Genomic DNA, 144,179 nt, shown 5'->3' with positions numbered 1-144,179 from the left:
TTGGTCACAGCGTCTGACTGATTGTGTCTCTATCTCTCTGTGTTTTGGCTGACAGAAGTAACACATTGTGGTTTCTGGTGTCACATCCCTGTAGCCGCAGCGACCTCAAGGTCTTCAGCTGACAGACCTCCGCTTGTCTTCTATTTCTGTTGTTCCAAGCTGGCCTGTTCTCCTCTGACAGTGAACTTCTGGTTGTGTGGTTATTTTTATCACAACATGGAAAAAGGAAGAAATCAAGGAACATTGGATGAGGACAGATGTGTTCAATGAAAGGCAAATGATTACGTTATATTGAAAGTTTTATTAATGTTTACAAGGTGTTGCTATCTTCTTCATGGGAAAAATAAATGTAAAGCATTGAAATATAGATGGGAAACCTAAAAAGGCACTGAGTGACACCCAGTGCCAGGACTTCAAACAATGAAATGAACCTCCGCTATGTTGCACAGCTAATCGGTTTCCCAAGACATATATACACAAGGTGCCTCACAGTACAGATTACACTTTTAGCCATAATAATTGGTCCAGCATAGTTGTCAGACACTTCCTTAACCCTCAGAGACATTTTGAACACCATTTTAATCCCCTCCATCCTCAAAGACTTCATTGCATCTCGTGGAGTTTGGTGAAGTTTGCAATTGTTTCAGGGATCTTATTGAATTCATGGTAAATCATTACTCATAAACAATTCATTTTTTATAAGAAATTAGACTCAATCATAGCAACATTCATCATTAAATTTAAATCAGCCACACATCCAATCAGAGCTCTACTGTACAAAGATTTAAAGCAAAAGGTGGCATGGCACTACCTAACTTTCCATTTTACTGATCTTTGATTTGTAGTTAATGGATAGCAAATACAAGCAAATTAAAGTCTTGGAATACCTTCATTAATATACAGTGGCCTTTTATGATTTTTAATTTTTATTAACTTTTATATGTGATTACCTGCTTGAATTCTGCCGTTCTTTACATCTTGGATTGAAGTCAAATTTTGTGTTTAAGGCACTACTGATGATATGTCTTACCACCATGCCGTTTTGCTTATTTACTTTTGGGCTCCACCATTTTACACTGTTTTGCATCTGTTATCTCCATGGTAACATCTCCCAGGACCCTCTCAGTGCTTGATGCTGCTGACATCATCAGAACAATGGTGTACAAGTCGACCCGAGCATTTCCAGGGTAGCTGAGTTTGTGGAGAAAAATCCTTCATAGCAACTTCTTTTGTTTTGGTTTCTTGGTTCAGGTATTTTAGCTGCTCTTCCAGACCTTTGATTTTTAATTATGAATTGGCTTTGAAAAAACATTTTTCTGATTTTTTTGTTTTGCTCACTATGCATATATCTCGGTCTCTTGGTTTGCAATGGAAAATAAATCTTGTTCTAAATGTTCTTTGTATGATGTGCTCCATACTCCTATTAATACGAAATATCACCAGTTTACCAGTAATCTAGTCATTCATCCATCCTACCCGCTATTTCCTAACTATAGGGTCACGGGGGTCTGCTGGAGCCAACACAGGGCGCAATGCAGGAAACTAACCCTGGGCAGGGCACACACACACACACCAAGCACACCCAGCACAGACTAGGGACAATTTAGAATCACCAATGCACCTAACCTGCATGACTTTGGATTGTGGGATGAACCCCACGCAGACACGGGGAGAACATGCAAACTCCACGCAGGGAGGACCTGGGAAGCAAACCTGGGTCTCCTAACTGCAAAGCTTTACCACTGCGCCACCATGCCACCCTTAGTCATTCACCATTTACTTAAAATATGGAACCAATGTAGGACACATTTCAAGGTAGAGAACCTCTTATCTGTTGCTCCTATACAAAATAATCAACTTTTTTGAGGTTCTCATACCTGCCGTGTTTTACTTTTGGAAAGCCCTACGTATTTGCATCTTATGTACACTTTTTTCCTATATGCAAATATTAAAATGTGTTAAAGGAAATTTACATAATTTTCCACATCTCACAGAGTGATCAATGCCAGAGGCCATATTTTTGGTCAGAATGAAGACTCTTGACAGCATTTCAACAATATATAAAAAATATTTCAAAGAATCTACACTAGGGAACAGTGGGATAGCAACCTTTCAATTAGCATCCCAAAAAAGAAGTGGAATTCAGTCATACATAAGATACACTGTACAGGTGCCAAGCATTCCATAATTCACCTAAACATCTTTCATCAATAACATTTACCTTGTTTAAAATTGTCTGAAATCTACCCAGGACAATATTCAACTTGTGAGTTTTGCTGTCTTGTGCCAGCATCAGTTTTAGGAACGCTCTAAATTAATATAATTTTGAACACAAATCTTTAAATACGTCTCCGATAGCCTTGGTGTCACAAACACTCCTAAATCATTATTGGTAACATTTGTTATAATGTCTGATGGGATTAAAATTTGTAGCATGAAATCTAAAGCACACAAATAGCATGTAGAGTTAACTGGAAGAATACCAACCCACCTTCTATAACTCAGTGGGTAAGCAACATTCTGTATTATCTCAAATTAGGAAAAAATCTAATTCACTTTAAGAGGATATGTCCAAAAGAATTTTTAAAACATCCATCCATTTTCTAACCCGCTGAATCCGAATACAGGGGTCTGCTGGAGCCAATCCCAGCCAACACAGGAACCAATCCTGGGCAGGGTGCCAACCCACCGCAGGACACACACAAACACATCCACACACCAAGGCCAATTTAGAACCGCCAATCCACCTAACCTGCATGTCTTTGGACTGTGGGAGGAAACCCACGCAGACACGGGGAGAACATGCAAACTCCACGCAGGGAGGACCCGGGAAGCGAACCTGGGTCTCCTAGCTACCACTGCGCCACCGTGCTGCCCTTTTTAAAACATGGCAACATTTATTTAATATAATTTTATAAGCTTGATGGGCTAGTGATTACCCTTCTTATCTTCTTAGATTTTATTTTTTTATTTTTTTCTCCAGCCTTTGGAATTTTTTTTTTTGTTTGTTTTTTCTGTCCACCCTGGCCATCAGACCTTACTCTTATTCTATGTTAATTAATGTTGACTTATGTTTATTTTTTATTGTGTCTTCTATTTTTCTATTCATTTTGTAAAGCACCTTGAGCTACATTTTTTGTATGAATATGTGCTATATAAATAAATGTTGATTGATTGATTCTTATGCAATTAATATTGTTTTGGAAAAGTTAGCTGATGTTTTTCTGCTTTTGTCCTTTGTTTGCCTTCGGCTCCTTCACTTTTTGGTTAAATCTTGGGGTTGTTTTTTTTTGTATTTTTAATTTTTACTTTTTTTTTTTTTTTGCTGTGGATAAATTTTGAAGTGAATTGTATCTGTTATGCTTTTATTATGCTTGAATAGTATACTGCTGTAATATTATGCTTTAAAGAAAAATAAAAATTAATAAAATAAAATTTAAAAATACTTTGTTTTAGGTTCTCATGGTATATAAAGCAGATACATTAGAATGTGCAAAGGGAAGATCTGTAATCCAGTCTTTTGGAATGCGTCTTTGCATTTTTAATCTTTTTATTCTATTTTTTATTACTTCATGTAACGTTGCTGTATATAATTTTGAATCTGCCCTTAATAAACTGTCCATTATTTTAAGGTTTGACTGATTATTTGCCTGCTATTGTTATAATAAACAGTGAAAAAGTATAGCCCTTTATTGCAAACACACACTGGAACTCAGCCTCTGAGGTTTATGATTTTTGTATTCATATCTGGTGAGTGTTCTTTAATAGTATCAACATTAAATCCACAAAGCCAGTTCAGGATGAGAAGAATTCCTTTCTTGACACGTATGTGGAGTCACTCAGTACATGGAAGGTGATGACTGACTTCCATTACTGGTAACACTTCTTAAATCCATCCATCCATAGTCCAACCCGCTCTATCCTAACTATAGGGTCACAAGGGTCTGCTGGAGCCAATCCCAGTGAACACAGGGGGCAAGGCAGGAAACAAGCCCTGGGCAGGGTGCCAGCCCACTGCAGGGCACACATACACCAAGCACACACTTGGGACAATTTCGAATCGGCAATGCACCTAACCTGAATGTCTTTGGACTGTGAGAGGAAACCCACGCAGACACGGGGAGAACATGCAAACTCCACGCAGGGAGGACCCAGGAAGCGAACCCAGGTCTCCTAACTGCGAAGCATTACCACTGTGCCACCGTGCCGCCCCACTTTTAAATATGCTTGTCAATTACAGATGTATGTGATTAGTTTCATTTCTCATGACCTCGCTCGTTAATGATAAACAGGACCCTAGGAGTCAGGATTCTGCTACCCTGGTGTGGAAGAATATACACTCAGTTTGTATGTGTTTCTTTAGGGTTTGTATTCTGCTCTGTTAACTTTTAATCCTATCATCAGAAAAATATATGTTGTTGTTTATCAATAAGTAATGAACTGTTAAATAGTTTCATACTTTTTATTTTCTTTAAGTGTTAGCTAAATCTGTATCTATATAGGTACTTATTAACTATAACATGCTTACGAACTACGTCCCCAGACAGACATTAGATTTATGTTAAGGCAATGTTTTGTGTTTGTGACAGGAATAACAGAGTCCAGACAGTCACTGATAGGACAATTAATGATCTCTGCAAACAATGCAGCTGTTAAATGTGTGCTAACTAAGGGTCACCAGACATGACCTAACTGTACGTATTAACTAAGCAATCTGATATTAATTTATGGAATGGCAAAAGTAGGGGGAAGATTTTAAGTTGTAAGGGGTGTCTACTTTGTTAACTGGCCATTCACAAGTTTAAGTCCAAGATCAGCATTAATGCTATTAAAGACCTCTTTTTGTTAAATTGAAATATTCTGGCATATTTTCTTTCACATTGGATTATACTGCTTTTCTTATCTATACTTGTCCTTTTGCTAAAGTAGCAGCAGGACTGGGTCACAGATCAAGAGGCTTTAATAAAAATGAGTGCTGAAGGCAAGCTTAACAGTTAACAAGGATAGAAGTACTTCAATATAATCAACATGTAATCAAATAGGGAAAATCTTTTATCAGTAAAAATCAACTCTCACAATAGTTAACCAACCCAAAAATCAAAAATCAACCCTAACCCTAACCCTAACCCTAATTTGGAATAAATCTTTCACATGCTAAGATAGCTACCACTTCTGAGGTTTAATTTTAAACCTTCTGAGGTTTTATTTTAAAGCAAATGTTAAGGAAAGACCACGTGGCCTTTGAGGTTTCATGTTAAGTATTATGTATGTAACACACATTAATTTAGCTACGTAGCCTCTGAGGTTTTATTATAAATCACATGCCTGTTAAATAGTTCTAAAGTCTCTTGATGTAGCTTATGAAAGGGTGACTACCAGCCACAGTTGAATACCTGCTGGTAAGATGACTCAGTACCAACACAATGAGGCAATCAATGGTGGGCAGTTACTGTAATTAACAACTCCCCCACTAGAGGCCGACAGCCTTCCAAAATAAATGAACATTCTTAAGACAGTTTCACCCATTTTAGTGTTATAGAGTAGCACCAATTATGACAAACTTTCATTTTTGAACCACTTTTTTGCAGTGAATATCTTCCCAAAGTGATTTACAAATAGGGGTGACAGTGTAACTGGTGAATTTTTTACACAGTCAGAGCACAAACAAACTAAACAATTTGCCCGATATCACAAAGAGTGTCAGTGTTTGGGACTGAATGAGCAGTCCTATAAGTTTATAGTGAAGCCTCACCAAATAGCTTCACAGGAGCAATGGAGGACTATTAGGAAAAATAAAGTGATTTATTTAGAGTCGCACTCAGCGTGTTTACATGCATACACAAAACCAGAATACGAGGAGTTAAGGCAGAAGCCTGATTTCTTTAAAACCTCTGTTTACATGTGCGAGTTCACTTGTGGAGTTCCATCCATCCATTATCCAACCCGCTATATACTAACTACAGGGTCACGGGGGTCTGCTGGAGCCAAACCCAGCCAACACAGAACACAAGGCAGGAAACAAACCCAGGGCGGGGCGCCAGCCCACTACAGCTTGTGGAGTTCTTTTTTTTTTAAATAATACTTCCACTACTTTGGGTTCACATCCCATTTCTTTTAGAAATAACTGACACCTCTACAATTTGAGGCTGTAGAATCAGCTCTCTTTGTGCAAGAGGTTGACTAGTATGGCAGTAATGGCCATTTAACAAGAAATGTGATTCTGTACACCACCAGAAACATCCAGAAGAGGGAGACAATGCACATTAAATTTTCAGTTTGTTTCTGACTAGATAGATAGATAGATAGATAGATAGATAGATAGATAGATAGATAGATAGATAGATAGATAGATAGATAGATACTTTATTAATTCCAAGGGGAAATTCACATAACCCAGCCGCAGTATACCGATACAAAAAAAAAAATATTAAATTAAATAGAAATAAAAATGCATGTAAAAGCAGACAATAACTTTGAGTAATGTTAGCATTTACTCCCCCGGGTGGAATTGAAGAGTCGCATAGTGTGGGGGAGGAACGATCTCCTCAGTCTGTCAGTGGAGCAGGACTGTGACAAAAGTCTGTCACTGAAGCTACTCCTCTGCCTGGAGATGATCCTGTTCAGTGAATGCAGTGGATTCTTCATGATTGACAGGAGTTTGCTTAGTGCCCGTCGCTCTGCCACAGATGTTAAACTGTCCAACTACTCCTACAATAGAGCCTGCCTTCCTAACAAGTTTGTCCAGGTGTGAGGCGTCTTTTATCTTTATGCTGCCACCCTTAGCACACCACCGCGTAGAAGAGGGCACTTGCAACAACCGTCTGGTGGAACATCTGCAACATCTTATTGCAGATGTTGAAGGACGCCAACCTTCTAAGAAAGTATAGTCTGCTCTGACCTTTCTTACATTGAGCATCAGTATTGGCAGTCCAGTCCAATTTGTCATCCAGCTGCACTCCCAGGTATTTATCGGTCTGTACCCTCTGCACAGTCACCTCTGATAATCACGGGGTCCATGAGGGGCCTGGGCCTCCTAAAATCCACCACCCTGTTCCTTGGTCTTGCTGGTGTTAAGGTGGTTTGAGTCGCACCATTTAACAAAGTCCTTGATTAGCTTCCTGTACTCCTCCTCCTACCCACTCCTGATGCAGCCCACAATAGCACTGTCATCAGCAAACTTTTACACGTGGCAGGACTCCGAGTCGAGTCTATTATTAACCATCAGCTTTTGTTTAATTATTTCAAGGCGGGTGTCAACTTATGTCAATGCTTTGGGTAAAGGTGTATGTCGACATTAGGTGACATCTGCGGTAGAGGGCGGTAACCACTGTAAATGTCAACAAAACCCACTGTTACGTTATAGTTTGACTCTCTTTGCTAGCAGTATGCCACTTGCAGAATGTTTTACACTGGTGCCATTGTTTCAGGTGTCGGTTTACTGCATACTGTGACCACTACTGCCGGCCATGGGCAGTAGACAGCGGCTGGCTCTGTGAAGACAACGGCCAGCTGAGTGAAGACGGATGCCGGAGGCTGTGGCCGGCCAATTGAAAACAGCAAAATTCAGGTGCGGGAAGTTGCCTTCGCACTGTGACAGTGGTCACAGTATGCAGCAACAAAAGCCTGAAACAGAAACACCAGTGTAACACATTCTGTTAGCAGTGTAATATGGAAATGCATGCCATTGGCTGCTTCTAACATTGTCCTACTTTGCAAGACTATACCATGTAATAGGTATGTGAATTCTCATAGTATAGAGGCTCATGGAACATAAAACACAGTGAGATTTGTTATAGCCTCACCTCTTCTGCTTTTAACACCATATAAGGATTTGCATTAAAATATTTAATAAGTCTAGCTGACATACTTGTATCTTGAAAAACATTATCTACAACTCAAATACTTTTTGTTGCAACTCACTTTTATATTTTTAAAATGTCATTAGGGTATTTCATAAAAGAGTTGTGCTATTTCATAGTTATGATTGCAGTAGTTCATAAATTGTGTTGCGCAAACTCTGTGGATTTTGTCTCTCCACAGAACAAACGTGGGAAATTCTGCCTGAGCCCTATGATGTCACTTCCAGTTCCTCTCCTGACTGGTATTATTTCCCCCGACTGACTTTAAAACCACCTTACCTGTACTGTTGCTTCAGTTCTGTTTTAGACTGTTGTCTGTAAAGACCATGTTTTTCTCAACAGCGCCAGGGACTCAGGTTTTGATCCTAGCTTGAGAGGGGGGGTATTGCATGCCTGCTGTTGTGCCCTTCTTTTGATTTGGCACCGTGATTGATTTTGTAAAGACAGACTAAAAATGAAAAATAGTGAGTGATGAGTGTTGCATGATGAGTGAAAAGTGAGTAGCAATGAGTGACAAGTGATGTGTTATAAACCATAAGTGAGTGGTGATATGTGAAAAATGATGCAAGATGAATGAAAAGTCATGAGCAGGGAGTGATGAGTGACAAACGATACACGCCATGGATTAATACTGATGCTTGATAAGTAAAAAACGACAAAGTCCTAAAATGAACACTACACAAGGCATGCTACTCCATTTTGTGTGTATATATTTTTAAATCAGTAGTTGATTTGCATAGACCCTCTAAAAGACATACCCCAAGGAAGCACATAGGTTTTATATGCAGTTAGTAATTTACTTATAAATGTATTTATGCAACACAAGTCAAAGGTTCACCTTAACTACCTGCTAATATTGCTTAGCTGGTTCTGGTTGGCATATATGAGGAACCAGGAGAGCATGCCAGTCTGTCATAAATCACACTCAGGCACACTTCCTTTGCTTGGCCCAGTTTAATGTCAGACATTAACCAAAGACGCATTCAAAAACAGATCTAAATTCTAATTTATTAAGTTTTTTTTTTTTCTTTTATTGTAGTTTATTTCTCTGGTGATCTTTCTAGACAGTTTTTGAAGTAATTTGTTGTATGTGTTCTGCACCTTTTCTCTGCTTGATTGTATACCATTTTACCCTGAAGTAGAATTTAAAATAAATAAACATATCTGGGATGCATGATTTAAAAGGAGTCTGCAGTTAAATGTAGTCAGTAACTTAAGTGAAAACTGTAGTTTTTTCTCTGCAGCTTGGAGGTAGCAGCACAAACAAATGCATTCTGTATCATTAAAAACAAAGAGTATAAAATGAGGAAGAGTCAATGCGACACTGTCACACATTCAAAAAAGTTTTCACATGAAAGACCAGCATCACCAGCAGTCATTTCCTGAAAACTGACAGACTGCAACTGACTGCTAGCATCCTTACAAATTCTACACCTGTGGTGTTCATTTCTGCTTGAGGACAAAGGCAGCATACACAACTCTGAACTTTACATCTTGGTTTGTAAGTATGAGTATTAATTTTAGGTATTTTTAATTGAAAGCACGTTTCATCAGTATCAAATATGGATTTTATTGTAGCTATTATTAAAGTAATTAAAGAAAAATAAATGCCAAAAATAAAACTCAAAAGTATTTGGTCATATGTGAGTTGTGGGGTTTTAGAACAAATTGATGTGAGAGATTTGGAGCAAAATTTTAGTAGCACCCTGGTTCTCTAGTAAAGGTCCCCAAAATTCAGCAAGAAAGGTTTATCCATGGGTGTTCTATAACAATATGGCACCATATTAGTGATGAAATGCTGAAAATGAGGACTGCACATTGTTTAGAAAAAGAGAAATATGCTGATGTAAATAAACAGTACAAGAAAATCATGGAGTGAGTGACCTGAAATTCATATAAATGGCTGAGCGGTTATTGTGGCTGACCAAGAGCTTTAGGGGCCAAGGGTTTCAGATCTGGTCATGTCATGATGTGTGTGGAGTTAGCATGAGAGACGAGCATATTAAGATAATGGAGGACCCCAAGTCTTCTTTGGTGTGATTGTGTGTCGCTGTATTCTGTGATAGACATGTTGACTGATTCTTTGTGGTTTCTTTGCTTTCTCTTACTTTGACCGTCTTAATTGTTTTGGGGCTTTACTGGTGGTCTCGGCTTTGTGTGAATGTCAACTCTGAATGGCCCAATTATTCTGCTGTACTAAAATTGATGACCATTTGTGGGCTAAGCCTGTGAGGTTATATTAAAGATAATGGAAAACACCTTATTACTCATTTATAATAAATATGACTTTTACAACTGTTTTTCTCCCTTGTATTGAAATGATTGTTAAGTTTACCATTTGTTTGATTTGATTACAATGCCATCATAATGTTCTGGTTTAAGAAAACGAAAGAAAACTAAAAAAGAACAGTTTGCGAGTTATATATTTTAAATTGCTTAACAGGATATCCTGTTTTGAAAAATGGATATTAGCTCAAGTGTGATACCTTAATTCTTTAATAATAATAATAATAATTCTTTGCATTTATATAGCATATTTTTCACTACTCAAAGCGCTCAGCAATTATAGGTTAAGGGCCTTGCTCAAGGACCCAATAGAGCAGAGTCCCTTTTGGGATTTACCAGATTCGACCCAGCAACCTTCCGATTGCCAGTGCAGATCCCTAGCCTCCTTGCTGGGAGTTAGCATTCTTCTTACATATATTTGTATATTTTTTCTTTTTTTTAGCCATTTTCATGCTAGCAGGCCTACCACATATAAATTAGCTTGCTGTTAAGTTTGAAAAATAAGTTGGTAGCAGTTGTAGCAGCTGCTTTCTCAAAGTCACGACATGTCATTTTCTAAGTTGAGTGTCACAGGGGGGTACTGGAGCCAATCCCAGCTAGCACAGGGTGCAAGGCAGGAACAAACCCTGGACAGGGTACCAGTCCACCACAGGCCGAATACACACACCAAACACACACACACACAAACATACATGAGAGTGAGTTTAACATCGCCAAGTTACCCGGGGGTAAACCCACACAGACACCAGAAAAACATGCAGACTCCATGCTGGGAAGACCTGGGATGCGAACCCTGGTGCTTTCTCAATGTGTTTTTTATAAATACTAAATAAACATATAGTTTAAATAAACTAATATGCTAAGTGTCATTCTGTAAGGATACACATTATAAATATCGTTATGCAATTCTTCAGTAGTCACACATTCAGATAAAGATCAGCACCTCATAAAACATCTGACAGAGTGATGATGATTGGCAGTATGGATGAGTGGACCTCCATGATAAGCTGCTCTCCTTCTTGTTGTGTCAACAGATCAGTTACCACAACTGAGGGGGTTTGTACTGTCCTGGCCTCTTGAGGAGGATCTCCATTCATTGAAACAGATAGGCATCTAATTGGGAGACTTGATTAAGCTGACAGAAATCATTGCAGAACTTTCAACTCCCATCAGGCTTAGCAGCCAATAGAGCGGGACTATGACTCTCCCCTATTACACTTGGTTCCAGAATACACTTGATCTCCAGCTCCACCTGTGCTCTTTATGCCTCTGGAAGTCAATACAGGCGTTCTTGGACAATCACCCCAGGCTCTGTCACAATGCCATGCACAATCAGCGAGGTCCATCCACAACTGATTGTGTCCTACAGTCCTTCTGGTGACAGAAGTACAATATCAATGAACACTCCACACATTAAAGTCAGCCTCAGAGTGTGCACAAGGAGTGAATATCAGGCAAGTGTCAGTACAGGAAAATGTTGATACAAGCACTTTGTACTAAAAACTATGGTGGTCTAAGGATCCTAAAGAGGACAGGGATGATGCATGATGGCTGTGTTGTTTAATAATACCGTCAGGCTTTCCTCAGCAGTGTGTGTTACATACTGTGTGTCCTGTGAGGAAGAGAGCAGTTTGCCAGTCTTACCCTGAGCTGATTCTGTGGAGTATGGACTCCATTGTACACCTGCAGATGCTGGTGGGCATTGATGTCACAGTCTGGTGAAGAAAAGGCATTGGTTTGGCCTCTATACAACAGAAGAGATGGGTTGTACCCATCTTAGGGCAACAGTGATGGTGGCTCCATGAAATGTGAAACTTTTGATCCTCTCAGCAGCATCTTGTCTGATGGAGCTTGGGTTTGGTTTGTCTCCTGCTCTCTGATGCCTGTGAGCAGCTCCTTGTGTTTGCTGACATGAAAGGTAAGAGTGTTACCTGGTACTGCTGTGTCATAAGGCGTATCTCCTCACTCTAAGATGTTGCATTAATGTTTGTGATCAGGCCTATGAAAGTGGTGCCATTTGTAAATTAAATGATGAAGTTGGGGCTGTGCCTCAACACACAGTCATAAATGAACATGGAGTACAGCAGGCAGCTCAGTGCATTGCGCTGAGAAGGGTTTGTTCTGAGGGATCATTAAGGAGGAGGTGATGCTGGTAATCGATCCATAAGCTGGGATGACCCAGTTAGATAGTCCAAAATCCAGGTTCAGAAGGTGACACTAAGCCTCAAATTTAGGAGGCTGATATTGAGCCTTGATGCCATAAGAGTGATAATGTTGAGTTGTAGTCTATCAGCACAACAGATCTTACTATCCATCAATGTAATTAAACAGAGCCGGTCAAGGTCACTGCAGGACAGTTTCCTCTGATCTTGCTATTGTTAACTGTAGGAGGCCCACGTAAATTAACCCTGAATATAAAGGAGACTCAATAAAGTCAAAGTTTAAAAAAAGAAAAATGTATTTCTAGAAAAGGGCAAACAGTACAGAGAGAACCCAAAGTACACCCAAAGAATAACATAACAAACAGCCTACGCAAATCGAGTCTCTAAATGTCACATTGTAGTCATTGATCCACTTACCCACAACATCACACTGACATTCCTGCTCACTTCCACCAGTAATACTTTCTCTCCTCCTTGGCCTCTGCTTCCTCCTGCCAGTTGACTCCTTAGTAAATGTGTGTCACTCCACTCCACTCCTATTCTGGCCAAAGGCTAGAAGACAACCAGGATGACAATCATAGTCAAAACCGAAAACAAGTCGAAACTGAGAAGGTGAAACCTTTTGCACTGAAGCCTAATCAATGATCAGTAATCAAAGTCAGGGGGAAAATGGTAAGGTCAGAAACCAGAAATTCGAGAAAGAAATTCACACTACGTTAGATTGTGTTTTTATTCAAATCTTGGGTATGAATGAATCATCATGGCAGTATTTAAGAGGTAGTGCTAATGATGTAAGACACTGTGCCATCTGAAGCCTCGTTCAATGGGAACCTGGAGTTGTGTGACTATAATGGGGATCATAACATGGTGGTGTGCATATGCAAAACAAAATAACATTGTTGCACCATGAAATAAATAATCACTATGATCAGGTAACATTATAATGCAAAACTAACTGTACAGAAATGTTCCAGAAATAAAGAAACCCATAAAACATTTGCATAGCAAAAATTAATCTAATACAAATAAATTGTTAAAGTGAACTTCTCATAACAACTCTAAATTTAAGGGTCTCTTAAGCCCTACTCATTAAGTTTTTTCAGGTGTCCCCTAAGAACTACCTCTGGGTTCATGGAAAAAGCCCAAACTGGCCAGTCACTCCAATACATCTGATAAGTCCACACAGTCTTCATAGTGGTCACACAGTGTCCTTTTTTGACTCTGGGGTTTTCCAGAGTACTGCTAGATATTCTCCATTGTTTTTGTTCAATTAGTCTTCTCAGTTACATGTAGTGCTGCTACTGAAATTCCACTCATACAGTCTTGAATTTGGCTTAATTTGAATGACTGTTGACATGTTTTGCCAATGTTCTTTTATAACGGTTGGAGTTTCTCACAGTGTTTGTTTCTGCTTTGCACTGAATGGATGGTTGATTTAATTGTGATGAGCTAAATTAATAGAAAAAGGCTAATGAGAGGGGACAATTTACAAACTGTTGACTTTACAAACTGCACAAGTCATCTCAACTGTGTACAAGTGCACACATGTTATCAACTCCTATACAAAAGTGTATCATCCATACACACTTTCCTGATGTAGTGGAGCATGACATTTAAGTTATTCAATCGTTTTTTAGAAGACAGAGGCCATTGCTTTTGAATTTGATCTACTTGTAGTGGTTTGGTAACATAGAGTCATGTGCATACATGTTAGGACACAATCTGTAAAGTTTTAATTCCCTGTGGTAATCCGCCTAGCATGCAGTACCACTTTAAAGGAAAGAAAGTAATAAGAACAGGGTAAAGTTGAAATTTGCAAAATAAACGTTAAAGCACTTACCTGTTTAACACTTGAATTACTGAAGCTTACGAAAAAACTTGAAATTCCGGCCCACCTTAAATCCCTTCGCACCTCTCCATCAGCATCTTTTGTGTTGTAAATGTGTTGATCAGCACAAGCAGCAAGCAGCCTGCTAAAAATGCCGTAGCTCAAGTCACAAAGAAGATTCTCAGTGCACAAGTGGTTTATCTTGGAGTGAGTTGCCTAGAACTGTAGAGGGTAAATAATAAATCGGCATTTGGCATCTATCTATCTATCTATCTATCTATCTATCTATCTATCTATCTATCTATCTATCTATCTATCTATCTATCTATCTATCTATCTATTATAACTAACTGCCTTATTTCTCAGCCAATCACAATATAAGTTGAAACTGACTAATTCTGGATAATGGGGGTAAAGATTTCCACTTTTACATATACAGATGGAAATGCCCAGATTCACACAAACAGAGCAGCCACTCAGTCAGTTGTGCACATCTTTGTGATGAGGAGGAACGAGAACTGCCTGTAAAAGAAACACCAAATATGGGCAGAAAAGGGGCGTCAAGTCGAGTTTCCTGAACTGTAAGTGAGATGAGCTGAGGACTGAAGGCCCAGTGAAGTGTGACAGCAACCACAGGCAGCACGTTCTGAAATGCACAAAATTTCCATATAGTGGTGTAACTCTGTGCTGCTGATAGGAAGAAGGCAGACAGTAAAGTGAGTCAAGCAGAGCAGGAGATGAAGAAGAACAAACCTCAAAGTCAAAAATACAGACAAAGGTCAGACTAGGAAGTCCTCAAATGTTCTGAAACACCAGAACCCCAAACATAACATAAAAGTCTCTTGGATTGCCAAAGGTAACAGCCAGAAAAGTGACACCCCCAAATGTTACACTGCAGAAGTCTTGTAGAATATCTAAAGATTTGGATGACATGGGATGTGAGACGCTGACCGTTGTATCATTACTAGTGTGATGTCACATGTCACCACTTCTGGGGGTCACAATGCAGTAAATGATGTCCAATGTGCAAGAAAATGGCGGCGCCTATTAGAAAGTCAATATGGCAGGGCAAAAAGATGTCAAAATGAAACAACTAAGTCAAAACATGAAATAAATGAATAAAAGATACTGAAGAATTTCAATTCATTACCCCAAAAAATGAAGATGGGCTGATATCAGAATTAAAATAAGCATAGGAAAGTTAATAAAAAATAAATAACAAGTCCATTACAGCACACTCATTACTAAATAATTTAAATATACAAAAGCTTAGTGAGTTAGACCATTTAAAACAAATTTTAATTATTTTTTTAAACCTTTGCTGCCATACAAAACCACCAGAAGCATCTTTGAAGTATTTTGGCTATCTTGACCTTGTAAGTTGTGTGGAGGACTGCCGGCTTCGTGTTCCGGTCCTCACCCCCAATCCGCCAGGAGGAGCTCTCCCGACAGCATGATCGTGCCCCGAGGTCCAGCAAGGCTTCATGGACTATGCAGTGTTTTTACACAGCCCTGCTGGATACCTTGGGAGCCACAGGGAGTCGCTGTAGTAGGGCTTGTGGGCTCTTATGTGCCCTATTACCCGGGAGTGAGTCACGGTCACGTGACAGGAAGAAACAATACGTGCTCCTGGGTTGAAGAAAAGGACTGTTTACCCTGACCCGGACGGAATAAGGGACTGTAGACTGATTGGGCAGGAACACCTCTGGGTCAGGGGCTATAAAAGGACTATGGGCCAGTCCAGACACTGAGCTGAGCTGGGAGGTAGAGGGGCGAAGTGTCTGGGCGAGGAGGAGAGATTATTGTAGTATTTATTGAGTATATGAGTAGTGTGGAGGGTGCTTTGTGCACGTTGTTGCTAATTAATAAAGAGTCTGGGACTTTTACCTGGTGTCAGGCGTGGTACCTGAGGGTTCAAGGGAGCACTAGCGCCCCCTACTGCCACAGTTGCTTTGAATAAAGACAAAAATACAATAATGATAAAAGGCTTACATTTAAATATACAGCTGGGTGGGTTCTACAGGAAGTTTTGAATGCATTCCCAGATATTTCATAAGCCCTTCCACTTTTTTATTTATTTCTGTGTTCCTTCTGAGAGTCTGTGTTTTGGTTTTAAAGATGCTGTTGGTGTTGTGGCTGAATTGTGCATAAAAAGTGGACGACAAACCACGATGGCCTGCTAGTCCATCACAGGGTACACTCAGTGTGGTTTGGTCTTCAGATTACAACTCTTTAACTTACTGGTTACTCATCAATGGAACATATTAGACAACATTTTATATTTGATAAAGGATTACTTCTTTAGTGAAAAATAGTTAAGAATTAGATTCAGCAAGTAAAAATAATCGGGGAGAAAGAATTGTGTTTGTAATGGCTATTACTTAACAAAAGCAACTTAATTGTCATCAGGTGCCCTTATTGCAATATGAGTACAGTAAAGAGCTTTGATTATGTTAGGAAAACCGCACACTACTGATAACGCCCTTTATTATATTACAAAAACACATTAGATGTTATATATGTACACTCACACCGTACAAGAACTGAAAACCTTGTTAGCCGGTTAATGTCTTACAGCACAGCAGGCATTATGGATCTGAAGCTTGGATGAGATATTCCTGACCTGTTAGCCTGTTCCTTGAAAAGTGACAACTGGTAGCCGATATAAAGAAAGTAAAAAGTTCTTCAGTGTAGGAACAAGCAGAAGGTAAAAGAAGCGACACTCAGTGTCATCACCCTGGGAGCTGCAGGAACTGATGGCCGAGGCAGTTTGCTTCTGCGTGGCAGGCTAGGATGCAGCAGGCTGTGTCATGGAGTCTGCTGTTGTTCTGATGAGAGCTGAGTGTTTGAAAAGAACATAAAGAGTTTTACTTCACACCTTTGTGATTTCCACTTGACTTATTGGACATAATTACTCATTTTCTGTACCCCAAGGACACTAATTGGTGTTTAAAGCACAATTGTGTTGGCCTTACTTATGGAATTATGAATTGGCTTATGTGACTGCACTTTTGCACACTTTTATGTCACCTTGCTTTAATAAACTGCCATTCCTTTGATTTTAAAGTCTGCTCACTCACCCTTGTCCCACAACTATTGATGTCCTGGAAAATGGAAGGCGCCCAATGGCTGAGAGCACATAGGCATCACACAGTCAAATATGCAAACAAGTCACTAGATTGAGATTTCTAAAAATGGAGCTAGTTACTTCTGTCATTACTGGCAATACCAGTTCTCGTAATTCTGCAGGAAGAGTTTAAACTGAAATAAGATAAATAAGAAACAGGAAACTTAAGATATTTTATTAGTCTTACAAAGAATGCTGGACTCATCACCCCTCATTGGGGTCTCTTGATATTTTTCAATTTTATGAGTTTTAAAAGTCAGTTTTTCATGTGCCACTGATGCACAGACACAACACTTGATTATAGCATTGTGATTAACCACCAGTTAGAATAAAAACAAAGAACCAGCCCTGGACAGATTGCCAGTCAATTTTTAGGGCACACTTACACACATTCACTCTGCTTGAACCAATTTAAAGTCATCCATTAACCTAACACAAACACAAGGATGTTGCAGACAAAACCTGGGTGGGATTTGAATTGTGTTGTCTACAGCTTGGAGACAGCAGCACTACCCAGTGTTCCATCTTGGAATGTATTTTATAACCCTGAAAAGAAGAAGTACAGAGTCTTCTTCTTCTTTCGGCTGCTCCCGTTAGGGGTTGCCACAGCGGATCATCTTCTTCCATATCTTTCTGTCCTCTGCATCTTGCTCTGTTACACCCATCACCAGCATGTTCTCTCTCACCACATCCATAAACCTCTTAGGCCTTCTTCTTTTCCTCGTCTTTGGCAGCTCTGTCCTTAGCATCCTTCTCCCAATATACCCAGTATCTCTCCTCTGCACATGTCCAAACCAACGCAATCTCGCCTCTCTGACTTTGTCTCCCAACCGTCCAACTTGAGCTGACCCTCTAATGTACTCATTTCTAATCCTATCCATCCTCGTCACCCCCAGTGCAAATTTTAGCATCTTTAACTCTGCTACCTCCAGCTCTGTCTCCTGCTTTCTGGTCAGTGCCACCATCTTCAACCCATATAACATAGCTGGTCTCACTATCGTCCTGTAGACCTTCCCTTTCACTCTTGCTGATACCCGTCTGTCACACATTTCTCCTGACACTCTTCTCCACCCATTCCACCCTGCCTGCACTCTCTTCTTTCACCTCTCTTCCACAACCCCCATTACTCTGTACTGTTGATTCCAAGTATTTAAACTCATCCACCTTCGCCCACTCTACTCCCTGCATCCTCACCATTCCACTGACCTCCCTCTCATACATGTATTCTGTCTTGTTCCTACTGACCTTCATTCTTCTCCTCTTTAGAGCATATCTCCATCTCTCCAGGGTCTCCTCAACCTGCTCCCTACTATCGCTACAGATCACAATGTCATCAGACATCATAGTCCACAGGGACTCCTGTCTAATCTTGTTTGTCAACCTGTCCATCACCATTGCAAATAAGGAAGGGCTCAGATCCCTGATGTAATCCCTCCTCCGTCACTCCTACCGCAGACCTCACCACTGTCACACTTCCCTCGTACATATCTTGTACAACTCTTACGTACTTCTCTGCCACTCCCAACTTCCTCATACAATACCAAAGCTCCTCTCGAGGTACCCTGTCATATGCTTTCTCCAGGTCCACAAAGATGCAATGCAACTCCTTCTGGCCTTCTCTAAACTTCTCCATCAACATCCTCAGAGCAAACATCGCATCTGTGGTGCTCTTTCTTGGCATGAAACCATATTGCTGCTCACTAATCATCACCTCACTTCTTAACCTTGCTTCCACTACTCTTTCCTATAACTTTATGCTATGGCTCATCAGTTTTATTCCTCTGTAGTTACTGCAGTCCTGCACATCCCCCTTATTCTTAAATATCAGTACCACTACACTCCTCAGGCATCCTCTCACTTTCCAAGATTCCATTAAACAATCTGGTTAAAAGCTCCATTGCCATCTCTCCTAAACACCTCCATGCTTCCAAAGGTATGTCATCTGGACCAACGGACTTTCCATTTTTCATCATCTTCATAGCCGTCCTTACTTCCTTCTTGCTGATCCGTTGCACTTCTTGATTCACGATCTCCACATCATCCAACCTCTCCTCTCTCTCGTTCTCTTCAGTCATCAGCCTTTCAAAGTACTCTTTCCATCTACTCAACACACTCTCCTTACTTGTGAGTATGTTTCCATCTTTATCCTTTATCACTCTAACCTGCTGCACGTCTTTCCTAGCTCGGTCCCTCTTTCTAGCCAGGTACAGGTCCTTTTCTTCCTCCTTAGTGTCCAACCTCTCATACAACTCATCATATGCCTTTTCTTTAGCCTTTGCTACCTCTCCCTTCACCTTGCACCTTATCTCTTTGTACTCTTGTCTACTTTCTGCATCTCTCTGACTATCCCACTTCTTCTTTGCCATCCTCTTCCTCTGTATACTCTCCTGTATTTCCTCATTCCACCACCAGGTTTCCTTTACCTCCTTCCTCTTGCCAGATGTCACGCTAAGCACCCTTCTTGCTGTCACCCTTACTACATCTGCTGTAGTTTCCCAGATGTCTGGTAACTCTTCACTGCCACCCAGTGCCTGTCTCACCTCCTTCCTAAACTCAACTTTGCAGTTTTCCTTTTTCAACTTCAACCATTTGATCCTTGACTCTGCCCTCACTTTCTTCCTCTTTTTGATCCCCAGTGTCATCCTACAGATCACCATCCTATGCTGCTTAACTACACTTTCCTCTGCCACCACTTTGCAGTCTTCAATCTCCTTCAGATCAACTCTTCTGCATAGGATGTAATCTACCTATGTGCATCTTCCTCCACTCTTGTACGTCACCCTATGTTCCTCCTTCTTCTTAAAATACATATTCACCACTGCCATGTCTATCCTTTTGGCAAAGTCCAATATCATCTGACCTTCTTCATTCCTCTCCTTGACACCATACCTACCCATCACCTCCTTGTCTTCACTGTTTCCTTCACCAACATGCCCATTGAAATCCACTACAATCACCACTTTCTCTCCCTTGGGTACACTGTTCATCACTTCATCCAACTCATTCCAAAAATCTTTTTTCTCACCCATTACACACCCAACCTGAGGTGCATATACACTAACAACATTTATCATGACACCTCCAATTTCCAGCTTCATAATCATTACTCTGCCTGACACTCTTTTCACCTCCAAAACACTCTTGACATACTGTTCTTTCAGAATACTTCCTACCCCATTTCTCCTTCCATCCACACCATGATAGAACAATTTGAATCCACCTCCTATCCACTTGGCCTTATCCCCTTCAATTTAGTCTCTTGAACGCACAATATATTACCCTTCCTTCTATCCATCATATCTGCTAACTCTCTCCCCTTACCAGTCATACTGCCAACATTCAAAGTTCCTACCCTCAGTTCCACTCTCTTTACTTTCCTTTTCTCCTCCTGCTTCTGGGCACATCCCCCCCTCTTCTCCTCCTTCTTCTTCTTCGACCAACAGTAGCCCAACCAGCACCCTCTTGGCTAACATTACTGGTGGGGGTAGTTGTTAACCCGGGGCATGACCAATCCGGTATGGAAATTTATATTGTTGTCCGCATATTGATTTGGCAAAAGAGGAGATTTTTTTGTAACGCATTCACAACCAAATCGTACTACCAGTTGTCATTTCCTGGTAATTTAAAAACTGAACTGACTGCTGACATTAAATTTTTATATCTGCAGTGTTCACTTTGGTTTGAAGACAAGTGCAACATGCAGACTGCGGAATTTTGCCTCCTGGTTTGTAAGTATGGGTTACAGTTTTAACTTTTCAATATAACTCTTTTTATGTCAGTGTCAGATACTAGAAATTTGTATATTATTAAAATGGATTTGATTATGAAAAAATAATGGCAAAATATTTAGTACTGTAGAAATTAAGGACAACATATAGTACATTTGAGAAAAAGAGGAATATGCTGAAGTAAACAAACAGTACTGAAGCTCCATGGCATCAGTTAGCTGTCACAGTGGAGGACTGGTGTCGACCCCAACACAAACGCATTCCTCTCTCATATGAAGCTGCAGTAGAGTCAGACTGATACATGGAGCATCAAGCAGATCTCTTCATGTCTCTCATTCTCACTCGTCTTTTTCTGATGCTTTGTTTTCAGACCTGACTGCTGTGATGTCTTCAGCCCAGTATGTAGGTAAGTGGCTGTGTTTTCCAGTTTACCCTGACACTTACACACTCAGGTTCTCATGTTCGTCTCCTTGGTTCTTCAGTGGTCCTTCTGCAGAGTTTCTGAGGTCACATCTTTCTTTTGTCTTCACATATTCTTTACACTTTAACTTTATGAGTATTCAAGTCAAAAGTATGCCTCTGTCTCCACTTAATAATTTTGTTTACCATTACAAAACAGTTGTAGGAATATTTTGTATCACATTTTCTGACATCATTAGTGTAATTTATTCTGTTTTTACACTCTGTTTTCTGTTTGCTTATTTTATTTATAAAGTGGCATTCATGCAATTTTAAATTGATGATGACATTAGCACACACTTTGGTTATGTGTTGTCATGCCATGGTGTCACTGCTATTCAGATGCACAAGAAAGATCATCTCATAAATAAACGGCTGAAAACATATTTGTTTCTTCTCGCAAACACAAAACAAAGAGGCTTTTTAAGTTTTTGAATTAACTGGCATGGAGAGAGTAAGAGAGCAAATCTTCCATTCCCTAGTGAAATGTCCACACTCACTCCAAGTCTCATACTCATCACTCCTCAGCTATCCCTTGGCTCCTGTACAGTTTATGAAGCCATATGATTTTCTCCTCACATTGTCTATGACCTTATCAGTACTCAGGACACCATCATGTCTCTGAATTCCTATATCTTTCTTATTTACTATTCTGCAACAGTTGCAGGTACATTGTTTCAGAAACTCCAAATGTATTCATTGCATTTCCCAGGATGTTGGAGGTGGAACTTTTGTAACAACAGGGGTGTATGCAAATCATGGAAGGGTACCCAGGAGCAATCCTTGGAGTGATAGCCATGCCAAAAAAAAACAAATAAAATAATTGTGATCCACAATAATATGAATCGAGAACTCTTTGGACTATGCACACTCTCCATCCATCTGAACTAGGGAGTGAAGCCACCAGTAAAGCTGCCCTCAGGCAGATATCAGTAGTGGATATGGACACCTTCTGCTCAGCTTGAAGTTCTGGAGCTGCTTTACACATGTGATCTGCAAATCATCTGCCAGAGGCACCGGTCATCAATAAATGGTTTCAGACTGCACCTCAATTGTCTCTCAGCCTAGACAGATATTCTGTCAAGCTTCGTAGGGACCATGAGACTGAAGGCATGTCCACCTATGGTGGTTTGAATCATTTAAATTTAGACATTTATTACTGAACGAAACAACACATTCCTAGCATAATTATCAAATAGTGAGAGTTCTGTCTAGTTAGTTTGGAAAGCATTGACTGTGCATCTTAAATAATCCTGGTTAATACATTCCATCTGTCCTTCCAAGCGATGTTAACTTTAAAAAAAGATTAACCCTCCTATCAATTTTAAAGCAAAGAATGCTAATTTCTTTAAATAAACCGAGAAACGCTGTTCAACATAATTACCTTAAGGAAAACATCTAATCGAAGCAAATTCTGTTTTGTTTTCATAACAGATAACAGAGACAAAGTCAAATTGCTCATTATAGTCTTTTGTTCACATGACAGGGATTAATTAGAAGGTCACAAATCACACCAAGTGAAACCTGTGATGAACATCAAAAGGACAGTAATAAATGATACAGTAAACCCTCGATTATCTGTCACTTGATTCACTGTCAGTCTCTACTCACCATCAGCGCCAAAAAAATTAAATTGCGCACACCAGCACCTACCAATTACTGTTTTACTGCCATGCGTTACACTGAGGGCTACGGACATTGGAACAACTCTACCTTGTGCCAGCACATAATGTTCTTCCCCAGCACCACGTGTCATGCTGCATTTTGATATCACAGTTTCAATTACATACCTTCAGTTTTAAGAGTGTTTCATAACTTTTCTCTTTTGTTGTTATTAATCTACTAGACATTGTTATGGCCAATAAGCACAAATGTGTGGTGTCACAAAAAATTGAAATTATTAAACATTAAACTGGTGAAAATGCTTCAAGTATTGTTTAAATGTATGGAGTAGAAAGAACAAGAGTTAATGATATAAAGCATGATGTCAGCAACATTGAAAAACACTGATGCTAATGTTATTCGGTATTAATGTTAATATATTAACTTCTTCATTGTAGTTTTCTTTTTCAGTTCTGTTATAGTATGTTTTGTTAATACAACCCCAATTCCATAAAAGTTGAGACGCTGTGTAAAATGTAAATAAAAACAAAATGCAATGATTTGCAAATCTCATAAATGCTTATTTTTATTCAATATAGAACATAGAATTCATATCAAATGTCGAAAGTGAGATATTTTACTATTTCATGAAAAATATTACCTCATTTTGAATTTGATTGCAGCAACATGTCTCAAAAAATTGGGAAGGGGCAGAAAAGTAAGTGGTACTAAAAAGAAACGGCTGGAGGAACGTTTTGAAACTAATTAGGTTAATTGGCAACAGGTCAGTAACATGATTGGGTATAAAAAGAGCATCTCAGAACGGCAGACTTCCTCATAAGTAAAGAGGAGCAGAGGTTCACCAATCTGCAAAAAAACCTGCTTCTAGAAATTGTGGAACAATTTCAGAATAATATTCCTCAACATAAAATTGCAAAGACTTTGAATATCTCATTATCTGCAGTACATGATATCATCAGAACATTCTGAGAATCTGGAAAAATCTCTGTATGCAAGGAACAAGGCCTGGATGACCATGATCTTCAGGCCCTCAAATGGCATGGCATTAAAATCATTCAAAGAAAAAGCTGTATGTAAACATGATCCACACACAACCACACAGCCAACTTCTCTGGGCCAAAGCTCATTTAAAATGGACTGAGGCAAAGTGGAAACCTGTTCTGTGATCAGACAAACCAAAATGTGAAATTCTTTATGGAAAATATGGACAGCATGTCCACTTGACTAAAGAGGAGAAGAACTATCCAGCTTGTTAACAACACTCAGTTCAAAAGTCTGCATCTCACAGACTCTGTATGGAGGTACTGTATATTAGTGCCTATGGAATTAGCTTACACATCTGGAAATGCACCATCAATACTGAAAGGAATATACATGTTTTAGAGCAACATTTGCTCCCATCCTGATGACGACTTTTTACTGTTTACTGTCTTTGTGAGTTAAGAGGAAAATGTGAAGATTGTCCTACAAACCACAGAAAAGTTTTTAATTTTATATTATCTTTATAATTCTAATACTGCCTTAATTTCTATAATTCCTGCCTTAATTCCTGTCGTAATTCCTAATTTGAAAAGTCTGACAGAACTGGAGTAACAGACTCGCAGGGTGAACACAACATTCATCACAGGGATAGTCACAAAGCAGCTCAGCAAATGAGACTTACAGCTGAATGAATCCGTTCAGATGGAATTTCAGTTAGCACTGAGATTTTACAAAAGGATTGTGTCACTAAGCCACTGGACACTCTGAGCAGACATTTATAACACATTGTAGGAGTGACACCTGAACAGGCAGCCATATAAATGAATGACCTCAAGCACAGCTGAAACTCAGGTGGAATTTGGACTGGGCTTGCTTCTTCTTGGTTGTGTTGTGGGACACATGATGGCTTCTCATGTTACAGTGAGACTGTGTGACAGTAAACCCCGCAGTGTGTCTTTGAGATAAATAAAATTCTCAGTGTAGGACCAGAAGCAGAACCATTTGGATTCAAATCCTGACCCATGTTGCCCCATCTTCAGTTCAGGGTTTACATTCACAGAGTTAGACGGTGGTTACTTTTTGCTGTTTAAAGTTTAACACATTTTTTTTTTTTTTTATTAATTTTATTACAATCAATACATAGCAATCAAGTTTTACAAAAAAAAGAATTATGTTAAGAACAGATCGATCCCCACCCCTGAGAGAGAGAGCAAGCCAAATGGTGTAAAATTTAAGGCTTGTAAAAATACCTCTGTGCTTTATAAACTTACTTTAAAATATTACTGATTAGATCCTGCCATGTTTTGAAAAAAGTCTGTACGGATCCTCTAACTGAGTATTTGATTTTTTCCAATTTCAAATAACATAACACATCGGTTTCCCACTGACTTAAAAGAGGAGAGTTTGTGTTCTTCCAGTTTATCAGAATAAGTCTGCGTGCCAACAGTGTAGTGAATGCAATCACAATTTGTTTGTCCTTCTCCACTTTAAGCCCCTCTGGAAGAACCCCAAACACAGCTGTTAATGGGTTAGGAGGGATTGTGAGTCCAAGGCTGTCTGAGAGGTCATTAAAAAATTTTGTCCAGAATAATGTTCATTTGGTGCAGGCCCAGAACATGTGACCCAGTGAGGCTGGGACTTGGTTGCAACGTTCGTTGGCTGGATCATGCCCTGGAAACATTTTGGAGAGTTTTAGTCGAGACAGATGTGCTCGATATATAATTTTGAGTTGTATAATTGTATGCTTTGCGCATATGGAGCTCGAGTGAATTCTCTGCATTGCTACTTTCCACTCCTTTTCTGATATATTAATTGAGAGGTCTTTTTTCCCAGTGTCCTCTTGGATCTTTGAAAGGAAGGGATTGTAAATTGATTTTATATATTGTAGAGATGGAGTCTAATTCCTTAAAATTGAGCAATATTTTTTCCAGCGTGGATGAGGGTGCAAGATGAGGAAAATCTGGAAGGTTCTGTTTAACAAAGTTCCTGATTTGAAGATAGTGAAAGAAATGTGTAGCTGGAATGTTAAATTTGGAATGTAATTGTTCATAGGATGCAAAGACGTTGTCTATATAAAGATCTATAAGCAAGTTAATTCCTAATTTTTTCCAGATATTAAAAACTGCATATGTTTGTAAAGGTTGAAAGAGGTGGTTCTCTTGCAGAGGTGTCACAGATAGAAGCCTTTCCATCTTAAAATGCTTTCTACATTGGTTCCAGATTCTAAGTGAGTGGAGCACAATCGGGTTATTAGTGTATTGCCGATAACGTGTGTTTATTGGAGCGCAGAGCAGGGAATACAAAGAAGTACTGCAGGATTTTACTTCTATTGCGGTCCATGCCTGTGTATGTTCTTCTATTTGTGTCCAGGTTCTAATCGCCTGTATATTTGCCGCTAAAGTTTAATAAATTAATGGTGGCCTTTATAATTTATAATAGCAGTAGATGGGGAGAAGGAGGCAGTGAGGTATTGTTGCTCCCTCGTGATTTTCCCTCGGAGACTCCTGTACAATTATTGTTGCTCCATCTTTTACAGGTTCCAAAAATTGAGCAGCTACTGATTTGGCAAGTTAGGATCCAACGTAAGTCAATTGCATAACAAAAGAAATGACTCAGTCCAATAAAGTTAATTTTAAAAGTTTAGTGAAATTTTAAAAAGGAACAAACAACAAAAATTCAGAAAACAGTTATTACACACACAGAGTAAAAGGAATAAGAAAAAAAAAAAGATTTCTTCTCCAATCTCAGCTTTCTCATGTTAAACTTCAGTTACTTTCTGTACTTAAAAGTTGTGTTATTTCTCAATGGCTTCATATAAGACATTCAAGACATTCTGTAACTACGTATGGTTGTTCAGTACAGTTTGAAACTGTTTGCTCTAAATGCCTTACCAACTGCATGGCAGATCATAAACTGGGACTAATCTGTAGTCAGAGGGACAGGAAATAATTAGAATATTCAATATCAGTTTAGGTTGTTCGGGTTATAATAGAATCTCCCATAGACTATACATTAATATATAAGCAAACATTTTAACATAACTAAGAAAATAAAATTTAGCATAACCTCAATAACTAACAAATGGCTCTTACTATTATCTTGTATCATTTTCATTTTCAGAGCGGAAAGTAAAATTTCAGCTGAAGTCAAATGGACCGATATATGAAGGAGACAAGGTCAGCCTGCGCTGTCAGCTCAAAGGAAATCCTGCTGGGTGGAAATATGAGCTTTACTGGGATGGATACTCAAACACAAACCCTTATAAAACACAAAGAGAGAGCACCTTCACCATCGGCCCTGTGACTCGGTCATTCAGTGGGCAGTACTGGTGTCAAGCTGGGAAAGGAGGGCATCAGTGGAAATATAGTGAAAATGTCAAGTTGGACGTATCAGGTAAGGAGCTTTTTCTCACTCATTTTTAATTGTTTTCTGTTTTTAAGAGGTCAAATTACCCAAACACAGACCACAACAGTTTACAATTTATTTTGCTGTCAGACTCCCAAAAAGTTAAGTTCTGTACTAAAACTACCAGAGGGTCTCAATCTCCTTCTGAATGGGCTCAGGTTCTGCTGAATGACAAGCTCTGAAGCTCTGTGGCTCCTCTTCTTTTAATGTCTTTTCCTTGACTCTCTGCTGGACTTCTTCAGCGTAAATTTGAAATGGAGCCTGATGACTAACCTTTCATTACGTGTATTTTAAAATGGCTGAAACTTGGTATATTTTATTATCTAACCAACTGTCCTGATTCTGAATCCTGGCGACTTCAACAAAGGAAACTGTGTAAGGAACAAACTTTTAATGGCATGTTTCCTTAATGGACAACACGATCTGGACCTGCTGTAGTCAAATGTTAATGTCTTTAAATTTTAAGCTGTGGTATAACTGGACAGGTCTGACATTTTACTGCCACCTACAAGTCTCTTATTGACAGCAGAAGGTCTTTTATTGTCCAAGCCACAGGATTTGAATGTGTGTTTGTGCTGTGGGTTCCTGTTTATTGTAGTATTTGTTTTTCTTGAACTTCCATCTATCTATCTATCTATCTATCTATCTATCTATCTATCTATCTATCTATCTATCTATCTATCTATCTATCTATCTATCTATCTATCTTAAGGATCTTAAAGAAACAAACAAGATAAAATCCATAAAGAAGAACTTTTCTTTGCTTTTCAATTCCAACTTTTTCTCTATTTTTTGTGTGAAAGATTTTACTTTGAATTTAACTATAAAGTTACTGTAAAGTGGCACACATACCACTCATTTCTTGAACTTTTTTAGCTCACTGAAGACACTGCAAAGAAATAAAAAAAGCAAAGCTGAAACCTCAACAGATTAATGAATTTATTAGAAATCTTCTGTTAATCAGAAGATCAGTCTCCTTTTTTTTTTTTGTCAGTTGTCTTTCCATTTATGAAATTTATGTTCCCTGGATGCCATTTACCTTTACTTGTAGTCCAGATTGTTTAGCAGGAGCAGAGTTTCTGCTTTAGTGTCATTGTGAAGATGAGAGATAAAATATGAAGATTATCCTACAAGCCACACAGAAATATTCAATGTTATATTGTCTTTCTATTTCTAATACTGTCATTCATGTTTAATTCCTGTTTATCCATGCTGAACAGAATTATAACAGAGCTGGAGTCACAGACCAGCATGGTGACCACAACATTTAAAGTGGTGATGGAAACAAAGCAGTTCAGATCTGAGGCCCACAGCTGAATAAGTCAATTTAGATGGAAGTTCAGTTAGCACTGAGCTTTTACAATAACAATGTGTCCACTAAGACACTGACCACTCTGAGTGGACATCTATAACACACTGTATGAGTGACACCTGCTCAGGCAGTTGCATGGAGAAAGTGGCCCAAGCACACCTGAAACCATGTGAAGTTTGGACTGGGCCTTCTTCTTGGGTGTGTTGTAGTACACATGATGGCTTCTTATGTCACAGTGGAACTGTCTGTCAGTAAACCTCACAGTACACCATTGTGGTAAATAAAATCCACACTATAGAACCAGAAGCAGAAACATTTGAATCCCAGTTCTGATACTTTTTGCCCCATTTTCTGTTTAGACTTTACACTCACCAGTTGGGCGGTGGTGACCTTCTGCTGGTTATAGTTTAATAAAGTAATACTGACCTTTATAATTCATAATAGGAGTAAATAGAGAGAATGAGGCAGTGAAACACTGTTGTTGCCTCGTGTTCTTTCATGTATTCTCATCTTGTATCATCTTAATTTTCAGTACGGCGAGCCAAACTTCAATTGAAGTCAGATGGACCGATATATGAAGGAGACAAGGTCAGCCTGCACTGTCAGCTCGATGGAAATCCTGTTGGATGGACATATGGGATCTACAAATGGGAATCAATACACTCATACCTTTATAAAGTACAAACAGAGAGCACCTTCACCTTCAGCCCTGTGACTCATTCACAACGTGGGTGGTACAGGTGTGTAGGTGGGAAAGGAGACGTTTACTCAACATACAGTAAATATGTGTGGTTAGAAGTATCAGGTATGAGCCTTTTCTCTGACATAACTCATTATTAACTCTTGTTTTCTGTTTTTAAGAGGTCAAATTACCCAAACACAGACTATAACAGTTTACTGTTATTTTACAGTCAGGCTCATAAAAAATGAAGCCCTGTACTAAAGGTACCAGAGGGTCTCAGGCTCCATCTGGATGGGCTCATATGATAGCATCTTAGTTGGTGAAGCTTTGTGGATCATTTTCTTTAAAAGCCTTGTCCTTGGAGCTTGATGACTAACTAGCTATATTAAATTTAAATTGGCTGCAGTTTGGATTACTTTATTATCTAATTGACTGACTTCATTCTGAATGTTGGTGACTTCAACCAGTGATCTTTGGAAAGAACAAACTTTTAACGACACATTTTTTGTGAACACAATGATTTGGACCTTCTGCAGTCAAACGTTAATGCCTTTAAATGTTAACCTGTGGTACATATCTTGAGCATGTGAAAGATGCAAGAGAAATATAATTTATTATTATTATTATTATTATTATTAGATGTGACCACATTGTACTACCACCTACAGGCCTGTTTTTGACAGCAGGAGTTAATTTATTTTCCAAGGAAGGAGTTTTAATGAGTGTTTCTGGTGTGGTACAACTTTTTAAAAGTTGTAATGTCCGCTTGGTAACAAATAAAATATCTATCTATCTATCTATCTATCTATCTATCTATCTATCTATCTATCTATCTATCTATCTATCTATCTATCTATCTATCTATCTATCTATCTATCTATCTATCTATCTATCTATCTATCTATCTATCTATCTATCCCTTTTGTGATAATGTTCACCCTACTGAGTTGGGTATTAACTTTTCTTGACCGTCTTCATCTGCGTACACTCAGCTCAGTTCCTGACATTTTAGGCCCTTATCAGTTTCTTTTTTTATTCATTCCATGTCCACCAATCCATTTAAATTATCAAAAATGAATTTGCGTGTGACACTGAACTGGATTAAGTGAGTTATAAATGAATAAATGGACATACAACATTATTCTTATTTTATTAATTTTTTTTTTTCCTGGATGAAAAACAGCATTAGAAACATCCAGAGGAGAACAGGCCACCCAGCTGAATGAAGCTCATTAATTTATATTCTTCTGATTTTTATAAAATATCATCAAGTTACAATTTCAAGGCTGCAAAAGCATTAATGTCCACAACACTTCCTGGCAAAATATTCCATGTATTTATGGATCTCTTTTAAAGAAACATTCTCTAATATTTGTAGGAAGTGTACCCTTAATTAGTAAGCACCATCTCCAGTGTTCTTCCTGAAAAACTCCTTTTAAAGTCAATCCACTGTGCCACTATCTGTCATAATTTTAAACACTTCTGTCAAGTCACCTCTTAATCTTTTTTAGCATACTGTAAACTAAAATCATTCACCTACTTCACTCTTTCCTCTTCATACCTAACAGTTGTGGTCCTGGAGTCAGCCGAGCAGCATTTCTGTGGACTTTCTTCAGTGCTGACCACACCTGCACCTGTAATTCCAGATGTGGACATGCAGATGTGTTTCATAAGCATTAGAACGACCACCTTGACTTGTGCTTAACACACTGACGTTTGTAACCCAACATCCTCTTAGTCTTTTTAGCCATTCCTCTGCAGTCAAAAGTCTTTCTAACATTGTGTATTTTCAAATTTTTGACTGTCATTTTTTTTACTTTATTTATTTATTTATTTATTTATTTATTTGTTTGTTTGTTTTTTTATTACTTTTAATTTTATTACTTTTACATTTGTTTGCATTAGGTTTCATTTGCCACACATCAGGTACAACTGTGAATTTTGACCAGTATTTGACTGTCTGCATAGTCAGCCATTCACCCCAGTTTAGACTCATTTACAGACTGAATTAATTTGTTTGTTACGTATTTATCAAGATGATTGATCAGAATCAATTATTTCCTGTTGTGTTTTGTGTGAGTGGTTCTAACATTTTAAGATGACTTAATTTGACATACATTTATTAAAAGTTAAGATTTAGTGCAACAATGTAAAGCACACAGTAGAGACAGCAGATGTTTAAATCAGACAAAGGCCATGTCAAGATGCTGTGCCCTTTATTTTCATTACTGCGTGTTACGCAAGGCACCAATCAGAGTCTTCAACAAGGAGGGCTGGTTAACACTAGAATTATCAAAGCCTACAAAGAAACTTGTAGATCTGTCCCACAATAAATCCCTTCACACGTCTCCGTCAGTGTCTTTTGTCTTTTAAATGTGTCGATAAGCAGCAAGCAGCCTGTTATCACATCCCCCCAACCACTGCAGAGTTTTCTCAGTTCAAGTCTGTTTACCTGCATGTCAGTTGCATAGAGTTGTATAGAGTGAGAAGTCAAGCAAAATGACACCTTTTATAAATACTATATCATTATTTGGAACACATGCATTTCATGTGTGTTCTGTGTCTACAACAATCTATGTAAACACACTGTTAAAACAGAAACATTTTTCATGTTTTAGTAATAATTGACAAAATGTAGACATGAAGTGTATAATGTGTGAAGCCTGAAGTCCAAATATCAAATAAGCACTTTCACAAAAGGTACAAATATAACAGAACAAGTGCGCTTCTATTCAAGAATAAAACTGCAGAAAAAGAACCCGTGTTAGGGTGTGACATTGACAACCCTTTGATACGACCACTTCGATGGCGCAACAGTATCAACTGTTGACTGGCAATCAAAACTTCACGGTTTCGACCCCACACGAGTCCATTTTGAGGAGTGAGCTGCTCTTATTCTTACTATTATAGAATAAAAACATACATTTGATTTGAGTCTGTAAGAGCCGGTGTTTTCAAATAAAGATGTGCTAGAACAGAGTTAAACTCAGATGAGAACGAGGGTTCTACATTGGAGAAAGAATGCACGTCGCACTTTTGCTATTGCTGTACTTTGTATATGTACACAGGAAGCTCTGCAGTCTACTTGTGACTTTATACTGTCGGAAGATAAGTGAATAAATCAAGGTATACAGGTAAACAGCATTCTGTGTGGCTTTTATATAAGTAACATATGAATGTTTTTGTATAAAGACCATCACAAAACATAATCACAAACAGAACTTTGCACAATAGCTTGACGAGCTTGGCATACCTTGCTCATCCTCATTTGAGTTCTCCTCTGTTATAGCATGTCTTTATATGAAAACAGCAGTGTCATATCGGGGGGAGCATGAAAGTGACTGAGAGAATAAAACTGAATAAAAAAAAAGCTTTACAAATACCATAATTTTACACCTGCTTTTACAGACTCAAATTAAATGTATGTTTTTATTATAAAATAGTAACAATAAGAGCAGCTCACTACTCAAAGCAGTCAGGATCAAACCCGTGATCTCTTGATTATGAGTCAGCAGTTGTTACCGCTGTACCACCAAAGCGGTTGTATCAACAACCTACCTTAACCCGATTTCTTTTTCTTCAGTTATATTGAGTAAAAGCACACTTGTTTTGTACCTTTTGTGAAAGTGTTTATTTGATATTTGGACATCAGTCTTCATCAGTCTTCATAACATTATACACTTCATGTCAAAATTTTGTTGGTAGTACTAAAACATGAAAAAGATTGTATTTTAGGTATGAGTTCAACATTTCTAGCATTTCCTGTCATCCTACACTTACATAGATTGTTGTAGACACGGAACACACATGAAACAAATGTGTCCCAAATAACGATATATATTATTTACTCAATACAACTCCAGACACCTCATACTGAGATAAACAAGGCTTGAGTTGGGAGAGCTTTCTGCCCGAGTTGAGCTCTGTCAGTAAGGATGATGGGATAGCACACATTTGCAAAACAAAAGATGCTGATGGAGAGGTGTGAAAGAATTTAAGGTGGCCTGGGATTATGAGTTTTTTTAATAGGCTTCAGGGATTCTAGTGTTTAGGGGCTTATCATAACGTTGGCACATACAATTGTGGGCATGCGAAGGATAGATAATTGAGTAAAACACACATTATGGTTATGTTTTTAGAAAATTGTTCAAACCAAGTTTTTAATTTCTTGATTGCCAAAAGAGGAGATATCTGAAAATAGCAAGAAATAAGGTTAAAATTAAATAAAATCTTCAGCTACAAGTGTCTGTTAGGACTGAACTTGAGATTCATTGGGTAGAGCATATGAAGCACCTTTGTTCTTATAAAAAAACTAAATAATATCAAATACTGTATGGTATTTCATCGTCAAATTAAATACTGAGTTAATACAAAAATACCTGCAATACTAATCATTTTATTGATTTTTGTTGGTTTTAGTTTTTATTAATCTTAAACGTGAAAATTTCCTGCTCACTTCTTCCAAAAATAATTTTCCTAGCTCAGTGGTTAGTGCTGCTCTCTCCCACCTCCATGGACTTGGGTTTATATCCTGGTCCTATGATTGTCTGTGTGCAGTTGATCCCCTTGTGTTGTGTTTGTCGTCTCCTGGTGCTCTCATTAACTCAATGATGTTTTACATGTAAGTTTGATTGAGGACTCTGAACCCGCTTGGTTTGAGTGAGTGCAGATGTGTGCTTGACTGTGTGCCCTGTGATGACCTGGCACACCATCCAGGTTTGGCCCTGACTTGTACCCAAGACTTCTCGTAAAGTGTCTGACTCTCTGTGACTTTAAAATTGGATTAAATGAATTCAGTAAATTGGTACAAGAAGCAATGATTATGTATCAGTGTGAGAAAAAATGACAGTGTGATGGACTGGCACCTCATTCAGAGCTGGTTCTGGTGAGAAGCTCAAAACAGCCTGGATTAAGCTGTGGTCCCCCATGACACTGAACCGGTTACACTGAAAATAGATGGATAAAAGAAAGAATGAGTGAGTGTGGTTGTGTGTAGTGATGGGCTTGTTTCCCACATTGAGTTGCATCCTGATTTATTTGATGCTTTTGCAGTATAATCCTCCCCCAATACATTTTTATTAGATTTAGCTCTTTTGGAAAACAAATAAACAAATGAAAGTTGATTTGTTATTTAGCTTGAAAAACTAAAGAATAAAGCATGGTGTTCAGTCATAGATGTTTGATGTTAGATGTAAACAGTTAAAGGTGTGCTGGGATACAGTATGGAATCTTATTTTGGAACTTTCAATATTTGTATTTGTATGAATAACCCGTTTCTGTTTATCCTTTTTCTCATTTGTTAAACGTTGCCTCTTTCCAGTTCACACTGTGTCACTCTGAATTTTAGTCCTTAGCACCACATCACATAAAACATGCTTATGTATCACAATCTCCAAAGTGACATGCATTTCCTAAGAGACTGTGACATTTTTTTGTTTATCATAAAAAATTCGGTAAATGAGAGCACATTTCTTCATTCATTCATTTCCTGTTCTCCACTTCTGCAGTTCAGAGATGCAGGGAGTGAAAGCCTGTGCAAGACAGAGAAAGAAATCAGGCCAGTCCATTACAGGACACCCAGTAACACACACTGACCTGATGCCTGCTGGTTGTACTGGGAAAGAACAACACACAAATACTGAAGAAACATTTAAACTTCACACACAGAAGGCACTTCAGCTAGGAATTGAACCAGAGGCCAAATGTAGGAGTTCACCTCTCCAAACGTATTATTTTAATTTCTAATATGTGAAAATAAAATGAACTGAGTTTCTTCTTTTTTAAAAGGACAGACCCTGATGTGTTGAGTTTAGATACAGAAACCTTTAAATATGTGCATATCATTGAGTGAATAAAAGCCTGGAATTGCTTTTACGGATTTCTTATTATCTTTAACATTTCAGCATAGTTTTTTATGGCATTTGAAGTACAACAAACTGTTGTGCCCAGTCCAGTAATTAATTTGTTTTGTATCATAAAACATGGCCTTTTGACACTTAAACATGCAGTTTTCACACCTTACTTAGTTCCAGATTCAGTGTTTTGTCCTCCTCTTCTTTTTGTTCCCACAGAGCGCTTTAGTAAACCCACCCTGAGTATCCTGCCCAGTGCCACAGTGTGGGAAGGGGACAATGTGACCCTAGGGTGTCTGTCTTTGAGCGAAGTGACAGGGACACAACTGAGATATAAATTCTACAGAGATGAGAGACCTTTGAGTGAAGAAACTCCACAGAATGAGTTCACAATCCAGTCAGCTCAGCAGAACCAAACTGGAAGATATTGGTGTGAGGTGAAGGAAGAAGGGAAGGAGACTGAGAAGAAAACAAGTGCTAGAGTGCAGTTGACTGTAAAAGGTAAGTGAGCAGAGGTTTCCTCTTCAGGTCCATGTCTCTCTCTGTCTGCTCTCTCAGTCACTTCTCTGTGTAATGATGCCATATCTTCACCTGAGACACCCAAAAGTTTACATCATGGAATTTGGCCAGTGCCAGACTTTAATGTCCAGTCTGCAGCACCCAATTTGTCATTTTCTAAACAGATTATGAGACATGAAAAAGGATGGCATGGATGTCTCAGTGGTAGTCAGTTGTTTACAGAATGAATCTTTGTCAGAATAAGAAGGTATCTGTGGAAGCTTTTAGGATTTCATAACTTCCTGCTTCTTTACATTCCAGTTATCAGTGTTAGTCAGAATGTTGATTATTCTTTTTTATTCTGTTTTCTTTATCCTTTGCTCTCTTCATCAAATTGTCATTTTTAATTTCTTCAGATGTGTCACTCTTTGTCTTTTAATTATTAGCCATGTTCACTTCTAGGCATTTTTTTCATGAATTCCTAATAACTCAGTCATTATAGTTTGAAGTATCCCATGCACAGTTTTTAGCTGTGTAAACTTATTAGAAGAATACAGATTTTAAATATGACCTGGTTCAGTTTTCATATTTGCTTCTTCTTCCTATCAGAGGTTTCCTTTTTATTGATACCACAGAAAACCCACACCTTAACCTACAAAAAAATGCAGTTCCAGATTTCTCCAGCAGAGGATGCTATACTTTCCATTTATAGCATAACTTACACACACACACACACACACACACACACACACACACACACACACACACGTACACACACTCTTTGATCCTTTTAATATTTTTTGTTGGCATCAGCCTGAGGAGCTTCAATTCTGTGAGAATGAGCGGTGAAGCCACAAGTGACATAAACACTGAAATCTTCATCATTAATGGCGGAGTGATGATAGAGTCACACGTAGGTTTGAAAATGACATGGAAACATCACACCAATAGCCACAGTGCTTGAGATGGCACTAATAACTGATAGCTAATGAGAAAAGGAAATGCAGCCATAAACCATTTCAAGTAATAGAGGAGAACTGACCTCATCCATTGCCTGCCCAAACTGACACACAAACTCATCAATGTGTCTTTCGCATTTTTGAGTGGCTGCTGTTAAAACACCCTAAAGATAATTTTGTGGCCCAAGAAATGTTCCACTTTTTCCTCAGTCCATGTATTTTAATAACAGCGTACAGCAAGCTCAAGGACAACACCAAAGTCCAGATGTATATCTCCTGGATGCTGAGCAGTAAGAGTTTGACGCTGTGCACAAAACAACAGGAACGGCTCAACTCCCTTTCCATGTGCTGCTTTAGGCGAGTAATAGGTATCACTTGGAGAGACAAGGCCACCAACAGCCCAGTGCTCAAGAGGAGAGGCAACACCACCATCTTCAGTTTTCTGAAGCACAAACGTATGCACTGGCTGGGTCACATTTCACGCATGGCTCACGGTCAAGGCTGGCACAAAGACCCAGAGGAACTACATGGATGTCTACAAACGTGACCCCAAGGCTCTCAGCATCAAACCCAGCCCATGGCAGTCGGTTACCTCAGAAAGGAAGGAAGCAGGATGTGATGAAGGGTTTCTTGAAAGTTGATGATAAGAAAGCCCCCAGGAAGTCCCATGCCCAGGATATTAGAGCTCCTTCAGCATTCTACTGCACACGGTGTGGCAAGGACTGCCATTCTAAACCAGTCTACCGGGGTGTAGATGTGTGATCCCTTGGGGTTGAAGGGCTGTCTTCTAATAGCATTATACTTTTACTATTTTTAGTTCATTCTTAATCAGAACCGAATTATAACAAATTTCCATTTTCAGTGTTTGTAGCTGTACAATTTGAAATATGTCTTCACTCCACAACACTAAAACTGTGAGCTACAGATGCTGAAAACACACCTGAAGACATGAAAAAAAAGCTAAACATGCAGTCAAGGTGTGGGGCATTTTATTTATTTCTTTACCAGGTAATTGAGACTTTAGATAAATGCCCTGCCAGACTAAAAAATGTGTGCACACCAAAACAAATGTGCTGTTTGACAAAATTGTATTTTTTTTTTGTAAGTGAAGTTTTACAGTAAAATTACAAAAGTGCATCACAGAGGAGGACCAAAGAGGAGGTTTACGGACGTGGTGAGGGAGGACATGAAGGCAGTAAGTGTGGCAGAAAATGGCGTTAAAGACAGAGAGATGGAGAAGGATGATCTGCTGTGACGACCCCTAAATGGGAGCAGCCAAAAGAAGAAGAGGACATAGAGAAGGAAATGAAAAGAGCAGACTGAGTGTTGTTTATGATATATTGCACCACTGGATAGAGAGAATGAAAATGAATTTGGTTTTCATTTGTCCGTATCCAATTTACTAAAGTTTTTGAGACCTGGGGGCCCAGCAGCACTGCATATGAACCAACCTTGTAGTGCCTACTGAAGTGTATAGTCCACTCATACCATGTTTAAACACACCCTGACATTTGGACAAAATGACACAAAGCGATCAGACCAAGGATCAAACCACAGTCTGCGGGATCTAACAAAATTAACAGCTTGACACGCCTTTCTAGGTTATTAAGTTGAATGGAAATTAAATAAGTTTAAACAGTACAAAACAATAAAACACCAAGGAAAAGAAAAAATCAATACAAAAATGAATTAATTTTTCTGATTTTGTTTTCTTTTGAACTAGTAGCTTTGCTTAACTGGTCCTGCAAAGTCAATACCAACAGCTTTACACTGTAAGGCAGCACAAGATCTCCTTTTATTCTCCATTTTACTTCTTTGCTCTGTGCTTTTGTCAACTACACTTGAATGACTGAAGATCTTCACCAGTCGATCCTCTCTTGGCCTTCCTCTTCTTTTCTCTCACTAATTCTCTTCATGTTCTCTCTTCAGCTATGTGTGTGACTTTGTCAGCTTCTCCTAGCACTTCTGTGAAGGTGGGAGACTCCATTAACTTGACCTGCACATGGGAAGGGAAAGTGAGCTCAACACTCATCTTCAACTTCCTAAGAAACAACGAGACTGTGAAGAGCAGCAGTGACTCTGCAGTGTTTAGCATCAATCAGGCTGATAAAAACCACACTGGGAGCTACATGTGTGCTGTAGAATCTTCAGCAAGAAATCAAACTTACAGCAATGAGATTGAGATTGAAGTGCAAGGTAGGAAGAAACATTTAACATGGCGGGTTTCAACTACATACACAACAAAACACAACTGTGTAGAGTATAAAGTCTGACTGTCTTATTTTTAAATCACAATGAAAAAATGACAATTCATTTCTTGTCGTTCTACGCAGAAGTTCCGCCTACAATAATTTTGTTCTGTTTTATGTCGATGTTAAATTTTACTTATGTAGCTTCTGTCTAATATTATATATAATATGTATACATGTGTAATTTTTACCTGCAAATATTTATAGATTTTTTCAACTTTGCCAGATCTTTCAGGTTGGCCCTGTTTCTGTGGACTCAATTTAGACAAAGATTTCTCCACAATTTAAGTACAACATGTTATTTGTTTGTTTTTGTTATAAGTTTCCATTACTAAATTACAAATGCAACATCCATCCTATTATGACCTGTAGTTTTAAGATGTAATTACTGAAATGACCCTTTCCAAACGTAACAAATCCTTTTTTTAAAATGCTGCTAAAATTGCAGATAATTGACGTGTCTGTCCACAGAGGTGATGCCACAAAGAAACTGAGAAGTTTGTAACCTGCCATTTCTGCCTTTTCATGTTATTTATTGTGCATCTGTTAGACATTTGAGGAATGTCAGTGAGACCATTTGTGATGTGTATATTGTATGACATAAAACTACTAGACATTAAATTGAATTAGTAACATATCTTCAAATGTTATACTTTTTTATCACACATTTGTTTTGAAGGCATTGCCTATTCATTTGATTCTCTGAAGACTTCATTGTTTTTACTTCTTCATTGTTGTGGTCAGATGGGTGGTCCACAGGCTCAGTCGCTTGTATGACAGCCTCCTCAGTTTATGGGCCGCCATCTTTTTCTGACCTTGGTGGCCTGAAGTTCTCCCACATTGTTTTTCTGTATTTTGCTCCTTCACCTGTTATTTAGCAGGAGGGAGTCTCGTTCATTATCGGAATTAACCAGACAAATCGCTCCACCAACTAAGAACGGCCATGCACCACCACCCACCGAATCAAGAAAGAGCTCTCAATCTGTCAATCCTTACGGTGTCCGGGCCGGGTGAGTTTTCCCGTGTTGAGTCAAATTAAGCCGCAGGCTCCACTCCTGGTGGTGCCCTTCCGTCAATTCCTTTAAGTTTCAGCTTTGCAACCATACTTCCCCCGGAACCCAAAAACTTTGGTTTCCCGGTTGGCTGCCCGCGGGTCATGGGAATAACGCTGCCGGATCGCCAGTTGGCATCGTTTATGGTTGGAACTACGACGGTATCTGATCGTCTTCGAACCTCCGACTTTCGTTCTTGATTAATGAAAACATTCTTGGCAAATGCTTTCGCTCTCGCTCGTCTTGATTATTTTCAGGTTGTTATTAATGGACTTCTTTCTGTTTCTTTGTGTTTTTAGCTTTCACTGGTGCTGGTAAACAAGGTACGTGGTGAGGGGTCTTGCTTTGGCCTTCAGATGGGAATTCATTCATTTTCTCTTGCTTTTTTTGTCTGTGCAGACTTAAGCAGCATTGAGGAGGGCTGAGACTTTTAATTTCTGTCTTTTCTGGTGACGTTCATTTAAATCAGAGTGGTGGGCACTAGATGTGGGTGAGGTTGGCACTCCTGCCTTTAGAAGGTTGCTTTGTGGAGGGATTTCTGTGAGCAGCAACTGGGGTATGTCTTCCTGGCCTGGTGGGTGCGCATAGTGACATCCTTGTTTTTCCACCTGCAGATATTTTGCCACTCACACTCATCTTCTTTTCTTATCTCTTCTCAATGGTAAACTTGAATACTGTTAACGTACTTGAGATAAAGAAAGACCCCATCCAAAAATTATATTATTTTAGATGGTTTGTTCCTGCATTGCACCTTGTGTTGGCTGGGTTTGGCTCCAGCAGACCCCCATGACCCTGTGTTAGGATATAGCGGGTTGGATAATGGATGGATGGATGTTACTTACCCCATGTAGTTTGCAGAGGTAACTGAGAAAAAGTTTTAATGTCATGTTTACCTAAAAAGATTGTTGTAGAGTGGCAGCCAGTGGTGACCAACACTGGCCAACAGCAAACAATGTGAAAACAACCATGGGAAAAAGAAAAAAAATCCTTGTGGAGCTCTTGTTGCATAATCCACATGTCAGTTACCCATTTATATTCTAACAACATGCAAATGGTATGTGTTTTTTGCTAAAGTTATTATTAATGTTTACATCCGGAAAACGTGGTGTGCAATATAAAGGAAAGGTACATTTCCCATAATGCATTGCTTTTGAACTGATTAAAGGTTTCATCGTCAAACTCAATCACCTACACAAAAAATGTACACAAGCAATTTAGACTTGACAGTTATCTTATCATACGTGTGTTTAGGGGAGAACCAGAGTAATTACCTTAGATAAAACCACAAGCTAGATAAGTACAGCAAATGTTATGCATCAAATGCTTTATTTACACCACAGTCTCCAGAAGACTATTCATGCCATATGACTTTGTGTCTTTTTCTCTCCCCAGAGTTCCCACTTACCATTGTTTATTTCAGCGTTGGACTCGGTCTGGTTTTTCTAATACTTGTGCTGCTGCTGCTGCCATTTGCAAACCACAGGTCTCGAGGTGAGTGGATATTGGTGAGTTGCATGGAATTATGGGTCACTGATTGTGCAAAATTGTTGAAATTGTTCAGCAAACCAGCATTGTGTTTGAGAGTAGGAGAAAGAGACTGAAGAAATGGGGCAAAGAGTGTCAGCGAAAACTTGTTTGGGTGGTAATAACATCAAGAAGGTCAGGGATATGGAAAGGCCTTTAGGTCAGTAGCTTGCAAGATAAAAGTAGGAAAAGATTATAGGCAATACTAAAGGAAGAGAAGACAGAGATTGGCTTTATCACTTCCCAAGCTGCATTTGTCAGAGATCTGACCTCATTGGATGTCCATGTTTAGTGTGCTCATTAGTAGTAAAGTGTTGCTCATGTACAATGAAGACACTTTTACTTTTTTTTCTATATTTTTCATTTTTTTTTTGTTCCAGGTTTACCAAGCATTAGAAGTTCAAAGACTGGGTGAGTCTTTCTGATGACTACAAATATGACTTCATATCATAAGGGACCAACATATTAGTCTTATCTGATTGAACAGACAAAGATGTTGGGGGCATTGGGACTTCTTTTGGAACAAATGGGAGGTATATCTGAACCAAAGGGGCATCGATATATTGTGTAGACCACTGAGCAGATTAGTCAAGGATTGTGTAAACTTGGTAAAAGGGAGGTTCAGAGTTTAGGGCAGGCCAGGTTTAGAACTGTACATGAAAGAACAAACAATGGTGTAAAAACACATATGCATAACAATGGAAATTGTAACCCAAAGTGTACGTGCAAAAGTGAAATAAGCAACACATTTAAAAATAGCTTGCAAAAATTCCAGAAATATCAAAAATAAAACATGCTTCCCCAGACACTGCAGGGTTCTGTCTGCACACTGGAACCAATGTTGCCATTATGGTGAGGTTTAAAAACCTGACTGGTGACTGGAGGACCCCAGATTCGACAAGGGATTATAATTGAGTTTCCTTTTGTATGCACAACATGTTTGCATTAACTCCGGATCCTAGTAGGTTACTAAAATGCATGTACTTTATTTAATTTTTCTTGCTCATCTTAATTGCTAGGAATAGAGTTGTCTATTTTCTATACAAGGAAATGACAATGAATTTCTGTTCATTTTGAAGCACACTGCTGCTGCCTCACAAATTCAGTGTCCTGGCTTTAAGTCGCAGCCCTGGCTTGTCGCCTGTATGAACTTTGTTTATTCTTTTCTACATTTGGGTGTTTTTTTCTCTGGAAATCTCCAGTCTTCCATCCCAATGCAGTTTAGGTTGATTGGCGATTTTAAATTAGCCTGGTGGGTGAGTGTAGAGGTGAGCCCTGTAAGGACTGTTTCCTGATTTGAACCAAGTGCTACCTTGAGGTTGGTGAATGTTCTGTTACTTTATTTCTACTGAGCCTTGCTTTGCCTTTTTTAAACTTTTACAAAGCATTTTCAAGCTCCTTGTACACACACCACTTCTTGAGTAATAAAGAGAAGTGACTGATGGGCACATTTATTAGTTTATCAAATAAAAAAGATAAAAAAACAAACGAAACAACAAAGATGCTACAAAGAAGCAGAAACTCACGCACTTTGCTACAGTGACCCCTAGTGGTCAGCTGTACACTTCAGCCCACAGTGCAGATGGCAGACGCAGCCTTCCCCTGTCCTCTGTGTATGTACATACTGTAAATATTATCTTCAGTCAACATGTTTTTTTAAGATTTGTGTTTCTTACAGAAGAAAAGAGAAAGGAGAGGATGTGATAACACCCAGTGGAGGAGCTCACCAAATGGATCCGTTGAATAAGGAAGGTTGGAGAGCTTCTATCAGTTTATTGATTTTCAAATACTCATGAATATGTATTCTTAAAGAATTTTACTTTCTTTAATTTTAATTCTTTTTATATGACCTTTGACTGTTTATTTGTATAGAGCTAATTCTTATCAGGTTTACAAATGTGGCATTTGTCAAATAGGATGATATTCATCCCTGAATCCTCAAACACCCTTAAGACAGAATAGTCTTCACATTAGCTTTTGGGCTGTTTGCTCCCAGTTTGTTAACTCCTTCCCTATCAAGTCCTTAAAGCTTCTTTCTCTTTCTTTTGCTTTTGAAACCCCAACAATTTGGCAGACGCTGTTTTCCCAAAATACCTTGAAGGCTTCTCTACTGATAGCTATTTTAATCTGCTGTGTTCTCAAAAACTCAAAAGCTGAAAAATTGCTTCAGTGCTAGTTAAAGCCCACCTGGAGTCCTAGGAAAGGAGGGGCGGCAGCAGCCTTCAGTGTCCAAAGCGAGGTAGTTTGTTTTAGACTTCGACAATGGATGAGTGGGGTTCCCCCTTGGTGTCCAAAGTACAAACCTCTAAAGTTAAACCGGAGTGTGCACTCCTTTAGTAACAAAATTCCCTCCCTTCTGCTTACATAATGAGGACTTTATACAATGCGTTCCACTTGGTGTCCAGAGTGCGCGCTCATCACCTTTCATAAATGGTGTCCCTAATGGATTGATTGGCTTAGGCTGTAGTCACCATTTTGAATTTTTTTGGTTCAGACGTTTTGTGCAACTCATGGCAAGATGCCATCCTGGGTGATTTCCCATCCGTCAGCCCTCCAAAAAAGGCCTTCTAATTGAATGAATGTCTCTCCAAACTCTAGACGCAGATTCCACAACCTGTACAAGCCCAAAAAGTGGTGACGGCTTTTATATTTTAAAACCAAGGTATGCGAAAGATGAGAAACCTTCAAATATCTGGTCTATACTAACAAAACAAACCTAATTTAATAATTAAAGGTTTACTTAAGAGTACATGCGAATTAAAAACAAAACAGTTGAGGAAAAAAAGCAAACAAATTCAAATCTGTAATCTTAAAAATAGTACCTTTAAATGAGAGCAGAGTGCAATAACTAGAAAAACCAAAATGACCTAAAAAAGAGCTTAACTCAAGAGAAGGGCAACAATGTCAAAGCAGCCCAGTTATATACTGCTGGCCATTAAATAGTGCTAAGTAAATCCTCATTTGACCGGATAAAGGGGTTCAACATATAGTGCTCAAAAGGTGCATAACAAAAGAAACAAATTAAATGAAGAGGTAAAAACAACTAAAGGCTTACATTAAATGAAAATTCACTGGAGTCTGGGTTGAAACCCTGGCTGAACGATAATTACTGCAAGAGCACAGCCCTTTTCACAGGTAAACTGGCACACTCGCCTTAGTGAGTTGATTTCCGTTTATACTGTAGGTGTGGCGAGTGCATGGCTTTAGCTGGGGTAAAAAGGAAAGGGGCAGGTAAGAAAGGAGAAAAAGAAATTGGGACAAAGGAAACCAAAAAGCGACCAATGAGTGCGAGCTCAAGAAATTTGAGAGCTGATTAGTATGGCTAGAGCTCTATGAGGGGCTCTGGTAAGAAGCGAGTGAGAGAACGTGAGGGCAGAGAGCAAAATCAGCTCGTCGGAGTTGTCCAGATCTGCTGCTGAATAAGTAAGGGAACAGTGAAGGTAGAAGGTAGCTCTCATAGATTACATAGTTCTTTTTTTTTTTAACCAAAAGTAACTTTTAATATTAATGAGTATGCACTTGCACTAATAGATCATAAATATCATTAATATTTATATATTGTCACGCACGCGCGAGTGGGAGACCGCGGAAGGATCTTAACACACCTGGGAAGACATTCGCCGGCAGGGAATGGCGGGGTACTAACTTTCTCCCTCTGCTTTCTCATAGGAAAAAAGACGCTCCGCCACCATAAGCCGGGTTTGCCCGCACTGCGTTACTTCCGCCCTTCCTCCTCCATCTTTTCCTGACGTCATCGATCCCATCCTCCCTCACGGTTCCTTCCCAGCATTCCTCCACTTCCGGCTCCTCCTCCATAAAATGGCCGCCGACGCCATGATTCGGCGTCTCGCTTATGAACTGTTTTGTTTATAATTTGACCAAGTTTTTTTCATTTTTATTGTTGATCATCTACAATATACGGGGCCGGAAAACCCCAAACCTTTGTGCTGTCTCCTCCTCAGTCTTTTACAATATATATATATATATATATAATTTTTTATGTGATAGAAATTCTTTTAAGTATTGTTTATATTTAGTTTATGTGTCATCTGCGAGTTTCCATGATCTTTTTTTAAGCTCCAAAATTATTCCTGTTTATTTGTTCACGGCCAACTCACGAAAAACAAAAAATGAGAATGTCATATTCATGAATCTGGAGAGGCAACTGTACATACAAAAATCATACTAAACAAAAACTAATTTAAACAAAAGAATCCTAACAGTATTTGTTCATTAATTTTATGTATGAAATATGGAGAGCTAATAGTGGAAAGGTGGAAAACAAACACTCCTGTCTACAGCTTTTAATTTTTTTATTTATTTTAATCAATAAAGCAGTGCATTTGCCCCTCACTAACCATAACCATGAAGCTAATTATTGTGTTGATGTGAAATGGAATTATAAAGGTAAACAGGGTGGAATGTGTCATAAGTAAACCTCACAAATAACTTAAATATTAATCATTTAAACTAAAATTATTGACAATGTAAATAAATAGAAGAAGCTAGCATCTTATTACTAATTATTGACAACAAAGGTATACATTTAAATAAAATAAACTGTAAATTTCTGCTTTTGTATATTTTACAGAGGAAAACTCAGACATGCTGTACTCTGTGTTGATGGATCCCCCTAAGGGCAAAAACAAAGGTGAGAGTTGCCATTCGGCAATGTCCTGTATAAATTGCTGATTTGAACAACCTGGAAAGATCTTATGCTGACTTTTATAGCAGGTGACTTGTGATGTCACCTGTCACATAATCCCTGGTGTCATTCCCTGGTAGTGTGGTAAAAGTCACTAACAAATAAAGCACAAAAGTAGTTTTCTGACTACAGAATGGTTTGATGATTTATGGCTGGTGGTCCATTCTCTGTGTCAATTGAATATATTCTTATGTATCAAGCTCTCAGCAGAATGCTGTGTTTAATCTCCCCACTCCACCATGGAGACGAGCAATTCCATTAAATTTTTTTGCATGTGTTTTGTGAATAGATACTTAAAGATGCATCCTTTAGTGATTTTTTAACAGAAATGCACAACACAAGAAGCCTGGCCCCTGCCATTCCCTAAAAGCCAACCTTTCCTGATTCTTGTAGATGAGGAATGTTTTCACCTGTCACCTCCATTTCCATTCCATCTTTAGGTTTGCAATCGCCACAATAGTTAAAACTGGTAAAGCAGGTCACATCATACCAGAACAACACAACGCATATCATACAGCCCACAGGACAATTTTACTGCTTAAAGGTTGATTTTTGATGGCTCATTAGACTTAAAAGAAATCCTCCTTTATGCTTCATTCAACAATCAACTTTGTCACTGATGTTTCTCCTGACGTTCCTTAGGAGAAATAGCTTTAGAGAGTAAGGAGACATGAGATACAAATCAGGTAAAAGAAGTCAAAATGGAGAATGTGGTTTGAAAAGCATGTTCAATTTTGTGAGATCTCTTTCTAGTCTTGTTTGAACCTCTTTCAAGACATCACATTTTTACTTATTCTTGGACTGATATCTTTATCCAAGGTGGCCTACAAAATTTGAGATAAGACTGGTTGCATATTTTTTGTTTTCCCAGTTGAAGCACAGGTAGATGAAGCGACTTGCTTGTGGTCACACAATGGTGTCAGTAGTGGGATTTGAACCCACAACCTCAGGGTCTGGCAGCCAAAGTCTTAACCACTATGCCACAACGACTACTGTTTCTTCTTGAATGAGTTTGATCTAATTGGAGCACAGCATTATAAATTCAAGTGACTAACAGAGTAATCAATAGCAAGGGGCTACAGCTTTATGTTCACAGTAAAGTGTTTTATTGCCACAAACAACTCTCCATACATTTCACCATAAGTTACTGAGTACACGTTTAAATTGTAAGAAAAATGTCAAGACACTACTTGGAAAATATGAGCCCATCTTGTGACTTGGCTGAGATCTCTGCTGGAACTCAAGAAGAGACACTTGTGAGAATACTGGGGTATTTTGTCTCAGGAGAAAAATCTAAGGAGTAGGAGACAAAAGAACACTTCTCCATTTAATTCCTTTCTGATTCTGATTTGCTTAATTTTTGGCTGGGCTATGTCTCATAAATGTCTATGTGTTTTATGTACAGCCACAGAAATTAAATGGCTGCTCACCAACATATTTCTAGACCCCAAAAAAGAAAAAATACAACAATGGGGGTTGCAGACATTTTACACACAATTCAGAAAATCTACACCTTACCTGGTATGAAGTTTCATGACTGAATGTTATTGACTTGGGAGGTTACCAGGTCACCCTTATATATGTGAAGGAGAAAATCAAGGGATGGTCAACCCAGGAATTTTCAGACATCATATGAGATAAAGAGGCTGTCTGAAGGAAAACCTAATGAAGTGGCCACTCAGGATTTACAGTAGAGAAGTCTCATTACACACTGTGACACCCAGAGTTTTATTGTTCCTATGTATGATACAGTCTGTGAAATCTAACACTATGAACTTAGAGTTTCCTGCATACTTTCATACTTAGTTTTGATGTGAAATATAAAGTGGCTAATTTTTGCTATTATTTTTTTTAGATGATTCTGCCATAGAGTTCAACGATGATGTTGTTTATTCAGATCTTGTAAAAGGGAAATTAATGAAGAAGCGAGGTGGGTCTTCTTCGAATCAACAGCTAAATAAGCTGATTTACTTTTTCAAGATTTGCTGCAAAAAGTTACTCTTCCGTAATTACTCATTTAGTGTGTGCAAATGTTAGTCTGTGTGAATTTTTGGTAATTACTTACCTTTATAACTCCTTTATAACATTAACTTTTTTGCTTGTGGACACATTATTCTGATTGTGTTTACCTTGACAGAAAACTTGCCCGAGGAGGCAACAGGAGTCCTGTACTCTGATATCAAATTGAAGAATGCCTCAGGTAAGACAGAATGAGTGGGGACACCCAAATAAGACCAAAATTCTAATGTACTGATATACACAAGGCAAATGGCTACTTTAATGACATAAGGCATTCAGATGTTGCTCTATTCATATGAAAAGACTGACAAAATGCACCAAAATACCCCCTTGACACCATTCCACTTCTTGGTTTACCAATAATGAGTGACTTTGACATACAGTAGTTTGAATTAGCATGCATTCAATCAGGTGATAAGACTAGTTAGCATCTTGTATTTGTGTTCCTCCATCATCACTTACAGTATATGTTCACAGCCACAAGATCACTGTCAGCTGGATATTTTTTGGGCAATAGTCTTTTCTCAATAAGCATGTGGCATTATTTCATATGAAAACATTGGCAAAAGGTATGATCCTTATAGCTTCAACTCAAAAGTCAGAAGATGATGAAAGAAGAGTTCTAGATAACGCTTTCACAATGTTTTATTGTCCTCATCTATTTATGCTGACCTTTATATAATTTAAGATATTTAAGAAAATCAGTTATTTCACTGAAGTTTAGTTATTTTGTAAAATCACCAATTTGGAATCCTCTTTAATAAAACCCCTGTGTGCGTCCAGGGTGTCCGTGTGTGTGTATCTTCTGGTGAAGTGGGCATGCACGGGGCAGCGCCGCACACGTCACCGTGGACTTACACACACTGGAAGCTGGGCACACAGTGAATGGCCTAGCCGCGCATGATAAGCAAATAAAAGACATCATTGCTTGGGAGAGTGCTGATTGGGTAGTCGCTAGCCGCGCACATAAAATCCGTTGCTGGGGCGACAAGACATACAGTAATCAGCTGCATGCCAGCACGGATTCAGATACCTGCTGCGGAGCTGAACACTACTTGCTTGGGCGACGCCACAGGCTACATCAGCTGCTACATGCCACACGTTAAATTACTTGCTGGGGAGACGCCACAGACACGATTATCAGCTGCACGCCACACATTACATCAGTTGCTGGTGAGACTCTGCTGATTGCCCACTGTCGTGACAGAAAATTAAAGGCATATTACAGACATGAAAGCCTGTATTACTGTCAGAGAAAATCTAATGTTTATGCACTACTGTTCTAGCGCCTGTTATTGTAATGGGCTTAATGTCGAGTATATCTATAAATTCAGAAATAAGGGCATAATTGTTCCTTTAAGTGAAGGACAAAATGGTTGAGTCCAGTTAGCACCAGCCACGGCTGCTGTTATCTACCAACTGACTTTTTAACAGCCTTCTAAATCAGACAAATGCTAAAGAAAAATTAAAATACATAAACAAAGTGAACATAAAACTCGACCATTGCTGCTCAACAACATATTTTTTTAAACAGTGAGACACAACTCCACACTTGGTGGTCACAGGGCTTTATGATTCTAGTGGAGCATCTAACAGTGATGGCATCTATTAAAATACTATTAAAGAAAAAATAAATATAAAGCAAGGCAGAGCATCTTTAAATATCATCATGTAGGCTCTTAATTTCCCAATGCAGCTGGAAATAATCTTTATATATAATACGCTACCATGGCTGTTCGTTTGTTGTCCAGTATTTTAAATCACCTGTAGCTCACAAACCGTTTGAACTATTGACCTGAAATTTGGTACACAAATACTACGTGATGTCTACTATCCGCTTTCGGGGTGTTGATTGACCTCCAAGGTTATTCCGCTCTTTATTTTTAATTTATTTTATTGTAGAATCAACTCTCAGGGCAGGGCGGCCATGCGGCACATGCGTATAGGCGCCGTTCTTATCCCTTCGCTGTCACTTCCCCTACCTCTTTTTTATCTTAAATCTTTCTTGAGGCAAGTTGAAGACTTAAGTGCCAGCTTAAATGAAAAATTTAAGTAATTGTACTAATTGTAACACAAACACTGACTTAACGCGAAAAGATGCTGATGAAAGAAGAGAAGAAGCGGCCGCTAGGGTGGAGAAAAGAAGAGCTGCTCAGGAAGGAACAAGCGCATCAACCACTGAGCAAACGAATGCAAACGTATAAAGAGTCTGAAAACTAGGAATGCTCAAGTCAAGTGTATTCACTGCACGTTATCGTGCAATGCACCATTACTGGCTTATTTTCAAATAACACTCTTCCTTTTATTACGATCATTAATTATTTTCTAAGGCCTTTGTTTAAGTTTAATGGACAAGCAAAGTAGCACAACTTTGTTTACCTTGGTAGGAAAAATGCCAGTATAGTCTAAAAAAAAGTCAAGTACCCTGACGTCAAACTCATGAATATCCCCAAGGTAAGACAAAAGGGATTGGGTATGACAGAAATGAAGAGGAAAGATAGTGGTGCAATGGGACAGCCTCCACCCAGGCACTGTTAGCATGTCCATCACTTGCCTTCTCTTAATAAGCCATCTTGGTATAGCAAGCATTTTCTTCGGTTTTACTTTTGCCTTTATGACCAATTGCTAATAAACGCATACATTTTTCAGGTGCCTCTGCCGTAGCTGATTCAAGTTCTCTTTATGCTTCCGTTCCCCGGAGAAAAGACAAGGTAACTGACTTTAGTATTTGGTCAACCATAAATAAATCCTGTTACTTCTTTAACTACTAGAACAGACCACCATTTCACAGGAAAGTGAGATAGAACTTCTTATTAATAATCAGTTGGTAGACAGCATTAATCCCAGGTGTTTGCTTCTGCTTTACAAATATGAGGCTAAGCAACGTGAAGGCTTTTTAGACTTTGTGAATTAAACAGAGCTCCAGAATTAAAGTGAGCTCCTACTCTACTTGCTCAATAAACATTAAACCACTCAGTTAAATAACAACTTTCATTTCATTGCTCACCACAACAACCTAATTCCTTCTCTTGGTCACGGTGTCTGACTCATTTTATCTCCCTCTGTGTTTTGGTTGACAGAAGTAACACATTGTGTTTTGTGGTGTCGCATCTGTGAAGGAAGCCGCAGTGACCTCAAAAGTCTTCAGCTGACACACCTCTGCTTGTCTTCTACTTCTGGTATTCCAAGCTGGTCTATTGCTATCTGTTTGAAGGTCTGGTTGTGTGGTGTTGCTATCATGGTGTATTCAAGCATTCAATATGGAAAAAGGAAGAACACTTGATGAGCACAGACCTGTTCAACGGAGCACAAGTGATCACATCTTTGTTTCACTTGGTATCTTCTAAACAAGCCAAAGTGCTAGGCATCCTGTGACTTATATTAATAATTTTTCAAATGAATAAATGTTTGTTTGGTTTTAGATGAAACAGGCTCGTTTTATATAAAATTACCTACCATGTTATTGACCTGAGCTCAGTGGTGTCTCCAAGTGAAACTGATGCGCTACTGTAATCCACACACCTTCTCTTGAAGATCTCTGCCTATGCAAAGCTACATACTGTAAATCATCCTGGTGCAGCTATCCAGGTCTTCATTTTGCTTTTCTTATTATATACTGTGGCTAGCTTGATGGTTAAGTTCTATTTACCTGACAATATTCTCCTGCTCCTTAAAAAATGACTAACCAAGGCAAGCTATGAACATTATAATATCAGACATCTCCACAAATTTGACTTTTTTTACTATGGTATAGTTAGCAGGCACGCAGAGTTCCTGTTTAGTATCTCGTGGGTTCCACAAACACAAAAAGCAGGCTTTTCTTCCAAAATATAGGCCTCTAGGCTACCCAAGGCTTCCTTACTAAAAATAAGCCTTACTCCAAACTCAAGAAACAGGCCTTTGGCCTGCACAAACTATTAAGGGGTAAATCTTAAAATCATTTTCAAAAACAGTAAAAAGGAAAGTTGAAAGAGAAAAGAAACCCTTTATCCCCTAAGGGGTTTTTGGCATTATTGCTCCTAAATTACATATCCAAACATTAATGGCTATTATTCTGCTCACGTAACAAAGGAGCTGAGAATGGCTGAAGAGTAGTGAGTATAACTCTCCAAATTTTTAAAAGAAAGTCCTGATATGAATGAAAACCTTTGTTTCTCACCAATCTCAAATAAATACAGCAGAACAAATTAGGTATTTTGGGACTTTCTCTCTACAGTGCATAACCAAGACAACTTTGCAATCAAGTTTCTTTTGTGCCCCAGTCTGTCAGTTATCACTGTACCAAGTTTAGATGTCATATTCCTCAGCATTGCAAGTTTGGCATAAAGTGTCTCCCTTTTTGGAAACATTTAGTTTCTTCCATGTAAACCTCTAAAAACAAGTATTGCAGCTGCAGTTATAGTTTAAATAAATATACACATAATATATCATTCTGAAGCAGCAAATAAACAATTTGTAAATATTTATGTATAATTATGTACTCATCCAAAAGTTTACATTCAAAACTATTGGTCATGCTAGTCCTTGAAACAGTTTTTGTTTATTGCTGCACACAAGCAACCTTACATTAGATTGGAGTTTTTGCCACAATTCACACATCTTCTTCTGCTTTCTGTTGCAGTTGCCCCACAAAGGTTTAGTGTGTTTCCATTTTTTTTGTTGTTGCTGTTTTCTTGCATTTTCCATCGTGAATAAACTAACTACATACAAAGATTTTCATACTAGCTGGGTTATGGGAGTGTGGCAAGTGCCTTTCCAGGAAGCTCTGTGCACAGGGCAAGAAACAGCCCTCGACAGGCCCGACTGCTAGTCACACACATACACCTCAACAATTCCCACAGGGGCCAATATACAGTGTCCATTCAACCTGTCCAGAACTGGCCTACTCAAAACAGCAGAGTGGGACATTCAATTGATTGGGGGAATTGGGGGGGAGGGGCCTAGCGCTGTGTGGTGAGATACAAGTACATTCGATTGAATCACTATCCCCATGAAAGCTCACAAGGTGTGATTCAGTACTAGTTCATCATTTCCCACATAAAACTTCAAACATTAGGGCAGTGCAGCGTGGTACAAGTACATTTTATCAAGGAGAGGTCTGACGTGAAACTTATGCGCAGCGTGATACAGGGACATTCGATTGAAGAGGTAAAGTGTATATCTTGCAGAGACTACTCGTTAGATGGAGGTGAGCCCCATGGGAAACTGCAAATTGGTATGTTGCTGGTACTCTAAGTTAAGACTGGAGGAGTACTGTTCAGAAAACTATCATAGGTTGAACATCCAGCAAAAAGCCTATTCACTCATTTTCTACATTTTGTTTCAATTTCAGGAGACTTTTTGTTTATCGTGAGAATACTACTTTCTCTGAAAATTTTGCTTCAAGGTAGTTTTTGACTTTTTATTTTTGACCTGACAATTTATCCTGCTGAATAAAAGAAACGTTGTTGTGAATGTGAGTTTGGACCCCCACATATCTAGAATGTATCATTTCTGAATTTGTTACAAATATTTTATAATTGTTCATTTTTTTTTCTTATGACAGTGATATCAGAACTGACATTTTGTGAGAATTTTCTTGTCTGTAATCCACAAATACACATTCATAGGTGTGGTCATCTTTTTTATAGTTACTAAGGTCATTGCCAGTCATATAGTGTGAACATCACATGATACACACACTCTGTGCCATCATGCATCACCTCTATATAGGATGGTCACACATAGCAGGGACACCGCTACTAGATGTCTGACCCACCCATATTATGCAATTATGGTAGTTTAAGAATTTTGGTGATGTGAAATATTTTCATAAGCATGTTTGGTCTTAAACTAACGCTCATTGCATGCTGAATTTTTTGAGGTTATTGTCAGAAGGTTGCACTTCTCCTATCATATTTTCTGAAAGTCTTTCTAATAATGTGCATTTCTTTTTGAAGTTTATATGGCCACACATTATCCCATTGGATGAGATTTGATCTCTGACCTTAAATATTTTGTTTTAGGTTCTCATAATTTACAAAAAGGATAAGTTTGAATCTACAAAGGGAAGATCTAGTTGGAATGTCGAGCTATGTATTTCTAGTGTTTTTTATACTACCATTTTTTATAACTTTATTTTATGTTAAGGTATATAATTATGAGTGTGCCATTAATAAATTGCCAATTATTGTCTGACTGATTGCCTGCTATACAGTATATATAATGTATACCAGAAAGTCAGCCTCCAAGGTTTGTAATTTGAATGTTCATATATGGTGGGCATTATTTAATAGTTAGACTTTGAAATAACACATGTTATTGATAGCTGTTAAACTTCATGTTAAAAAAACACTTTTGAGGTTGTATATTAAATTGAATGTATGTAAGACACATTCATTAGCTACTTAGACTCTGAGGTTTTATCATACATCACACGCTAGTTAAATAACACTTAACTTCTGAGGTTCTTATAAAAGATGGACAACCAGCCAAGTTGTATTGTTTTTTGGGGTATATAAGTGAAGTTTAGGGTTTTTTTCAGTCTCTTTGTTGCATATCACAACAGCACACATCTACAACCCATCTACACAAATCAGTGTGTTTCTTTGCACCAGTCCAAAGCCTGAATAAATGGGTAGGGTTACATCAGGAAGGGCATGAGGTATGAAATTTTGCCAGATTAACATGTAGACAACAATACAGATTACCATACCAGATCCGTTGAGTCCCAGGTTAACATCGAACGCTGCCAGTACTGTTAGCCAACAGGGTGCTGGTGGAAATTGGGCTACTGTTGGCTGAAGAAAGAGAAGAGGAGGAGGGAGATGTATACGGAGGAAAGAAGAACTTCAAATGGGGAGGAACTTTGAATGTCAGCAGTATAACTGGTAAGGGGAGAGAGTTAGCCGATATGATGGAGAAAAGGAAGGTTGATATATTGTGCTTGAAAGAGACTAAATGAAAGGGGAGTAAGGCCAGGTGGATCAAGGTGGATTCAAATTGTTCTATCATGGAGTGGATGGGAGAAGAAATGGTGTAGGGGTTTTTCTGAAGGAACAGTATTGTCAAGAGTGTTTTGGAGGTGAAAAGAGTGTCAGACAGAGTAATGATTATGAAGGTGGAAATTGGAGGTGTGATGATGAATGTTGTTAGTGCATATGCCATGCAAGTAGGTTTTGTGATGGGCGAGAAAAAAGATTTCTGGAGTGAGTTGGATGAAGTGATGGAAAGTGTACCCAAGGGACAGAAAGTGGTGATCAGAGCGCATTTCAATGGACATGTTGGTGAAGGGAACAGAGGAGACATGGGTAGGAATGGTGTCAAGGAGAGGAATGAAGAAGGTCAGAGGATCGTGGATTTTGCAAAAAGGATGGGCATTGTTGTGGTGAATATGTATTTTAAGAAGAAGGAGGAACATAGGGTGACTTACAAGAGTGGAGGAAGATGCACTCTGGTAGATTATATCCTATGCAGAAGAGTTGATTTGAAGGAGATTAAAGACTGCAAAGTGGTGGCAGGGGAAAGTGTAGTTAAGCAGCATAGGATGGTGGTCTGTACGATGGCATTTGAGATCAAGTAGAGGAGGAGAGTGATGGCAGAGCCAAGGATCAAATGATGAAAGTTGAAAAAGAAAAACTGCAAGGTTGAGTTTTTAGGGAGGAGTTAAGTCAGGCACTGGGTGGCAGTGAAGGGTTACAAGACAGCTGGGCAAGTACAGCAGAAGTAGTAAGGGTGACAGCAAGAAGGGTGATTGGCGTGACATTTGGACAGAGGAAGGAGGAAAAGGAAACCTGGTGGTGAAATGGGGAAGTACAGGAGAATATACAGAGGAAGAGGATGGCGAAGAAGAAGTGGGATAGTCAGAGAGATGCAAAAAGTAGACAAGAGTACAAGGGGATAAGGTGCAAGGTGAAGAGAGAGGTGGTGAAGGCTAAAGAAAAGGTGTATGATGAGTTGTATGAGAGGTTGGAAACTAAGGAGGGAGAAAACGACAGACTGGCTAGACAGAGGGACTAAGCTGGTAAAGATGTGCAGCAGGTTAAGGTCATAAAGGATAAAGATGGAAATGTACTCACAAGCGAGGAGGGTGTGTTAAGCAGATGGACAGAGTACTTTGAGAGGCTGATGAATAAAGAGAATGAGAGGGAGAGAAGGTTGAATGATGTAGAGATAGTGAATCGGGAAGTGCAACGGATTAGCAAGGAGGAAGTAAGGAGAGCTATAAAGAAGATGAAGAATGGAAAGGCCGTAGGTCCAGATGACATACCCGTGGAAGCATGGATGTGTTTAGGAGAGATGGGAATGGACTTTTTAACCAGATTGTTTAATGGAATCTTGGAAAGTGAGAGGATGGCTGAGGAGTGGAGAAGAAGTGTACTGGTACTGATTTTTAAGAATGAGGAGGATGTGCAGAGCTATAGTATCTACAGGGGCATAAAATTGATGAGCCACAGCATGAAGTTATTGGAAAGAGTACTGGAAGCTAGGTTAAAAAGTGAGGTGATGATTAGTGAGCAGCAGTATGGTTTCATGTCAAGAAAGAGCACCACAGATGCGATGTTTGCTCTGAGGGTGTTGATGGAGACATTTAGATAAGGCCAGAAGGAGCTGCATTGTATCTTTGTGCCTCGAGAGGAGTTGTGGTTTTGTATGAGGAAGTTGGGAGTGGCAGAGAAGTAAGTAAAAGTTGTACAGGATATGTACGAGGGAAGTGTGACAGTGGTGAGGTCTGTGGTAAGAGTGATGGATACATTCAAGGTGGAGGTGGGATTACATCAGGGATCGGCTCTGAGCCCTTTCTTATTAGCAGTGGTGATGGACAGGTTGACAGATGAGATTAGACAGGAGGTGGAGATATGCTCTAGAGAGGAGAGGAATGAAGGTCAGTAGGAACAAGACAGAATACATGTGTGTGAATAAGAGGGAGGTCAGTGGAATGATGAGGATGCATGGAGTGGAGTTGGCAAAGGTGGATGAGTTTAAATACTTAGGATCAACAGTGCAGAGTAATGGGGATTGTGGAAGAGAGGTGAAAAAGAGAGTGCAGACAGGGTGGAATGGGTGGAGAAGAGTGTCAGGAGTTGTTTGTGACAAATGGTTATCAGCAAGAGTGAAAGGGATCATCTACAGGACGGTAGTGAGACCAGCTATGTTATATGGGTTGGAGACGGTGGCACTGTTCTGAAAGCAGGAGACAGAGCTGGAGGATGCAGAGTTAAAGATGCTAAGATTTGCATTGGGTGTGACGAGAATGGACAGGATTAGAAATGAAAGTCAGAGAGGAGAGATTGCGTTGATTTGGACATGTGCAGAGGAGAGATGCTGGGTATATTAGGAGAAGGATTTTAAAGATAGAGCTGCCAGGCAAGAGGAAAAGAGGAAGGCCTAAGAGAAGGTTTATGGATGTGGTGAGAGAGGACATGCAGGTAATGGGTGTAACCGAGGAAGACGGAGAAGACAGGAAGATATGGAACAAGATGATCCGCTGTGACAACCTGTAACAGGAGCAGCCAAAAGAAGAATAAGAAGACTCATCTACATTTTATGGATGAAAAGTCATCTATGAGGTCATCACATGACAGCTTCTGTGTGAGGTCTGAATTGTTGCTTATGACAACCAATATATGCTCATATGGATGACCTCAAGTTGTGATGAGCTGAAGTTTTGAAAAACTAGTAACTGGGGGGCTTACTGTAATCCAGAGGGCAAGCTATATATTAGGAATTCAAATAATATTTAATGGGAATGACTTACCAATTGATTTGTTTCCCTTATAAATGAGGGCCTAATTAGTAATAATAATAATAATAATAATAATAATAATGGTCCAGGGTATCTGTTATTTGATGCAGTCAACAGTGTGTAAGCGTCACACAGGTTGGTCGAGCATCCTGACCAGACATAGTCCCAGTACCTTCCCTGGATGGGAGAAAAGAATTGGACAGGGAAGGACTGTCTCTGAGGGATGTTTATTCTCCGCAGGTGCTAGATGACAGCAGCCCTCCATACCAGTGCCCATTCGGGAACCAATGGGGAGTGCTGGGAGTTTTGTCCAGCAGCACTCCCCCAATATATTACACTTCCATATGACCTGGAAGTTCTTCCAACGGGCAGTAGCCCTGGCATCGGAAGTACCCAGAGGTCCTCAGTAAAAAGGGACCGTACTCCCTTGTTCAGGTGAGTTGGAGCTGGGATGAAGGAAGGCAACAGTCAACTGGAGTAGAGCAGTGTGGTGGAGAGAGGAGAGGTGAATTGGGGAAGAGATTACTTGTGCTTTGGTTACTTTGGAGAGGTACTGTAATGTGTTTAATAAACACCCCTTGTTTGAACCTGGGACTATATAGTGTTTTTGTGTTTGTGGTTTGAGGCTCATCGGCACTCCATTTCCATCATAAGTGGCACTTGTGATGTGTAATACAACAACAACAAAAAATATTTTAATACAATTACTACCACAGCTAGCAATAATAATATTAGGTCTATGCACACTGTATATGATAAATAATGAACTCTATCAAAGCTTGCAAAAATTGTAAAGACATGTTGGAAAGCAACAGTTTTATTATCAACAGCAAGTCTGTCAAAACTCTGAAAATGTAAATGAATCCAATGAATAAAATAAATAAAGTTTTAGGTACTGTACTTTATTTTCACCAGCAAAATGTAAAAGCCTCCATTAAAATGTGCCCTTGAAGAATGGCACCGCCCAGAGAAGAGACGTAGAAACACATATGCCTTAAATATAATGTGTCCATGCTTGTTGCACACAACAGATTTGGTAGTTGGTGACGGTTTGCAGTCAGTAGGAAGCAAAATGTCCGCAACACTCATGACAAGTTGGATGCCTTGTGATGAAGAAGGAAGTCCATCAGTGCCAGAGCCTATCAGTTCTACATCATCCAAATGATTGTCACTATTTTGATCACTATCATTGTCATCTAAGTATTCATCTTGCTACAAATCTAGGTGTTTTAAAACAGCAGCTTTATACCTTTGTTATGACAACATAACTATGGAGTGTCTATTTATAACAGTATTATCCACATGCTGTTGCCAAAAAAAAGCATTCTCTGGGTATCCACTAGATGGCAGCACTGTAATCGTTAACTGAGATGTGACAGTAAAGGCCTCCAGCAGGCCTGCTGCATCTATAGTGGCTGTATACTAACGTATGAGTTATCTCATACAGTACATCACACCTTGATTGGCTCAATGACATTAAGTCTTAACTTTTACCTCACATTCAAAGTGTTTCTTCAGTTTAGGGGCAAAAATCTATGTCAGAAATGCATATTATTAACTAAAATTTGGGGTTATATATTTAGTTAGAATTGTTTCTCTGTATGCCGACAGCTGGCATGTGTACACAACAACATATTCTGAGATTTGTTCAGGTAAGACGTTTTAAGGTAATATAGTTCTACTCACTGATCATAGTATCCGAGACTGGACATGTGTTGCAATATGCAAATAAGAATTTCACTGTACACAAGACAATAAGATATCTATTAATTTATATCATCCATCCTTCCATCCATTATCTTCCTATCCTACTTAAACCTGAGTAGGGTCACAGGGGAGCTGAAGCCCATCCCAGCAAGCACTGAGCACAAGGCAGGAACAACAGGGGGACAGAGTGCCAGTCCCACAAGGACATGAGGAGAAAATGCAAACTCCATGCAGGGATGACCTGGAACATGAAACTTTTCACAAGGCCGAAAAAAATACAAAATCTATATCAAAGTCATTGATACTGAATTGCATTTTTTACAATATTCATTTCTTTTTAAGGTTTTTTTTTTATTTATATTTTACACTCTGTAATAAAGATCATCCTAGGGTCCATTATGAAGATGGTCAAATTGTCTATTTATTTCCATACTGTAAAACACTTGAAGGTGAAGTGTCTCAGCCAGTGTGATACAAATATGCAGTGGTCGAAAATAAATAATGAACTGATATTTTACAATGTAGTCACAAGAGGGCAACAGTCTGCAGGAATTTTATGTGTACAGTCGTGACTTAGTTAACAAAATCCTGTTTTAACAGCAGACAACTGAACAATTGAAATGTCGACGTAATATTGCAATATTAATATTTTTACTAATGTATTATTAGTACTGCATTTCAATAATTATTATTAATTTATGTGATGTATGTATTATGGTAATGTTAGGTTAGTTTCCTTGAGGTTAGGTTTGCTTAGGTAGGTCACATCAGGGCAGGTGTACATGAAAACATAACTGTATACGGAATGCACAGATGCAGACGCATCCAAAGTCAGCTCAAAAAAATGACATCAGACACAGAGGCATGCCCCCGCCCCACCCCCTTAATATACAGTACATCAGCTCTCTTAACAACCAAATCAGCTAACAGAACCATATGTCATCATTAAGCGAGACACGACTGCAATTTCATTGAGGCAGAACGAAAGTTTTTTCTTTTCTTTTTTAGTAGCATTCATTCCTTCCAAGCTCCAAGTAGTGTGGCAGACTGTAGGACTTTAGGGATTTTCAAAACTCAGCTTGACGGTATTTTTAGAAGAATTAAGTGGATAGGACTGGTGAGCATTGTTGGGCTGAATGGCCTTTTCTCGTCTAGAATGTTCTAAATGTTCTTTGGTGGAAAAAGACTAAACTGAATAACATGTAAAATCCATGTCAAGGTGCTTTACATGTCAAAACTGAGATAATTTCCATATTTCTAGAACTGGAGCACTACCTGTGACAGAGCCTTTGTTAGACATATTGGCTCAGTGGTGGAGCTTGAACAAGCAGTACTGTCTCATTATAAGGAGCTTTACTGTAGTGAATTACACCCCAAGGCACTTGACTAGTGCAGTGAAGTAATTTCCATATTACCAGAATTGAAATACAGCAAAGTAAAATGAATGTTAAAATAGCAACCTACAACATATCCACTAGAGGGCGTAAACCTACAACAAAATTTTCTCTTTTTTAATATAAGATGGAACTTTTAAGTTTTAATTTCTTCATAAATTTACTTTATGTAATAATTATCCATAACAAAAATCAAAAGCCAATTTGTACAGCAGTGACAGAGTTCATTAGGGCAGCTTGAACTGGCAGTGTTGTAATTTTATATAGCGCCCATCCATACTGATGCTGTTTTAAAGGAAAGTGACCTCCTTTTCTTAATTCTAGACTGTGATGAATGCCAGGAGAACAGAGTTGCACATTATAATGCAGTATGGCAATTTGGGGGTGTTTAAATAGAATTTTGATTCTGAGCACTTCCAAAAACATTGGGCGTTAAAATTCAGATTCCACTGGAGCTGCAAGAGCTGCGGCAGGATAATAAAGTATATATAATCGTTTTGATGCAGCCTTTAAAGGTATGCTGGGAAAAATTGAGAAACACATACAGGACAAACGATGTACAGATTCACCATCTGCAGCGAGATGTTCTTGCAGGTCTTTGGAGGTGATCTGTGGGTTGTCTATAACCATTCTCACAATCCTGTGCATATGCCACTCCTGTATTTTTCTTGGCCTGCCAGACCTGCTGTGTTTAACAGCAACTGTGCCTGTGGCCTTCCATTTCCTGATTCCATTCCTTACAGTTGAAACTGACAGTTTAAACCTCTGAGATAGCTTTTTGTAGCCTTCCCCTAAACCATGAGACTGAACAATCTGAGTTGCTTTGAGGATCCCATGCTGTCACTCTTCAGAGGAGAGTCAAAGGGAAGCACAACTTGCCATACCCATTTTCGGAAGCATCTCCAAAATTATGCATTTGTGCAGACGGTATGTGACCAAATCCACCTGCACCTGTTTACATTGTAATCCACAAGTAGCTCCAAATCATCCATCCATTTTTTCCATTGCCGGACATACTTAACCTCCACTTCTTGATCCCATGCATATTCCTCTTTACACAGTTCTCTTAAAATAAGCTTAGCAGGCAATATGACTGGTGCTAAAAATCCAAGAGGATCGTATATTGAACTGACAACTGACAGAATACCACGTCTAGTGGCAGGCTTATCTTGCAGCTTTACCTGGAACTTGAAACAGTGAGTCTGTGTGCACCATTGAACACCTAAGGCTCTTTCAACTGGTAACAAATCACGGCTTAAGTCTAAGTCTTTTTGATCTATTGCCCTATCTTCTTCTGGGATGGACAACAAGACTGCTCTGCTATTATATCCATTTCATAAGGTAAAATCCTCCCTTTAAGCACAGGGCTTGAAGATCTTTGGGCAATTTTATGTCTTGTTCTTCTATAGCAACTGACTTTAAACAGTCATCAACACAGAAGTTGTGCAGCACAGTGTTAACTGCTTCCTCTGGAGCTGTGCCTCTTGCATCCTCTGCTGTTCTTCGTAAGGCATAAGAAGCACAACTGGGTGATGGAGTAGCACCAAAAAGATGCACTGTCATTTGTTAAGATCGTGATTTTCATTGCAAAAAAGACAGCGCTTACCGCTTGTATGTCCTGCCAATCTTTGCCTTTTTGATTGAGGTGTCTGTATCCTTTTTTTTGTCAGCAGCAGAAAAGTTTGTAGCAGAACTGCTCGGGATGCCTTTCGAAGGATACTTTTCTTGATCAGTCTTGACCTTTTCCTTCTTGAAGGTATGGCTTTGTGGAGGTAAGCCGTACGCGGGATCCAAAGCAGATGTTGTGTGTTCCTCCAGAAAGTTCATTTTATCGACAAGTCCTGATCTTCTTTTTTCTTTACTTTCAATCTTTGCAGCTTTATTTTGTTGATTATAAAGCAGTTTTTGTTGAGGTGCTGGTGCTTTATTTTGCTGATCATAAGGCAGTTGCTGAGGATTGTTTTTACTTTAATTTTTACAGGGAAAGTTACAAATGCTTGTATAATGTGGCTTTACATTTCTCGCATCTAGTATCCAAGGAACATTATAAGGATTTGGTTTTCCTGGACTGCGATTGCAGTTTTACATTGGATTCTGCAATAGCTGCTTCCAACTCCAAATGATCTCTTTTAGCCTTCAACTGTAGTAGTCCGTGCTTCCATGACTTTTAGTTTTTGCAGAAACTTGGGAGTAATCCCTGAATTGGTTAGCATAAAAGTCAGGTTGCTACTGGTTGACGCTTTTATTTTTGCGTACTTCCATAACCCAATCCATTGTATATCCCAAAAACGCACATATAGTTTTCATTTTAGCATCAATACCCTTTTGTATCATTTTCCGTGCATCTTCATTACTCTGGAAGGATAAAAGTTCATTGCTTAACCTTTTATATTCCAATCTCAATTCTGATCATTCTTGATAATTGATTCTATAGTTTCACAGTTAAATTCATTTTGTTGTAAATCCTTTACGATCTTCATCAGACTAGATAATTGATTGTATCTGTAGTCTATTTCCAACTGAAGGTTAGTTGTTACTGAATTGAACGGCTTTCTGTCATCTTGGAGATGATCCTTTGTGATGTCATATTCATCGTGACGTCCACTCACACCACTCAGGCTTTCGTTCTGCGTTTGATATTTCTTCTGGCTTCCGGAATCAGATGCCATGATGATCTTACATCAGGACAGGTTTCCGTTTTAGGTATTTTAGCTCATTTATAATTTATACAGTCTCACGAGGACCGTTAGCAATTTTCTCACATGTCCAACTCTGATCAAACACGAAGATTAAAAGTACCTGTCGAGTCTTTTCAAGTTGTCACTGTTTTCTTCTGTCGCAGTCTAATGTCAGGCTTGGAACATGCAGGTTTCTTTCTTTTTATTCCAAGACAGTTTTGAAGCTTTCAATCTTAGGGAGGTTTTAAACTTTAGTGTAGTTGCCGAAGTATAAGGTAAAACACGTGCCGAAAGAAATCTCTCAGTCTAAGTTTGTTTTAAAAATATTTAGTGAAAATTAAAAGCAAATAATCCACACAAGAATAAAGAAAAAAGTTGTTACACACATTGAATAAAAGACAAAAAAAAGGAAAAATATAGCTTCTCTAAACAGCTTTTCTTGAGAAATCTTAATTATTTCTGTACTTAAAAGTTCTTTACTTCTTCCTCTATACTTAAAGATTCTTAACATCTTCTGTACACTTTAAGCATACGGCACAGCACTTAAATAAGTGTTTTGTCTTACATGTTACTTCACACATGCAAAAGGCACGTAGGCATGGTTTAATACCATGTGCCCTCTACACCTTACATATGGCAAGGCTGATCACTAACTGAGAATAATGTTTAGTCAGGGCTGTTAGAAATGGTTAGAAAATACCAATTCAGTTTTACTTATGGGGGTTATAGGAGCCTCCCATAGATTATGCATTGTCATTTAGTAAAACATTTATTAATCTTATGTAACTAGGAAATTGCTCTTACACTTATGGTTCCTAACATATTTCACCTCCTCTTTGACTCTTTTTTTACTACTAACCTATGAAAATAATCTCTTTGGGTCAACTTATGCTTTTTCTGCAACCTTTCTGTCTAATTGCCTTTTAGCTTTCCTGACATTCTATTTAACTGCTGCTCTTGAGTTCTCTTAAGCCCTATGGTCAGTCCATCTGGAGAGCACCAAATAGATAAATGTTATCAGCAAAGAATGAAGCACAATGGAAGATCTGTGCAAATCTGCAGATGAATTTAAGTCTTGTCAACCACAAAGCCAATGTCATAAAGAACTTATCTTCATCAAAAAAAAAAGAAAAGGGGCTCTCGTTTCAACACCATTGAGGCTGCCTGGGATTACCTGAAGAGAATCAAGTAAGAGGACAACCAAGAACTACTTGGGCAATTTCTGTTTACACAATGAGTTGTGAGACTTTGGAGACATGGAGTTGAAGCAGAAACCTTGACAACCTTTCACAAGAATCTGGAGCAGATATTGGGACAGGTTAGCTGTTAACTAAACAAACAACCTTAATGGCCTGAATGGTCAACTCCTGTCTGTAATATGTCTTGTGTTCCTAACTTGGGAGAAATAATGTTATTTGAAAGATAATGGGTTGTCACACCAAATGATGATTTTATGTAATATTTTTTACATAACAGCCAAACACATTTTGGAGAGAAGATGAAATACTTAACAGGGGCCAGAATTATTACATCAAGTAATGAGATGTTTCAATGATCAATATGCTATGTCGGGTGAATTCTGTAGAGCACAAATGGAAAAAGCTCACTAGGAGAAAGAAAGTAACTCACAATTAGATGCTTAATTTGTTACAGTGTGGAGTGTGGACCAATGTTCACATGCTGGAAATCCCCTGATTATCCCCTGGTCATAAGCATTTATTTATAACCTAACTTGACAAATAATTTTGACAGAGAATATGGAAGGATCATTTAGGAGACTTCATTCCCAGATGTGGAATAATTTTCCCATCAAACGTACAATGAATGATTTATGAAAGGCAACTTTTGCATTTGTAATTATCCATCGTCTATGTTTCCCCACTTGTGGTCTACACATTCCACAGTATCACAATCCCATTGTACTAGCTCATTCTTAATCCATCCTGTCATTGGCCATGACCACTGTTCTGAATTAAGGATTCTCGAGTCTTGAAATCTCAACCACAAGATAAATAATGAGAGACACCTCAATTTTGAGTGCACACATTCAATGCTGTTATCACCAGACATATAGGACATCCTGCGGCAAGCATTTTTAGTATTCCATGTTTTTTTTTTTTCTCTGGTTGATATGTAGTGCAGATATAAAGTGTAATGTGAATAAATAGTGTTGTATCACTAAATGTAACTGTCATTAGAACAGAGCAACATCATTCGTTGACATCAGCTTCTACTCCGTTGGCACCATCTACAAACAATTTGTTAGGGCATCTGGACATGTGTGTTAGTCAGCAGACACTAAAGGTTCATAATGGCAGTGCAACCTCACTGATTTATACAGAGGTAGACCTGAAGATCTACTTTTGTATTGGCAACAAAAAATAGATGGATGTACACATCTGTGGCTACTTTAAAAAAATAATTTAATTGTAAAGTGATTTTTGATAGACGTCTATGCACTCAATGTGGATGATAGAGGCTTCATCCAAAACGTTTTTGCACCCATTCCTAATGTGAACACTCATACAATTTTAATGGCTGGAGACTTTTTTGTATTTTAAATGCATACCTGAATAGGTCTTCAGCTACATTGTAAAAATAATTACACATAACTTATCACACTCATGGAGATTTCTACATCCAAACTTAAGAGCATAGTCCTTGTTTTCAGCAATATGTTATTGTTATTCAAGAATTGATTATTTCTTTATAGACAACAATTTTTTGCCCACAATCAAATCTTGCAATTATGATGCTATTGTTATATCTGACCATGCCCCTCTGATCATGGAGCTTCAATCCTTATGCCCCACATACTCATTGCGCAGCTGGCATCTTAACCCTCTGTTATTAGGTGGCAAGAACTGAACGGAATTTATATCCAAGCAAATTGATTTTTTTTAAAGACAAATGCATCCTCAGAGGTCTCTGACAGGAATACCCTGGGAAACTCTAAGGGCATGTTATTTCATATTTCTCCCACAAAAATAAATCAGAAACTAAGAACGCATCAGAGTTGATCAATGAAATTACCAGAGTAGATCAAGAATATGGCAGGTCTCCAAATTAGGTACTTTATACTGTAGGAAAAGACAGGCTTTGCATTCAGAACTCTTGACAACAAAAGAAACAGAACAACTTATTTTTAAAAAGTGACATTGTTACTATTAACACGGAGAGAAGGCTAATAAGATCTTAGCTCAACAAATCCACATACAGGAAGTTCCAATGCAATATCAGTAATTACCAACACAGACGAAGATAAAATTAATGACAATAAAAATATAATGCACTCATTTAGAGACTACTATGATTCCTTATATTCTGCTCAGTTTAAAAAAGACAAGACACAATCTAATGCATTTTTTGATAACAGATACCACAGGTAAGAACTGGATAAATCTCTGACAATCTAAGAATTACCAGATGCTTGAAACTCACTTCAAAGTAAAAGCAGTAGGTCCTAATGGCTACCCTGTTGAATTTTATAAGAAATTGTCAATTAAGTGAGCTCCCTTTTTATTAGCAACATTTATAGAAGCCGGGGACAATAACAACCTACATCAAACTTTTCACCAAGCATTCACCACTGTCTTTCCTAAGAAAAATAAGGATTTATTACAATGAGCATCATACAGACCAATTTCACTTCTGAATAACGATGTTAAGATACTCTCCAAAATTCTAGCTAGAAGGATTGAGAAAGTGCTTCCTTCAAAAATTTCACAAGACCAAACCGGATTTATTAGGTAGACGCTTAGCTTCTAATCTTCGACACCTATTTGATACAATATATTCACCCATAAAGTCTAACACTCCAGAGATCTTATTATCTTATGAATTAAAAAGCATTTGAAACGGTTGAATGGGACTACCTATTCACCACATTGCACAAATTTGGGTTTGGCCTGAATATACTTTATGTGCAAGGACCAAACTGTTATATTCCACATCAAATGTTTCAGTTTGTATTAACAAGATTATTTCAGACTACTTCACACTACAACATGGTACTAGACAAGGATGCCCCGTCACCACTGCTATTTGTAATCGCCATTGAGACATTGGCTGTTCACTTTTGAAATGCATCTGACATAATGGGGATTATCAGAGAAGGACTTGAACAAAAAATATCACTACAAATGTTCTGTTTTACCTATTTGTACAACTTTTTTTGCCTTACATCTGTTATGTCATCCCATAGTTTTACATGGAACACACATGAAATGTATATATTTCAAATTTCACTCTAACTCGTTTCTTAATGAGAAGCCAATACTTACTGTTAATTAAACTCATTATTTAATTCCATGGCTTGTTGATGCTTTCATTCTGCCTCAGCCTTCTACCTTTCCAAAACAGTTTATTTTCTGTTTTTTCTAAGAACTCCATCAAAATGTTTTGGTAACCTGAGCAGATCCACCTTACTAAGACCTCCACCTTTCTTTATTTTCAGATACTGTGGTTAGCTGGTCATGTGGCGGCTCATTTTTTGTCTCATTATTGCTTGGCTGTTAATTAAGGAAAAAGAAACAACTAAGGGGTCTAAGTCAAGCTAATTAAAACTAAGGGAGAAGAAGTTAATTAGCAGTAAAAACTGGTTACTAATTAAGAGTAGAGTCAGAATGAAAACCTGCAGCCACTGAGACCCTCCAGGGCTGGAGTTGGACACCCCTGACTCAGAGGGACAGATAGAATGGGTTAACCAGGACTATTTAAAATGCATAGTGAATGCTTTCCATACTTACTAGTTGGGACTCTTGATATTTACTAATCATACTAGGAATATGTTGTTTCATTCAGCAATAAATGTCTAAATTTGAATGTTTCAAATCTCCATTGGTAGACATACTTTTAATATCATTTACCCCTACCAAGCTTGACAGAATATCTACCTAGGTTGAGAGACAATTAAGGTGCAGTCTGGAACCATCTATTGATGACCTGTGCTTCTGCCAAATAATTTGCAGATCAAAGGTGTAAAGCAGCTCCAGAGTTTCAAGCTGAGCAGAAGGTGTCCGTATTCACTACTGTCAACTGCCTGAGGATGGCTTCAATGAAACCTAACCTCAAGGTATAGTGGTCCATATACTCTTTGGTAGCTTATTGGACCAGTAATCTATAAGCTGGTATTTCCATCCCATTTTCATGTTCATTCAACATTTCATTTCATAGATCCCAGTTAAACCCAGTTCTTTCCAGTCTTTATTATATAATAGTTGTTCTTCCTCCCCAGTTCAGGTAAATGGGGTGAGTGAATGAGGTGCAAAAAGTTCTAGATTCACATAATTGTGGATCACAAGTATTTTATTTGGTCCTAGTTTCCTTTCCATGATTTATGGAGACCCCAGTTGTTCCAAAAGTTCCACCAAAATCCTGAGAACCCCAATGAACAGATTAGGAGTTTCTGAAACACATGCCCCTACTGTAGAACAGAAAATAAGAATTCAGGGACATAATGGTGTCCTGAGTACTGTTCCCAAAAATCTACTGAGTTGGTAAGGTGTGATCCAGCATCAAACACGCAACAAAAGAAATCTCTCAGTCCAATAAATTTGGTTTTAAAAAGGTTTAGTGAAAATTCAAAGCAAAACAGTTCACACAAAAATAGAGAAAAACGTTATTACACACACAGGATAAAAGGCAGTAAAGGACAAAATGTTATCTTCTTGTTAAACTTATTTTACATTTTGTAGTTCTCTGTGCTTTACTTAATATGTTTGGTACGTTCCATACATATGGCACAGTCAATATGATATGTTGCGGTTTGAAAACTGTTTCCCTCCATGCCTTAACCACTGCAAGGCAGATCACAAAATGGGACTAATCTCTAGTCAGAGTGACAATTAATAAACAGAATATTCAATTTAAATCTAACTTATGGGGGATATAATAGAATCTTCCATAGACTATGCATTAATATATAGGCAAACATGGCAAAGATTTTACATAACTAAGAAAATACTTCTATCAATTTAACATAACATTACTAACTAACAAATGGCTCTTACAAAGGTCATAGGCAATCTGAGTAAGAAATCATATGGCTTTATAAGCGCTACAGTAGTCAAATGACAGCTGAGGTGTAATGAGCGTGAGGCTTGGACTGAGTGTGGAAGTTTCACTGGGGAAAGGAAGACTTGCTGTCTTACTCACTCCATGCCACCTACTTTAAAAACTGAAAAAGCCTCTTTGTTTTGTATTTGCAAGAAAGAAACAAATATAGTTTTAGGCTTTAATTATGTGAGATGTTATTTCTTGTACATCTGAATAGCAGTAACAACATAGCATGGCTAATGTCATCATCAGTTCAGGAATACATGAGTGGCACATTATAAACAAAATAAGAGAACAGAAAACAAAGTCCAAAAACAGAATAAAAAATACCATTGATAATAATAATAATGATAATAAGTTGCATTTATAGAGCGCCTTTCACAAACCCAAGGTCGCTTTACATACAGAAGACAAAAGTTCATAGAAGAGGAATGTTTTCAGTTGAGATTTAAAGATACAGTAAGAGGAGCAATCTTGGAGAGGCTATTAAAGAGGACTTCATATCAGGACTTTCTTTTAAAAATTTGGAGAGTTATACTCACTACTCTTCAGCCATTCTCAGCTCCTTTGTTACGTGAGCACAATAATAGCCATTAATGTTTGGATATGTAATTTAGGAGCAATAATGCCAAAAAACCCTTAGGAGATAAAGGGTTTTTTGTTCTCTTTCCCCTATCCTATTTACTGTTTTTGAAAATTATTTTAAGATTTTGTGTAGGCCAAAAGCCTTTTTCTTGAGATTGGAGTAAGGCTTATTTTTTAGTAAGGAAGCCTTGGATAGCCTAGAGGCCTAGACTTTGGAAGAAAAGCTTGCTTTTTGAATTTGTGCAACCCACCAGATACTAAACAGGCTATCTGTGTGCCTTCTAACTATATCACAGTAAAAAAGTCAAATTTGTGGAGAAGTTTGAAATCAGAATGTTCATAGCTTGCTTTGGTAAGTCATTTCTTAAGGAGGAGGAGAATATTATCGGGAAAATAGAATTTAATTTTCAAGCTAGCCACAGTATATAATAAGAAAAGGACAATGAAGACCTGGATAGCTGCACCAGGATGATTTACTATATTTAGCTTTGCATAGGCAGAGATCTTCAATAGAAGGTGTGTGGATTAGAGTAGCGCATCAGTTTCAAGACGTAATCACTTGTGTTCCTTTGAACAGGTCTGTGCTCATCCAGTGTTCTTTGCATTATTCCTTTTTCCATATTGAATGCTTGAATACACCATGATAGCAACACCACAAAACCAGACCTTCATACAGATAGCAACAGACCAGCTTGGATTACCAGAAATAGAAGACAAGCAGAGGTGTGTCAGCTGAAGACATCTGAGGTCACTGCGGCTTTCTTCGCAGATGCGACACCACAAACCACAATGTGTTACTTCTGCCAACCAAAACACAGAGAGAGATAATATCAGACACCGTGACCAAGAGAAGGAAATGGGTTGTTGTGGTGAATGAAAGTTGTTATTTAACTGAGTGATTTAATGTTTATTGAGCAAGTAGAGTGGGAGCTCACTTTAGTTCTGGAGCTCTGTTTAATTCACAAAGTCTAAAAGCCTTCATATTGTTTATCCTCATATTTGTAAAACAGAAACAACGGCTGAGATTAATGTTGTCTACCAACTGATTATTACTAAGAAGTTCTACCTCACTTTCCTGTGAAATGTTGGTCTGTTCTAGTAGTTAAAGAAGTAATAGGAGTTCTTTATGGTTGACCAAATACTAAAGTCAGTTACCTTGTCTTTTCTTGAGGGAACGGAAGCATAAAGAGAACTTGGATCAGCTTCCACGGAGGCACCTGAAAAATGTATGTGTTTATCAGTAACTAGCAAAACACCCGCGCTTTGCAGCGGCGAAGTACTGCCTTAAAAATTTTATTAAGATGAAAATTAAACCTTTTTAAACTGAGGGAAAATATACCAATAATTATTTGTTAAGGATTTCTTTGTATACCACATTGTCAGTTCGGCCCTCTGGTTATAATATGACCAAGCTGTACGCTGAGCTTACTCTTGAGCATGCAACGTACAGTTGGCCATGTGAACAGTAATCTTGTTTCAGATCTCACAGCTTGGATTGCTGCTGTCATAATCAGTTTGAGTTTCATGGTTTGTTTCAATTACGACAGTATTTGCAGGACTTGTGTTGAAGTGACATTCGGCATCTGTCAATCGTTGTAAGCATACAACCGGTTTCATCGATAACTTCACATCCAGCTTTTGAGAGTTTAAACATTCATAAACATCAAAGTGTCCACTACTAAAATTGTCACCTGTCAATCTAAGATGTTTAAGAGGCATTGGCAGTTGTTGACAGGTGTAAATTTTTGGCCATTTCGGTACACTTGAAAGCGACAACTGAACAATTCAGCGGCAGCCATCAACTCACATGCAGGACCACAGGTGAAAGGCTTAAGCATGTCACTCTTCTAGTGCTCCTGTGTAGTATAATTATCTCCTGTACGTCATCAGTCCACACCTTGAATCTGCCCCAGTCATTCAATACATAAGACACAATGTTCCTCCGGATATCAAGAGTGAGCCTGATATGGCCGTGCAATATGTAACAAAGATAATGGAAAAGGCAGGTGCCATCTCCGGGCATGGAAACCACTCGGTAAGTGACAGTTCTTTGATCGATGGTGATCACCTCGATAGACATGTTAATGGGGGTACGGTTGGAACGATAAAGGAAATGGGTACCTGAACAATGTAAAGTAAGTCTAAAATACCTAAACAATAACTATAATCGTAATAAATGAACAATAAAACAGCGGAGAAGCTGTGGATTAAATAAAAAGGCTGCAGTTATCAGCAGGGAGACGTGAATCCCGCGGCGAAGCAAGGAAGGGAATGGAGCGACGGATGGCCTTATATAGGCAGGCAGCCAACAACGTGGGAGGCGTTGGGATGGGGGACCAAATTTTTTAAAGATGGGCCTATAAGTAACAAAGACCATTGGAAAGTTCAATATGGCGGCCAACAGTGGCATCATACCACCGAAATAAGTACATACATCGGTTTCAGTTAGCGCAGGGAAGCCGCCTACCAAATTTCGTGAAGATGGGGCCATAAATAAGAAGGTTCAACATGGCAAACGTTGTCAACCTTTATGACCGTTACACGTAGAATTTCGAAATGAAACCTGCCTAACTTTTGTAAGTAAGCTGTAAGGAATGATCCTGCCAAATTTCAGCCTTCTACCTACACGGGAAGTTGGAGAATTAGTGATGAGTGAGTCAGCCAGTGAGGGCTTGGCCTTTTATTAGTATAGATCACTGTTTCAGAGTTCACTGGCTGTGTTATTGAAGGCTGGTATGATGTTGTGCTCATCACCAGTGTGTAATGTGGCCACACAGAGAGGTACGCATGAATACCCTGAACTGCAGCTTCATTAGGTCATCTCATCGGCTAACCTCTTTCACATACACAGTTTGACAAATTCCTGAGTTAATCATTCTATGAATACTCGTATACTGGAATTTTGTTCATCACACAGACTGGGACAACTGGATGACTTCTCAGGTGGACAGCATTCACTCATGAAAGTCTCCTCACAGTGAAGGAGCAGAGATACTGAAAGGTATGGAAAAGCCCTGTGACCACCGACTGTGGAGTTGTGTCTCACTGTAAAAGAAAATATGTTGTTCAGCAGCAATGGTCAAGTTTGCCTTCACATTATTTATGTATTTTAATTGTTCTTTAGCATTTGACTGATTTGGAAGGCTGTTAAAAGCTTATTTTCCACAAGTTGGTAGATAACAGCAGCTGTGGCTGCTGCTAACAGTACTCAACCATTTTGTCCTACACTTACAAGGACAATTACCAGAATTTATAGGTATATTCCAAATTGTCAGTTTTACAAAATAACTAAACAACAGTGAAATAATTGATTTTCTTAAATATCTTGTTTCATTTATATAAAGGTCAGCATAAACAGATGAGGACATTGTCTAAGCTTTATCTAGAACTCTTCTTTCATCAACTTCTGACTTTTGAGTTGTCTTGAAGCTATAAGGATTATATGTTGTGCTGATGTTTTCATATGAAAATGCTTATTGAGAGAGGACTATTGCCCAAGAAATATCCAGCTAATGGTGATTTAGTGGTTGTGAACAGATAAATAATGATGGAGGAACACAAATACATGATGCTATATAGTTTTAAATATATCACATTATTGAATGCATGCTAATTCAGAATGACAAAGTCAGTCTTGTTAATGATAAACCAAGAACTGGAATGGTGTCAAGGGGTTATTTTGCTGTATTTTGTCAAAGTCTTTTCATATGACTAGAGTAACATCTGAATGCCATATGTCGTAAAGTAGCCATTTGCCTTTTGTATATCAGTACATTAGAATTTTGGTCTTATTTGGCTGGGGAACAAAAAAATCACCTCCCATGAGTCCCTGCAGTTGCTTTGATTGGACACCTGCTAAGGGTGCAGGGACTGCTGGGGACAAGAAGGCCAGCAAGAGATTTTAAAGGAAGCCAGTTATATAGAGAAAAGGGTTGTTCTGTGTCTAGAATTGCCCGTCTGTTTTGTCTTCTTGTTCATTGCCTTTGGATTATTGTTCTTGTCCTGGTTTATCTTCTGTTCATGTGTATGACCTGTCTGGTGTCTGCCTGCTGCATGAGGACTGAATTGGATTGATCATCGACCTTCAGAGATGGAGCGCTCCTGATCCCATCATTCCTCATCATCAGGATATACCGGTAGGACCGTTCTTTACATTGATTTACAGCGAGCTAATCTCTGGATTATCCATTCTCTATCATTTCACTACATTGGTTGCCGTTTCCTATGGATTTTGTTATGGACTACATCGTGTTTTGTTTTTGTTAGTTGTTTGTTGTTGATAAATTCGTGTTTATTGTGTATCCGACAGAAAGGGAACTGGGGTGGGATTGTTTTGGTTTGTGTAGTGAGATTTAATTTATTATTATTTAATATATTGGTGAATTTCTGTTTTATTTCCGTGTGCTTCTTTGTCTATGTGAATGAGTGTGTGTGAATCGGACCAAGGCTGGGGCGTTCCTGGGGTCCTCACCAAAAAAAAAAAAAAAAAAATCACTGTCAACAGGTGGTGTGAATCTTAGCTGGGTTTTTTAGACCTCTACATGGCAGTGTCCCCACCCACTCTGTCTCACCTGTGGAATTCTTCAATTTGATATCAGAGTACAGGACTCCTGTGGACTCTTCAGGCATTTTCTCTATCAAGGTAAAAACAATCAGAATAATGTGTTTACAGGCAAAAACGTTAATGTTATTAAGGAGTTACAAACATAATTAATGAACAGAAAATCACACAGAATCACATTTGCACACATTAAATGGATAATTACAGAACTTTGAATATTGGCAGTATGATTGGCAAGGGGAGAGAGTTAGCTGGAGAATGATACTAAAGATAGAGCTGCCAGGCAAGAGGAAAAGAGGAAGGCCTAAGAGAAGGTTTATGGATGTGTTGAGAGAGAACATGCAGGTGATGGGTGTCACAGAGCAAGATGTAGAGGACAGAAGGATATAGAAAAAAATAATCCACTGTGGCAACCCCTAACGGAAGCAGCTGAAAGAAGAAGAAGAAATGGGTAATTACAAAAGAGTAATATTTTACAGGAAATCTTGAAAAAGTAAATCAGCTTATTAAGCTGTTGAATTGAAGTAGACCCACCTCGCTTCTTCATTAATTTCCCTTTTACAAGATTTGAATAAACAACATCAACGTTGAACTCTAAGGCAGAATCACCTAAAAAATAATAATACCAAAAATAGCCACTTTATAGTTCATATCAAAAACTAAGTATGAAAGTAGGCTGGAAACACCAAATTTATAGTGTTAGATTTCATGGACTATATCATAGATAAGGTATAATAAAACTCTAGGTGTCACAATGCGTAATTAGACTACTGTAAATACTGAGTGGTCACTTCATTAGGTTCTCCTGCCCTTGGCAGATAATCAGCCAGCCACTTTTACTCATATGATGTCTGAAAATTCCTGAGTTGACCACCCCTTGGGGTGACCTGTTAATCTCCTAAATCAATAACGTTCACTCATGAACCTTCATACAAGGTAAGGTGTAGATTTTCTGAATTACGTGTAAAATGTCTGCAACCCCTGTTGCTTTTTTTTTTATTTTTTTGAGTCTAGAAATATGTTGGTGAGCAGCCATTAAATTTCTGTGGTTGTACTTAAATCACATAGACATTTATGAGACATAGCCCAGCCAGAAATTAAGCAAAACATTTCTAAACATACTTTATATGCTACTGCATCATTAATGATTCAGGAAGCTATTTGATCATCAACTACCATCAGATGGAGACCCACCTAGCATTTAAACTCCAGCATTGCTTTATAGCCTCCAAGGTTAGCTGGTGGTAGAAAACAGGATCTGTCAAGCAGGTGGGCACATGGCCGTCTGGTGTCAACTACACTCAACTGTTTCCTCCTCCACTTGGATGGATGGCAGCTTCTTTATTTTAGGCCTTGTCCAATTTACAGAAACATTCTGCATTGATAATCACAAAACTTAAACAAAACTATTGAGTGAACTGTAAGAACTTGTTATAACTCGTTCAAACTAAATTCACTGCTATCCATATGCTTTTGAGAGCTGATGTAAATTTTCAATTCATAATTAATTCTGCAGTTCATTGTTTGCCTTTTTGTGTTTAAATCCATTTAGGTTATTTTCAATCAAGTGTAGACATTTTGTTAAGCTGTCCCATAGGATTGAAAAATGAGAAAACAGATCTATTTCTATCTTTTTGGTTTTTCCTAGAGAATAATGAGATCAGAAAGAAACACAATGGAGAAGTGTTATTTTCTCTCCTGCTCCTTAGATTTTTCTGCAGAAATAAAATAACGGCAGTATTCTCACAAGTGTCTGTCTCTTCTTGAGTTCCAGAAGAGATCTCGGCAAAGTCACACAATGGGATCATATTTTCCAAGTAGTGTCTTGACATTTTTTTGCAATTAAAAGTGTACTCTGTAATTTTAGGTGAAATATACAGAGAGTTGTTTGTCGCAATAAAACACTTTACTATGACGACAATGCTGTAGCTCTTGCTACTGATTAATACTATTAGTTGTTCTAATTCATATTGCTGTGCTACAATTAGATCAAACTCATTCTAGAAGAAAAGGCAAATAGTGTGGCATAGTGGTTAAGACTTTGGATGTCAAACCCTGAGGTTGTGGGTTCAAATCCCATGAGGAACACCACTGTGTGACCATAAGCACGTCACTTAATCTACCTGTGCTTCAACTGGGAATACAAAAGCAATGTAACCAATCATATCTCAAATGTTGTAAGTCACCTTGGATAAAGACATCAGTCCAATAATAAGACTAGAAAGAGATCTCACAAAACATAGCATGCTTTTCAATCCAAATATTCCATTTTGACTTATTTTACCGTATGTCTTCTTTCTCTCTAAAGCTCTTTCTGCTAAGGAACTTTAGGAGAAACCTCAGTGACAAAGTTGATTCTTAAATGAATCATAAATGAGAATCTCTTAAGTCTAATGAGCCATCAAAAATCAATATTTGAGCAGTAAAATGGTCCTATGGGCTGTATGACATGCATTATGCTGTTCATGTGTGACGTTGCCTATTTTGCCAGTTTTGACTTTTGTGGCAGTTGCAAACCTAAAGATGCAATGGAAATGGAGGTGATAGGTGAGAACATTCCTCATCTACAAGAAACAGGAAAGATTGGCTTTTAGGGAATGGCAGGGGCCAGGCTTCTTGTGTTGTGCATTTTCTGTTAAAAATCACTAAATGGTGCATCTTTATGTGTCTTTTCACAAAAAATATTCAGCATGTTTTTAAATGAATTGCTCTTCTCCACGATAAAGAGGGAAGACAAAACACAGCGTTCTACTATAAGCTTGATGAATTAAAATATATTAAATTGACACATAGAATATGCGACCAGCCATAATCATCAAACCATTCTGTAGTCAGAAAACTACTTTTGTGTTTTATTTGTTTGTGGCTTCTTCCACATTGCCAGGGATGCCAGGAATTATATGACATGTGACATCACAAGTCAACTGGTATAAAAGTCAGTATTAGATCTTTCCAGATTGTTTGAGACTGCGGATACAATCAAAACCAATCATGAGTTGCATGTACAATACTTTGGATTTGAATTTAAGATTTCATTTCTGCCTTTGGTGCTAGGTTTCTCTTGCTTTCTGGTATCGACTTTGGCATGGTTATTACAACATATATATGTCTACTGGTCTCTTTCTACTTTGTCTGTGTTGTGTACCTTTTCTATCCTCTTGGTACAATAACTTTTTCTCTTTTTTGTCTTTTAGATGTACTTTAAAGTGAAAATCTAGAATAGCTATGTGTAAAAAATATATCACAGTCTACAAGGAAACACGATGAGCTACATTCAAAGTAACAGCTACATAAGCTACATTACAGGGAACAAAACAGTGACTGAACATCCATCCAACTGAACATCCATTTTCTAAACCAAAGCAGGGCCAGAGGGTGGCAGAAGCCTATCCCAGCAATCATTGGGCACAAGGCAGGAACAACAGCTGGACAGGACACCAGCCCACCACAGAGTGATGTGAGTTGAGCCAGATGGAGTTTCACATAAACACATACGATTGCAACCGCTAAGATTAGAAGTCACACCAATAAATGAGTGTTTGCCAAGAGTAACAAAACAGGGTTCTGGACCAGTAAGGCATCAGAAGGTTTTAACTGTCTCATAGGCCTATAATATATAAGCAGAAATAGACAGTTCATGCCGTGCGGTGGGCTGGCGCCCTGCCCGGGGTTTGTTTCCTGCCTTGCGCCCTGTGTTGGCTGGGATTGGCACCAGCAGACCCCCGTGACCCTGTAGTTAGGATATAGCGGGTTGGATCATGAATGGATGGAAGGATAGACAGTTCATTATTTTTATCATTTGGGTTGTACTAGGTGCAAAATTTTCAACTTTACCTTTCAACATAACATGTTATGCAATATTATAAGAGCTTACTTGCATGTAATTACAAATGCATTGGGTTTTTGTATCTTCTGAAGTTTTCTTTCTTGTGATTTAAAACAATTAACAACAGACACTACTTTATTAATGGTAAATATTATGCATTTTTATTTGCATTTGTTTTTCAGTTTTACTTAAGTTTAAGACAAAAATAATCATTACGCGTCTTAGTTTTTGCTTTGGTTTGAGTTCCTTTGAATACACGATTTAAACGTTTTTGGATGTTTTTAGCTTTTGGTTTTGGCATGCAGTCATTATTGTTAAAGGTTTTCCTACTTTTTCTGTCTTTAGACTTGGATGTAAGAATGAGCAGAATACAAATGGAGCACTGCGATGAAGGAAAAGGCTCAGTATAGTGAAGGTACAGTGACTGATAAATTAATAAGGACAATAAAAACCTTGATGGATGTTAACATCAGAATTCAACCCTGCAGGGCTGCTGTTGATAAGAGGCAGGCCTGTTTAAAAAAGAAATAAGAAAGCTGTGAAAATCAGCGGTTTATGTAGAACATTGCCAAGTGGTGACACTCACCTTTGTTTCTGCCCTTAGGAGGATCCACCAACTCAGAGTACAGCATGTCTGGGTTTTCCTCTGTAAAATGTACAAAAGCAGAAGGTTACAGTTTGTTTTATTTAAATTTCTACCGTTGTTGTCAATATTTAGCTTTCTTCTATTTATTTTTATATTGTGGTTAATTTTAGTTTAAATGATTACTCTTTAAATTATTCATGAGGTTTACTTTTGACACATTCCACCTGGTTTACCTTTCCAATTTCATTTCACATCAACACGATAACTAGCCTCATGTTTATGGTTAGTGAGGGGCAAATGCACTTCTTTATTGTTTAAAAAAAATTAAAAATGTAAAAGTGGTAAACTTTTTTTTGTTTTCCTCCTTTCCACTATCAACTCTCCATATGGTAGAAATAACATTAACGAACAAACACTGTTAGGATCTTTTTATTTTAAATAGTTTTTGTTAAGTATGAATTTTATATTTACAGCTACCTCTCCAGAAAATATAGAAAAATCTATTCTTGAAATTGGTAATCTCTACGTATTAGAAAAGTATTATAAGCACATGAGAAAAGTAAATACTATATTTCATTAAGCATTAAGATGTAAGAGTTAGGATTAAAAAGACTTATGCTTAGTTATTTTTTTATCACAGTAATCCCTCCTCGATTGCGGGGGTTGCGTTCCAGAACCCCCCGCGATTGGTGAAAATCCGCAAAGTAGAAACCATATGTTTGTATGATTATTTTTATATATTTTAAGCCCTTAGAAACTCTCCCACACTGTTTATAAATATTCTCTGCACAGTTATACAGTAAACCCTTGTTTATCGTGGTTAATCCGCTCCAGACAGATAAATGAATTTCCACGAAGTAGGATTCTTTATTTATAAATCTTTATTTATAAATATTTTCGAGTTAGAGCATAGAAAACCTGTTTACGACTTTCTAAATACGTTTTTTTTTAACATTATTAGAGCCCTCTAGACATGAAATAACACCCTTTAGTCAAAATTTTAAACTGTGCTCCATGACAAGAGAGAGATGACAGTTCTTTCTCACCATTAAAAGAATGCAAACATATCTTCCTCTTCAAGGTGCGCGTCAGGAGCGGAGAATGTCAGAGAGAGAGAGAGTAAAGTAAACAAGCAAAAATCAATAGGGCTGTTGGGCTTTTAAGTATGAGCACCACGATAAAGCCGCCGCAATGAAGGGATCAATGTGAAGGTAGTCTTTTCAGCATTTTTTAGAGGAGCGCCCGTATCTTCTAAGCAAACAGCCTCTGTGCAAACAGCCCCTCTGCTCACACCCCCTCCGTCAGGCGCAGAGAAAAGCAAACAATCAAAAATCAATACGGGCTGTTAGAGCTTTGAAATGTGTAAAGCACCGCGCAGGAAGCATATCGTATATCATTGAGGAGTTTTATTTAATATATAATACGTGCTCTGATTAGGTAGCTTCTCAGCCATCCGCCAATAGCGTCCCTTGTATGAAATCAACTGGGCAAACAAACTGAGGAAGCATGTAGCATAAATTAAAAGACCCATTGTCCACAGAAATCTGCGAACCAGCGAAAAATCCGTGATATATATTTAGATATGCTTACATTTAAAATCCGCTATAGAGTGAAGCCGCGAAAGTCGAAGCGCGATATAGCGAGGGATCACTGTATTCTGTGTGAGCTAGAAACCACCAATAGTTCATAAGCCAAAGGTTAGATGTGCAGGAAAGCTGGAAAAAGATGGGCTCCTCGTTAACTTTTTGGCTGTTAATAATGGCAGCAAGCACCAAACTAGTAGGAAGTAAGGATAGGCCTTGTCAGACAGACATGATGGACAGATAGGGGTTTGACACCCCCTCAGCTGAGAAATAATGGTGGAATCAATTAGGGGCAGTACTAGAGCAGGAGAATGTTAGGAGTCAGATGAGGATGAATAATGTCTTGTGTGGTAAGAACTGTAATAAATGTATGACTGCTCGCTCTTCTCATCAGAAGTGAGTCTGTATGTGTGCCGTACAATAAATCTCGATTCTGCTGCCTCTCCTTAGACTCCAAGTGTCTTTTTTAGGGCTAAGGGTGCAAGCGCCAGCCAGCTTTAACAATTTGTGAATATGACGTTCCTTTTTTTGGTTATTCATGAGTTGGCCATGAATAAATAAATAGGAATATTTTTGGAGCTTGTCAAAATATCATGGAAACTTGCAGATAACACATAAACTAAATATAAACAATACTAAAAATAATTTGAATCTCATAAAATCATATAATATATGAATATTAGTGATATTTAAGATCCATTAGTGCAAGTGCATACTCATTAATATTAAAAGTTATTATTGGTAAAAGAAAAAAAGAACTATGTAATCTACGAGAGCTACCTTCTGCCTTTACTATTCCCTTACTTATTCGGCAGCAGATCTGGACAACTCCTCCGAGCTGATTTTGCTCTCTGCCCTTACATTCTCTCACTCGCTTCTACCAGAGCCCCTCGTAGCGCTCTAGCCATCCTAATCAGCTCTCACCTGTCTTGAGCTGGAACTTATTGCTCGCTTCTCGGTTTCTTTTTTTCTCAATTTCTTTTTCTCATTTCTTACCTGCCCCTTTCCTTTTTACCCCAGCTGAAGGCATGCACTCTCCACACCTCTACACAGAAATCAACTCATTAAGGCAAGTGTGCCAGTTAACCCGTGAAAAGAGCTGTACACTTGCAGTAATTATTGTTCAGCCAAGGTTTCAACCCAGTCTCCAGTGTATTTTCATTTAATGTAACCCTTTAGTTGTTTTTACCTATTTTTTAAATGTGTTTCTTTTGTTATGCTAGTTATGTAGAATGAAGTGCAGCGTTTCACACCATTGACCATTCTATTTTACAGCACATACTACAAAATGATGTTGGGCTCACAGGCACTGTGCTCGTCTGGTTTAGTTCTTATTTATCAAATTGATTCCAGTATGTACAGAAATGCGCTGACAGTACTCCATCATTATACACAGAAGTGAGATATGGTGTCCTGCAGGGCTGTACTGGGACATTTACTGTTTTCACTTTATATACTTCCACTGGGATCTATCATTAGAAAACTTCATGTTAATTTTAACTCGTATGAAGATGACACCCAGTTATACTTTTCTTTTAGATCAAATGAAGTTTCTCCAATGTTGTCTTTAATTAGTTGTGTTAGTGAATTAAAGGAGTGGGTGGTTCAGAACTACTTGTCTTTAAACACCGATAAAACAGATGTTAATTATTAGAGGTAATGATACTGATCACAACGATATTTTGTCAACATTTAACTCGGTTGGAATCGCCATTAATTTTACAGAATCAACTTGCAATCTAGGAGTTATCTTTGACTCTTGCATGTCATTTAAAGTACACATTACAAAGCTGTCCAAATCATGTTTCTACCATCTACAAAAATGTTGGGAAATTATGGTGCTTTCTAAATAAACAGGATCCTGAGAAATTAATTAATGCATTTATTTCTAGTAGAATTGACTACTGCAATGTGGTGTACAATGGATGTTCAAATTGTTCTTTATACAGCTTCTAGTTAATCCAAAACGCTGCTGCAAGAAAATACAAACACATAACTCCAGTTCTTAAATCCTTACACCTGCTCCAAGTTAAGTTTAGGGCAGATTTCAAAATCCTCCTTTTAACATATAAAGCCTTCAATAGCCAAGGTCTGGCTTTCTTATCTGAACTTATCATGACTTACAAACCAGAACACACATTAAGATTTAAAGATGCCGGTCTGCTTATGATTCCAAGGATTAATAAAATAACAGTGGGAGGTTGAGCTTTTAGATACAGGGCCCCAAAACTGTGGAATGGCCTGCCTGCTACTATAAGAGATGCCCCTTCAGTCTCTGCTTTCAGATCCCGGCTGAAAACTCACTTCTTCAGTTTAGCACACCCTGACTAGAGCTGCTGATTAACTGTACAGACTGCAACTCTGTTCTCAGTCATTAGCACTAAAACAGAAGTAATGTGATAGTTATAATTTTTGTACTAATCCTCACCTATTCTGTTTCTCTTCTCGGTACTCAAATGTGGCACTTGGTACCACTGCCCATCTGCCAAGTTATTTTGCCTGCCTAAAGTAAAGTCATCTCTGATGGAGGATTGCATGAATCATCAGGTAGAGGGGTCCTTTTATTGGATTGGGTCGCCCAGCGCTGACTCAGCTGTGGAATGGTAGTTTTTCCTTCTCTTCTTAGAGAGCCAAGGCTGGGGGCTGTCAAAAGGCAGGGTCTGTTAAAGCCTCTTGTGGTACTTCTTGTGTGATTTTGGGCTATAGAAAAATAAATTGTATTGTATTGTATTATGCACCTTTTGAGCATTGTATGTTAAACCCCTTCATCTGATCAAATTAGGATTTACTTAGCACTCTTTAATGGCCAGCAGTATATGACCGGGCTGCTTTGACATTGTTGTTCTTCTCTTGAGTTAAGCTCTTTTTTAGGTCATTTAAGTTTTTCTGGTTATTGGACCTTGCCCTCATTTAAAGGTACTATGTTTAAGATTACAGATTTGGATTTGTTTGCTTTTTTTCTCAGCTGTTTTGATTTTTATTCTTATGTACTCTTAAGTAAACCTTTATTTATGAAATGCACTTTGTTTTGTTAGTTTAGACCAGTCATTTGATGGTTTTTCCTCTCTCCCATACCTGTGTAATCAAATATAAAAGCCATCAACACTTTTTGGGCTTGTGTAGGCTGTGGTGCCCACGTCTAGAGACTGGACAGTTGTTCATTTTATTAGAAGGCCTCTTTTGGAGGGCTGACTCCTACTGCTAAAGACAAAGCAGTGGCAGATGGGAAATCACCCAGGATGGCATCTTGCCATGGGCTGTACAGAATGCCTGAACCAAATAAAATCAATATGGTGATTACAGCCTAAGCTAATCAGTCCATTAGGGGCACCATTTATGAATGGTGATGAGCGCACAGTCTGGACACAAAGTGGAACACATTCTGTAAAGTCCTTGTTATGTAAGCAGAAGGGTGGCAATTATGTAACTAATGGAGTGCACACTCCAGTTTAACTTTAGAGCTTTGCACTTTGGACACCAAGGAGGAACCCCACTCATCCATTGTCGAAGTCTAAAACTAACTACCTCGCTTTGGATACTGAGGTCTGCTGCTGCCCCTCCTTTCAAAGGACTCCAGATGGGCTTTAACTAGCAATGAAGCAAATTTTCAGCTTTTGAGTTTTTGAGAACACAGATTAAAATAGCTGTCAGTAGAGAAACTTTCAAGGTATTTTGGGAAACAGCAGGTGCCTGATTGCAGAAGACAGTTGGAATTTCAAAAGCAAAAGAAAAAGAATAAAGCTTTAAGGACTTGATAGGGAAGGGGTTGAAACGTGGGAGCTCATTCTTCAATGATCAAACAGGCCAAAAGTTAATGTGAAGACTATTCTGTTTTAAGGGTGTTTGAGGATTCAGGGATTTAGATCATCTTATTTGACAAATGCCACATTTATAAACCTAGGCAAGAATTAGCTCTGTACAAATAAACAGTCAAAGGTCATATTAAAATAATTAAAATAAAATAAAGTAAAATTCTTTAAGAATACGTATTCATGAGTATAATAAAAATCCACAATTATATTTGAAAATCAATAAACTGATGGACGCTCTCCCACCTTCCTTATTCAATGGATCCATTTGGTTAGCTCCTCCACTGGAGGTTATCACATCCTCTCCTTTCTCTTTTCTTCTGTAAGAAACACAAATCATAAAACTGCATGCTGACTAAAGCTAACATTTATGTATAATACACAGAGGACAGGGGAAGGCTGTGTCTGCCATCTGCACTGTGGGCTGAAGTGTGCATCTGACCACTAGGGGTCACTGTAGCAAAGCCCATGAGTTTCTGCTTCTTTGTAGCATCTCTATTGTTTCTGTTTTCTTTTGTTTTTCTTTTTTTACCTTTTTTATTTGATAGACTAACACATGTACCAATCTGCGACTTCTCTTTATGACCCAAGAAGTGTTGTGTGTGTGTAAATGGAGCTTGAAAAGTAACAGAACATTCACCAACCTCAAGGATAGGCTGACAGTCCTTCCATGGCTCACTTCTACACTCACCTACCAGGCTAATTTAGAATCTCCAATCAACCTAAACTGCATCAGGATGGCAGACTGGAATTTTACAGAGAAAAAAACACCCAAACATAAAAATTATAAGCAAAATGCATACAGGCAACAAGGCAAGGGTGTAATTTAAAGCCAGGACAATGAATTTGTGAGGAAGCAGCAGTGTGCTTCAGAATCAACAGAAATTCATTTTCATTTCCTTGCACAAAAAATTGAAAACTGTATTCGTAGCAATTAAGATGAGAAAGAAAAATGAAATAAAGTACATGTATTTTAGTAACCTTCTAGAATCAGGAAATACTGCAACAATGTTGTGCATACAAAAGGAAACTCAATTATAATCCCTTGTCGAATCTGGGGTCCTCCAGTCACCAGTCAGGGTGTTTAAACCTCACCATAATGGCAGCATTGGGTCCAGTGTGCAGGCAGACCATGCAGTGTCTAGAGAAGTATGTTTTACTTTCGATATTTCCGGCATTTATGAAAGCTATTTTTAAATGTGTAGCTTATTTCACTTTTGCACTTACACTTAGATTTTCCATTGCTGTGCGTATTTGTTTTTACACCATTGTTTGTTCCTTCGTATATAGTTTTAAACCTGGCTTGTCCTAAACTCTGTGTCTCCCTATTCCCAAGTTTACACAATCCCTGACCAATCTACTCAGGGTTCTACACAACATATTGGTGCCTGTTAAGTTCAGATGTAACTTATTTCGACAGAACAAGCCCCATCTGTTCCAAAAGAGGTCCCAATGCCCCCAACATCTTTTTATGTTCAATCAGATAGGACTAATATGTTGGTCCCTTATGATATAAAGTCATATTTGTAGTTATCAGAAAGACTCACCCAGTCTTTGAACTTCTAATGCTTGGTAAACCTGCAACAGCAAAAAAAAAAAAAATAAATAAATAAAAAATGAAAATGTCTTCATTGTACATGAGTGATACTTTACTATTAATGAGCACACTAAATATGGACATCCAAAGAGGTCAGATCTCTGACAAATGCACCTTGGGAAGTGATGAAGCCAATCTCTGTCTTCTCTTCTTTTAGTATCGCCTATAATCTTCTCCTACTTTTATATTTCAAGCTACTGACCTAAATGCCTTTCCATATCCCTGACCCCCTTGATGTTCTTACCACCCAAACAAGTTTTCGCTGACACAGTTTGCCCCATTTTTTCACTCTCTTTCTCCTGCACTCAAGTGGAATGCTGGCTTGCTGGACAATTTGAGTAATTTAGCGCAATCAGTGACCCGCAGTTCAGTGCAACTCACCAATGTCCACTCACCTCGAGTCCTGTGGTATGCAAACATCAGCAGCAGCAGCACAAGTATTAGAAAAACCAGACCGAGTCCAACGCTGAGATGAACAATTGTAAGAGTGGACTCTGGGGAGAGGAAAAGACACAAAGTCATCATGACGTGAATAATATTCTGGGCACTGTTTGTGGTGTAAATTCAGCATTTGATGCACAATAACATTTAACATTTACTGTACTTATTTAGCTTATGGTTTTATCTAAGGTAATTACTCTGGATACTTTAGTTTTCCCCTAAACATATGCATGATACAATAACTGTCAAGTCCAAATTGCTTCTGTACATTTTTCTGTGTATGTGATTGAGTTCAAAAGCACTGTATTATGGGAAATGCACCTTTCCTGTTTATATTGTACACAGAGTTTCCCGCATTTAGATATTAATAATAACTTTAGCAAAAAACACATACAATTGACATGTGGATTATGCAACAAGAGCTACACAAGGATTTTATTTTTCTTTTTCCATGCTTGTTTTCACGTTGTTTGCTCTTGGCCAGTGTTGGTTACCACTGGGTCCTACTCTATAAGAATCATTTTAGATTTTTTTCATCACGAAAACATGAGATTAAAACTTTTTTTCAACCACCTCTCCAAACTACATGGGGTAAGTAACATATAAAATAACTTCATTTTTGGGTCTTCTTTTAAGTCCAAGTTCATTAACAGTATTCAAGTTTAACATTGAGAAGAGATAAGCAAAGAAGATGAGTGTGAGTGGCAAAAGATGTGAAGGCATAAAAACATGGACGTCACCATGCACCCCATGCCCACACACCCCCCAGGCTAAGAAGACATACCCCAGTTGTTGCTCACAGGACTCCCTCCATAAAACAACCTTCTAAAGGCAGTAATACCAACCCCTTCCACATCTAATGCCCAACTCTGATTTAAATGAAAGACACCAGAGAAGACAGAAATAAAAAGTCTCAGTCACCCTCAATGTTACAAGAGAACTGGAATGAATACCCATTTGAAGGCCAAAGCAAGACCCCTCACCACCTACCTTGTTTGCCAGCACCAGGAAAAGCTGAAAACACAAAGAAACAGAAAGAAGCCCATTAATAACAACCTGAAAATCATTAATAACAGGCGACGGAACAAAATATAAAAAACAATGTGGGAGAACTTCAGGCTGGCATGGTCAGAAAAAGGTGGTAGACCATAAACTGAGGAGGTTGGCATACAAGCGACTGAGCGACCACCATTCTGACCACAATAATGAAGAAATGAAAATGATGAAGTCTTGAATCAAATGAATAGGCAATGCCTTCCAGAACGTACAAATGTGTTATAAAAAAGTATAAAATCTGAAGATATGTTACTAATTCAGTTTAATGTCTAGTAGTTTGTCATACATTATACACATCACAAACTCTTTGATATTCCATCCTCGTCAAATGTCTAACAGATTACACAATAAATAACATTAAAAGGTACTTGTTATTTCAGGCTTTTTGCACAAATGGCAGATTACAAACTTCTAATTTTCTTTGTGGCATCACCTCTTTGGACAGACACGCTGATTATCTGTAATTTTAACAGCATTTTAAAACAAGGATTTGTTACCTTTAGATTAGGCCATTTCTTAAAAAAAAATTATTGAATTTATTAAAAGTAACATTCCATATAAGCAAGTCAAGCTGGACAAAACTAAGTTCAAATCAAATCAAATCCCGCCCATGAGAAAGAGAGGCAGGCCAACAGATAAAGTAAAACTTCAAGAGTAGGAAAAGAAATTAAAAGGAAAATCCTTTCCCTAATTTAGATGCTTATTCTAAAATGTTCTTGATCAGGTCCTGCCAGGTTTTAAACAAGTTTTGCACAGATCCTTTAAGTGAGAATTTTATTTTTTCTAATTTCAAATAGTGTATAACATCAGTTTCCCACTGAATTAAAAGAGAAGAGTTAGGATTCTTCCAGTTGAACAAGGTAAATCTACCTGCCAATAGTGTAGTAAAGGCCATTACAGTTTGTTTGTCCTTCTCCACTTTAAACACATCTGGGAGCCCACCAAAGGGACTGTGACCCCAAGGCTGTCTGAAAGGTAGAATGATGTTCATTTGGTGCAAATCCAAAACATGTGGCCCAATGAGGCTGGAGCTCGATTGCAACGTTCGCATTTTGGATCTTGCACTGGAAACATTTTAGACAGTTTTAAACAAGACAAAGATGTGCTCGATAAAAGATTTTAAGTTGAATAATTGTATGCTTTGCATATATGGAGCTCAAGTGAACTCTGTGCATGGCTGCCTTCCTCTCCATTTCTAAAATATTGAAAAAGAGATCCTTTTCCCACTGTACCCTGAGATCTTTGAAAGGGAAGGACTTTAAAATGTTTTTATATATTACAGAAATGCTGTCTGAGTCCTCAAGACTGATCAATATTTCTTCCGGAAGAGAAGTAGGTGGGAGGTGAGGGAAACTGGGGGGATTCTGTTTAGCAAAGTTTCTAATTTGGAGCTAGTGAAAGAAATATGTTGCTGAAAAGTTAAATGTGGAGTGTAATTGTGACATTTCAATAATTAGATTTTAAAAGTACTTGTTATAACAGAATGAATGTTGTTTTTGTAATTAAGCAATGGAAACATAACAAAAACAAACAAATAATATTTTGTATTTAAATTGTGGAGAAATCTTTGTCTAAATAAGAGTGTTAATTGAGTCCACATAAACAGGGCCAACCTTTAAGATCTGGTTAAAAAAAAACATCTATCAATACTTTCAGGTACAAATCATACATGACTACGTATTAAATCTAATATTAGTTACATAAGTAAAATTTAACATTAACACAAAGCACAACAAAATTACTGTAGGCGGAACTTCTGCGTAAATCTGGAGCTAACAAAGGGGATTATTGGGTGAACCTAAAGCTTAGAGAGCCCTAGCAGAACTTACAGAATCTGATAATGTGAAGAAGAACGACAAGAAATTATTTCTCATTTTTTCATTGTGATTTAAAAATAAGACAGACTTTATAATCTACACTGTTTTTTGTCGTGTATGTAAGTTGAGACCCGCCATGTTAGATGTTTTTTCCTACCTTGCAATTCAATCTCAATCTCATTGCTGTAAGTTTGTCTTCTTCCTGAAGATTCTACAGCACACATGTAGCTCCCAGTGTGGTTTTTATCAGTCTGATTGATGCTAAACACTGCAGAGTCACTGCTGCTCTTCACAGTCTCGTTGTTTCTTAGGAAGTTGAAGATGAGTGTTGAGCTCATTTTCCCTTCCCATGTGCAGGTCAAGTTAATGGAGTCTCCCACCTTCACAGAAGTGCCAGGAGAAGCTGACAAAGTCACATACATAGCTGAAGAGAGAACATGAACAGAATTAGTGAGAGAAAAGAAGAGGAAGGCCAAGGGAGGATCGACTGGTGAAGATCTTCAGTCATTCAAGTGTAGTTGACAAAAGCACAGAGCAAAGAAGTAAAATGGAGAATAAAAGGAGATCTTGTGCTGCCTTACAGTGTAAAGCTGTTGGTATTGATCTTGCAGGACAAGTTTTAAAAAAGCTACCAATTCAAAAGAAAACAAATATCAGAAAAGTTTATTTATTTTTGTACTGATTTTAGCATTTCTTAGGTAGCTTATTGTTTTGTATCTTTTAAACATATTTCATTTCCATTCAACTTAATTACCTAGAAAGGCGTGTCAAGCAGACTGTGGTTTTATCCTTGATCTGATTATTTTGCGTCATTTTTTTTCCAGTTTCATTGACATGATAAGTGTGGACTATGATTTGCAGTAGACACTACAGCTTTGGTTTATACCCAGGACTCAAAAACAGGATTAAAAGAGTTTATTAAATTGACAAAAGAAAATCAAAACTAATTTTCGTTCTCTCTATCCAGTGGAGCAATATATCATACACAACACTCAGTCTGCTATTTTCATTTCCTTCTCTACATTTTCTTCTTCTTTTGGTTGCTCTCATTTAGGGGTCACCACAGCAGATCATCCATCTCCATCTATCTCTGTCTTTTACGTCATTTTCTGACACACTGACTGCCTTCATGTCCTCCCTCACCACATCCGTAAACCTCCTCCAACATGGACTCCAACATGGCTCTGGGCACATTGGAGGGGTTATGTCTCTAAAGTGTCTCAAAAGGGAGACTGTGGCTGAGCATAGGATTGTGTTAAATATTCAAGACAGCGACGCTCATCACAATCAGTGGCAGACACTGTGATGAGTTTGATCTTTCAATTATTCCTTTTACCAGACAGCCATTTAACAAAGTCTTATTATTGGTTATGTGGCAGGAAAGACAGATGAGAATGGACAGAACTTCTTAAGGGGCTTATTATGAGCCTTCATATAAAACCAGCAGCCTTTGTCAAATGCATATTGAAGAGAGTACATACTGCAAAGTTAAATCGTATTTTGATGGTGTTTTTCCTAATAAGGACTGTTACAAAGAGGTTATTAAATCACTGAACATTCCACTCTTTTACTTTCCAAACACAAATACTTTCAGAAGAGGCAAATAATGATTCTTGATAAATAACAAGTATTAATCTTCAATTAAATAACAAAACTCACATTATTTTCTAAGAGTTGCAAATCATTTTCCACTTCCTGGAGTAGCAATGCAATTCATGGTCAGAAGGAGCAGAAGATGGGCTATTGGCACAATGTGGTGCTCATTTCATTTATTTTAAAAATAATCTGTGATTTTCCCAATAAAAAGACTGAAAGCAGACCCACAGCCTGTCGTGCTTCTGCTCAAGTGTCTCTGTTGCGTTATATGTGAATGTGTGTGTGGCCATCTTTATATTTTTATCTTCTATAAACTTACCAAATGTGTAAAAATACAAACACATTTTCTATGTCCATGTCATATTCAATCCTACGTGTGTCTCCTTCATCACTCTGCCATTAATAATGAAGATTTCACTGTTTATGTCACTTGTGGTCTCACTGCTCATTCTCACAGAATTAAAGCTCCTCAGGCTGATTACAGTGAGAAATATTAAAAGGATCAAAGAGTGTGTGTGTGTGTGTGTGAGGTATGCCATAATCAGTGAAATATATAGCATCCTCTACTGGAGAAATCTGGAACTGCATTTGGTTGGAGGTTAATGTGTGGGTTTTCTGAAGTATGGAGTAAAAAAGAAGCCTCTAATAAGAAAAAGAAGCAAATATGAAAACTGAACCAGATCATATTTAAAATCTGAATACTCTAATACGTTTAAACAGCTGAAAACTTTGAAAGGGATACCTCAAACTATGATGACCGAGTTATTGGGAATTAAAGAACAAAATGCTGAGGAGTGAAAAAGTCTAATAATTAAAAGACAAAGAGTAAAAAGACAGATACATCTGAAGAAATTAAAAATGACAATCTGGTGAAGAGAACAAAGAATAAAGAAATTAGAAAACTCAATATCCTGACTTAATCTGATAACTGCAATGAAATGAAGCAGGAGTCCCTCAAATCCTAAAAGCCTCCACAGATACCTTCTTTTTCTGACAAAGATTCACGTTTTAAGCAACTGACTACCACTGTGACTCCACTCCATTGTTTTTTATGTCTCACTATTCATTTAGAAAATGTGAAGCTGGGTGCTGCAAGCTGGACATTAAAGTATGGCGCTGTAATAAATTCCTCAATGTGAAGTACTGGGTACCTCAGGTGAAGAAATGGCGTCATTACACAGAGAAGGAAGTGTCATCAGTCAGCAGACAGAGAGAGACTCGGACCTGAAGAGGAGACTTCTGCTCACTTACCTATTACAGTCAACTGCACTCTGTCACTTTGTTTCTTCACAGTCTCCTTCCATTTTTCCTTCACGTCACACCAATATTTTCCAGTTTGGTTCTGGTGAGCTGACTCGACTGTGAACTCATTCTGTTGAGTTTCTTCACTCAAAGGTGTCTCATCTTCGTAGAATTTATATGTCAGTTGTATCCCTGTCACTTCACTCTTAGACAGACACCTCAGGGTCACAGTGTCCCCTTCCCACACTGTGGCACTGGGCAGGACACTCAGAGTGGGTTTACTAAAGCGCTCTGTGGGAGCAAAAAGAAGTGAATGACAAAAAACTGGATCTGGAACTAAGCAAAGTGTGAAAACTGAATGTTTAAGTGTCAAAAGGCCATTTTTATGATACAAAACAAATTAACTGCTGGACAGGTCTGGGCTCAGAGGTTTGCTGTACTTTGCATTTAGAAAATGCCACAAAAAACTGTGTTTAAATGTTCAAGATATAACAAATTCTAAATAACAGTTCCAGGCTTTTATACACTCAATGAGGTGCACACTTTTAAAGATTTCTGTATCCATGTTCACCACATCAGGGGTTTCTTCCATAAACTACCCTTTTAAAAATGATGAAGCTCAGTTCATTTTAATTTCACGTGTTAGGAATGTAAATGATACGTTTGGTTGAGGTGAACGGCTACCCTTGGCCTCTGGTTCAGTTCCTAGCTGATGTGCCTTTTGTGTATAAAGTTTAAATGTTTCTCCAGTGTTTGTATGTTTTACTTTTCCAGTGCAACCAGCTGGCATCAGGTCAGTGTGTGCTACTGGGAGTCCTCCTGTCATGGACTGGCCTGATTTCTTTCTCTGTCTTGCACCCTAAATTTTAACACGGGCTTTGACTCTCTTCATCTCTGGACTGGAGAAGTGGAGAACAGAAAATGAATGAATGAAGAAATGTACTCTCATTTGCTGACATTCTTTATGATTAAGTAAAACATGTCACATTCTATTAGGAAAAGGATGTCATCTTGGAGATTGTGATCCATAAGCTTGTTTTGTGTGAGGTGGTGGTGGTAAAGACTAAAGTTCAGGGAGACGTAGAGTGAATTTGAAAAAGGCAAAGTTTAAGAAAGAAGAAAAAAGATAAACACAAATGGAATATTCATAGGAATACAAGAATAGATCCTTGAGAGACCCCACAGGTAAGAGGGGCAGAGGAAATGGAGAAATTGCCGAGGTGAATGAAAAGCTTCTGCCTGTGAGATGTGACCTGAACCATTCTAAAGCAGTTCTTTGAATACCACATACTGTAAAACGGGCGAAAGGATGTCACGATCAATTGTATCAAATGCTACAGTTATGTTTAAAAACAACAAGATGGCGCTATCCCTACAGTCACTTATTAATAAAATTGAATTTAGATCCCTTTGAAGTGCTTACTTTGTGCTGTGGTGTCTTAATACCAGACTGAAATACTTCCAAAATGCCATTTTCTTTTAAAAAATGTTTGTAGTTGTAGAAAAACAACCTTCTCCAGTATTTTTGAAAGAATATGCAACTTGCAGATGGGACTGAACTTTGAAAATTCTGTGAAATTGAGATTTTTTTTTATTAATGGCTGCACCACAGCATGCTGAAGGTAGGCTGGGATGAACCAGTCTCAAAACAGCTGTTTTTAATGTCCAGAACGCTAGGCCCAAACACTTCAAAAACATATTTAACAAGATGAGAGGGAACAATAAGAAGCTGTGGATTTAAGGTGACTAATTACTTCTGCAAAAACAGGGAGAGAAACAGACTCAAAGTGGTGAATAACAGCCAAGCATTTAGGAGGGACAGAAGGGTTATTAACAGAGGGTGTGATGTGGGATGTAATGTCTACAATTTGTAGCGGTGCTACTGGGGAATGAAACATTATTTCAGTGGCTCGGTTTGGTCATCTGCTGAGGGTTCAGGGGCTGCTGGGGACAGGGAGGTGGTGTGAGATTTAAAAGGGGGTCAGTTCTACAGAAGAGAAGACGTCTTTTCTGTTTGCCTTCCCGTTTTACTACCTGTGGATTCTTTTTTTGTCCTGGATCGTCTCCTGTTTGGGTGTATAGACTGTCTGGTGTCTTCCTGCTGCATGAGGACTGTCTGAGGATTTGTTGTCGTCCTGTCAAGAAAGGAGCGATCCTGATCCCATTCACACGTCATCATCTCAACAGGAAATTTGGTAGGACTGACCTTTACATTCACATACAGTGAGCTGTTCTCTGAACTATCTACCTCCATAATTTAATTTCATCAGTTGCCGTTTTCATGGACTTCATTGTGTGTGGTTTTTGTTAGTAATTTGTTATTGTTGAATTTGTGTTTACTGTATAATCGCCAGAAGGGAACTGGGGTGGGATAATTGTAGTTTGCATACATTTCGTTTAGTATTGCTTAATACAGTCTTCTATTTCTGTTTTATTACTAGGTGTTTATTTTTTATAGTTTCTGTGAGGGAGTGTGTGTGAGTTGGGCCAAGGCTGGGTGCGTTCCTGGGATCCCCACCAAAAAAATAAATAAATCCAATCCTATCGACGGTATGAATTTTAGCTGGGGTTTTAGTCCACTAAACTGAACTAAAACTCAGGGAAAATCCTCACAGACTGTTGATGTCATGTCAGGACACGTAGGAACAGACGGGTTAAGAGGAGTGTTTATATTATTAAATTAAGCTCTAGGTTTGTGACAATTATTTGAAATATATGAAAAAATACTTTATCCTAGTAGATTTCATAGCTTTCTGATAATCAGATAAATTATCCCTTAAAATATCAAGGGACACTTGAAGCTCGCCTTTTTTCACATATGCTCTGCTCGCCTGTACCGACTGAGGGAATGAATGGCATCATTTAAACACAGTTTACCAAGAGTATAAAATGCTACAAGTATCATTGAACAAAATGACCAGACAATCAGGGATCACCTGAGGTGGGAAAACCCCACAGTGTCCTTAAATCCCACGGAGGACTTGCTGGGAGTGGTGGAGTTTATTGTGTTCCTACAAATGTCGACCATTTGGCAGGGTAAGGAAGCCTCAGTTATAGCAGGCATGTGATCAGAAAAGCAAGTATCACCAATTTCACTGTAACAGACAAGTAAACCATGTGATAAAATGAGATCCAATGTATGTCCGTGTGTTCGGCCTCTCAACAGACTGAAAAAGAAGTAAAGAATGAATGAGGTTTAAAGTGTCTGTAACCAAAGGTTTACTTGGACAGCACACATACATGTTAAATCCCCAAAAATGAACAGTCAATCATATTTTTTTTTATTCCTGAAAGAAATTGCTGTTAAAAATTATCAAATGATATATTATAAATTATTAGAACAATTGTGGGTTCCACCCTAGCTGTAAAACAAGGCAACTGGTATTTTCCCTTGAACAAATATTTCAGAGGTCACAGGTGTCTACCAATCCTTTCAATAAGTGTTTTATGGACTTGGTGACTCCCTCTAAGTATCCTGTAATGGTAGGATGATCATGAGACTAACCCACAACCCAGCAAGGACTTCTGTCTCAGATGAAGCCATTCATTTGCTGGTCAGCCTACTTCTCCATTATAAGCTACAGCCACAAATCACAGCATTGACTTTAAGAATGGGACTTTGGGTTGAAGAAAACAAAATGAGGTTCTTGAGCTGGTTTCTTGAGGAAACTCACCTTTATAAAGTTAGTCAATTGACAATACCTGATGACCTTGGAGCAGAACTGTTGCTCTTTTGGAACAAGAGGAGAAAGATAAAGTAGTTTAGGCAAATGGTCAGGATATCCCTGGGCATCCAGAAATGACCCTGGGCACATTGGAGGGGTTATGTCTCTAAATGTCTCAAAAGAGAGACTGTGGCTGAGTGTAGGATGGAGTTAAATATTCAAGACAGTGACACTCATCACAATCAGTGAAGGATAGTGAGGTGAGGTTTGGCCTTCTAATTCTATCTTTTACAACACAACCCTTTATCAAAGTCTTATTATCGGTTATGTGGCGTTAAAGACAGAGAAGGATGGCAGCATTTTCTATGAATTCCACCAACAGTTCTGTTTCATCCCCATTGAACTGAGACAGATGAGCTCCAAAGGACCTTCTGAAACACTATGGCTATCGGTGTGCTGCACATGAGGTGTCCATGTCATATTCAAACCTATGTGTGTCTTCTTCTTCACTTTTCCATTATTGCTTGACACGTCAGTCCTTATGTTGTTAGGTTTGACTCAGGATTGAAGCTCATCAGGCTGATGTCAAGAAGAAAGAGTAAAAGGATCAAAGAGTGAGAGTGTGTAGGGTAGGCCATGATCTGTGGAATGAATAGCATCATCTACTGGAGTAATCTGGAACTGTATTTTTTTAGATGTTAATGTGTGGTTTTTCTGTGGTATGAATAAAAAGGGGGTGGCGCAGTGGCGCAGTGGTAGCGCTGCTGCCTTGCAGTTAGGAGACCCGGGTTTGCTTCCCGGCTCCTCCCTGCGTGGAGTTTGCATGTTCTTCCCGTGTCTGCGTGAGTTTCCTCCCACAGTCCAAAGACATGCAGGTTAGGTGGATTGGCGATTCTAAATTGACCCTAGTGTGGGTGTGTTTGAATGTGGCCTGCGGTGGGTTGGCACCCTGCCCAGGATGGGTTCCTGCCTTGTGCCCTGTGTTGGCTGGGATTGGCTCCAGCAGACCCTCGTGGCCCTGTGTTCGGATTCAGCGGGTTGGAAAATGGATGGATGGATGAATAAAAAGGAAACCTCTTTTAGGAACAAGAAGCAAACACAACAACTGAACCAGGTTGTGTTTCAACTCTGAATACTATCCTAATAACTTTACATAGCTAAAAACTTTAAAAGGGAATTCCTTAAACTATGATGACTGAGTTTTTGGGAAAAAAAGAAAAAAAAATGCCTAGGAGTTGAACATGACTAATAATTAAAGCACAAAAAGTGCAATGACAGATAAGTCTGGAGAAGGTATAAACAAAAATCTGGTGAAGGGAAAAAAGAATAAAGAAAATAGAATAAAAAATAAACACAAGTTTATTTATTTTTGTACTGATTTTAGCTTTTCTTAGGTAGCTTATTGTTTTGTATCTTTTAAATATATTTCATTTCCATTCAACTTAATTACCTAGAAAGGCGTGTCAAGCAGACTGTGGTTTTATCCTTGATCTGATTACTTTGTGTCATTTTTTTTCCAGTTTCATTGACATGATAAGCGTGGACTATGATTTGCAGTAGACACTACAGCTCTGGTTTATACCCAGGACTCAAAAACTGGATTAAAAGAGTTTATTAAATTGACAAACGAGAATCAAAACTAATTTTTGTTCTCTCTATCCAGTGGAGCAATATATCATACACAACACTCAGTCTGCTATTTTCATTTCCTTCTCTATGTCCTCTTCTTCTTTTGGTTGCTTTCATTTAGGGGTCACCACAGCAGATCATCCATCTCCATCTATCTCTGTCTTTTACGTCATTTTCTGACACACTGACTGCCTTCATGTCCTCCCTCACCACATCCGTAAACCTCCTCTTTGGCCTTCCTCTGTGATGCACTTTTGTAATTTTACTGTAGAACTTCACTTATAAATAAAAAAACTATTTTGTCAAACAGCACACATTTTGTTTTGGTGAGCACACATTTTTTAGTCTGGTAGGGAGTTTATCCAAAGTCTCAATTACCTGATAAAGAAATAAATAAAATTCCCAACACCTTGACTGTACGCTTCAGCTTTTTTTTCATGTCTTCAGGTGTGTTTTCAGCATCTGCAGCTTAAAGTTTCAGTGTTGTGGAGTGAAGACATATTTCAAGTTGTACAGCTACAAATACTGAAAATGGAAATTTGTTATAATTCGGCTTTGATTTGGAATTAAATAAAAATAGTAAAAGTGTAGTGCTTTTAGAAGAACCCCAAGGGATCACACATCTGCACCCCGGTAGACTGGTTGTAGTAGTGTCTACTTTGGTCCGTGCCACACCTTTGTACAGCAGAATGCTGAAGGAGCTCTAATGTATGCATCATGCAGTTCTCTTTAATTTCTAAATGTTTTTTGAGATATTGAGCTTCTTCTGGAACAGATTCAGCTTCAGCCTGGTGCACCTTCTGGGTAGAGATAAGCATATTGAAAATGGAGACAAGCAGATGTGCCATAATAACTGAGGTAAAGTCTATTTTGGATAACTATAATGGTACTCCATTAGATAGGGAACTTTGGATAAAGGAGGAACAATGTGGGTTCCATCCCAGCAGCACCTGCTATTTTCCATTGCACAAATATTTCAGGGGTCATGGGTGTCTGCCAATCATTTCAACATGCATTCTATGCACATGGTGATTTCTTCTAACTAGTATCCTGTGATGGTGGGATGATCTTGACACTAACCAATGTCACACACATGCGACTAGTGGAGATGACTACCCGCCAGGCCAGGGAGTAGCGGGGTGATCTAAACCTTTTTCTGTTTTCTCTGCAGACCAAATACGGGAAAACCTGCCTGGTTTAACATCACTTCCTATTCTGGCGCCCAGACTGACGTCACTTCCTGTTCTGGTCTAATGACATCACTTCCAACATATAAAACCTTCCATCTTGACAGATCAGCTAAGTTCATTTTGGGAACTCAACCAAAGAACATCTACTGTATGTGTTTTCTTTAAACCTTTAGCAGCCAGGGACAATATACAAGTGGCTGCCCCAAACCTTTCCAGTGTGTTGAGACTCATTCTTTTATACATAACAAACCAGTAAGGTGGCCACAACATTATATGGTCAACCTACTTCTCAATTATTAGTTACCAACACAAATCTGGACAGTGATTACAAGAATGAGGTTTGGGTTAAAGACAAATTGAGGTTCATGTGTTGGTGTCTTGAGTCAACTCTCCTTTATAAAGTTAGAAAATTGACAATACATGAGGACGTTGGAACAGAACTGCTGTTCTTTAGGAACAAGAGGAGAAAGATAAAGTAGTTTAGGCACATAAAGAGGATAACCTGGGACTCCAACATGGCTCTGGGCACACTGGAGGGGTTATGTCTCTAAAGTGTCTCAAAAGGGAGACTGTGACTGAGCATAGGATGGTGTTAAATATTCAAGACAGCGACGCTCATCACTATCAGTGGCAGACACTGAGATGAGTTTGATCTTTCAATTATTCCTTTTACCACAGAGCCATTTAACAAAGTCTTATTATTGGTTATGTGGCAGGAAAGACAGATGAGAATGGACAGAACTTCTTAAGGGGCTTATTATGAGCCTTCATATAAAACCAGCAGCCTTTGTCAAATGCATATTGAAGAGAGAAAAATACTGCAAAGTTAAATCTTATTTTGATGGTGTTTTTCCTAATAAACACTGTTACAAAGAGGTTATTAAATCACTGAACATTCCACTCTTTTACTTTCCAAACACAAATACTTTCAGAAGAGACAAATAATGATTCTTGACAAATAACAAGTATTAATCTTCAATTAAATAACAAAACTCACATTATTTTCTAGAGTTGCAAATCATTTTCCACTTCCTGGAGTAGCAATGCAATTCGTGGTCAGGAGGAGCAGAAGATGAGCTATTGGCACAATGTGGTGCTCATTTTATTTATTTTAAAAAATAATCTGGGATTTTCCCAATAAAAAGACTGAAAGCAGACCCACAGCCTGTCGTGCTTCTGCTCAAGTGTCTCTGTTGCGTTATATGTGAATGTGTGTGTGGCCATCTTTATATTTTTATCTTCTATAAACTTACCAAATGTGTAAAAATACAAACACATTTTCTATGTCCATGTCATATTCAATCCTACGTGTGTCTCCTTCATCACTCTGCCATTAATAATGAAGATTTCACTGTTTATGTCACTTGTGGTCTCACTGCTCATTCTCACAGAATTAAAGCTCCTCAGGCTGATTACAGTGAGAAATATTAAAAGGATCAAAGAGTTGTGTGTGTGTGAGGTATGCCATAATCAGTGAAATATATAGCATCCTCTACTGGAGAAATCTGGAACTGCATTTAGTTGGAGGTTAATGTGTGGGTTTTCTGAAGTATGGAATAAAAAAGAAGCCTCTGATAAGAAAAAGAAGCAAATATGAAAACTGAACCAGATCATATTTAAAATCTGAATACTCTAATACGTTTAAACAGCTGAAAACTTTGAAAGGGATACCTCAAACTATGATGACCGAGTTATTGGGAATTAAAAAAAAATGCTGAGGAGTGAAAAAGGCTAATAATTAAAAGACAAAGAGTAAAAAGACAGATACATCTGAAGAAATTAAAAATGACAATCTGGTGAAGAGAGCAAAGAATAAAGAAATTAGAAAACTCAACATCCTGACTTAATCTGATAACTGCAATGAAATGAAGCAGGAGTCCCTCAAATCCTAAAAGCCTCCACAGATACCTTCTTTTTCTGACAAAGATTCACGTTTTAAGCAACTGACTACCACTGTGACTCCACTCCATTGTTTTTTATGTCTCACTATTCATTTAGAAAATGTGAAGCTGGGTGCTGCAAGCTGGACATTAAAGTGTGGCGCTGTAATAAATTCCTCAATGTGAAGTACTGGGTACCTCAGGTGAAGAAATGGCGTCATTACACAGAGAAGGAAGTGTCATCAGTCAGCAGACAGAGAGAGACTCAGACCTGAAGAGGAGACTTCTACTCACTTACCTTTTACAGTCAACTGCACTCTGTCACTTTGTTTCTTCACAGTCTCCTTCCCTTCTTCCTTCACCTCACACCAATATTTTCCAGTTTGGTTCTGGTGAGCTGACTCGATTGTGAACTCATTCTGTTGAGTGTCTTCACTCAAAGGTATCTCATCTTCGTAGAATTTATATGTCAGTTGTATCCATGTCACTTTGCTCTTAGACAGACACCTCAGAGTCACAGTGTCCCCTTCCCACACTGTGGCACTGGGCAGGACACTCAGAGTGGGTTTACTAAAGCGCTCTGTGGGAGCAAAAAGAAGTGAATGACAAAAAACTGGATCTGGAACTAAGCAAAGTGTGAAAACTGAATGTTTAAGTGTCAAAAGGCCATTTTTATGATACAAAACAAATTAACTGCTGGATAGGTCTGGGCTCAGAGGTTTTCTGTACTGTGTTTCTTCCATAAACTACCCTTTTAAAAATGATGAAGCTCAGTTCATTTTAATTTCACGTGTTAGGAATGTAAATGATACGTTTGGTTGAGGTGAACGGCTACACTTGGCCTCTGGTTCAGTTCCTAGCTGATGTGCCTTTTGTGTATAAAGTTTAAATGTTTCTACAGTGTTTGTATGTTTTACTTTTCCAGTGCAACCAGCTGGCATCAGGTCAGTGTGTGCTACTGGGAGTCCTCCTGTCATGGACTGGCCTGATTTCTTTCTCTGTCTTGCACCCTAAATTTTAACACGGGCTTTGACTCTCTTCATCTCTGGACTGGAGAAGTGGAGAACAGAAAATGAATGAATGAAGAAATGTACTCTCATTTGCTGACATTCTTTATGATTAAGTAAAACATGTCACATTCTACTAGGAAATGGATGTCATCTTGGAGATTGTGATCCATAAGCTTGTTTTGTGTGAGGTGGTGGTGGTAAAGACTAAAGTTCAGGGAGACGTGGAGTGAATTTGAAAAAGGCAAAGTTTAAGAAAGAAGAAAAAAGATAAACACAAATGGAATATTCATAGGAATACAAGAATAGATCCTTAAGAGACCCCACAGGTGAGAGGGGCAGAGGAAGTGGAGAAATTGCCGAGGTGAATGAAAAGCTTCTGCCTGTGAGATGTGACCTGAACCATTCTAAAGCAGTTCTTTGAATACCACATACTGTAAAACGGGCGAAAGGATGTCACGATCAATTGTATCAAATGCTACAGTTATGTTTAAAAACAACAAGATGGCGCTATCCCTACAGTCACTTATTAATAAAATTTAATTTAGATCCCTTTGAAGTGCTTACTTTGTGCTGTGGTGTCTTAATACCAGACTGAAATACTTCCAAAATGCCATTTTCATTTAAAAAAGGTTTGCAGTTGTAGAAAAACAACCTTCTCCAGTATTTTTGAAACAAAATGCAACTTGCAGATGGGACTGAACTTTGAAAATTCTGTGAAATTGAGATTTTTTTTTTTATTAATGGCTGCACCACAGCATGCTGAAGGTAGGCTGGGACTGAACCAGTCTCAAAACAGCTGTTTTTAATGTCCAGAACGCTAGGCCCAAACACTTCAAAAACATATTTAACAAGATGAGAGGGAACAATAAGAAGCTGTGGATTTAAGGTGACTAATTACTTCTGCAAAAACAGGGAGAGACACAGACTCAAAGTGGTGAATAACAGCCAAGCATTTAGGAGGGACAGAAGGGTTATTAACAGAGGGTGTGATGTGGGATCTAATGTCTGCAATTTGTAGTGGTGCTACTGGGGAATGAAACTTTATTACAGTGGCTCTGATTGGTCATCTGCTGAGGGTGCAGGGGCTGCTAAGGACAGGGAGGTGGTGTGAGATTTAAAAGGGGGTCAGTTCTACAGAAGAGAAGACGTCTTTTCTGTTTGCCTTCCCGTTTTACTACCTGTGGATTCTTTTTTTGTCCTGGATCGTCTCCTGTTTGGGTGTATAGACTGTCTGGTGTCTTCCTGCTGCATGAGGACTGTCTGAGGATTTGTTGTCGTCCTGTCAAGAAAGGAGCGATCCTGATCCCATTCACACATCATCATCACAACAGGAAATTTGGTAGGACTGACCTTTACATTCACATACAGTGAGCTGTTCTCTGAACTATCTACCTCCATAATTTAATTTCATCAGTTGCCGTTTTCATGGACCTCATTGTGTGTGGTTTTTGTTAGTAGTTTGTTATTGTTGAATTTGTGTTTATTGTATAATCACCAGAAGGGAACTGGGGTGGAATAATTGTAGTTTGCATACATTTCGTTTAGTATTGCTTAATACAGTCTTCTATTTCTGTTTTATTACTAGGTGTTTATTTTTTATAGTTTCTGTGAGGGAGTGTGTGTGAGTTGGGCCAAGGCTGGGTGCGTTCCTGGGATCCCCACCAAAAAAATAAATAAATCCTATCCTATCGACGGTATGAATCTTAGCTGGGTTTTAGTCCACTAAACTGAACTAAAACTCAGGGAAAATCCTCACAGACTGTTGATGTCATGTCAGGACACGTAGGAACAGACGGGTTAAGAGGAGTGTTTATATTATTAAATTAAGCTCTAGGTTTGTGACAATTATTTGAAATATATGAAAAAATACTTTATCCTAGTAGATTTCATAGCTTTCTGATAATCAGATAAATTATCCCTTAAAATATCAAGGGACACTTGAAGCTCGCCTTTTTTCACATATGCTCTGCTCGCCTGTACGCCCGACTGAGGGAATGAATGGCATCATTTAAACACAGTTTACCAAGAGTATAAAATGCTACAAGTATCATTGAACAAAATGACCAGACAATCAGGGATCACCTGAGGTGGGAAAACCCCACAGTGTCCTTAAATCCCACGGAGGACTTGCTGGGAGTGGTGGAGTTTATTGTGTTCCTACAAATGTCAACCATTTGGCAGGGTAAGGAAGCCTCAGTTATAGCAGGCATGTGATCAGAAAAGCAAGTATCACCAATTTCACTGTAACAGACAAGTAAACCATGTGATAAAATGAGATCCAATGTATGTCCGTGTGTTCGGCCTCTCAACAGACTGAAAAAGAAGTAAAGAATGAATGAGGTTTAAAGTGTCTGTAACCAAAGGTTTACTTGGACAGCACACATACATGTTAAATCCCCAAAAATGAACAGTCAATCATATTTTTTTTTATTCCTGAAAGAAATTGCTGTTAAAAATTATCAAATGATATATTATAAATTATTAGAACAATTGTGGGTTCCACCCTAGCTGTAAAACAAGGCAACTGGTATTTTCCCTTGAACAAATATTTCAGAGGTCACAGGTGTCTACCAATCCTTTCAATAAGTGTTTTATGGACTTGGTGACTCCCTCTAAGTATCCTGTAATGGTAGGATGATCATGAGACTAACCCACAACCCAGCAAGGACTTCTGTCTCAGATGAAGCCATTCATTTGCTGGTCAGCCTACTTCTCCATTATAAGCTACAGCCACAAATCACAGCATTGACTTTAAGAATGGGACTTTGGGTTGAAGAAAACAAAATGAGGTTCTTGAGCTGGTTTCTTGAGGAAACTCACCTTTATAAAGTTAGTCAATTGACAATACCTGATGACCTTGGAGCAGAACTGTTGTATTTTTGGAACAAGAGGAGAAAGATAAAGTAGTTTAGGCAAATGATCAGGATATCCCTGAGCATCCAGAAATGACCCTGGGCACATTGGAGGGGTTATGTCTCTAAATGTCTCAAAAGAGAGACTGTGGCTGAGTGTAGGATGGAGTTAAATATTCAAGACAGTGACACTCATCACAATCAGTGAAGGATAGTGAGGTGAGGTTTGGCCTTCTAATTCTATCTTTTACAACACAACCCTTTATCAAAGTCTTATTATCGGTTATGTGGCGTTAAAGACAGAGAAGGATGACAGCATTTTCTATGAATTCCACAAACAGTTCTGTTTCATCCCCATTGAACTGAGACAGATGAGCTCCAAAGGACCTTCTGAAACACTATGGCTATCGGTGTGCTGCACATGAGGTGTCCATGTCATATTCAAACCTATGTGTGTCTCCTTCTTCACTTTCCCATTATTGCTTGACACGTCAGTCCTTATGTTGTTAGGTTTGACTCAGGATTGAAGCCCCTCAGGCTGATGTCAAGAAGAAAGAGTAAAAGGATCAAAGAGTGAGAGTGTGTAGGGTAGGCCATGATCTGTGGAATGAATAGCATCCTCTACTGTAGTAATCTGGAACTGTATTTTTTTAGATGTTAATGTGTGATTTTTCTGTGGTATGAATAAAAAGGGGGTTGGCACAGTGGCGCAGTGGTAGCGCTGCTGCCTTGCAGTTAGGAGACCCGGGTTTGCTTCCCAGCTCCTCCCTGCGTGGAGTCTGCATGTTCTTCCCGTGTCTGCGTGGGTTTCCTCCCACAGTCCAAAGACATGCAGGTTAGGTGGATTGGTGATTCTAAATTGACCCTAGTGTGGGTGTGTTTGAATGTGGCCTGCGGTGGGTTGGCACCCTGCCTCTGGATGGGTTCCTGCCTTGTGCCCTGTGTTGGCTGGGATTGGCTCCAGCAGACCCTCGTGACCCTGTGTTCGGATTCAGCGGGTTGGAAAATGAATGGATTGATGAATAAAAAGGAAACCTCTTTTAGGAACAAGAAGCAAACACAACAACTGAACCAGGTTGTGTTTCAACTCTGAATACTATCCTAATAACTTTACATAGCTAAAAACTTCAAAAGGGAATTCCTTAAACTATGATGACTGAGTTTTTGGGAAAAAAAGAAGAAAAAAATGCCTAGGAGTTGAACATGACTAATAATTAAAGCACAAAAAGTGCAATGACAGATAAGTCTGGAGAAGGTATAAACAAAAATCTGGTGAAGGGAAAAAAGAATAAAGAAAATAGAATAAAAATAAACACAACATCACCAAAAAAAACTGATAACTAGAATGAAGACAAGCAGGAGTCCCTGAAATCCTAAAAGCCTCCACAGATACCTTCTTATTCTGACAAAGATTCATGTTGTAAACAACTGACCACCACTATGATGTCCATTACGTCCTTTTTCATGTCTCACTGCTCATTTAGAAAATAAGAAATTGGGTGCTGCACACTGGAAATTAAATTGTGGTGCTGACCAAACTGCAAATGTAAAGTGCTGGGTATCTCAGGTGAAGATATGGCGTCATTAGCCAGAGAAAGAAGTGTCATCAGTCAGCAGACAGGGAGAGACTCGGACCTGAAGAGGAGACTTCTAACCAATCGGGCTTCTGACTAACATATTCACATACTTTATAACCTGTTGAATTTCATGGAAACGAGTACAGGTAATATAATTCAATAAATTTTAAGGAGTAAAAGTAGACTTTTATTTTGCCAAGACTTTGCCGCAGTTAGACAGAGAGAAGTGGCTGTGACAAGTGTGACACATGGGCGTCTGAGGATCACATTACAGCTTAACTCAGGTATGTGATACCACCCTGAGAAAAGAGGGGTTGCTGTCACTAACACAATTGTCTCTTTTTTTGTTTTTTGTCCACCCTGGCCATCGGACCTTACTATTATTATATGTTAATTAATGTTGACTTATTTTGTTTTCTTACTGTGTCTTTTATTCTTCTATTCTTTATTATGTAAAGCACTTTGAGCTACATTTTTTTGTATGAGAATGTGCTATATAAATAAATGTTGTTGTTGTTGTTCCCTCCACAACTCTGAGAAGATGGCCAATGAGGACAATTGGCCCCACCCTCATCATCAACTGAAGGCCAACCCCTCTTTTCAGAGCTGCATAAAGTCAGACGTCCCCAGGAGGAGGGTATCAGTTTTGGAACTGACCCTGCTGCAGGATGGACTTCCTAGGTCAGACCCGCTTTCCAGAGCTACTTCATTTAGAATCCCTATGATTATCTAAAACAACTTATTAGTTGCTGTTCTGATTGTGGCATCATGCGTTTGTTTCTTTCAAAGAATTTTTTTTGCCTTGAATTAAATGAGGAGGCCTGGTTGGAAACCCAACTGTTCATTTGGACTCCTCCAGTCACTTGGCATCCACTTACGATAACAGCCATCAGCATCCCATCTCAGCAAGATGCCAGTCAAGATGAAAGCAGATGCGAGAAAGAGAAGGCTTTATCACACCTTCAGCATTCGGATGTTTGTCTCGCTTCTGGGTTATAATCCATCAATTTGGGAAGTTTTCTCAAATATTCAGCTGCTCTTGTTGATTAAGTTTAAATCTTTGCTAGAGTTAGTAAGGAATGCAATGCTTAATTCTGTTGATTAAATTTAACAGTTAATAAATGTAACAAATTTAACAACAATCATTTAGTCTTGGGTACTGTGAGAGGTGCACTCATTACCAACATACAGTCATTGAAGTTAGGGTCTCCCAAATAAGGCGCTCTACTGGTAAGTGGGCTGGCAGCTCTTAGGGGACACAGAAAGAGAGAAGCCATACATGTTACTCATATTTAGCATTAAATAAAAAAGAAAACATGTTAAAGCACTGTACTTGCTTTTAAAACTGTTATTGTCATATTTCAATGTTCTCTTCATTTTATAAATTGCTTACTACTGAGCACACATGACACTGGAGTCTCGTCTGCCCTTTCGCATGCTGACAGGGTTATTGGGGATAAAAGAAAAATGAAAAAATGCCTAGGAGTGAAACATGGCTAATATTTGAAGCACAAAGAGTACACAGAGAGTTACATCTGGAGAAATTAAAAATGAAAATCTGGAGAAGAGAGAAAAGGATAAAGAAATGAGAAAAGGAAAGAAAACTCAACATCCTGAATAAATTGATAACTAGAGTGAAGACAAGCAGGAGTCCCTGAAGTCCTAAAAGTCTTCACAGATACCTTCGTATTCTGACAAAGATTCATGTTGTAAACAACTGACTACCACTGTGATGTCCATTATGTCCTTTTTTATATCTCACTATTTATTTAGAAAATGAGACATTGGGTGCTGCAAACTGGACCGTAAAGTTTGACGCTGGCCAAACTCCTTAATGTAAACTGTTGGGTAACTCAGGTGAAGTTGTGGTGTCAATACACAGAGAAGGAAGTGTCATCAGTCAGCAGACAGAGAGAGACACGGACATGAAGAGGAGACTCTGTCACTTACCTATTACAGTCAACTGCTTGCTGTCACTTTGTTTCTTCTCAGTCTCCTTCCTTTGTTCCTTCACCTCACACCAATATTTTCCAGTTTCATTCAGTTGAGCTGACTGGACTCTGAACTTATTCTGTGTAGTTTCTTGACTCAAAGGTGTCTCATCTCTGTAGAATCTGTATGTCAGTTGTGTCCCTGTCACTTCGCTCTTAGACAGACACCTCAGAGTCACAGTGTCCCCTTCCCACACTGTGGCACTGGGCAGGACTATCAGGATGGGCTTCTTAGGGAGCTTTGGGAGAACTAAAAGAGAAGAAAGAACATAACACTGAATCTGGAACTCAGCAGGGTGTAAAAACTGTATGTTTATGTGGCAAAATATTGTGCTTTATGATACAAAAGAAATGAACTGTTGGGCATGGCTGGGTTTACTATACTTTGTATTTTAAAATATCATAAAACTATTTTAAAATGTTAAAAATATAACAGATTCTTAATAAAAATTCCAGGCTTTAATGCACTTAGTGACATCCACAGTTTTAAAGGTTTCTGTATCCATGTTCAACAAATCAGTGTTTGTTCATCAAACTGCCCTTTTAAAAAGAAGAAGCTCAGTTCATTTTATTTTCACGTGTTAGAAACTGAAATGATACGTTGTGTGGCGGTGAACGGCTACACTTGGCCTCTGGTTCAATGCCTCACTGATGTGACTTCTGTGTGTGAAGTTTAAATGTTTCTTCAGTATTTGTGTGTTTTTCTTTCCCAGTGCAACCAGTTGGCATCAGGTCAGTGTGTGTTAGATAGATAGACAGACAGATAGATAGATACTTTATTAATCCCAAGGGGAAATTCTCATACTCCAGCAGCAGCATACTGATAAAGAACAATATTAAATTAAAGAGTGATAACAATGAAGATATAACAAGACAATAACTTTGTATAATGTTAGCGTTTACCCCCCGGGTGGAATTGAAGAGTCGCATAGTGTGGGAGAGGAACGAACTCCTCATTCTGTCAGTGGGACAGCAGTCTGTTGCTGAAGCTGCTCCTCTGTCTGGAGATGATACTGTTTCCCAGTACAACCAGCTGGCATCAGTTCAGTGTTTGTTACTGGGAGTCCTCCTGTAATGGATTTGCCTGATTTCTTTCTCTGTCTTACACCCTAAGTTTTAACATGGTTTTGACTCCCTTCATCTCCGATCTGGAGAAGTGGATTGAAAATGAATGAATTGTAGCATCAGAAACAGGCTGGTGCCTGTGGCTCTATATTATGGGCTCAATTTCATGGTGATGGGTAATTCATTCATATCTAAAGTAAACAGGTGTTTAAAACATAAATATTACAATAAACAGCAACCCCAAGTACAAACACATTAAAATCCTGTGGCTTGGATAATAAAAGACCTCCTGCTGTCAATAAGAGGCTTGTTGGTGGCAGTAAAATGTCAGTCCTGTCCAGTTGTACCACAGCTTAAAATTAAAAGACATTAATATTTGACTACAGCAGGTCCAGATTGTGTTGTCCATTAAGGAAACATGCCATTAAAAGTTTGTTCCTTACAAAGTTTCCTTTGTTGAAGTACTCAGGTCACAGATTCAGAACAGTCAGTTAGATAATAAAATATACCAAGTTTCAGCCATTTTATAGTACATGTAAAGAAAGGTTGGTTATCGATATTATAGATATTTTATTTGTTACTAAGGGTAAATTAAAACTTTTTAGAATTTCAATAAAATATAAATGTTACAACAAACAACCCACACCACAAACACTCATAAAAACTCCTTCCTTGGATAATAAAAGAACTCCTCTTGACAAAAACAGGCTTGTAGGTGGTAGTACAATGTGGTCAGACGTAATAATTATAATAATAACAATAAATTATATTTCTCTTGTGTCTTTCACATGCTCAAGAGTTGTCCCACAGGTTAACATTTAAAGGCATTAACGTTTGACTACAGCAGGTCCAAATCATTGTGTTCACAAAAGAAATGTGACGTTAGAAGTTCATTCTTTCCAAAGATCACTGGTTGAAGTCACCAATATTCAGAATGAAGACAGTCAGTTAGATAATAAAATAATCCAAATTTCAACCAACTTTAAATGCATAACAGAACTGGTTACTTATCAAGCTGTAAGGAAAAGACTTTTAAAGAAAATAGTCCACAAAGCTTCAACAACTAAGATGTTATCATGTGAGCCCATCCAGAAGGAGCCTGAGACCCTCTGATACCTTTAGTACAGGACTTAATTTTTATGGGAGCCTGACTGTTGGATAACAGTAAACTGTTGTAGTCTGTGTTTGGGTAATTGGACCTCTTAAAAACAGAAAAGAATTAAAATTGAGTTACATCAGAGAAAAGTCTCTTACCTGATACTTCAAACCACACATCATTACTGTATGTTGAGTAAACTCCTCGTTTTTCAGCTCGACACCTGTAATACCCACGTTGTGATTGAGTCACAGGGCTGAAGGTTAAGGTGTTCTCTGTTTGTACTTTATAAAGGTAGTATGAGTGTGTTGATGCCCCTTTGTAGATCTCATATGTCCACCCAACAGGATTTCCATCGAGCTGACAGTGCAGGCTGACCTCGTCTCCTTCATATATCGGTTTATTTGACTTCAGCTGAAGTTTGGCTCCCCGCACTAAAAATGAAGATGATACAAGATGAGAGTACATGGAAGAACAGAAGGCAACAAAAATGTCTCATTGCCTCTTTCTCTCCATCTAATCCTATTACAAAGTATAAAAGCCAGCATTACTTTATTAAACTCTAACTAGTATAAGGTCACCACCCCACAACCTGTGAGTGTAAAGCCTGAACAGAAAATGGGGCAAAAAGGATTAGGACTGGAATTCAAATGTTTCTGCTTCTGGTCCTACAGGGTGGATTTTATTTACCTCAAAGGTGTACTGTGAGGTTTACTGACAGACAGTCCCACTGCGACATAAGAAGCCATCATGTGTACTACAACATAGTCAAGAAGAAGAAGGCCCAGTCCAAACTCCTCATGGTTTGAAGTGTGCTTGGGCCCATTTCACATAAATGCCTGGGCAGGTGTCACTCCTACAGTGTGTTATAGATGTCCACTCAGAGTGGTCATTGAGTTAGTGATCATGTTGTTATTGTGAAATCTCAGTGCTAACTGAACTTCCACCTCAGCAGATTTATTGAGCTGTGAGCCTCAGATCTAAACTGCTTTTCTGTCCATCATCAATTTAAATGTTGTGGTCACCATGCTGGTTTGTGACTCCAGCTCTCTCATGATTCTGTCCAGCATGAATAGACTTCAAAACAGGAATTAAATGTGAACGACAGTATTAGAAATAGTAAGAGAATATAAAATTAAATCTTTCTGTGTGGCTTGTAGGATAATCTTCACATGTTATCTTTCACCTTCACAATGACACTAAAGCAGAAACACTGCACCTGCTAAACAAACGGGACTACAAGTAAATGTAAATGGTATCCAGGGAACTTAAGTTTCATAAATGGAAAGATGTGACAAAAACAAAGTGAAACTGAGCTTCTGATTAACAAAAGATTTCTAATAAATTCTTTAATCTGTTGAGGTTTCAGCTTTGCTTGTTGTTTATTTCTTTTCAGTGTCTCCAGTGAGCCTAAACAGTTCAAAGAAATGAGTGGGATGTGTGTCACTTTACAGTTGTTTTCTGTACAACTCAGTTGTCATATAAATTAATAAAAGAATCCACCGATCCTTCAATAAGGTAAAATTCCCTCCTGTAAAGCCACAGATGGCCGTGTGTGAAGGGAGTCCTTCTGCTGACCCAACTGTACTGGACAGTCAGTGACTTCTGCTTAATTCTCAATAAATCTGTAGTCACAGACTCACTCAGAACAATCAGCGTAACACAATCAGTGTAATGTGAAGACTGAAGATCATCGTTTTGAACTTTAAATTGGTAATCACAGCCGCCGCACTGAGTCATGTTGACTGTTTCAATCTAATGGCTCCCTTGTTTCTGTGCCTAACATTTTCCCAGCCTGTTACAGAATTCTGTTAGTCTGTGTTCATCTTGGACTCTCCAAGTAGCTTTATTTTCTTCCACTGCCCACCTCTCCCCCAAGAGATTTAGCCATCTGCCTCACCAGGAACCGCCCTCTGCACTATAATTCAGGAGAGTCTTCCTCTGATCTCGGTTGTTCATTTCGAATGTGTAAGGGAGTGATGAGTTCTTCTGCTTTCTCTTTCTAATGTGCTTTTTGATTCACTGGATTTGTTTGACTTCATGCTCTGTTTTTGATGTCATCATTGGTTACTGTATTGGGACTCAGTTGTACTTGATTGCCATTTTGTTTAGTGCAAATACTATTGGTTTTGTGCTTCATGGAGCTTCATTGTTACTGAGGTGCATTTTTGTGATATTAAACTTTTATTTTATAAAGATTCTAGAAGGTGTTCTTTTTGTGTCTGGCTGGGATTTTTGACATGATTATTGGCCATTTTGGAAGTACAGTTTGAGACGTAAGTGCTTTTGAGACTCCCAGTTCATAACAAAATGAACTGCCATAAAAAAAAAATAAAATAAAAAAGGATGAGGTGCGCAAATATGAAGCTAACATTCACTACCTGTTAGAGCAGTAAGTTCAGGATTTCAAAAGCAGATGGCAGCTTTCAACTCCACCAAACCATGAAACACTGCCACTACTTCCATTACCACAGCAAAAGCACTCACCTGTGCCAGATACGCATGCCCAATCAGAGCAAATGTCAAGTCCCCTGTCTTTGTTAAGGAGTGCTTTGAGCCACCTGTTCCAGTTTATTCTGTCAACTCATTCGATTTACCAATTCAGAAATATGCAGTTTCAGGCATTCAATATAATGAGGAAAAGTTTTTGCCCCTGTTAAAGATCCAATCCGTTTAGCACTTCCTAATATTGTGGAGGTTGCTGAGAACCATACGGAAACTGCTGAAGAGCCACCAAACATCATGGAGAGTACATCATTGTCAATGTCCATCAGGGGCGAGTTGGGGTGTCTAGCTGGGGTTTTTGATGGGATTTACCACTGAAGTGGGTAGCTGTGGAAGAACAGGTTGAGACTTGCATGAACTGAGACTCCAAGTCACAACAATATGGTCTTAAAGGGATCAGTGATGAAGATGCTACTCTTTTTGAATGATGTGAATCATCTTGATCTGAAATTTCAAAATACACAATAGATGAAAGACTTGGGAGTGTAGAGAACTGACTGAAAAGGCTAAGAGGATGTTGGGTAACGAACATCAGTTCAGCATCTTCATTGACCAACTACAGTGGCTGTTGAGGTACATATATAACAAAACTGTTCTATATAGTGTATGTTAGAAAAGATTAAGAGGTGACATGACAGAAGTGTTTAAAATTAGGATGTGAAGTGGGATGACGGATGTTACTTTAAAATGTGCTCTTCAAGAAGAACACAGGAGATAAAAGCTGGATAGGAGTAAATTTCATGCAAATATTACAAAACATTTATTAGTAGAAAACTTCAACAATATGGAATATTTGGCAAAGACGTGTAGAGGGCAAAACACTTTGGCAACCTTGAAAATTGTAACTAGAAAATCCAGGTGAATATAAATGAATAAGCTGTGTTGGAATGAGTGACCTTTTCACCTCTGAATGCTTTTAATGTTTTATTTTCAAAAAGTTAAATAATAATAATAATAATAATAATAATAATATCATCATCATAAAATGAATAATGTATATTTGTCCATTTCAAATACAGTTAAGTATTTCTAATACAATTAAGTGCCACAGATAAGTTCATTTGTGATAATTCAAACAGATGGAAGGTCATTGAAGGAATAAAAAAAAAACCTGAAAAAACAATAAAAATATCAGGAACCGAGTTGAGTGTACACAAGTGTAGCCGGAAGAAGAAAAGGTGAAACCAGTAGTTCTATTTTATAGATAGATAGATAGATAGATAGATAGATAGATAGATAGATAGATAGATAGATAGATAGATAGATAGCGTCACGGATGAGCCGGGACGCCTGGACAGTCCCCGAGTTGGACGATACTTCTCCTCGGCCATGAGAGGGCAGCCACCCGGGTCTATTTGGGGGCCAAGGGAACAGAGCTGGGACGCTCACCACTATGGGAGGACATGTCCACCGCCAGGGGGGCGCCCGGATAGTTAGGGAATCCTGGATGGCAGCACTTCCGCCACACCAGGAAGTGACGTCAGGGGGAGCACCTGGGACTCATCTGGGTCATGATAAAAGGGACCGCCTCCCTCCAGTAGAAGAGCGAGAGTTGGGAGGAAGGAGACGAAGCTTGTGAGGAGAGGAGGGGAGAGGATGTCAAGAGAAAGAAAGAAGAAGAAGAGAAAAAGGAAGAGAAAGGAAGAGAGTTGGTGAATGAAGGCATTGTGGTGCTGTAAAAATAAATAAAGAAGTGTGATTTGTCCACAACAGATAGACAGAAAAGTTCAAGAAAAACATAATTACAATAAACAGCAACCCCAAGTACAAACACACATTAAAACCCTGTGGCTTGGATAATAAAAGACCTTCTGCTGTCAATAAGAGGTTTGTAGGTGGCAGTAAAATGTGTTCAGATCTGTCAAGTTGTACCACAGCTTACAATTTAAAGACATTAACATTTCACTACAGCAGGTCCAGATTGTGGTGTCCATTAAGGAAACATGCCATTAAAAGTTTGTTCCTTACAACATTTCCTTTGTTGAAGTCGTCAGGTTACAGAACCAGGACAGTTGGTTAGTTAATAAAATAAACCAAGTTTGAGCCATTTTAAAATACATGTAATGAAATGTTCATCAGAATTAATCAGCAAGATCTCCAGAATCGATTGAGAATACGCCACATCCCCAAATGAGGAACTTCAGGTCTGACCCTGAGGACCACAGCTTTAGGTGGTACTGAGGCAGGAATAAGCCTGCAGTAGGTGGCTAAAACACAGGATTGACAGCTCAGTCTCCACCTCAATCTCACTTTTGTGATTCCTGCTTATATTGGAAGAAATAAAACAAGTCATGTTTAAACCCTCATTAGGCATATTTAAGAAGTCACTTGAGAAAGGGGAAGTACTAGTCAAATAAAAAGTTACAAATGTGACAATGCTAGACTCTGGTATTTGAAGACCAAAAGGGAGGAGTGGTGGAGGCAAAGACCAGAAGAAAAAGAAAGAAGAGTCATTGTGTGCTGTACTATTCTCATACTTGTGGCTGTGGTGATGGGAAATGCTGGTTTGAAGAGTTTCCCAAGCAATAAAAAGGCTTTTTTGTGTTTTTAACTTGTGTCCTGTGTGTGTTGTGTTGGGTTTGGGGAGCTGGAGCGCCCCCTGGTGTCCACACAGTAAAGCTAAAAATGTGAAAACATCTTTGACTTTCATTAAAAACCATTAACTTTTGTCATTTGGAAGGCTACAGTAAATTTGGTGGAGACATTTAAGTACCTGAGAAGTGCAACATCCGAGACACAGACATGGGATGGCCATATAATTAGCTTGACCAAAAAAGCAAAACAGAAAATGCACTTCCTCTACCAGCAGAGTAAAACTTAATATCACTGAGTTATCATTGATCATTTTTAAAGAGCCACAAATAAGAGCATCAGGACATCTTCAGTCTCTATCTGGTTTGGCACAGCATCTGCTCACTCCAAGAGCAAATTACCACACATCACCTCTGGTGCGGAGAATGTCATTGGCTACCATCTTCTCTGTCTTGAAATTCTTCACAACTCAACAGTGAAGAAGAAACAAGAAAACCATACAGCTGATCCACCAACCTCACTTATAGACTTTCATCTAATAAACACTACCAGCCCCTCAGATCCAGAAGGCCCCACCAGCTGAATTCCTTTTTCCTTGATGTGTTACTTTACGTAATGAGCCCCCCTTGTTAAAGTCTCTGACTGGTGCCTTGTGTAACACGCAGTAATGGTAATAAAGGGCACAGCATCCAGACATTACCTTTATCTGATTTAAACATCTGCTGTCTCCACTGTGTGCTTTAGATTGTTGTACTAAATGTTAACTTTTAATAAATTTTGCTGTGTTAGATTTATGTCAAAATAAGTCATCTTGAAATGTTAGCACCACTCTGTTTACACAAAACACAACAGGAAATAAAGCTGATTCTGGTCAAATATGGTCACAGATGTCAGTGATTGGAATGCTGCTCTTTAATGTAAGTAAATTATCTTTATAAATACGTAACAAACAAATGAATTCAGTCTGTAAATGAGTCTAAACTGGGGGAAATGGCTGACTATAGAGACAGTCGAATACTGGTCAAAATTCAGAATTGTACCTGATGTGTGGCAAATGAAACTAATGCAAACAAATGTAAAACTTTACACAATTAAAGTAATAAATAAATAACGTAAACTAATTACACATGCAATAATTTGAGACTTTTGTGTGCAGAGGAGTAACTGAAAACACTGTGAGGATGTTGGGTTACAAACTTCAGTGTGTTCAGCACAAGTCAAGGTGGTCGTTCTAATGCTAATGAAACACATCTGCATGGCCACATCTGGAATTGCAGGTGCAGGTGTGGTCAGCACTGAAGAAAGTTCACAGAAACGCTGCTCGGCTGATTCCAGGACCACAACTGTTAGATATGATGAGGAAAGAGTGAAGGAGGTGAATGATTTTAGTTTATGTGATAAAAGGTAAGAGGTGACAAAACAGAAGTGTTTAAAATTGTGACGGATAGTGGCACAGTGAATTGATTTTAAAATGAGTTCTTCAGGAAGAACTCAGGAGCTGGAGCTTACTAATTAAGGGTACACTTCTTCCAAATATTAGAGAATTTTTCTATAAAGGAAATCCATAAATAAATGGAATATTTGGCCAAGAACTGTTGTAGACATTAATGCTATTTTCAATCTTGAAATTGTAACTTGATGATATTTTATAAAAATCAGGGGGATATGAATTGATGAGTTACATTCAGCTGGGTGGCCTGTTCTCCATTGAATGTTTGTTATGTTATTTTTTCATCCAGGAAAAAAAAATAATTAATTAATTAAATAATAAAAAATACTGTATGTCCATTTATTCATTTTAAACTCACTTAATCCAGTTCAGTGTCACAGGCAAGTTAATTTTTGATACTTTAAATGGATTGGTGGACATGGAATGAATAAATAAAAGAAACTGATAAGGGCCTAAAATGTCAGGAACTGAGCTGAGTGTACGCAGATGAAGACGGTCAAGAAAAGCTGATACTGAACTCAGTAGGGTCAGCATTGTTATAAAAGAGATAGATAGATAGATAGATAGATAGATAGATAGATAGATAGATAGATAGATAGATAGATAGATAGATAGATAGATAGATAGATAGATAGATAGATAGATAGATATTTTATTTGTTACTAAAGGTAAATTAAAACTTTTCAGAATTTCAATAAATTAATAAATGTTACAACAAACAACCCACACCACAAACACTCATAAAAACTCCTTCCTTGGATAATAAAAGAACTCCTCTTGACAAAAACAGGCCTGTAGGTGGTAGTACAATGTGGTCAGACCTAATAATTATAATAATAACAATAAATTATATTTCTCTTGTGTCATTCACATGCTCAAGAGTTGTACCACAGGTTAACATTTAAAGGCATTAACGTTTGACTGCAGCAGGTCCAAATTATTGTGTTCACAAAACAAATGTACCGTTAGAAGTTCACTCTTTCCAAAGATCACTGGTTGAAGTCACCAATATTCAAAATGAAGACAGTCAGTTAGATAATAAAATAATCCAAATTTCAACCAACTTTAAATGCATAACAGAACTGGTTACTTATCAAGCTGTAAGGAAAAGACTTTTAAAGAAAATTGTCCACAAAGCTTCACCAACTAAGATGTTATCATGAGGGCCCATCCAGAAGGAGCCTGAGACCCTCTGGTACTTTTAGTAAAGGACTTAATTTTTTTGGGAGCCTGACTGTTGGATAACAGTAAACTGTTGTAGTCTGTATTTGGGTAATTTGACCTCTTAAAAACAGAAAACAAGAGTTAAATTTGAGTTACATCAGAGAAAAGTCTCTTACCTGATACTTCTAACCACACATATTCACTGTATGTTGAGTAAACTCCTCCTTTTTCAGCTCGACACCTGTAATACCCACGTTGTGAATGAGTCACAGGGCTGAAGGTGAAGGTGCTCTCTGTTTGTACTTTATAAAGGTAGTATGAGTGTGTTGATGCCCCTTTGTAGATCTCATATGTCCACCCAACAGGATTTCCATCGAGCTGACAGTGCAGGCTGACCTCGTCTCCTTCATATATCGGTTCATTTGACTTCAGTTGAAGTTTGGCTCCCCGCACTAAAAATGAAGATGATACAAGATGAGAGTACATGGAAGAACAGAAGGCAACAAAAATGTCTCATTGCCTCTTTCTCTCCATCTACTCCTATTACAAATTATAAAAGCCAGCATTACTTTATTAAACTCTAACCAGTAGAAGGTCACCACCGACCAACCTGTGAGTGTAAAGCCTGAACAGAAAATGGGACAGAAAGGAAGGATTAGGACTGGAATTCAAATGTTTCTGCTTCTGGTCCTACAGGGTGGATTTTATTTACCTCAAAGGTGTACTGTGAGGTTTACTGACAGACAGTCCCACTGTGACATAAGAAGCCATCATGTTTGCTACAACATAGTCAAGAAGAAGAAGGCCCAGTCCAAACTCTACATGGTTTCTGATGTTCTTGGGCCCATTTCTCCACATAAATGCCTGGGCAGGTGTCACTCCTACAGTGTGTTCTAGATGTCCACTCAGAGTGGTCATTGAGTTAGTGATCATGTTGTTATTGTGAAATCTCAGTGCTAACTGAACTTCCACCTCAGCAGATTTATTGAGCTGTGAGCCTCAGATCCAAACTGCTTTTCTGTCCATCATCAATTTAAATGTTGTGGTCACCATGCTGGTTTGTGACTCCAGCTCTCTCATGATTCTGTCCAGCATGAATAGACTTCAAAACAGGAATTAAATGTGAATGACAGTATTAGAAATAGTAAGAGAATATAAAATTAAATCTTTCTGTGTGGCTTGTATGATAATCATCGCATTTTATCTCTCACCTTCACAATCACACTAAAGCAGAAACACTGCACCTGCTAAACAATCGGGTCTACAAGTGAAGGTAAATGGCATCCAGGGAACTAAATTTTCATAAATGGAAAGACATCTGACAAAAACTAAGTGAAACTGAGCTTCTGATTAACAAAAGATTTCTAATAAATTCTTTAATCTTTTCAGGTTTCAGCTTTGCTTGTTGTTTATTTCTTTTCAGTGTCTCCAGTGAGCCTAAACAGTTCAAAGAAATGAGTGTGATGTGTGTCACTTTACAGTTGTATTCTGTACAAATCAGTTGTCATATAAATTAATAAAAGAATCCACCGATCCTTCAATAAGGTAAAATTCCCTCCTCTAAAGCCACAGATGGCCGTGTGTGAAGGGAGTCCCTCTGCTGACCCGTCTGTACTGGACAGTCAGTGACTTCTGCTTAATTCTCATCTTTCTGTAGTCACAGACTCACTCAGAGCAATCAGCATAACACAATCGGTGTAATGTGAAGACTGAAGATCATCGTTTTGAACTTTAAATTGGTAATCACAGCTGCCGCACTGAGTCATGCTGACTGTTTCAATCTAATGGCTCCCTTGTTTCTGTGCCTAACATTTTCCCAGCCTGTTACAGAATTCTGTTAGTCTGTGTTCATCTTGGACTCTCCTAGTAGCTTTATTTTCTTCCACTGCCCTCCTCTCCCCCAAGAGATTTAGCCATCTGCCTCACCAGGAACCTCCTTCTGCACTATAATTCAGGAGAGTCTTCCTCTGATCTCGGTTGTTCATTTCGAATGTGTGAGGGAGTGATGAGTTCTTCTGCTTTGTCTTTCTAATGTGCTTTTTGATTCACTGGATTTGTTTGACTTCATGCTCTGTTTTTGATGTCATCATTGGTTACTGTAATAGGACTCAGTTGTAATTGATTGCCATTTTGTTTAGTGCAAATCCTATTGGTTTTGTGCTTCATGGAGCTTCATTGTTACTGAGGTGCATTTTTGTGATATTAAACTTTTATTTTATAAAGATTCTAGAAGGTGTTCTTTTTGTGTCTGGCTGGGATTTTTGACATGATTATTGGCCATTTTGGAAGTACAGTTTGAGACGTAAGTGCTTTTGAGACTCCCAGTTCATAACAAAATGAACTGCCATAAAAAAAATAAAATAAAAAAGGATGAGGTGCGCAAATATGAAGCTAACATTCACTACCTGTTAGAGCAGTAAGTTCAGGATTTCAAAAGCAGATGGCAGCTTTCAACTCCACCAAACCATGAAACGCTGCCACTACTGCCATTACCACAGCAAAAGCACCCACCTGTGCCAGATACGCATGTCCAGTCAGAGCAAATGTCAAGTCCCCTGTCTTTGTTAAGGAGTTCTTTGAGCCACCTATTCCAGTTTATTTTGTCAACTCATTCGATTTACCAATTTAGAAATATGCAGTTTCAGGCATTCAATATAATGAGGAAAAGTTTTTGCCCTGTTAAAGATCCAATCCATTTAGCACTTCTTAATATTGTGGAGGTTGCTGAGAACCATACGGAAACTGCTGAAGAGCCACCAAACATCATGGAGAGTACATCATTGTCAATGTCCATCAGGGGCGAGTTGGGGTGTCTAACTGGGGTTTTTAATGGGATTTACCACTGAAGTGGGTAGCTGTGGAAGAACAGGTTGGGGCTTGCATGAATTGATACTCCAAGTCACAACAATATGGTCTTAAAGGGATCAGTGATGAGGATGCTACTCTTCTTGAATGATGTGAATCATCTTGATCTGAAATTTCAAAATACACAATAGAAGAAAGACTTGGGAGTGTAGAGAACTGACTGAAAAGGCTAAGAGGATGTTGGGTAATGAACATCAGTGCAGCATCTTCATTGACCAACTACAGTGGCTGTTGAGTTACATATATAACAAAACTGTTCTATATAGTGTATGTTAGCAAACATTAAGAGGTGACATGACAGAAGTGTTTAAAATTAGGATGTGAAGTGGGATGACGGATGTTACTTTAAAATGTGCTCTTCAAGAAGAACACAGGAGATAAAAGCTGGATAGGAGTAAATTTCATGCAAATATTACAAAACATTTATTAGTAGAAAACTTCAACAATATGGAATATTTGGCAAAGACGTGTAGAGGGCAAAACACTTTGGCAACCTTGAAAATTGTAACTAGAAAATCCAGGTGAATATAAATGAATAAGCTGTGTTGGAATGAGTGACCCTTTCACCTCTGAATGTTTTTAATGTTTTATTTTCAAGAAGTTAAATAATAATAATAATAATAATAATAATCATAAAATGAATAATGTATATTTGTCCATTTCAAATACAGTTAAGTATTTCAAATACAATTAAGTGCCACAGATAAGTTCATTTGTGATAATTCAAACAGATGGAAGGTCATTGAAGGAATAAAAAATAAATCTGAAAAAACAATAAAAATATCAGTCCATCTGACTTCAGCTGAAGTTTGGGTTCCTGCTCTGAAAATGAAAATGATACCAGATGAGAGTAAGAGCGATGTGTTAATTATTTAGGTTATGTTAAATTGTATTTTCTTAGTTATTTTAAAATGTTTTCCTATATATTCATGCATAGTCTAATGGAGATTCTATTATAACCCAAACAAGCTAAACTGATATTGAAAATTCTAACTGTTTCTTGTCCCTCTGCCTAAAGGTTAGTCCCAGTTTGTGATCTACCTTGCAGTTGGTAAGGCATGGAGAGCAAACAGTTTCAAACTGTACTGAACATACCGTACGTAGTTAGAGAAGGTCCTGAATATCTTATGTGAAGCCATTGAGGAATAACACAACTAACATGAGAAAGCTAAGACTGTGGAAGAAATTTTTTGTTTTCTTTTTCCTTTACTTTGCATGTGTAATAATTTTTTTCTGAATTTATGTTGGTTGTTCCTATTTAAATTTTCACCATACTTTTAAATTGGACTGATTCATTTCTGCTGTTACTTATTTGACTTCTGCTGGATTCTAACTTGTCAAATCAGTAGCTGCTCAATTTTAGAAACCTGTAAAAGATGGAGCTACAATAAGTGTACAGGAGCCTCCGAGAGAAAAACATGACGGAGCAACAATATCTCACTGCCTCCTTCTCTCCATCAACTGCTATTATAAATTATAAAGGCCACCATTAATTTATTAAACTCTAACCAAACAAAAGTAACCACTGTCCAACCCTGTGAATCTAAAACCTGAACTGAAGATGAGGCAACATGGATCAGGATTTGAATCCAAATGGTTCTGCTTCTGGTCCTACACTGAGGATCTTATTTATCTCAAAGGCGTACTGCTGGGTTTTCTGTCACACAGTCCCACTGTAACATGAGAAGCCATCATGTGTCCCTCAACACAACCAAGAAGAAGCAGGTCCAGTCCAAATTCCACCTGAGTTTCAGCTGTGCTTGAGGTCATTCATTTATATGGCTGCCTGTTCAGGTGTCACTCCTACAATGTGTGAACGAGCGGAAGCAGAGAGCGGATCAGCGAGCGGAAGCAGAGAGCGGATCAGCGAGCGGAAGCAGAGAGCGGCGGCGTCTCCCACAGGCACGTAGCCCTTCGAAAGCACCCGAGCAAGTTCACCTGAGGTAAAGCCGGCAGCTGACCAGTAGAAATAACCGGCAGTGAGAAATTAAAGTCGATCGCTCAGCGGGTGGTGGAAACTTAAAGCGGCGTGATTCAGCTGAACACGGAAAGCGCGAAGCACCTATAAAACGGCAAAGATGACTTCAACATTTAATGTAAGTTCTATCTGCTCTCTGCCCATCGAGGGCACGTTTATATGTTGTGTGTCCTGCAGTATGTACAGCTCAGGTTTTCCGGCCGACAGTGCAGATAGCTTCACCTGCCAAAAATGTTTAGTTAATTTAGAGTTGGTCGGGAAAATACGAATTGGAGGACGCGTTAGGAATCTGATAGCGATTAGGCAAACCGAAAATTGGATCGACTCGGTTTGTTTAGACAATTCGGCTACATCTGATTCGGCTTCAGTCTCTCCAGGTCCCACTGTAGTCAGTGCGAGGCCGAAATCAGCAGCACCAATTCAGCCACAGGGCGAGTGGGTAACAGTAAGACGGGGGTCTAAGAATCCAAAATTTAGTCCCCCAGCACCCAGGTCACCAATTCGGACCCAGAACAGGTTCTCAGCTCTCCGCAGCGCGCCTGTGGAAACTGAGAATAATAAAGTGCTCATAATTGGCGATTCCATAGTGCGGAATGTTAGAATTCCAAACTATGTTAAACCAGCAGTTAATGTTAAGTGCCTTGCAGGGGCCAAGATTTCTGGCATAAAGGCCGCATTGGACCGTGTTGCCGACGATGAAGTATCTACCTTATTGCTGCATGTCGGCACTAATGATATTTATTTACAGCAATCTGAGGTATTAAAGCGAACTTCATCTCTATGCACCAAAGCTAAAACAAAATGTCGGAATTTAATTGTATCTGGTCCCTTACCAAGATTATATAGAGAGGATGTGATTTATAGCAGATTGCATTCCTTTCACTGCTGGCTAGAAACCTGGTGTGCAAATAAAAGCATAGCATTTGTGAACAATTGGGATGATTTTTGGGAAAGGCCTGGATTTTTCAGAAGAGATGGTCTTCATCCTAACTGGAGGAGATCTTATGTATTATCCCAAAATATGGCAGCAAAACTGCCTGGTTGACTGATTAGAGCACCATCCAGGCCGCAGTCATGTGATCTTAAATCACAGGCTGTTCTTTATCCCACCTGTTATTTTCCTGAAGCTGTTACCCATAATCCCTGTTGTGGGGCATCCAGTAAATTTAGTCTTGATACAAACCATAAATTAATTGATAACCAAAAATAAGGTGTATAATTAGACCAAGGGATAAAACCAGACACTCCACCAGGGGCATCTGTAATAGAAATTTAATTCAAATTAAAACAAAAAATATATCAGCAGTTCAGAAAGAACCATGCAGTTTTAAATGCTGTTTATTGAACATTCGCTCTCTTGGCACTAAAGCTGTTTTGGTAAATGATATAATATTAAGTACAAAATCTGATCTGTGTCTTCTTACTGAAACCTGGCTTAGTAAATGTGACACTGTTCCCTAGCTGAGGCGTCACCAGATGGATACTCGTTCCTTCATAAGTCTAGAGATTCTGGTCGAGGAGGAGGCCTTGGAATAATTCATTGTAACAAAATGCAAATCACTCCTAAAAATTTAGGCAACTTTACATCCTTTGAGGCATTCATTTTAAATATTAAAACAGATTCCAACACAATTATAGTGCTAGTCTACAGACCACCAGGGCCATATTCATTGTTCATGACTGAATTTAGCAACCTTCTGTCTGATTTGGCTATAAATTATGATCACGTAGTTCTGATGGGGATTTTAATGTACACATTGATGTGGAAACTGACACTTTTAGCAAATGTTTTACTTATTTGTTAAATTCAGTAGGATTTTGTCAGATTGTCAAAGGTCCAACTCATAATCATAACCATACATTAGATTTAATTATAACTTACAAAGTTGAAATTCAAAATTTAAATATTACTCCATTAAATGTAGTTATTTCCGATCACTTCTTAATTACGTTTGATTTAGTTCTGCCCATGCCAGCGCACTCAGATTAAAACAAAGACAGTGCGACATCTAGATTGTAATTCTGCTTCAAAATTTATAGATACCTTGAGTAAGTCGAGTGTAATTGTGGAAAACCATTTAGATCAGTTAACATCAAATGTAAACGTGGAAAACAATTTAGATCAGCTAACATCACATTATAATGTGACCTTGAGAGATGCTCTGGACACAGTGGCTCCCCTAAAAACAAAAGTGATCAAAGCACATAGAAACTCTCCCTGGTTTAATGAAAATACTCGAGCTCTTAAATTAGAGTGTCGAAAACTGGAGCGCAGATGGAGAACAACAAAGCTACATGTCTTTCAAATTGCATGGACAGAGAGTGTTAATAAATATAAAAAAGCCCTCTTTAAAGCTCGCTCAGAATACTATTCTACATTAATAGATAGCAATAATAAAAATCCTAGGGTACTTTTTAGAGCAGTGGCTAAATTAACAAATGGGAATTCAGATCAACAGTGCAAAATACCAACAGATATTAGCAGTACAGACTTTATGAACTTCTTCAATGAGAAAATTAAAAATATAAGATCACAGATCTCAGCATCACAGTACAAACCAAATACTAGCTTAGCAGACCCTGCCACATTGCATTCAGCACTTTAATAATTTTAATCCTGTAACTCACCAGGAAGTCTTAACTTTAATTACTAAAATGAAGCCCACTACTTGTTCCCTAGATCCAGTGCCAACAAAACTAGTAAAAAGTGCAATGGATGTTCTTGCAGCGCCTATTTTAACCATTATCAATAGTTCATTACTGCATGGCACCGTACCTGATGCACTAAAAGTGTCAGTCATTAAACCTTTACTTAAAAAGTCAGACCTAGACCCACACATACTAAATAACTATAGGCCTATTTCAAATTTACCATTTCTCTCTAAAATACTAGAAAAGTAGTGCCAGTCAGCTTCAGTCACACCTTACATTACAATTTATTTGAGAAATTCCAGTCTGGCTTTCGCACTGGTCATAGTACAGAAACGGCACTAACACGGGTTGTAAATGACATTCTGATATCCTCTGATGAAGGAAATTCCACTGTAATTATGTTGTTGGACTTAAGTGCAGCATTTGACACCATTGACCATTCTATTTTACTGCACAGGCTAGAAAGCGATGTTGGGCTTACAGGCCCGTGCTCGCTTGGTTCAGTTCTTATTTATCAAATCGATTCCAGTATGTACAGAAATGTGCAGACAGTACTCCATCATTATACACAGAAGTTCAATATGGTGTCCGCAGGGCTCAGTACTGGGACCTTTACTGTTTTCACTTTACATGCTTCCACTGGGATCTCTCATTAGGAAACATAATGTTAATTTTCACTGTATGCAGATGACACCCAGTTATACCTTTCATTTAAATCAAATGAAGTTTCTCCGATGTTGTCTTTAATTAGTTGTGTTAGTGAATTAAAGGAATGGATGAATGAGAACTACTTGTCTTTAAATACAGATAAAACAGAGATGTTAATTGTTGGAGGGAATGACGCTGATCACAGCAATATTTTGTCATCATTTAACTCAGTTGGAATCCCAATTAATTTTACTGAATCAGCCCGCAATCTAGGAGTTATCTTTGACTCTAGCATGTCATTTAAAGCGCATATTACAAAGTCGTCCAAAACATGTTTTTTCCATCTTAAAAATGTTAGGAAATTAAGGCTTTCTAAATAAACAGGATTGTGAGAAATTAATTCATGCATTTATCTCTAGTAGGATTGACTACTGCAATGCGGTGTTCACTGGCTGGTCAAACTGTTCTCTATACAGCCTCCAGTTAATCCAAAATGCGCTGCAAGAATTATTACAAGAACAAGAAAATATGAACACATAACCCCAGTTCTTAAATCTTTACACTGGCTCCCAGTTAAGTTTAGGGCAGATTTCAAAATCCTCCTTTTAACATATAAAGCATTAAATGGCCAAGGTCCGCTTACTTGTCTGAACTTATCATGACTTACAAACCTGAGCAAGACACTAAGATCTTAAGATCTCAAGGATTAATAAAATAACAGTGGGAGGTCGAGCTTTTAGTTACAGGGCCCCTAAACTGTGGAATGGTCTTCCTGCTTCCATAAGAGATGCCCCTTCAGTCTCAGCCTTTAAATCCCGGCTGAAGACTCACTACTTCAGTTTAGCATATCCTGACTAGAGCTGCTGATTAACTGTACATACTGCATCTCTGTTGTTAGTCATTAGCACTATAACATAAGTAACATGATAATTATATTTGAATACTAACCCTCACCTATTCTGTTTCTTTTCTCGGTACCCAAATGTGGCCATTGGTGCCACGGCCCACCTGCCAAGTTGTTTGCCTGCCTATGGTAAAGTCATCCCTGATGGAGGATCACAGGAATCATGGGAAAGAGGGTCCTTTCATCGAGCAACGTTTCAGCCGTGGCATGGCCAAATGGGAGGCAGCTAGATGGATGAGGTCTCCAGGACTCTAAAAATATCCAAACCTAATTATGTCATATCATCTACTGTTAAACCGTACTTCTAAAATTTTTATTATTATGCTGTCTTAAGGAATTGTTCTGTTGTGTATATTGTATTGTATTGACCCCCTACTTTTGACACCCACTGCACGCCCAACCTACCTGGAAAGGGGTCTCTCTTTGAACTGCCTTTCCGAGGTTTCTTCCATTTTCCTACAAGGTTTTATTGGGAGTTTTTCCTTGTCTTCTCAGAGAGTCAAGGCTGGGGGGCAGTCAAAAGGCAGGGCCTGTTAAAGCCCATTGCGGCACTTCCTGTGTGATTTTGGGCTATACAAAAATAAACTGTATTGTATTGTATTGTATTGTATTGTTATAAATGTCTGCTCAGAGTGTCCAGTGGCTTAGTGACACATTCCTTTTGTAAAATCTCAGTGCTAACTGTAATTCCATCTCAATGGATTTATTCAGCTGTGTCTCATATGCTGAGATGTTTTGTGTCTATCACTGTGATGAATGTTGTGTTCACCCTGCTGGTCTGTCAGGATTTACACATGAAAGACAGTGTTAGAATTATAAAGACAATATGAAATTAAATCTTTTTCTGTTGTTTGTAGGACAATCTTCACATTTTTCTCTTAACTCAGAAAGATACTAAAGCAGAAACACTGGACCTGGTAAATAAAGTACAGTACAATTAAAACTGAATGGCATTTAGAGAACCTGAAATTAGTAAATGAAAAAAGAACCAAAAAAAAAGCTGAAATTGAGCTTCTGTTTTTTAAAATAAGTTGTTTTTTTTTAAATAAAATCAAAGGGAAATTAATATGACAGGATAAGAAGCAACCAGTATATTAATTAAACCCCAATGGCACCTCCCTCCCACCGCCTACCCCATCATATGCCCTTTAAAACACCACCAAGAACTGCAGTTGTGCCAATCAGACACACCACCACACACAACCAAGACAGCGACTGCATCACCAGTCTCTGCTCATTAAAGACATCAGTTTTGAAACAACAGATCTTCAGTCATGAATGGAGGTGCTTAATACGCCATTAATTTATGATACAGACAACTACAAAAACAAATCAAAATATAACAGTTTGTAGTTCACTGTAATCAGATCTGGGGTTGTCTATCTAGAATCAAGGAGTTATTTAGCAACTATTGTGCCCAAACCTAAGAATAAAATGCTGGTGCACAAAGAGAGTGATGCTTTTAAGGTCTAAGAGTATAAGAATATGTTGAGGGGGAAATAAGAACTGATAGCTCTGAAGAAAGAGAACATGAGATTTTAGACCAGAAAACTAAAAATAATAAATGGCATGAATGTCTCTGAGATATTTTGTGAGCAAAAGTGACAGAGAGTAGATCTGAATTTACCAAGTTTAGAGGGGATCTGGAAATTTGGTGGTTGTGGTTTCCTAAATTAAAGTTTTATGTTTTTGAAAATGCCATCTTAGCAAAGAGAAGAAGATAATGTGAAATCCTGAAACTACTGAAAGATAATTGGAAGAGGTTTAAAAGAACCATTACATCCACAGTCAAGGATTTAGCTACAGGGAGGGCATGTCTGCATTCTGCATTAAGTATTTGAAAGAGAGGTAAAGAAAGCTGCTTCCAAAACGCTGAAATGAGCTCAGGTGTAATTCCATGAAATCCTGGGGCTTTGCCTTTATTCACAGAATTTACAGCTTCCTTCAGTTCTTCTACAGTAATAAGTGCGCTTAAACGCAATGTTTTCTTATTTGTAAGGCAAGGAAAATTTAATGAATCTAAGAAAGCTGAGTAAACTGAGGACCGGACACAGGCACCTCAGAAAACAGAATTAGTTGTTGAGGAACTGCTTATTTATTCGCTTTTGGTTTTAGCAAATGATTAATTACAATAACAATGACTTGCTCAAGAGATATAATAATGTAATAATAATTACATTTAAGATGACTGGCCCAAGAGATATGATAATGAGCCATGATGCGATGAATCTGGAATTCTACTTGTTTCAAGAGGAGTGTGTTTAGCTCAACCATAACTTCAAATTCATAATTTTGATATAATATGTTAGGACAAGGCTTTTTTATACATTATTCTGTTGCCAGTTTTAAATTCTAAGTTTAATTCTAGAAGTCATATTTTTTTAACTGTCTTGATTTCCATTATTTATACAAAGTTACAAGTGTTGATCTTGTAGACTAATGATGTTCACAGTACGTTGTAAATAAATATGCTGACGTTTGTACTTTCAATCCCTCTGTGGATATAAAACTGTTCTGATGATATCATGAACTGCAGATAATGAGATACTCAAAGTCTTCGCAATTTTATGTTGAGGAACATTATTCTGAAATTGTTCCACAATTTCCAGAAGCAGTTTTTTGCAAATTGGCAAAACTCTGCTCATCTTTACTTCTGAGGAACTGTAAGATGCTCTTTTTATACCCAATCATGTTACTGACCTGTTGCCAATTAACTTAATTAGTTGTAAAATGTTCCTCCAGTTGTTTCTTTTTAGTACCACTTACTTTTCTAGCCTGATAGATAGATAGATAGATAGATAGATAGATAGATAGATAGATAGATAGATAGATAGATAGATAGATAGATACTTTATTAACCCCAAGGGGAAATTCACATAATCCAGCAGCAGTATACTGATACAAAGAAACAATATTAAATTAAATAGTAATAAATATGAAAAAATGAAAAAAATAAAAATAAAAAAGCAGACAATAACTGAGTAATGTTAGCATTTACTCCCCCGGGTATTTTTTTGAGAGGTGTTGCTGCCATCAAATTCAAAATGAGCTCATATTTTTCATGAAATAGTAAAATATCTCACTTTCTGATAAGTTTTCTCTGTTCTATTTTGAGTAAAATACGGATTTCTGAGATTTGCAAATGATTGCCTTCTGTTTTTATTTAAATTTTACACAGTGTCCCAACTTTTTTGGAATTGCCGTTGTTTTAATAAGACATACTATAACAAAATTATACTGAAAAAATACTGAAGAACATTAACATATTAACATTAATACAGAATAACATTAGCGTCAGTGGTTTCCATTTTTGACATTTTTACAATCTTGCTGACATTACACTTTATATAATTCTTGTTCTTCCTGCTCTGTAAATTTAAGCAATACTAGAAGCACATTCACAAGTTTCGTAACAATTTAATTGTGACAACTCCAACATCACACACTTACACTTATCGTCCATAACAATATCTAGTAGTTTACAAAACAATAAAAGAGAAAAGCTATGAAACATCCTTAAAACTGAAGTGACGTAATTGAAACTGTGATATCAAAATGCGGCATGACATGTGGTGCTTTAGAAGAACATTATGTGCTAGCACAACGGAGAGTTGTTCCAATGTTCATAGCTCTCAGTGAACCGCACGGCAGTAGTACAGTAATAGGTAGGTGCTGGTTTGTGCAATTTGTTTCTTCTTTGGCTCTGATGGTCAATAGAGACTGACAGTGAATCGAGTGACAGATAATCGAGGCTTTACTGTACCATTTATTACTGTCCTTTTGATGTTCATCACAGGTTTCACTTGGTGTGATTTGTGACCTTCTAATTAATCCCTGTCATGTGACCAAAAGACCATAATTAGCAGATTGACTTTGTTTCTGTTATCTGTTATGAAAACAAAAAAGACAGAAGTTGCTTTGATTAGATGGTTTCACCTAAGGTAATATTTTAAACAATGGTCCTCGATTTATTTAAAGAAATTAGCATTTTTTGTTTTAAAATTCATAGAAGGTTTAATTTTTTTATTTTTTTTTTAGGTTACGATCACTTGGAAGGACAGATGGAATGGATTAACCAGGATAATTTAAGATGCACAGTCAAAGTTTTCCAAATTAACTAGACAGAACTCTCACTATTTGATAATTATGCTATGAATGTTTTGTTTCATTCAGCAATAAATGTCTAAATTTAAATGATTCAAACCACGATTGGTGGACATACCTTTGGTCTCATGGTCAACATCCTGGGAAATGCAATGAATACATTTGGAGTTTCTGAAACAATGTACTCTGCAACTGTTATAGAACAGTAAATAAGAAAATTGTATGAATTCAGAGACGTGATGGTGTCCTGAGTACTGATAAGGTCATAGACAATGTGAGGAGGAAATCATATGGCTTCATAAACTGTGCAGGAGCCAAAGGACAGATGAGGAGTGATGAGTGTGACACTTGCTCTCTTACTCTCTCCCTGCCAGCTACTTCTAATTCTAAAAATGCCTCTTTGTTTTTTGTTTACAAGAAGATACAAATATGTGTTCAGCCTTTTTATATATATGATGGTGTTTCTTGTGAATCTGAATAGCAGTAAATAACATGGCCTTGCAACAAATAACTACAGTGTGGGCTAATTTCATCATCAATTTAAATTTACATGAGTGACACATTATAAAGAAAATAAGCAAACAGGAAACAAAGTCTAAAAACAGAATAAATGACACCAATGTGTCAGAAAATGTGATCAAAATACACCTACAACTGGAACCATCCATCCATCCACTATCTAACCCGCTATATTCTAACTACAGGGTCACAAGGGTCTGCTGGAGCCAATCCCACCCAACACAGGGCGCAAGGCAGGAAACAAACCCCGGGCAGGGTACCAGCCCACCGCAGTGTTGTGGAACAGTAAATAAAATTATTAAGTGAAGACAGGCAGACTTTTGACTTGAATACTAATAAAGTTAAAGAGTAAAGAATATGTGAAGGCAAAAGAAAGATGTGAGCTCAGAAACACTGCAGAAGGACCACTGAAAAGCCAAGGAGACAAACGCGAGACCCTGAGTGTGCAAGTGTCAGTGTAAACTGGAAAACTTAGCTTCTTACCTCCATACTGGGCTGAAGACATCACAGCAGTCAGGCCTGAAAACAAAGAATCAGAAACAGACGAGTGAGATAGAGAGAAATGAAGAGATCTGCTTGATGCTCCATGTATCAGTCTGACTCTACTGCAGCTTCATATGAGAGAGGAATACGTTTGTGTTGGGGTCGACACCAGTCCTCCACTGTGACAGCTCACTGACGCAATGGTTTTTTACTTCTGCATATTCCTCTTTTTCTAGAATGTGCTACATGCTGTCCTTAATTTTTATAGTACTAAATCTTTTTGACTTTTTTTTATTATTAAATCCACTTTAATAAAATACAAATTTCCAATATCTGACACTGGTATTAAAAGAGTTCTATTGAAAACATAAAACTGTGACTCATACTTACAAACCAGGAGGCAAAATTCTGAGATCTGCATGCTGCACTTGTCTTCAAGGTGAAGTGAACACTGTAGATATAAAAAATTAACAACTTCAGCATTTTAGTTTTTAGGTTTACAGGAAATGACCACTGGTGACACGAGTCAGCTGTGAATGTGTTACAAATAAGCCGCCTCACTCTGTACTTCTTCTTTTCAGGGTTATAAAATACATTCAAAGATGGCACACTGCCTAGTGCTACTGCCTGCAATTCAAATCCCACTCAGGTTTTCTCTGCACACTCATGTCCTCCATCGTGTTTGTGTGTGTGTGTCTGTTGGGTTAATGGGTGACTTTAAATTGGTTCAAGCAGAGTGAATGTGTGTAAGTGTGCCCTGTGATTGACTGGCATCCTGTCCAGGGCTGATTCTTTCTTTTTATTCTAACTGGTGGTCAGTCACAATCCTATAATCAAGTGCTGTGTCTGTGAATCAGTGGCACATGAAAAACGGACTTTTAAAACTCATAAAATCAAAAATATCAAGAGATTCCAATGAGGAGTTATGATTCCAGCATTCTTTGCAAGAGTAATAAAATATCTTCAGTTTCCTGTTCTTCTTTATTTTATTTCAGTATAAACTCTTCCTGCAGGATTACAAGAAGCAGCATTGCCAGTAATTACAGAAGTAAGCAGCTCAATATTTAGAAATCCTAATCTAGTGAATTGTTTCTGTGTTTGACTGTGTGATGCCTCGGTGCTCACAGCCATTGGCTGCCTTCCATTTTCCAGGACATCAATAGTTCTGGGATGAGATGGACGAGGGTGAGTGAGCAGACCTTAAAATCAAAGGAATGGCAGTTTATTAAAGCAAGGTAACATAAAAGTGTGCAAAAGTGCAGTCACATAAGCCAATTCATAATTCCATAAGTAAAGCCAAGAAAATTGTTATTTAAACACCAATTAGTGTCCTTGGGGTGCAAAAAATAAGAAATTATGTCCAATAAATAAAGTGGAAGTCACAAAGGTGTGAAGCAAAACCCTTTTCAAAAACTCAGTTCTCATCAGAACAACAGCAGACTCCCATCCCGCCACGCAGACCCAAACTGCCTCGGACTTCAGTTCCTGCAGCTCCCAGGGTGATGACACTGAGTGTCGCTTCTTTTACCTTCTGCTCCTTCCTACACAGAAGAACGTTTTATTTTCTTTATATCGACTACCTGTTGTCACTTTTCAGTGAACTGGCTGACAGGTCAGGAATATCTCAGCCAAGCTTCAGGGGACTCATGTATAACGCCGTGCGTAGAAATCGCACTATAACATGGCGTAAGCACAAAAGCCGAAATGTGCTTACGCACAGAAAAATCCAGATGCAGGAATCTGTGCGTATCAACTTCCACGTTCTTCGCTACATAAATCCCGATCAGCGTGAAAACTAGCGCGCCGCGTGCAGCGCATTATGTAACGCCCCAAATCCTCCCAGAATTACGTCTATTTGAATATGCAAATCAATATAAATCGCCCTTAAGCGCAGCCTTCTGTGAAAAGACAATGGGAAAAGCACGGGGAAAATATAAGAATTTCAGCGAATACCAAGTGGAGGCAAAGGAAAAACATACTATTCATTCAAATAAACCGTGGTATAATCAACAAAATGAAGTTGATCGAGTGACATAGCGTGTTGGAGAAACTTGAAAGCTCACATTCACAAAATCGCACAGTGCCGGAAATAAAAAAGAAGTCACATATCAAAGTTGCCGTGAAAAGAAGAGTTGTAAGCCCACTGTCTGAGTGTTATATGAAAGCTTATTAGGGGTACAGAGAAAAAGGCACGGTGGGAAAAAGCACGAAATGTCAACTTTAATCTCGAATTTTCCACTTTAATCACGTAGTTTATTTTGTCATTTAGTAGAACATTATAAACTTCATCTTAAAATCGTTTAATTAACCAGTTTCTCAAAATTACATCGTAATTAAAGTAGCATGTTAAATGCTTTGTTTTGTATTTGATTTTCTATGTGCTCTATGTGTGTGAATCACTACTTGCTTCTTAAACTGGCTCTCTTCCGCCAACTGGACACAGAATCCATTACATTTGTGATATTACAGCTCTCTGAATAACTAAAGTACTGAGATGTATCATTGATGTCATTTCATGATGATAGGAGCTAAAGCACATTATTAAACATGTGTTTCATGAGCCTCGTGCTCATGACAAGCTTTTATCTTTTGTCGAAATTTGTCGCTCCGTTTTTAGCTGTGTTGTTATTTTCTCTTTCTGTTTTATATGCAATATATATTGGCGTAGCCGCCCCAAGAGTCCTTGCTTTTCTTTCCCCAAGTAACGGTGCCACACAATCAGCTCTGTAATAGAAGTTAAGCCATCTGTAAGCTTAGCGCCGATTCTTCAAAAGGTTTAAAGAACATTGAAATATCTTCGTAGTACATGTTTAATTATTCTGTCCTTCACGACACTCCCAGTGAAGAATACAGATTATTTAAATGAAGTTAAAGTTTTATGTGTATAATTTAACAAACATATTTTGCTGCATTTCACCTTAAAAATGATATAGTCATCATATGTAAATCTGGCGCTTTATAAAGTGGCCCAGGTTGTGAGATATTATAACTGTAGTGCAAGTTTACAGTGGGGTGATTGTACTTATAAGTACAAACCGTTCTACAAGGAGCAATTGATTGAGTGCATTTAAAGTTCTTGGGATTAAACTGTTTCTGAACCGCGAGGTCCGTACAGGAAAGGCTTTAAAACATTTTGCAGTGGCTGAGGTAGCGTGTCCTTAAAGCTGTATACCAATAATTCTCTTTCCGATCAGCTGCTGCTGTGATTCACACTCAGATACAGTGATATAAATACTCCGAGTCGTGCAGTGAGAGTAATATGGAAAAAGATGATCGCTGTGGCAACTCCTAATGGGAGGAGCTGAAAGAAGAAGAAGAAGAAGAAGTGAGAGTAACAACGCTAAAGCAGTTATGGTATTTGGAATACTATGGCTGTTCCCTGGACCATTATATTGTTACGAGTTAATTACAATCAGATGCATTACACTAATAAACAATATGCGGTTTTGTTTCTGTGTATTTATAAAGCCGCGTCATGAAAATAATGAGTAATAACACAAGAACAGTACCATTGCTTTGACGCTGGGTGCCGCCAGTTTGCAAAACCGAGCGGAGAACTTGCGTACGACAAGGCACGAGGTACCGTGGAAAAGTGCGTGGCTTTACGCCAAGTGTAGGTTTTATACATCGCAATTTGAACGTGGAAAAGTTCTTACGCAACATTTCTGTGCGTACGCACCGTTTATACATGAGGCCCCATATCTGTAAAGCCTGCTGTGCTGTAAGGTATTTACCAGCTGACAAGGTTTTCAGTGTGGGTGTACATACAGAACAGATAATGTGTTTTTGTAATATAAAAAATCAGATGTGGTCTCCCCTTGACTTTCTCATATACTCAAATATAGGGATGGATATTTGAGGAGTAAACCGCAAGACAATGCTTATATTTTTATATTATGTATATAAAAGAACCTCCAACAAAATATCAAGTCAAATTAATAATATATTAAACAATTATTATAAAAGTAAAGGGGATAAATCAGACTCTGTAGCTTCATTAATAACAGAAATAACCAAAAATTTGATAGAAATCTATGTTTTCTACCCAATACTTGTATGCAAAATTTGGTTGACCTAACTGAAAACGTCCTCAAGTTATCGTGTTTACACGCACACACACAGACAGACAGACACACACACAGACATAATTCCTAAAATGGTATTTTAAGACCCAGGGAGGTCTAAAACGTCGAGTTTCATCAAAATCTTGACCTCAGATCTTTGGACGATTGAAATACTTTCTCTATACTTCGTATACGAGAAAGTAAAAAGTAAATTATCTGTAGTGTCTGGTTTTCCTAACATAATCAAAGTGCATTACTGTACTCATATTGCAATAAGGGCACCTGATAAGAATGAAGTTGCTTTTGTTAATGGTGAGCAGTGACATCGCATTAACGCACAAGTCACCTGTGACGCCAAGATGAGACTGACAAACATTGTAGCTCTGGATTAACCTGTGATTCATTTATTGTGAGACAAAGTTGCTGACATAATGATGCTGTGTGTGGTGGTTGGCTTATTGGCGACGTAACTGGCTGAGCCCTTAATTTTTAATATGGCCCATAGTGTTCATAGTGACAGTAAATGTGTCATTATGTGCCACTCAGATGCCAGTACCTTACACCTTTTTAATACATCTTGCCTTTAGAAGGGGCCTGAGCGTCATTGAAAGTTGGCATATTGTAATCCTTTTAGTTAGCCAATAAAATGTGTCATTTTGCTTGACCTGCGGTGGGTTGGCATCCTGCCCGGGATTTGTTCCTGCCTTGCGCTCTGTGCTGGCTGGAATTGGCTCCAGCAGACCCCTGTGACCCCTGTGTTAGGATATAGCAGATTATAAAACAGATGGATGGATGGAATTTACTTGGCATGTCATTGTAATCATAGCCATTACAAACACAATTCTTTCTCCCCTAAGATTTTAACTTGCTGAATCTAATTCTGAACTATTTTGCACTGAAGATGTGATCATTTATAAAATATAAAATGTTGCCTAATGTATTTGTTTTCTGAGACAATGATAAACTCCATTGATGAGTAACCAGTAAGTTAAAGAGCTGAGTTGTAAACCACACTGAGTGTACCCTGTTATTGACTAGCAGGCCATCGTGGTTTGTCGTCCACTTTGTGCACAATTCAGCCACAACACCAACAGCATCTTTAAAACCAAAAATCAGACTGTCAGAAGTAACACAAAATGAATAAAAAAGTGGAAGGGTTTAGGAAATATCTGGGAATATATTCAAAACTTCCTGTAGAACCTACCAAGTAGTATATTTAAATGTAGGCCTTTTATTTTTATTGTATTGTTGTCTTTATTCAAGGCAACTTACAAGATCAAGACAAGTTAAAACTCTTTAAACAGGCAGCTGTTGGTTTTGTATGGCAGTGAAGTTTTAAATCCCAATTCAAATTTGTTTTTAAAGGTATAACTAACTAACTAAGCTTTTTCATACTCTGATTATTTAGTAGTGAGTGTGTTGCAATGGACTTCTTTTTTTTATTATCTTTCCTTTGCTTATTTTAATTCTGATATCAGCCTGTCTTAATTTTTTTTTTGTGGTAATGAATTTAGTGAGAAGTCAAGCAGAATGGCACCTTTTATTGGCTCACTAAAAAGATTACAACATGCAAGCTTTCCTGAAGAAGTGGCCTGAGTTGCCTTGAAAGCTTGCATATTGTAATCTTTTTAATTAGCCAATAAAAGGTGCCATTTTGTTTGACTTCTCACTATGGGTAATGAATTGAAATTCTTCAGTATCCTTTATTCATTTTTTTCAAGTGTTGAATTAGTTGTTTCATTTTGTCATCTTTTTTCCCTCCTGTATTAACTTTCCAATAGGCGCCGCCATTTTCTTGTGCGTTGGACATCATTTGCTACATTGTGACCCCCGGAGGTGGCAACATGTGGCATCACATTGGTAATGATACAACAGTCAGACAGTCTCACATCCCGTATCATCCAAATCTTCAGATATTCTACAAGACTTCTGCAGTGTAAGATTTGTGGGTGTCGCTTTTCTGGCTGTTACCTTTGGCAAAACAAGAGTGAGACTTTTGTGTTATGTTTGGGGTTCTGGTGTTTCAGAGCATTTGAGGACTTACTAGTTTGACCTTTGCCTGTATTTTTAACTTTGAGTTTTGTTCTTGTCCATCTCCTGGTCTACTTGGCTCACTTTACCTTCTGCCTTTTTCCTATCAGCAGCACAGAGTGACACCATTATATGGAAGTTTTGTTTAATAAATTGTGTACAAGACTTGAATCTCATAAAAGAAACCAGCATCTTTAACTTTGTTTAATTATTCTTCAATGGTGGGTAATTTGTGTGGCACCAGCAGTCAGACTTCAGATCAAGACATATTTATGGTTTAACAGTTATTACAACTGTACTGTACTGTATTTGATTTAATTTAATCCAATGTAACAATTCTGCTTGCATTAACTATAAAGCAATATGAGGCTTCACTTTAACTTACATGTTGCTTTAAAAGAAAGATCAACAGACCCCATGTTTTAAAAGAGCTGCAGAACTTGAGGCCTGTGGTTGCCGTCACACATCTCTTAGACCTTCAGTCCTCAGCTCTTCTCACTTACAGCCCAGGAAGCTCAACTTGACACCCATTTTCACTGCTGACCATGCTGAGTTTGCACGTTCCGCCCATGTTTTGATGTTTCTTTTGCAGGCAGTTCTCATTCCTCCTCATCACAAAGATGTGCACAACTGACTGAGTGGCTGCTCTGTATGTGTGTGTTTGGGTATTTCCATCCGTATGTGTAAAAGTAGAAATCTTTATCCCGGATATACAGATGTAGTCTGTTTCATTTATATTGTGATTGGCTGAGACATAAGGCAGTTAAAATCTTTTATTAAATGGTGTGACAGATAGGGGGCGCTATCGCTCCCTTGAACCCCTGTTCAAGACTCCAGACACCAGGAAAAAGCCTAATAGTTGACTTTATTCTCACAGTACAGTGCCAAAGCACCCTCTCCTCCACAATACTCATTCAATACAATAACAGTAATCACCATAAACTCTCCTCCACTCCCAGACGCGTTGCCCTCCTACCACCCAGCTCAGCTCGCCCTCTGGGAGCTGCCACAGTCCTTTTATATTTCCCTGACCCGGGTCAGGTACAAGTCCTTTTTTTCACCCCGGAAGTACGTCACTTCTGCTGTCGCTCTGCCTATGACGCACCTCCGGGTTATAGGGCACAAATTATTCTCTATGCCTCCCTGCAGCGTCCTCTGTTGGCCCCTGGGGTATCCAGCAGGTTTGTAAGGGAAATCTCCATAGTCCATGATTTCCTACTGGCATCAGGAGCACCTCCACGCTGCAGGGAGAGCTCCATCTAGTGGCCTGGGGGTATTGGCTGTGATGACAAGTCGGCCATAGACCACAATGGATATTTTTATAAGATCCCTGGAAAGCTCTAAAATATGAGTATTCTGAGGGGTGCTAACAGTCAGGCGTGATGCTCTGTGATGTCTGTGTATGACACATCTCATTCCTGAAGATTCTGTTTTTCTTACCTGCCAGTCCTCCATTATAATTTCTGTACAACATAAGGGACACTGCAGATCATTTAATCTTTTTTTATAAAAGAACACCTGATCTGTCAAATGTCTTCTCATTGTTGCCACAGACTGGTAAGTTAATCAAATGAGCCATAGAAAACTTTCAGCTTTCTGCCTCCTGTGCAGACTAACAAGCGATAAAACCTTCAGCTATGCTACAATTTGGTAATCTAAGTAACTAACACACTTATTGAAAATCTTATAATAAATAGGTTGACCTAAATTTATCAAATTAAGACATTTTTAAAACAAAAGCAAAGTCAAAAGAAATGCTGGTAAAAGGATCTTAAAAGGAAACAGAGAGATAGACAGTGTCACACACGTGCGCATGGAAGGCAGCTAAAGGGCCTGAAAAATGGTAGTTCCATGCCAGACCAGTTGGTGGCGAAGTACACCGACTTTCTCTCTCAATCCTTTGCAGACCATCTACGGGAAATCCCACACACTTTCGTCGCCAGCAATGATGTCACTTCCGTTTCCGGTGCCAATGATGATGTCACTTCCAGGACCGGCTCCATGGTGACATATAACATCATGCTAAATTTACCCATTTGAAGCCAGGGCATAATATACAGGTGGCTGCCCCTAACCTTTTTTGATGTTTCCTGGTAATTCTTATTACAATGGCGTAGTTGGCAGGATGGAAATTTCCCAGAAGAAACAGGAACAGGACCTGATGTCTAACCAAGCGGGAAAGTACCGTTGGCCTTAGTTTCCGGGAGGGGGGTTTGTCCCATAGTTCGGAAAGACCAGGTACAGGCTCCGCTCCCAATATACATAACCAGGTGAACATAGAAACACGAGTAGTGTATAGGAGGGGTGTACAGGATTGGGCTGGTCCCTATAGGGAAAGCAAATGGGGCTTATTATGCTCTCTCAGAGGAGAGAGTCGTCTCCCTCACTAAAGCTAAGGCCTCAGTTAATTGTGGGCCATCCCCAGACCAGTAGGTGAAGAAAATAAAAATTGCCTTTTTGACCCTGAGCGATCAACACTGCAGTAAGTTTCTGCTCTGTGGAGGAAGGTGATGCAATGGCTAAGGCCACCTCAGAACAGTACCTTCCAAATCGTGGAGCAGGTGACCTGCTTCATGACGATAAATAGCCTGCCAAAAAATCTCCCACCACCTCCTCACACAGGCATGTCAGACCCTCTCCCAGATTTTCCATAAAAAAGTAAAAGAATATTCCATGTTGCCAAGTCCTCTTGCCTTCCTCACCTTTCTTCTCATTTTCCCTACTACTGCACCTTCACCTTTTTAGGTATAGTCAGACCCACCCATTTAGCTATGAATGCCCCCCCTAAGTCAGGTGCCCCTTTCCAAATAAGCCATAGGTTTCTAATTCCTATTCAGATTCTTTACTGTTTACTGTAATTATGAAAAGTTAGAACCAGACAATGACACTAAACATACATGACAACTGTTAGAGAGTCCCCACCACCAAGTTCCCCTTCAGTAGGGTTGTTACAAGTACAGTTTTACCACATATGTAACGATTAATTTTCCAATTGTAGTTATGGAGCTGTGCGGCATCTTCTTCACTATTGGCTTTACATAGCGACGTGCAGTTAAAAGACTAAGGGATCAGGCAGCAAGACTTCAGAAAAAATAGGAGAAAGCAATAGAACATTGTAGCAATGTATTAAAATTACTGAAATAAATATGAAGACAGGAATACTTCATCAGCTTTATTGGGTTAAAAAATGAAAAGGTAGTAACCCTAAAATATAAAGTCTAACAAAGAAAACTGCTGCACTTATGTTATTTACAAGGCCAGAATATAAAGAGAAACGCTGCCAGTGATCATCTGGGCCACACAAAGGCATCTAAAATGCAAACAAACAGAAGAAGAAGTTTCCCATACAGTGGCAACCAGTCTGACACACTCATGTTTAAACTTTTTCCCAGGTATTAAGTATCATTGGTCTAATAATCCATCTCTCTCTCTCCATATAAAAAATCCAACATCTGCCTGTCTGTCTGTCCGCTTTTCACAAGAGAAGAACTTAACAGATTTAGATTCAGTTTTTTTCTATAATTTGCTTGAACATTCCGGTTGATTTTGAGACTTCTATCATCACGTTAAGTATCATAGTTCGCTTATGGTAATGATTTATTTGTACAAATCCAAAACATAAAATTGATTATATATAAATGATTTCACCTCAGAATTTTGAAACATTAGTGACAAGTGAAAAATTAAGTAGGGAAGTTGCCCATTGCAATGGTTTTCAGAAACAATTATATGTTGTAATTTTGTGTTAACAGAAAGGAAAGTGTTTGATTTTGATTTCAAGATAAGAACATACAGTATATATGAGGGGGAGTCAAGCTAAAATTAGAAAATGGGATTCATCAGAAAATAGAACAAACCTTAACAAATCTGATCATGTCATTTCTCAATGGAGTCTCCACCATTGTCAATGCACTTGCATCACCTAAAAGGTTTTGTTTTGTCCTCTCCACCATTCGTGCGCCAACTTATTGTCAAACACCACTTGCCGAGGGGTACTCCAGTCACTAGTGCAAGTTACTGTGACTTGCTGGAGACCAATGTGAAGCCTGCTATTCGATCCAAACAGTGGGGACTGCTGCCTCAAGGAGTCCTTTTGCTGCAAGACAGTGATACACTGCTAAGATCACCGAGGTTTGTCTGATGAAACTGAAGTTTGAGGTATTGCAACATCCTCCATATTCGCTAGATTTGGCACCTTGCAATTTCCACCTTTTTGGACAACTAAAAAAACATTGGGAGTGGTGATGTGGACAAGTCAAAACCTTTTATTCTGCTGGAATCCAGGCACTTCCAGACAGATGGTGCCAGTGCATTGAGATGGGTGGAGACTCCATTGAGGAATGACATGATCAGTTTTCTTAAGTTTCGATCCATTTTCTGGTAAATCCCAATTTCCAACTTTACCTTGACTCCTCATATATATAAAATGAAAAAGATACAAAAACCAGCAGTGAACACATTCACAAATATCTGTAGAAGCGGTCAGCATGTGAATTTGAACATATATGTATTACTTTTTTTTTATCTTTGAAATTGCAAATTTTATTTTACGTTTAAGTAAAGCAATTAACTGAAAATGTCCAACATAAATACATGTTTTTGGATGATGAATACTTTTATTGTATGTTTGACTGACACCTTCACTCAAGGCATCTTACCAGATCAGAGTGAGTTACAATTGTTTTTTTTTTTTTTGTACATTTATTTATTTATTTATTTTTTTATTTATTAATTTTATTACAATCAATACATAGCAATCAAGTTTTACAAAAAAAAGAATTATGCTAAGAACAGATCGATCCCCACCCTTGAGAGAGAGAGCAAGCCAAACGGTGTAAAATTTAAGGCTTTAAAAATACCTAAATCAACAAATTCTCTGTGCTTTATAAAATCATTTCAAAATATTACTGATTAGATCCTGCCATGTTTTGAAAAAGTCTGCACAGATCCTCTAACTGAGTATTTGATTTTTCCAATTTCAAATAATATAACACATCAGTTTCCCACTGACTTAAAAAAGGAGAGTTTGGGTTCTTCCAGTTTATCAGAATAAGTCTGCGTGCCAACAGTGTAGTGAATGCAATCACAATTTGTTTGTCTTTCTCCACTTTAAGACCCTCTGGAAGAACCCCAAACACAGCTGTTAATGGGTTAGGAGGGATTGTGAGTCCAAGACTGTCTGAGAGGTAATTAAAAATTTTTGTCCAGAATAATGTTAATTTGGTGCAGGCCCAGAACATGTGACCTAGTGAGGCTGGGGCTTGGTTGCAACGTTCGCAGGTTGGATCATGCCCTGGAAACATTTTGGAGAGTTTTAGTCGAGACAGATGTGCTCGATATATAATTTTGAGTTGTATAATTGTATGCTTTGCATATGGAGCTTGAGTGAATTCTCTGCATTGCTACTTTCCACTCCTTTTCTGATATATTAATTGAGAGGTCATTTTCCCAGTGTCCTCTTGGATCTTTGAAAGGAAGGGATTGTAAAAGGATTTTATATATTGTAGAGATGGAGTCTAACTCCTTGAAATTGAGCAATAATTTTTCCAGCGTGGATGAGGGTGCAAGATGAGGAAAATCTGGAAGGTTCTGTTTAACAAAGTTCCTGATTTGAAGATAGTGAAAGAAATTTGTAGCTGGAATGTTAAATTTGGAATGTAATTGTTCATAGGATGCAAAGGCGTTGTCTATATAAAGATCTCTAAGCAAGTTAATTCCAAATTTTTCCAGATATTAAAACTGCATATGTTTGTGAG

General features: G+C 38.3%; 1 protein-coding gene across 2 annotated transcripts; it reads right to left on the bottom strand.

Annotated features, from left to right (window-relative positions):
- Window positions 1-70,259: 70,259 nt before the first annotated feature.
- LOC120518957 (Fc receptor-like protein 5) lies at window positions 70,260-132,760 on the bottom strand. 2 transcript variants are annotated; one of them, XM_039741994.1, is made up of 17 exons: window positions 132,719-132,760; window positions 132,329-132,364; window positions 118,352-118,627; window positions 110,683-110,958; window positions 108,323-108,613; window positions 101,232-101,513; window positions 92,579-92,860; window positions 89,889-90,155; window positions 87,849-87,872; window positions 86,813-86,911; window positions 86,368-86,398; window positions 85,067-85,140; window positions 79,429-79,488; window positions 75,551-75,625; window positions 75,027-75,089; window positions 71,611-71,672; window positions 70,260-71,255 (listed from the first exon to the last, which is right to left on the bottom strand). In XM_039741994.1, the coding sequence occupies exons 1-17, from the start codon at window positions 132,747-132,749 to the stop codon at window positions 71,250-71,252; spliced, it is 2,235 nt and encodes a 744-aa protein (XP_039597928.1). In that variant the 5' UTR covers window positions 132,750-132,760; the 3' UTR covers window positions 70,260-71,249. The 2 variants fall into 2 exon arrangements, with proteins under 2 accessions (XP_039597928.1, XP_039597929.1); XM_039741995.1 differs by having other exon boundaries at window positions 85,067-85,137.
- Window positions 132,761-144,179: the final 11,419 nt, after the last annotated feature.

This window comes from Polypterus senegalus, chromosome 18, assembly GCF_016835505.1.
Source record: "Polypterus senegalus isolate Bchr_013 chromosome 18, ASM1683550v1, whole genome shotgun sequence".
Taxonomy (NCBI): domain Eukaryota; kingdom Metazoa; phylum Chordata; class Cladistia; order Polypteriformes; family Polypteridae; genus Polypterus; species Polypterus senegalus.
The sequence above is the reverse complement of the archived record's forward strand: the minus strand, read 5'-3'. Positions and strand labels throughout refer to the sequence as shown.

Bases quoted from the DNA above. Each gene is read 5' to 3' on its own strand.
- LOC120518957 (XM_039741994.1), bottom strand. From the start codon at position 132,749: ATGCAGATCTCAGAATTTTGCCTCCTGGTTT. The intron at 101,514-108,322 runs GTAAGTGACAGA...TTGCTCCCACAG, and splicing joins CAAGCAGTTGACTGTAATAG to AGCGCTTTAGTAAACCCACT. The intron at 86,399-86,812 runs GTGAGTGGACAT...TTGCTGTTGCAG, and splicing joins TGCATACCACAGGACTCGAG to GTTTACCAAGCATTAGAAGT.